The sequence below is a fragment of the Chiloscyllium plagiosum genome, unplaced genomic scaffold (genome assembly GCF_037043375.1).
Source record: "Chiloscyllium plagiosum isolate Xiang-an unplaced genomic scaffold, Cpla_swu_hap1 HiC_scaffold_3, whole genome shotgun sequence".
NCBI lineage: Eukaryota > Metazoa > Chordata > Chondrichthyes > Orectolobiformes > Hemiscylliidae > Chiloscyllium > Chiloscyllium plagiosum.
Window position 1 is genome coordinate 119,944,911 of NW_028270141.1, and position 138,071 is coordinate 120,082,981.

General features: G+C 41.5%; 1 protein-coding gene across 1 annotated transcript; it reads left to right on the plus strand.

Annotated features, from left to right (window-relative positions):
- The first annotated feature begins 54,619 nt into the window (after positions 1–54,619).
- On the plus strand, positions 54,620–112,616 carry LOC122548433 (forkhead box protein O3). Its single transcript, XM_043687089.2, has 3 exons — positions 54,620–55,547; positions 94,145–95,567; positions 110,035–112,616. Exons 1-2 carry the CDS (start codon positions 54,978–54,980, stop codon positions 95,540–95,542), a joined length of 1,968 nt encoding a protein of 655 aa, XP_043543024.1. The 5' UTR covers positions 54,620–54,977; the 3' UTR covers positions 95,543–95,567; positions 110,035–112,616.
- The last annotated feature ends 25,455 nt before the right edge of the window (positions 112,617–138,071 follow it).

Genomic DNA, 138,071 nt, shown 5'->3' on the forward strand with positions numbered 1-138,071 from the left:
CAAAACAATGAGAGGCATGGATAGGATAAAAAGACAAAGTCTTTTCCATGAGGTGAGGGAGTCCAGAACTAGAGGATATAGGTTTATGGTGAGAGGGGAAAGATATAAAAAAGACCTAAGGGGCAACTTTTTCACACAGAGGGTGGTATGTGTATGGAGTGAGCTGCCAGAAGAAGTGGTGGAGGCTGGTACAATTACAACATTTAAAAGGCATTTGGAAGGGTATATGAATAGGAAGGGTTTGGAGGGATATGGGCCGGGTGCTGGCAGGTGGGACTAGATTGGGTTGGAATATCTGATCGGCATGGACGGGTTGGACCGAAGAGTCTGTTTCCATGCTGTTTATCTCAATGTCTCTATGGCTGGGCCCTGTGTTATTCCACAATACTTGTCACACCAATCTAATCAAATTTCTTTCTGTTCACAATTTGCTTGCTTTGAATGATGCCCCAGATGTGAAGGGGCCCATAATGCTGTCCTCGACTCCCCAACATGATGTTTTTTAAATTAACGATATAAAGGTTTAATCTTTTCTTTTCATTCTGAACAACTTCATCCTTATAATTTGATCTACATGGGGAAGGTAACTTTTCTTGATTGACTGAAATATAGTTTAAATATTCTGACTTGAGCCTGCAACATTAGATTCATCATTTGTGCACATACTTCTCTTAAAAAGAGTAAATTGTCTTGACAGCTGAAGTCCCATTACAGCAGACAAGGTTGGAACACCACAGGTTTCTTTTGTTTTCATCTGTTAAAAATGTTGTGACCATATTCTGCTTTCAATGCAAATTTTTATTGAAGGGTAAAATGTCAAGTGGATAAAGTCCTTGTGCTTAGAAGAAGAAGGATTGTGTGGATTGGCTATTCTCACATGTTTAGTTCTTGGGTTTTCTCCACTGGAGCCTGCTTTCAAAGCCAAACTAGTCTAGTGGGCTCGATGTCTCCCTCTCCTGGCTGTGTGGTTGTTATTGAAATAAATTTGAATAGTCACTTTCTCACAGGAATGTACACACATTGAACATAAGAAATTGGAGCTTTTCGAGCTTGCTCTCCATTCTGATCTTTACCTCAATTCCACTTCCTTGCTTTAATAAAACAAAGAACTGTGATGCTGGAAATGTGAAACAAAAACAGAAATTGCTGGAGAAACTACGCAGGTCTGGCAACGTCTTTGGAGGGATGTTTCAAGACCAGTGACCCTCCTTCAGAACTAGGTGTACAAATCCCATTAATTATTTTTGCATGTTTGCCATTTCTCAGCTCTACCTGTATGGATTTTGCATCCGAGGTAATATTCCTCCTCACTGAGGTGTTAATTTCCTCTTCCTCTTTAACCAACAACATAACTCCATTACCTTTTCCCCATACCCCTTGCCTGTTCACCATGCAGCCATTTCTTTGTAATTCCAACTATGTTTTACCTCTCTTCATCTACGTTTGTAATTAATTCATCCAGTTTATTGTGAATGCTCTATGAATGAAGTCCCAAAGGCTGAAGGCTTTTTTTAAACATTACTTATCTCATTCCCATTATTTTTTGATGTAGCCCTGTTTGATCCTGGCCCTTGATTTCCCTGTCTTTTGTTCTTGTTCTCGATTCCCCTTCCTCTGATGCCTAGCAAAACTTCTCAATGCCCTGTGTTTGAAGCCTCCCCAACTACTCTAGTAAATACTCTCCCAAGGACATTAATCCCAGTGCCGTCCAGGTGTAACTCATCCAGTTTGTACTGAACCCATCTCCCCCAGAAACAGTCCCAGGAATCTTAAACTGTCCCCCTCAAACCATCTCATTAGCCACATGTTCATCTGATATATCCTACTGTTTCTACTGTGACTAGTATTTAGCACTGATAGTAATCCTGAGATCACTACTTTTGAGGTCCTATTTTACAGTTCACTTTCTAACTCTGTGCACTCTGCTTTTACGACTTCATTGCTTTTTATTTTACCTATGTCATTGGTATCAATGTGTACCACAACCATTGGTTGTTCACCCACCCGCTACAGGAAGGAGTCTTGTAGTTGCTGTGAGTCATCCATGACCCTAGTATGAGGAAGGCAACATACCACTGTAGAGTCTTGTGTTTATGGCGACAGAAATGCCTATATATTCCCCTTACAATTGAATCTACTAAAACAATTGCATTTCCACACATTTTGTGCTTCCCCTGTGCAGTAGAGCCAACCATGGTGCATTTAATTGGCTGTTGCAGTTTTCCCCTGAGCAGCCATTCCTCTCAACAGTAAGCAAAACAGAATATCAGTTTCACCTGAGACTAGCCACAGGAGACTCCTGCACTGCCTGCCCAATCCTCTGGTGATCACTATTTCCTACCTGCCTGTGAAGTCTTAACCCACAATGTGACCTGTTTTCTGTATGTGCTATCCATGATTTGCTCAGCTTCATGGCTGCTCCAGTGTACCCAGCTACCACACCAGTTCCAAAACCCAGGCTTCCAGGAGCTGGAGACACTTCCTGCATATGCTGATCCCAGGCACTGGAAATGTGCCTGGCTTCAGTAATCTTACTGCATTTATTTATAATTTCCTATTGGATTTATGCAACATAGCTTGTGCTGCATACATTGGAAAAAGGTCCACCATATCAAGCATCCCATAACTGTCCTTGCTTTTCCATCTCCCACTGTATCGAAGGCAATATTGAACTATCATTTGTGAATACAGGAGTTCTCAGGGTAGTGTCCTAGGCCCAACCATCTTAAGCTGCATCATCAATGACCCTCCCGCCTCCATAAGATCAGAAGTTTGGACATTCACCAATGATTGCACAATGTTCAGCACTGTTCACAACTCCTCAGATATTGAAGTAGTCCATGCTCAAATGCAACAAGATCTGGGCTGACAAGTGGCAAGTAACATTTTCTTACATTCCCCACACAGGATTCTTGCAACTATCACCAATGGCTTCAGGCCACAACAGAGGTCATCATCACTGTAAGCTTTGCCAATGTAGTATGTTCCTGCCAGGTGCAAGGCTCGATAGACTATATAAATGTTGTTTAGATCAGAATGGTGCTGGAAAAGCATAGCAGGTCAGGCAGCATCCGAGGAGATGGAAAATTGACATTCGGGCAAAAGCCCTTCATCTGGTTTCCAGCATCTGTAGTCCTCACTTTTGCCCTGTATAAACGTTGTGCTGAGAACTCTATATCCTAACGCGGCAGATATCAACAGTAGGAAATGCTCCCATTCCACCAGTGCACAGGTGCCTGTGATTATCGGCACCACATCTTAGTATTCTGTACAAGGTACACCATGATACCAATGTTCTCGAGAACACCTATGTGTTTGCTTTATTTCAAGGACCAGATGCCTTACAAGATAATGAATGGGAGATAAGAGCTATTCTCTTCAACCATGGCTGAAGACTCCTTTACACAACCCCTGACTGAAGTCAAACATAGAGAAAATGAATCTCATTCTCCCACTAGGGCCATTACACAGCAGTAAAGTGATGGAAGGTTTCATCAACAGTGCTATTAGGCAGCACTGCTTAGCAAAAACTTGCTTAGTGACATCCAGTTTCAGTTCCACCAGGACCATTCAGCTCCTGAGCTCATTACAGCCTTGGTTCAAACATGGACAAAACAGCTGAATTCCAGAGGGGAGGGTGCCAGCCCTTGACATCAAGGTTGCATTCAACCAAGTGTGGCATCAAAGAGCCCGAGCAAAACTAATGGGATCAATGGGTATTGGGGGCAAACTCCCTAGTGGTTGGAGTCATACCTGACACATAGGAAGATGGTCATGGTTGTTAAAGGTCATTCATCTCAGCTCCAGGACATCTCTGCAGGAGTTGCTGAAGGTATGTCCTCGGCCCAAACATCTTCAGCTGCATTATCAATAACCTTCCCTGTATCATAATGTCAGAAGTTGGGATGTCCACCAATGACTGCACAATGTTCAGCACTATTTGCGACTCCTCAGATACTAAAGCAGTCCATGTTCAAATGCAACAATATCTTGACAGTAGCTAGGCTTAGGCTGACAAGCAGCAAGTAATATTTGCACCAGACAATGACCATCACCAATAAGAGACAATCTAATCACTATCCCTTGACATTCAATGGTGTTACTCTCACTGAATCCTCCACTATCAACATGCTGCAATTTACCATTGACCAAAAACTCAACTGGACTAACCACATAAACACAGTGGCTGCAAGTGCAGGTCAGAAGCTAAAAATACTATGGAGAGTAATTTATCTCCTGACTCCCAAAGCCTGTCCACCATCGACAAGTCACAAATCAGGAGTGTGATGGAATACCTCCCACTTGCTTAGATGAGGGCAATGACAACAAACTCAAGAATCCAGGACAAAGCAGCCTGCTTGATTGGCACCACATTCACAAGGACCCACTCCCTCAACCACTGATGCTCAGTAGCAGCAGTGTATACTATCTACAAGGTGCATTGCAGAAATTCACCAAAGGTCCTCAGACAGCACCTTCCAAGCAAACAGCCACTTCCACCTGAAAGGACAAGGGCAGCAGATACATGGGAACACCACCACCTTCAAGATTCCTCCCAAGCCATTCAGCATCCTGATTTGGAAATATATCGCCATTCCTTCACTGTTGCTTGATTGAAATCCTGGAATTCCCTCCCTAATGGCATAGTGGGTCAACCCACAGCAGGTGGACTGCAGCAATTCAAGAAGGCAACTTACCTCCACTTTCTCAAGGACAACTTAGGGAAGGATAATAAAATGCTGGCCAGCCAGCGATGCTCAAATCCCACAAATGAAGAAAAGAAAGATAGGCCTCTTTCTGACTCTTAGTTAGGTATGAGTTCAGGTGAGGAGTCTTGCAGCACAACCTGCAAGAGCACTGGACAGGGTACAGAGGAGATTTCCCAGGATGTTACTTTGTGGAGAGTTTTCATTGTGAAGAGAGATTGGATCGACTGGTGTTGTTTTTCTTGGAGCAGAGGAGATTGAGAGGGACGTAATTGTGATGTACAAAATTGAGGGACTTAGACAAGGTACACTGGAAGAAATATTCCCCCTTGGTGGAGAGGTGAAAGGCCAGAGGGCATGCAAAGTAAGGGGCAGGTAGTTTAGAAGGGATATAGAAATTTTGTCTATCACCAAGAGGGTGGTGAGAATCTAAAACTCACTGCAAATGTGCACTTGCAATGGCAAGACCTGTAAGGCTATGGGCTGACTGCTGAGTAATAGGATTAGAATATTCAGGTGCTTGCTTTTGACTGGTGTAAACTTGGTGGACTCATGGGCCTTTTTTTGTGCTGTAAATTTGCATGACCTGATTACAGAGATTATCTCACATAATTCTGGCATGCTGTACTCTGCACAATTGAAGAAGGCAAAGAGAGGATGTGATGGATGTTGAAGAGCTGGGAGAGCAGCAGCAGTCTTCAGAAGGAAGGTGACAATGATGAGCAGGAGTAACATTGGTCATGTAGCTTGAGTCTCACAGTTGCATTATTATGACAGTCGATTAGATGGGTGATATCAAACAGCATTTACATTCACAAATGCGATCTCGTATTTTCAATAATGCATCCACCAACCCAGCTATGTGCCCTCAGAAACCTTTCTTTTTCATTCCTCTCCCACTGTGTGTGTGATGAACAACAGCTTCTAGCTGGCAGCACTTGATGTAGTGCACAGCTGAGCTTTCAGTAAGGCACCGGTGGCAGGAATGCTGGACAGTTCCCACACTGGCAAATATCTTCACCATCTTCACCAGAAGAGAAAGCACTTGGCTGCCATAGAGGGGCTTGCTGCATTCATAATGGGGAGAGCAATATTGAACTGCCTGAAATAGCATGCTTGGGCTCTTTGGAGGGAAACTCTTAATGAAACTCCCCAAAATCTATTCTTAGCTGATATATGGTAAATTTCTAAATTTATATTGATGGTCAGAATTTTTAATTTTGTTGCACTTTGACATGCAGTTGTTTTCTATTGATTCATCTTTCATTTGCTTGTGTAATCTGAACAGAAGCAATGCTGAGGGCTGTCAAGGCTCGGTCATTAAGTACATAACAAAGCTGACGTAGACAGTTTTAATCTGTAAGAGAATCATGGGGTATCAGGAAAATTAGGGAAAGTAGAATTGAGGATTATCAGGTCAGCCACGATAGAAACATAGCAACACAGAAAATAGAAGTGGGACTAGGCCATTCAGCCCTTCGAGCCAGCTGCACCATTCAATGTGATCATGGTTGATCATCCAACTCAGTCCCTGTTCCCAATTTCTCACCATACCTTTTGATTTATTTAGCCCTAAGGACAATTTCTAACTCCATCATGAAAACATTCAACGTTTTGTCTTCAACTGCTTTCTGTGGTTCCACAGACTCAACACTCTCCTCATCTGTGTCTTAAGGGCTTGCCCCATCTCTCTTTAGACTTCAGACCCTGTTTCTGGACTCCTTGGTCATTGGGAGCATCCTTCCTGCATTTACACTGCCTAGTCCAGTTACAATTTTATATATTTTTATGAGTAACCCCCCTCAAGTATCTAAACTCTCGTGAGTATAGTTCCTAACTGATCCAGTTTCTTTTTGTAAATCAGTCCCATCATTCCAGGAGTCTATCTGGTGAATCTTTGTGCATGCTCTCCATAGCCAGAATATCCTCCAACGGGTTTTGTGTTGTCTGCAAAAGTGGAGATATTACATTTAGTTCCCTCATCTAAATTATTTATACTTATTGTGGATAGTTGGGGTAAGCACTGATCCCTAAAGTACCCCACTCATCACTGCCTGCCACTTGAAAAAAGACTTGTTTATTCCCACCCTTTGTTTCTTGTCTGCCAACCAGTCCTCTATCCATGTCGGTAAACCATTTCTTCAATCCCATGCACTTTAATGATCTCATTAAATGCCAGACCAGATTTGATTGGCTGAATGGCCTACTTCTGCTCCTGCATCTTATAGTCTTACTTTACTCTCAAAATCTGAGGATAGTCTTGTCAACGGTGTTTAATAAGAATTCTACAAGTATCTTCAAAAACCAAAGTTGCATTGAACCTGTGAAGTGAGTGATGTTTATGCTGGGAATACATTTTCCATATGGGAATCTAGTTAGTAGTTTGACAGCTGGAAATGTTGCAATTGAGCAATGACAGAAGTAGACTGTTTTAAGAAAATCTAGGGCAATTCTGGAAATAGGTGCACAGCAGTTGGACTTACCCTCTCTGAATGTGAGCTTTCATGTCAGAGGGAAATTCTAAAGCTTCCCAACCACTAGAATGGCTATATACCTACCAAGTGGTGTGCTGGTCTACTCACAAGACAAACGCAGAGCCAATGGACACAGCTCCAGAATCTTTCCAGGATTCTGTGGATGATATCCATTCCCCTCCTACTGTTCGTCAATAAGTCCTCATCTTTTCCCAACCACAGCCCTCCAAAAGCAGGTAGCCCCTTCCTGCCTCCCGTCAGGATTTCCAGTTTCTCTTTAACAATCAAGATGTGTCTCTATTGAGTGCCACTAAAAGGACAATGTAACACTCAATCCCTCTGCCTAACCAATGTACCCCATCGGAATCACAGTCCAAGATTACCAGCACAATGCGAGCAGTTACACTGTTGTTGAAGGTCTGCACAATTTCATAGTTGTTGCATCTCTAACCATACCTCAGATGAGCAGCCCCTACTACTCTAGTTAAAACGTATCTTTTCTCACAGGAATCATCCTTATCTGCACAATGTTGTAACCTTGTATCAAATTCTGAGCAATTTGTGGTTTCAGGTTCCCGTACATTATAAGCTGGGTTATTAAACCTCTTAAGTTTTATCTTTACTTTGAAACTTTGCAGATGGTTTAGAAAGGAAACATTTTTTGTTGATCTTGAGATGAATCTAGAATGATAACAATGAACAGAATCATAGAATATTTACAACATAGGAAGAGACCATTTGGTCCATCATACCTATTCTGATCCTCTGAAACAGTAATTCATCCAGTACTATTCTGCCTTCACCTTGTAGCCTGGCAAACACTTTCTTTTCAAATAAATCTACTGCATTCTTCGATTCTGCAAGCTGAGTTTTCAACTTTGTACCATGATATCAAAGATATTTTTAAGTTGTAGTGAGTATATAGAAGGATTTCTTCACAGCATATTTCAGTCTAATATTTCATGCAGTAGTCAGATTGTTATATCTTTGAATTAGCACTTGAATTAATTTCTATTGTCCCAGATTCTTCCAGGAAGTGGCATTGAGTTAAAGTTGTTGAAGGAAAAGACAATGGCATCCCCTAGAGGCCATGAAACAAAAGACAGCTAAAATACCCAGTATAATGACCATACAATAGGAATTGCAATGGAAACAGTCAACAGTAAAGAGAATAATGTTAAGTTTTTCCTCATTAGTAAGTTTTAAAGCCCTCATGTTACACAATAATTATGCTCCACCTTGTGCTTAGGAGTGTCTAAATGCAGAAAGACTAATAATTCTGTCCATTTTTAAATATTTCCTGATATTTCACAATTTCTGAGGCTGTCTGGTAAAGTGGCTATGATTCCTCTAAGGCAGCCTTTATGTAAAGGCAAAATATTTCAAGAATTATTTAATTTCAAACAGTGTTAAGAATTTTCTTGGCACATTAACTGAGGCTAAAAACAAAAATACCTGTAAATACATACAAGTGAAGAGAGGATGGATAAATTCTCTGAAGTAATTTTTGAAAAGCAAAATGTCAAAAACATCTGTTTATCCTAAAACAGGAGCATAACTCACCTATCTGAAGATTAGCTTTGGAATTTTCTTTTCTTCATACAGTCATCTAACAGGATTGACCACACATGTTTAAAAGATAAGAACTGGGAAATATGTTAAGTAATGTGGATAAAACTACATTTTATTAGTCTACTTAATCTGTTAAATTAATGGATTGTTTTAAAGTTTTAAACTTCAATTATTTCCTCCACCCCATCCCAATACTTGATGATATTAAAGTAAAAATGGGCATGTCAACTACAACAAACTTGCAAAAGAAAACATACCAAGAACAAAACATAACCAGAAGTCAAAGAACAGCACAGTAGAAAGTTCTGTTAATGCTGTCTTTTGGCTTCAGTAGTGCTGTACTGAAATGGCTGTCAGCCACACTTCCACATGATGCAAATTCTACCCCCACCCCTGCCAACCTTCATCCTCCTCCTACAAAAATACATTTTCAGCCTTCATAGAGACTGCATCAGTGACATAAACTCCATTTTTCTATTTGTTAAAGCTTTTAGACCCTATTAACATGAGTTTTTAATTGCTTTCAGAATAAAATAGGCATGAGCCTAAACTGATGCACTAATGTAGTAAGTATATTTTAAATGTTGTTAAAATAGCCCTGGATATTACAACAATAAACATTGAAGTTCCAAAGTAGTCATTGGACTCAAAACATTATCTGTTTCTCTCACTACAGATGCTGCTGGGGAACTGCAGAGTTTCTCCAGCAAATCCTGTTTTTATAACAGATAAACAAAATTGTTTCTTGCCAGCATTATAAGGGCAGCACACATTGAATGAACATATTTATTCTTTGACCAATCACTTTTGCTGGAAATTTGAACCCATTTTGACTTTTTGGAAAAATAATTACCTTTAGAATTTCCCTCATTCTTATTAGTCATCCATTTATTTTTCTGATATGGACAATGATTGCAAAGTTTGAGGTTTTAATCTAAAATATAACTTATTAATGTCCCACAGATTGCTTTAGGCTGGATGGCAGTTAGTCAAGTTTACAGAATTATTCTTTGTTTCTTACTTCCAATCTTTATCCCCTAAAATATCTATCAGTTTGTACATAAAGGCCATTTGAAAATAAATTAATTCTGATGCTGAATCAAAGAATTGATAACATGTAAAAAACATTTTTGGATCTAATTCCATTTATAGTTTTCTAATTCACAAAGGATATGTACTAGTCAGATCTTGGAGTTGTTTTTATCCACACAAAATGCTTTCCTGGCTTACCTTCTGCAGTTCCCACACTAGCTGCTATGCTTCCTGGCTCAGCTTCAGACTTTCCTTGCCACCTTCATGGTCACAATAAAAGAGACCCTTGCAGACTGTGAGAAACGCACCATGAAAATAAAGCAACACAGGAATAAAAGAGTATGGAATGAGAAAAAAATGTCACTTAGCCTATTGAGCCTTATGCCTCCAAAAGACCACTTACATTTTAAATTAATTACTTTTTGTGAGTCAATTCCATGCAATTATTACTTTTCAGAGGGAAAAAGAAAATCACATCTCCAGTATTGCCATGGCTTATCAATTTGTTTTTGCCCTCTGGTTCTTTGATCACAGTTTGTTGATCACAGATCTAGGATTTATCTTGGCTCTATTCTGATGACGCTGACCCCCTCCAAGAATGGATTCATAAGAAGTTAATGGAGACAATTTCCTTTGAACTTAAGGTCATCAGTGGAGGCCAGTTGGCTCAATTGCTGGGAAGTAGAGTAGATTAATGTCAACAGCAAAGAGTTCAATCCCTGTTCGAGCCTAACTCCTCATACATCTCCTTTTCAGGTATTGAACCTTGAAATGGTGTCAGGCAATGTGGACTTCTCTGTGTTGGTGTTTGCCAATGCTGAGCAAGATAGTGCAGTATTTTGTCATTGCTTTCTACAAATGGAAGTCCCTCCTATGCTTACTGCCTACCATTGGTGTATGTTGGCAACATTTATAAGTTAGTATGCAGTGTAGGGGACCACATTCCTTGGCCACCAAATCCTGGAGTGGGACTTGAACCTAGCGCTTCTGATTCAGAGGCCAAAACGCTACCCACTGCACCATGAGAGCTCAGCCTCATCATATACCATGTAAATAAAACAGCATTCTGCCATGGCTCAGCAAATAATCGCTACGGACCTTCATTCAGGCAGCGAACTGGAACTGGTGTAGCACACTAAAAAGAACATATTATTTCAGGTATATAGACAACAAAGAGAAAGAGTCTCAGGTATCACCACCATGTAAGTTGAACAATGGACTGACACTTCTTATTCAAGAGCTCAGCAAATGTTGCTGGCAAATCAAATAGGAGAGGCACAACTCACAGATATAACTATCCAGTCAATGGGTGCGCCACAGCAGAATTTCCTAATTTGACATGGTGAAGAAGTGAATTAAGAAAAACAGATCCAAAAGGAAACCTCTGGCTGAGACATCAAAACCATGCATTCCCTTTCACATCTAAATTTAGTTCTCCCTCATTTTCCAAACCAGGGAAATTCTAACACTTAAATCACTTGTCCAATTGCAATTCTGAAAGACAAGTAACTAAATAAATTCCATCAAATCAGATGTAAGATCCCCGCACCTTAGAAATAGCCAGTTCCTTGGAGAAGGAGCATGCGGTGTGGACCAACACCCTGAAGGAGTTCAGGGAGAGGTGGGCACCGCAGGGAGTGGAGTGCATCATTTCTCCCTCCAACTCTATTTTGATTTAGTCCCTACCCTCCCCCTTCACTGTTTTGATCACACAGCACTGCCCTTTGATGTGAAGGGCAGTGTTTGTCACTGGCCACCCGGGTGTTTTCCTATCTTCCTGGTGGTGGAAATTGAATGCAAAATTTGTGCACTTTGTGTCCTTCACTGTGTTTCACACGTTTACACACACACCATGGGTGCTGGGGAAAAAAATAAGCACTACCGCACTTAGGTGGTACTGTGGGGGTTAACTTATATTAAAAAAAACCGTGTGCTTGCCCTTTAAAAAAAAGAAAGAAGATAAGAAAAAATAGAAACAGCCAGTTCCTTGGAGAAGGAGCACGCGGTGTCGACCAACACCCTGGAGGAGTTCAGGGAGAGGTGGGCGCCGCAGGGAGTGGAGTGCATCATTTCTCCCTCCAACTCTATTTTGATTTAGTCCCTACCCTCCCCTTCACTGTTTTTGATCACACAGCACTGCCCTTTGATGTGAAGGGCAGTGTTTGTCACTGGCCACCCGGGTGTTTTCCTATCTTCCCGGTAGTGGAAATTGAATAAAAAATTTGTGCACTTTGTGTCTTTCACTGTGTTTCACATGTATACACACACACCATGGGTGCTGGGGATAAAATAAGCACTTAGGCGGTAGTGTGGGGGTTAATAATAAAAAAACAAAAAAAACAGGTGTGAAAAAGGAAAAAAAAAAGAAAAAAAATAGAAACAGCCAGTTTTGATGTGAAGGGCAGTGTTTGTCACTGGCCACCCGGGTGTTTTCCTGTCTTCCTGGTGGTGGAATTTGAAAAAAAAAAAGAAACAGCCAGTAGACTGCTTGAGAGGAAGAGGTACATTGAATAAAAGCCTAAGCTGGCAACCTCTTACAAAAACACATTGCACCAGAGCAAAAGAAACAAGAGCTGAAAATGTGTTGCTGGAAAAGCGCAGCAGGTCAGGCAGCATCCAAGCAGCAGGAGAATCGACGTTTCGGGCATGAGCCCTTCTTCAGGAGTAGGTGGGAAGCAGAGGGATACAGATGCTTAGGAATTGGGCGACAGGTTTAGACCTAAGGAAGGGCTCATGCCCGAAACGTCGATTCTCCTGCTCCTTGGATGCTGCCTGACCTGCTGCGCTTTTCCAGCAACACATTTTCAGCTCTGATCTCCAGCATCTGCAGTCCTCACTTTCTCCCAAAAGAAACAAGAACCTGGAATCTCAAGTCATTTATCCCACTAAAGTCTGGAAATGTGTTAAAGGTAGTCAGTCTGCATCTACTTTATGCAAACTCTGTAATTATCTTTGTATTCATATCAGAATGGACCCCAAATAGACACAGTCAGGGAGTTGAGGAGAAAGTGAGGTCTGCAGATGCTGGAGATCAGAGATGGAAATGTGTTGCTGGAAAAGCGCAGCAGGTCAGGCAGCATCTAGGGAACAGGAGAATCGACGTTTCGGGCATTAGCCCTTCTTCAGGAAGGGAGTTAGCTATGTTGTCCATCCATTAATTGTGATTGCACACTACTGCCAGCAGGAGAGAAAAATCACCTGTCAGAGGTTAATTTTCTGAAAGCAGAATGGATGGGATTATTGGGCAGACGACTTTGCCATCAGTCTGTCAGAGCATACTCCTGCTGCTATTGACTTGGACTAGAAAATATAGATGAATGATAGAGATTATGTTATGACAAATGAAAAACTACAATGAAAAGTAAACTGTAAGAGGAACCAAAATGTTTTAAAAACATTTCTAGGTTGACTTCACATTATATTGTTTCATATTAATATACAGGAAAACCTGTTGCTCAGAGTCTCAAACAGGGTCAGTTTCACCCTTGTGTTGTCTCCAGTGGCTTTAGCACTTTGTGTGTTTTTCTGTATTTAATTCCATTTTATGGTTTTCTTAACAACTCCACATGAAAGTTTTCTTTCCACATATGAGCTAAAGTGCAATGCTGTGCTGTGTAAAATATTAAGTTATTAATATTTTGATACTTCACCTAAATTATTACTAGTAATGATTCAGTTGTGTATTAATTTACATGTTTGTGACTCCATAAGTCGATGACCCATAGGAAAAATAGTTGAACAGGAAAGGTTATCTTTGATCTGGCATTAATGTAAAGCATTAAGCTCTGTTTTCAGTTGATATGTGACATTTTAATTCCTCTGAAAAGGCAAAAACAATTTGTATTTATATAGCATTCTTAATGTAATAAGTTATCCCACCAAACTGCACAGAACATTATAAAACAAAAACTGGTACTGAGTCAATTGAGGAGAAATGAAGGCAGATGTAACGCTTGATCAGAAGTGATGAACTTTAAGGAGGAATGCGAAAGGCAGGGAGGTTTAGGAGAGAGTCCCAGAACTTTGGCAGCTAAAGGCACAGCTAGCAATTGTCCAGCAAATAAATTCAAGGATACTCAAATGGTCAAAATTTGAAGAGCACAGTTATCTTAAGTTGTACAAGTGGAACAGATTACAGAGATAGAGAGGTGACGGGGTCCCGGTACTGACAGTCACGGGAACATTCCACACACAGTCCAGAGACTTGGCCACAGTCAGTCATCTGCACGAGCCAATCATAATCGGGGGACATGTCCAACGACAGCCTGAGGACTGGGTAATACTCAATCCTGTACATCCAACAGAAGTCAGAAGAATCATGTGTCCTCAGTCAGGGATCTGCAAAGACAGTGGTGAGGGGTCTAGTCAGTCATGTCTAGCGGCTTCTTGTCAAAGTCAGTCAGAGGTCTGAGATGAACACAGTCCATTGTTGAGAGGACTGTAGTGGTAAAGGTGAGGACTCATACTTCAAAAGGGGATGGGGGAATTGCGGCTAGCGGTGGGGGGGAGGTGTGGTGTAGTGAAGCAGAGGCACGTAATGAGTGGGGACAAAAATGGTGACCTGGTGATGGATGGGAGTCTCAAGTTATAAGGGGGACAGTATTGGAAGGCATTGTACATGATTCAGTGTGGTTGGTTTTCACATGGGGGGAGACGTTTCCTGAGATATGAACACATAGTCAGCCCAGTAATCATGAAGCAGGAATTCTTTATTCCACTGGCATTGCGTCATTAAAAAAAGGAAATAAAATTAAGGATAAACAAGAAACTATTTATACTACATACATTGAAGGACTATTGGTGGGTTACGTTAGGCTGAGGAATTCTTTAGTCTGTCTCCTGTCCATTCCCATTAGTCCTCTCTCCACCAAAGTCTTTCTCTTCCAGCGAAAGATCATTCAACTACTCTGACTGCCCTTGCTCACTATTGCTACCTGCTGCTGGAGGTCTAAAGGAGAACTATTCAGTGCTCAGTGTCCTCCATCACCACTACTAACTGCTTACCATTACTGATTGCTGTTGGAGGTCCCATTACAAAAGGGGTGGCTTATCAAGGTTAAAGGGGATATGGAGGCTGTTGGTCAGGTAACTGGTGACCAGGTAGAATTCACTGTGAACTGCGTTCCCTGTCATCACGCACTGTTCACAAGATGCGGACAGCAACTGGAAAATGACTGGGACAATGAACAGGCTGAGCAGAAGAAGTGTCAGTTTAATGAGCAAAATCTCATGCTACACATTAAACACTAGGAAAATTCAGCTTTTAAGGGACTCCAGATTGGGTACTGCGTGACAAGGGCTACCCACTGTGACCATGGCTGATGGCACCATTGTGTAAACCTCTAACAGATGGTGGAGCACAGAGCACAAGAATCTCAGTGAGTCTCTCTCTCATTGCAACCCCCAGGTCATCTCCTGACAGCTCAGCACCGCCCTCATGATCTGTCCTACCTGCCTACCTTCCTTTCTACCGATCCACTCCACCCTTCTCTCTGACCTATCAACTTCATCCCCACCCCCATTCACCTATTGTACTCTTTGCTACCTTCTCCCACCCTTCTCTCTGACCTATCACCTCCATCCCCACCCCCATTCACCTATTGTACTCTACTCTACTTTCTCCCCTCCTCTCATTTATCTCTCCACTCTGCAGGCACTCTGCCTCTATTCCTGAAGAAGGACTTTTGCCCGAAACATTGATTTTCCTGCTCCTCGGATGCTGCCTGACCTGCTGTGCTTTTTCAGCACCACTCTAATCTAGACTCGGTTTCCAGCATCTGCAGTCCTTGTTTTTACCTAGATGGTGGAGCACAGACACAATGCTACACATGCTTCATGTAGAGTTGTGATGGAGCAGGTGACAGGGCTAATAGTTCCGAAGACCCAAAACATTATCTCTGTTTCCTCCCCACAGATACTGCTAGACCTGCCGAGTTTCTCCAGCAATTTCTGTTTTTGCTGCTGTAGATGAGCTTCCGCTTCAGTGTAATCTACACAGAGAATACTACATCCATTTTGCTGGCTATAAATAAAAGCTAATGTTTGGAATTGTTCAATGCTTACCTCTGTGTTACTGGACAATTACAAGATGTGGGTCTACAATGGCCATTGGGGACAGAGTAGCAATGACCTAGTGAACAATGTTTAGTCGGGATGTAGCTAAGGAAGACTACTTAATAAGATGTGATGCAATGGGAATATTAACATGGTTAGAGGATTGGCTAACTAAAAGAAGACAGAGAGTTAAGATAAAGGGGGAATTTTCAGGATGGCAAACTGTAACTAGGCCTGTGCCACAAGGATCGGTGCTGGGCCCACAATTATTTACAATATAAATAACTAAGATGACAGAAGTAAATGTACTATAGCCAAGTTTGTGAATGTCACAAACATAGATAGGAAGGCAAGTGGTGAGGATGACACCAAGAGCCTACAGAGGGATACAGATAGGTTAGGTGTGTGGGCAAAATCTTGGCAGAAGGAATATAATATGGGAAAATGTGAGGTTTTACACTTTGGCAGGAGGAATAAAAGATCTAAAAATAATTTAAACTGGGAAAGATTACAGAACACTACAGCCCAGAGGGATTTGGGAGCCCTCATGCATGAATCACAAAAAGCCAGCATCTAAGTTCGGTAGGAAAGCGAATGGACTTTTTGTTTCCAAGGGAATGGAGTATAAAAAGAGGAAGGTCTTGTTAAAGCTGAACAAGGCACTAGTTAGACCATACCTGGAATATGGTGAACTGTTTTGGAGCCCTTATCTAAGGAAAGATACACTGGTATTGGAGGCAGCCTAATCAACAATCAGAGGAGGCCTTTAGGTTTTTTTTAAAACAATTGTAACAATGGAAGGGGAGTGGCAAGATCTCACAGATCAAGCTTTTAGTCTTTTTTTAGCTATAACACTCAGAAGCTGTTTGGATCCCAGAAGAGTTGGAGATTCAATAAAAATTATTCCTAGCTGCTACATTCTCTGAAATTTCTTTTGATGTTGTTTCTAACTGGATTGGAAAATTGCCCATGAAAATCAATGTATGAATTTGCCTTTTTGCCAAGGGGTGTGTTTATGGCATGTTACAATACTGGAACAGTTAATTAGTAATAGGTATTGTATCTATTATTTGGTTAAGTTTTCCAATAGTTGTTATTTTACATTCCTCTTTCTTCTGTTTGTATTTTATAGTGTTTAAATAAATTGTGTTTGGCTTAATGTCGAGTGGTTCAACCAGTTGCATCACATTTGGAACACAGACTTCACATTTACCGTTAATAAGAAAAAGTTAGGGTCTAGGCTACCTTCTTAAAAATGTTCTGAGAGGGTCTGGTCTGGTCCATAACACTGGGGGAGGATCCAGTTGGATGCCATGACAATGTATACTCCTCTGAGGACTAAGCCATCATCTGCAGATGTGATGCTTAAGTTGGACCTGGAGGTGATGCTCAAGGTGGAGTTGGGAGTGGAGTTGGGAGTAGGCAGTCTCCATGCTTGGACTTGTGGTGGATAATAAAAAGAATTAACTATTCATAGTTGTACACAATCCCTTTTCTCAATGTTTCAGGTGTTTGTCCTGTATGCCCATTTGACAACAGCTGAGTGGAGGCATCCTCACTGGATTTCTAAGAGACTCTGGTCTCTCCATTGGTAGATGCTCTCCCCAGAGAGCTCAGCAGCCTCCTCCTCATGGGGGATGAGGACTCATATGTCATGTGGCTTTCCCTCAGTTATGTAGCACTCTCTCCAATAATGAGCCTTTTTCCTTGTAAACGACAGAAAGATTGAGTGTCATCCTGACAAATATGCAAATGCTTTATGAGTATCACACAGCTCCTGAGCCCTCCCTGGCAGATAGTTGACAACCAAATTGTGTACCAGTTTCATCTGACATCAAGGTTTGAAACCCAAACTCCTTTCTGACAATCCTCGCATTTCCACATTTGCTTAATTTATTTTTCACTCTTCAGTCACGATACACTGACACTTAACCTTTGTTGATGCTGCAGATTGTTCATGCTTTTTTGATACTGCACCCAGATCCCTCCATGGGCCCAGCTGGTTTTTGCTTTGCAGCCACCATTCAGATCACCTTGTTCAGGTGGGAGAGCTTCCTGCTGTCAACCCTGCCTTTCTCAGACATACTGGAGGAGAGACTGCAGCAAGTATCTCTGAACCATGGGGCTAGTCTGCACTCATATAGCAGGTATTCGTGATCGTGCTAGCAGTTGCAGTTTCTGAAAGCCACTCAGACAGTTCGAGTGATGATCTTGGACTGGGAATGAATGTCTGTCCGAATGCCCTCTGCCTGACGCCCCATTGTAATAACATTATGTGTGTGTTGACTTCTTGTCTGCTCCCATCACATGATTTGCCACATCCCTTACCAGTACATACCACTTTCGTATAAAACCTCAAGGTGCTGTTCCATTTCAATTTGAAAATGGAAATTGATCAAGATGTTATTTGTATAAAACAATGATCAAGATCTGAAAGACTGACAGGCTGTTCAAGACAGCAGATACTTAGTGCTCAGATGTTAAGGAGAATAAAAGCTTTCTTTCCTTTAATGCAGAAGTAGGTCCTTTCTCAATGTGTTTCATTGAGGCAGGAGTTTCCTGTTGGGCTAGAATACCCCTCACGTTAAAACTTGTGATAACTTATTTGCATCAACCAGTCATGCATTTTCAATCAAAAAACAGGCTGAGTCAAGCATGCTCAGCATAACTGGCAGCATTCCATGTTAGCATCAACTCTTTCACCAAATCAATCCTCCTGCCTTCTCCCTCCTCACAAACCTTTCCTTTTGTTCTTGTTCTCACTCTTCCCACTTTCATTGCTTAAAACCTGTCACATCTCTAATTTTTCCCAGTTCGGATGGCAGGGCATTGATTTGAAACGTTAAGCAGAATTTACTCGGTCCTTTGGAAGTGGGCTTGAAGGTGGGATCAGAGGAACATTTGAGTATAGGGGTGCTGTGTCAGCAACCTGATGCCTTCTCTATCTTGCTGGACGTGAGTCATCGAGGACAGTAACTACCCATGTGGCATCATCAAGTTACCAATCTGAAACACCCAATGATGGCAGATGAGCGTTGACTATTGAGACCATTCCAGCAGTGAATGGGCTTCCTGATCAGAAGCTGGCCAGAGCTCCCATGGGGCTACTAACAAACCCCTTTCCTCATTCCCCACCCACCTTCCTGCAGCTGCAGGGATCAATGTGTTTCCCCTCCACTGATGTCGCCTGGCAGCCATAGCCACAAATTAATTTTTAAAAAGTAAATACCTCTTCAGTCGGCATCCCAAGATGGAGGTATTTGGATAGACTGAGACCTTTTTTTCCCTGGTGCTTGGGCGCTGAGGGGTAACCTTATAAATGTTTATAAAACCATGAAGGGCATAGATAAGGTAAAGCGACAAGGTCTTTTGCCCAGGATAGGGGAGTCCAAAACTAGAGGACATTTGTTGAAGGTGAGAGGCAAAGATTTAGAGGGGACCTGGGAGGGGACAACCTTTTCATGGTGGTGCAGCGAGCTGCCAGAGGAAGTGGAAGAGGTGAGTACAATTACAATATTGAAAAGACATTTGGAGAGGTACATGGATAGGAAAGGTTTAAATTAGATTCCCTACAGTGTGGAAACAGGCCCTTCAGCCCAACAAGTCCATACCGACCCTCTGAAGAGCAACCCACCCAGACACCTTCCCCTACACTTACCCCTAACACTACAGGCAATTTAGCATGGCCAATTCACCTAACTTGCACATCTTTGGGCTATGGGAGGAAACCGGAGCAAACCCATGCAGACACGGGGAGAATGTGCAAACTCCACACAGACAGTTGCCTGAGGCAGGAATTGAACCTGGGTCCCTGGCGCTGTGAGGTAGCAGTGCTAACCACTGAGCCACTGTGCTGCCCAAACATGTTGCAATGCATGGACCAAACACAGGCAAATGTGACTAGTTTAGTTTGGGAAACCTGGTCAGCATATTCAAGTTGGGCTAAAGGGTCTGTTTCTGTGCTGTATGAGTCTATGATTCTATAACTGTACCTTCACAGTTCCCATCCTGTCGCAGCACAGCCCAATGGGACTCCTGTTCTTCCGTGGCAACCTGGCCTTGGAACAAACCTACTCTCCTTAATGAGAGGGCTCTCACCTTTGGGGGCACGTTCCTGCAAGTGAGACTATTGTTGGGACCCAACAATAGTCTCACGACATGATTATTTTTACAGGATATAAAATTGTACCCAGTTTGTCTCTTTGCAGATCTGTTGAGAATTACTAGCATTTTCTGTTTTTGTTTCTGATTTCATGCATCCATTATATATTGCTTTTAAATTAAGAATAATTTCCAGAAGGAATTTTAAAAGTGGAGAGGATTTTTCATCAATTACTTTAACTGATAGTTTTCCAATCAAAAATGTTCCTGAACAAAATACAAGTAACAAGATACAAATTAATCATGTATATATGCTAATATAGTCAAACAACAATTTTCTATATTGATGAAATTGCAATGACATAGGGATTTAAATAGTTATAAAGTACATCATCATGTATAAAAGCTAATTAGTTCATTAGGAAATTGTGCATTTAAGTGTTTGGTGCAGTTTTCTTGTATGCAATTATGAGTAGCACATGAATGTCTTTACTAAATTAATATTGCATTTATCTTTCATTTAATATACACATGCAAATGTGTGTATGTATACGAAATTGGAGATCTCTGGGATCTCAGAGAGAGGAAAACTCTCATTTCTCAGAAGGTATTTGGCAAATGGTATTATCCATACCAAGCAAACTATCTGGCAAACCTTTAACACCTTCTTATTTAGTTCATATTTCATCATCTACCATCATGGGATTCCATCCCAAGTTGCCAAAATGTGAGCCTGTTTAAGGGTTTTTTTGCCTTTATGAGTGGGAACAGCATCTACTTATCTACTCCATCCAGCCCACTCCTGATTTTGAAAACCTCTGTCAAATCTTCTCTTAGCCTTCTTCTCTCCAAGGAGAACACTCCCAACTTCTTCAATCAGAAGTTTCTCATTCCTGGAACCATTTTTGTAAATTGTTTCTGTACTAGCTCTAATGCATTCACATCTTTCTTATATGTGGCAACCACAACTCCAGTTGAGGTCTAACTAGTGTCTTGCACAAATTCAACATACCCTCCTTGCTCTTGATCTCCATGGTCCTATTAATAAAATCTTTACTATTTGCTCTCTCTATTTGTCTTGTGACCTTCAACAGTTTGTGCACATAAACAACCAGGTTCCTCTGCACTTGCAACGTCTTTAGAATAGTACCCTCTATTTTATCTTGTCTTATAATGTTCTTCTGACCAAAGTGCATCACCTCATACTTCCCTGCATTGAACATCACTTGCCACCTATCCACCCACTCCACTAACTTGTCAATGTACTTTTGTAGTTCCATAATGGACACTCAGAGTTTAAAATTCTTCCAAGTTTAGTGCCACCTTCAACTTTCAAATTGCCAACTACACACCAAGATCCAGATCATTAACATATATCAGGAAAAGCAAGGATCCCAAAACCAAGCCCTTGGGAAAGCCACTACAAGCCTTCCTTCAGCCCGAAAGATATCCAGTGACCGTTATTCTGTTTCATATCACTCAGCCAATTTTGTATCCATGTTCTTTCTATTTCTTTTGCACCATGACCCATAACGTTCTTCACACATCCGTTATGCGGCATCATATCAAACACCTTCTGCAAATCAATGTATACCACGTCAACAACATTACCTTCATTAAACTTTTCTGTTACTTCTTCAAAACCTTCAACAAGTTAGTTGAACACCATTTCTCCATCGGAAATCTGTGCTGGCTCTTCTTAATCAACTCTCCTTTTTCCCTGTAATTACGAATTCTATCCCATTTTGAGGTTTTGACAGTTAAATTATGAATGTATAGTTTTTGGTTGCTCATAAATTTATTAGATGTAAAGAGGTTAAGTTATTTTACATTTTAGGAAGGGTTTGGAAGGATATGGGCCGGGTGCTGGCAGGTGGGACTAGATTGGGTTGGGATATCTGGTCGGCATGGACAGGTTGGACCAAAGGGTCTGTTTCCATGCTGTACATCTCTATGACTCTATTTTCTCTTTGTCTTTTGGTAGGCAATCCAGTGACACACATCAAGTTGACAAGAGGATGACCAATGCCCAACATTGCCAATGGGAGTGGTCTGCAACCTATCTGTAATTTACCTTGCTTTTGTTGTAAGAAAATGTCTGAAACTCTACAAAGTGCCTCTTCCCAACACTGCAGTGTAAAATTACAACCTTACTATAACCATGTGATAAATGATGGGATTGCTACTGCCCTGTGGCATATGTAACTATAATATCTACAAAAACTGCAATCAAAGCTATTCACAAACAGACAAACCTATACTCTACCTTCCAAAATACTCCCAGATTAAAAAATTGCTCAATTTTTCACAAATCAAACCTTGGTAAGATAAATAAAAAGGAACTTGCACTGGATCTATGCTTCATGATCCAGTCACTGTTCTCATTTAATCCCATGTGAATTCCTCGATTTTTATTTCACTTTCTGTTAGAAGTGTAATGGGGACTCAGCTATCTGGATGGCTTGTTTACAATGCGGAGTGACACTAACCATGTGGGTTCAATTTCCACACCAGCTTAGGTTACTAGGAAGTATTCTCCTTCTCAACCTTTCCCCTCACCTGCTGCTTGGTGACCCTCAGGTTAAACCACCATGAGTTATCTCCCTCTCTCTCTCTATATATATAATAAGACAGCACCCCTTTGATGACTTGAGTGAAATAACACGTTATCTGCTTTGGAATCTGTTCTTCGGTGTAAAGATTCTTCAAACTGGTTGTCAAACATTAATGTTTTTTGTCCTGTTTGCAGATGTCCTTTAGAGGGCAGCATACTGAGAAAGATGCTAAATTACCGGTAAAGTCACTCTAGTCTCACTATTCCATTAGAGAGAGAGAAAACAGGCAGTAGTTTAATCTGACAGTCACCATACCTCTAGTGAAGGGCAAAGTCAAGAAGATGGGATCTTCATCATGATCTCAGTTGCTACATGAATTGAATCTACATTGTTGGTTTCACTCTGCATTAGCAAACCAGTGATCCAGTCAACAAAGCTAAATGACTAGCGTAGAGGAAATCATTTGGCAGCTGTCAGAGGAGTAAATGGCAAGTGACATTTACATGTGTACACTACTGAACTCTATGTCACCATCATCTGTTTTATTAAAATTGTTTCTGGACTGTAGGCATTTCTGGCTCGAGCAACATTTATTGCTCATCTCTAATTGTCCTGGAGAAGAGTATAATGAGCTGCTTTACTTAATTGCTGCAGTCCACAATGGTGCAAGTTCACCCATGATACTGTGAAGGAGGGAATTCTAAGATTTTGACTCAGTGACAATAAAAGAACAGTGATATATTTCCAAGTCAAGACAACGTGTGTCATCGGGGACCTTGCAAGTCATCAGGTTCTCATGTATCTGCCTTTTTTCCCTTCTGGATGGTAACGGTTGCAGGTAACGGTGTGTTTTTTTTTACTCTCTCTCCACAGAAAGAGCGGGAGCAGCAGAGGAAGTGACGGCAAGCAGAGGGGCAGCCGGGAAGGAAAAGTGAGTATAAATACTCACCCCTTGACACCAACGGTCATTTGAGTGGGAGCAGCGTCGAAGGTAAAAGCGAACCCGGGAGACTACAGCAAAGGTAAGACAGTTTGTTTTAAAATTGCTTACCTGTAGCGGGCAGCGGTGTGTTTTTTTTACTCTCTCTCCACAGAAAGAGCGGGAGCAGCAGAGGAAGTGACAGCAAGCAGAGGGGCAGCCGGGAAGGAAAAGTGAGTATATAAGTCAGGAAGTGGAGGAGCCTCAGCACTTGACCTTGTCCAACAGGTACGAGATTCTTGCTCCCTGTTCGGATGAGGAAAAGGGCTCTGGACAGGATGAGCCAACTGACCAAGGCACCATGGTCCAGAAGGCCATTCAAGAGGGGGGAGCTAATAGACAAGTAGTGGTTATAGGGGATTCTATAATTAGGGGGACAGATAGTATCCTTTGCAAGCCGGATCGGGAGTCTTGCATGGTGTGTTGCCTGCCCGGTGCCAGGGTGCGAGACATCTCCGACCGGCTTGAAAGGATATTGGAGCGGGAGGGGGAGGATCCAGTTGTTGTGGTCCACGTTGGTACCAACAACATAGGCAAGACTAGGGTGGAGGACCTGTTTGGGCATTATGAAGCACTAGGCAGGAAATTGAAGCACAGGTCCTCAAGGGTCATAATCTCCGGATTACTGCCCGAGCCACGTGCCAATTGGCATAGGGACAAGAAAATTAGGCAAGTAAACACGTGGCTAAGGGATTGGTGTGGGAAAGAGGGATTCCACTTCATGGGGCATTGGCATCAGTTTTGGAACAGGGGGGATCTGTACCGTTGGGACGGTCTCCACCTGAACCGATCAGGTACCAATGTTCTAGCGAAGAGGATAAATAGGGTGGTCAGTAGGACTTTAAACTTCTGAGTTGGGGGGAAGGGAAAGTGAAAGCGACAGGGAGTATGGAGGTAAATGGCAAGATAAGCAGCAGTATAGCATGTTTCCAGGCGGATTTAAAATTGAGGCAGACTGAGAATGCAGTAAAAAGCAAGGATAACTTAGGACATATGACTTCCAACATCTCTAATGATAAGGAAGTTAGCATTAAGGCACTTTACCTGAATGCTCATAGCATTCATAACAAAGCCGATGAACTAATGGCACAGATAATAGTGAATGATTATGATGTAGTAGGCATCACAGAGACTTGGTTACAGGGGGGTCAGGACTGGCAGTTAAACCTCCATGGTTTTTCAATTTATCGAAAAGACAGAGAGGTGGGCAGAGGGGGTGGGGTTGCCTTGTTAGTTAAGAACAAAATTAAATCTATGGTATTGAATGACATAGCGTCGGATGATGTGGAGTCTGTGTGGGTGGAATTGAGGAACCACAAAGGCAAAAAAAACATAATTGGAGTTGTGTATAGACCTCCTAACAGTGGTCAGGACCAGGGACGCAACATGTACTGGGAAATAGAGAAGGCATGTCAGAAAGGCAAGGTTACATTGATCATGGGAGACTTCAATATGCAGGTGGACTGGGTAAATAATGTTGTTAGTGGATCTAAAGAAAGGGAATTCATGGAATGCTTACAGGATGGCTTTTTGGAACAGCTTGTCATGGAGCCCACAAGAGAGCAGGCTATTCTGGACCTAGTGCTTTGCAATGAACCAGACTCTATAAAAGATCTTAAAGTAAGGGAACCCTTAGGAAGTAGCGACCATAATATGATAGAGTTCAGTCTGGAGTTTGAAAGGGAGAAGGCAAAATCGGATGTAATGGTGTTACAGTTGAATAAAGGTAATTATGAGGGCATGAGAGAGGAACTGACTAAAATAGACTGGAAGCAGAGGCTAACCGGGAAGACAGTAGAGCAAAAATGGCAGGAGTTTGTAGGTATAATTGAGGACACTGTACAGAGGTTCATTCACAAGAAAAGAAAGATTAACCGGGGAGGGATTAGACAACCTTGGCTGACAAAGGAAGTCAGGAAATGTATTAAAGAAAAAGAGAGATCCTATAAAGTGGCTAAGAACAGTGGGAAATCAGAAGATTGGGAAGGATACAAAAGCAAACAGAGGATAACAAAGAGTGTAATAAGAAAGGAGAGGATCAAATATGAAGGTAGGCTAGCCAGTAATATTAGAAATAATAGTAAAAGTTTCTTTCAGTACATAAGAAACAAACGACAGGCAAAAGTAGACATTGGGCCACTTCAAACTGATGCAGGAAGCCTAGTGATGGGAGATCAGGAAATAGCAGGAGAACTTAACAAGTACTTTGCGTCAGTCTTCACAGTGGAAGACATGAGTAATATCCCAAAAATTAAAGGGTGTCACGGGGCTGAGTTGAGTATGGTTGCCATTACGAAAGAGATAGTGCTAGAAAAGTTAAAAAGTCTTAAAATTGATAAATCTCCTGGCCCCGATGGGATACACCCTAGAGTTCTGAGAGAGTGGCTGAGGAAATAGCAGAGGCATTGGTTGAGATCTTTCAAGAGTCACGAGTCAGGAAAGGTCCCGGATGATTGGAAGATGGCTGTTGTAACCCCCTTGTTCAAGAAAGGATCAAGGCAAAAGATGGAAAATTATAGGCCAATCAGCTTAACCTCGGTTGTTGGTAAAATTCTAGAATCCATCATTAAGGATGAGGTTTCTAAATTCTTGGAAGAGCAGAGTCTGATTAGAACAAGTCAACATGGATTTAGTAAAGGGAGGTCATGCCTGACAAACCTGTTGGAATTTTTTGAAGAGGTAACAAGTAGGTTAGACCAGGGAAACCCAGTGGATGTGGTCTATCTAGACTTTCAAAAGGCCTTTGATAAGGTGCCACACGGGAGGCTGCTGAGCAAGGTGAGGGCCCATGGTGTTCGAGGTGAGCTGCTGGGATGGATTGAGGATTGGCTGTCTAACAGAAGGCAGAGAGTTGGGATAAAAGGTTCTTTTTCAGAATGGCAGCCGGTGACGAGCGGTGTCCCGCAGGGTTCGGTGCTGGGGCCACAGCTGTTCGCATTATATATTAATGATTTGGATGAGGGAACCGGGGGCATTCTAGCGAAGTTTGCCGATGATACGAAGTTAGGTGGACAGGCAGGTAGTACTGAGGAAGTGTGGAGGCTACAGAAGGATCTAGACAGGTTGGGAGAGTGGTCCAGGAAATGGCTGATGGAATTTAACGTGAGCAAGTGCGAAGTCTTGCACTTTGGCAAAAAGAATAAAAGCATAGACTACTTTCTAAATGGTGAGAAAATTAATAAAGCCAAAGCACAAAGGGATCTGGGAGTGCTAGTCGAGGATTCTCTAAAGGTAAACATGCAGGTTGAGTCCGTGATTAGAAAGCGAATGCAATGTTGTCTCTTATCTCAAGAGGGTTGGAATATAAAAGCAGAGATGTACTACTAAGACTGTATAAAGCTCTGGTTAGGCCCCATTTGGAGTACTGTGTCCAGTTTTGGTCCCCACACCTCAGGAAGGACATACTGGCACTGGAACGTGTCCAGCGGAGATTCACACGGATGATCCCTGGAATGACAGGTCTAACATATGAGGAACGGCTGAGGATACTGGGATTGTACTCGTTGGAGTTTAGAAGATTTAAGGGAGACTTAATAGAGACGTACAAAATAATACATGGCTTGGAAAAGGTGGATGCTAGGAAATTGTTTCAGTTAGACGAGGAGACTAGGACCCGTGGACACAGCCTTCGAATTAGAGGGGGTCATTTCAGAACAGAAATGCGGAGACATTTCTTCAGCCAGAGAGTGGTGGGCCTGTGGAATTCATTGCCACGGAGTGCAGTGGAAGCCGGGACGCTAAATGTCTTCAAGGCCGAGATTGATAGATTCTTGTTGTCTAGAGGAATTAAGGGCTACGGGGAGAACGCTGGTAAGTGGAGTTGAAATGCGCATCAGCCATGATTGAATGGCGGAGTGGACTCGATGGGCCGAATGGCCTTACTTCCACTCCTATGAAAAAAAAACAAATGTTTTGTTAGAGCCTCAGTAAGTTATTGCAGTATATCTTGTATATAATACAGTGTTGGCAGGGGGAGAAAATATTTAAACCAGTGAATGAGGAGCCAGTCAAGTGGGTTGTTTTGTTCTGGATGGTGGATATTTGTGTTGGACCTGTACCAATTCAGGAATGCGTACTTGACTTCTTTCGGATGATGAACAGGCTTTGGAGAGTCAGGAGATGAATTACTCACACAGATTTCACCATCTTCTGACCTGTTCTTATAGACACACTATTTATCTAGCTGGTTCAGTGCAGTTGCTTGACAATATTAACCACAGAATGCTGATAGTGGAGGATTCAATTATGGTAACATCACTGAATGTCAAGGGGAGATGATTGGATTTTTTCTTGGAGATGGTCATTGCCTTGCAGTTCAGTGGCATGAATGTTAGTTGCCATTTACAAACCTGGATGTTGTCCAGGTCTTACTGTATTTGGGCATGGGCTTTTCAGTTTCTGAGGAGTTGAATGGTGCTGTACATTGTGGAAATACCTGCAAATACCCACACATCTGACCTTATGATGGATAGATCATTGAGGAAGCAGCTGAAGATGGTTGAGCCTAGGACACTAACCTGAGGAACTCCTGCAGAGATATCCTGGAGCTGAGATGACTGAACTCCACCAGCCATACCATCTTTCTTTGTCCACGCATAACCTAACAAATGGAGAGTTTTCTCCTGATTCCTACTGACTTCAATTTTACTAGGACTTCTTGGAATACTTGGTTAAGTACAGACTTGATGTCAGGTTTAATGCTGATAAGTACATTAAACACCATTCAAGAAGTATCATATTTGACCTTGAGATGAGCTTCCAACCTAATGTCCATATCTTCATTAATACTGTCTATTTCCAACTCCCCAGTGTAGCCCAACTTCATCCCTGCCTCAACAAATCTGAAATTCAACTAAAATCTACATTCATGCTTTCTGTTTGCTCTAGACTCTATTTCAACATACTGCTAGCTGGCTTCCCACAGGCTATCCTCCCTAATCTTGAGTGCATCCAAAATTGTTACTTTTCCTCTCATTTACTCCAGTCACACAACCCTCATGATTTCCATGTAAATCTAATTGTGGCTTCTTGAGCATCCCTGACCTTAAATGTTCGTCCACTGTTAGTTAATCCTTCAGCTGTTTTGATCCTCACCTCTGGAATTCCTTCTTAAAATGTTCCAGGCTCTCCACCTTTCTTTCTTTCTTTCTTTCTTTCTTTGACTGTTGTAAAGCGATGAGTCTAAAGGTATGAAAGGGTTAATACATAGGCGTGCCTTAAGTATCACCTACTATGACAATGTCATACCAACCCGATGGGAGAACAGCTCTGGATCTACCATCCAGGTCCTTCCCATTGTCTTAGTGGCAATGTCTATCATTTCTGTGTAACTTGTACTTAGTTGGTAACATGCAATAAATTACATTTTGTTTAAGAAAAGAGCTTTCTTATCATTAGATTAGCAAATAGTTTTAATTTACCATACCAAGACAAGCAGGTAATGTAGATCTCTATCAAAAGGAGAATTACAGCAGCAAACTTAGCCATGGCAAGTCATTGGCAGACAGCGTCATACAACATGATGATTTTTAGACCATAAAATACAAGTGAAGAATTAGGCCATTCAGCCCATTGAATCTACTCTGCCGTTCAATCATGGCTGATATGTTTCTTACTGCTTTCTCTTTGTAACCCTCGACCGCCTTACTAATCAAGGTTACCCATGGCACACTGGTTAGTAAGGTTAGGTCTCATGGAATACATGCAGAACTAGACATTTGGATACAGAACTGACTCAAAGGTAGAAGACAGAGGGTGGTGGTGGAGGGTTGTTTTTCAGACTGGAGGCCTGTGACCAGTGGAGTGCCAGAAGGATCGGTGCTGGGTCCTCTACTTTTTGTCATTTACATAAATGATTTGGATGTGAGCATAAGAGGTACAGTTAGTAAGTTTGCAGATGACATCAAAATTGGAGGTGTAGTGGACACCGAAGAGGGTTACCTCACATTACTGCAGGATCTTGACCAGATGGGTCAATGGGCTGAGAAGTGGCAGATGGAGTTTAATTCAGATAAATGCAAGGTGCTGCATTTTGGAAAAGCAAATCTTAGCAAGACTTATACACTTAATGGTAAGGTCCTAGGAAGTGTTGCTGAACAAAGAGACCTTGGAGTGCAGGTTCATAGCTCCTTAAAAGTGGAGTCGCAGGTAGATAGGATGGTGAAGAAGGCACTTGATATGCTTTCTTTTATTGGTCAGAGCATTGAGTACAGGAGTTAGGTGGTCATGTTGTGGCTGTACAGGACATTGGTTAGGCCACTGTTGGAATATTGCATGCAATTCTAGTCTCCTTCCTATCGGAAAGATGTTGTGAAGATGTGGGCAGCACGGTGGCCCAGTGGTTAGCACTGCTGCCTCACAGCGCCTGTAGACCCGGGTTCAATTCCCGACTCAGGCGACTGACTGTGTGGAGTTTGCACATTCTCCCCATGTCTGCGTGGGTTTCCTCCGGGTGCTCCGGTTTCCTCCCACAGTCCAAAGATGTGCGGGTTAGGTGAATTGGCCATGCTAAATTGCCCGTAGTGTTAGGTTAAAGGGGTAAAGTAGGGGTATGGGTGGGTTGCGCTTCGGCGGGTCGGTGTGGACTTGTTGGGCCGAAGGGCCTGTTTCCACACTGTAAGTAATCTAATCTAATCTAATCTAAAAAAACTTGAAAGGGTTCAGAAAAGATTTACAAGGACGTTGCCAGGGTAGGAGGATTTGAACTATAGTGAGAGGCTGAACAGGCTGGGACTGTTTTACCTGGAGCATCGGAGGCTGAGGGGTGACCTTATAGAGGTTTACAAAATTTTGAGGGACATGGATAAGGTAAATGTGCAAAGTCTTTTCACTGGGGTCGGGGAGTCCAGAACTAGAGGGCATGGGTTTAGGGTGAGAGGGGAAAGATACAAAAGAGACCTAAGGGACAACTTTTTCACACAGAGGGTAGTACATGTATGGAATGAGCTGCCGGAGGAAGTGGTAGAGGCTGGTAAAATTGCAACATTTAAGAGGCATTGGGATGGGTATATGAATAGGAAGGGTTTGGAGTGATATGGGCCGGGTGCTGGCAGATGATACAAGATTGGGTTGGAATATCTAGTCGGCATGGACAGGTTGGACCGAAGGGTCTGTTTCCATGCTGTACATCTCAATGACTCTGACCTATCTATCACTGACTCAAATACACTTAATCATTTAGTTTTTAAAATCTAGCCCTTAGACTGAGTATTTACATATTATACTCTCTGTGATGAGTGTATCATTTTGCTTTATATTGTGATATTTTATTGTATTGTACAATACAAAGACATTGTATAAATACAATTTGTTATTGTTGCTGTCCTAGGATTCCTGAAAATTCATCATCGGTCACTGTGCATATACCTACACTGCCGAACAAGTGAAACTGCAGGAGAATTAGAAAGGCAATACTGGATTTGTGACAATTACATAGGTTGTGCCGTTGCAGCAATAGAGAGAACGCCAGAAAGTTCTTTGGCAGTACTGTCGGATCAGATACCAGAACAAAGTTCCTTTTTGTCTTAGCTCGGCCTCTGGGAAATCCATGAGTAAACAAAAATCTATTTTATATTAATTTAAAAGTTTGTAGCTTTTTGTCACAGACAATGGAGGTTGTGGTATAGTGCTAATATCACTCGACCAGAATCCAGAAGCTCCAGACTCATGTTCTGGGCTCATGGGCTTGAATTGTAATGTGGCAGATCGTGAAATCTGAATTAAATAAAAAGCTAACTGAATGGCAAACATGTAAACACCACTGGAAACAGAAACCACTGCTGGTTGTTATAAAAACCCAGCTGGTTCACTAATATCCTTTGCCACCCTTACCTGATCAGACCTGCCTTTAATTCCAGACCTACAATAATGTGGCTGACTCTTAACTGTCCTCTGGGCAATTAGGATTTGGAAATAAATACTGGTCGAGCCAACGATACCCATATCCCATGAATGTATTAAAAAGAGGTAACACAACTTTATGAACCAATATGTCTGTACCCGTCCTTTGCAAAAGCAATCTGAAATTATTTCTATTCCTTCACTTTCTCTAAATGGATACACATTTTCCTTGGCTTCAAAAGTTTTTCCAATTATCCTTTAAAATAGTAGTGGTTTCTGTCTCGAGCACTCATGATAGTTATCAGCAATAATTATAGGCACAATTATACCAGTGTCTCATTTAATTAAACCAGTATCGTGGTACTCGTAATGTGACTGAACAAAGATTACTTACTCAAAAGTCTCTCAGATGTTCTTAACCCTAGTTCCAGGTATAACAGTGTCACTATATTAGATTAGATTCTCTACAGTATGGAAACAGGCCCTTAGGCCCAACAAGTCCACACTGCCCCTCCGAAGAGAAACCCACCCAAACCCATTCCCCTACCCTATAGTTACCCCTGACTAACACACCTAACACTGTGGGCAATTTAGCATGGCCAATTCACCTGACCTGCACATCTTTGGATTATAACTAACCTTTTGTCCTCTCAAAAACTAAATTCCTTCATAATGCCTTTTGTATACAATACATTGTTTATTTATAAATATTATTAAAAACACACACAAAACACCTTCTCAAATTCCAATCTAAAGCAGGATATCTGTGTACAACAATAAAAGTGTGTTAGAGCAGATAGAAGGACTACTATCATTAAGCATGTGATCTCAATAGTCATAGTTATCTACTATATATATTTAAGTGATTTTTTAACTTTTCTGAGCATTTGTTCTTACAATTGGAAGATAATAAGCAGTCTGAGTGTTTTGATCATTGTATTTAATGTAGGTGAAGTCTTAAGAGACTCTCAATGCCTTCTTTTCAGAAGGCCATCTGCATTTCCTGAGCAGCAGCTGGTCCTCCCTAGGACCAAAGGTATTCGGAACAGAAAGCATTCTTACGGTACCCTTGACTGCCAGCCACTGGAGTGATACTGGTGTTATGTATGTAATTGGGAGTGCTGCCCCTTTAAGAGAACTTGTCAGGTGACCCAGAGGGCCCGAGTTTGGGTCCAGTTTAGAACCTGCTGTGGAGATGTGAGTGTCATCAATAAGTGTTTTTGTTAAAATTTACCATTTGTCTACTTGGTATATAGTTCCTGGTTCCAAACGAAACAACAGCATGGGAATTAATTGTCCACTTAAGGGTCACAAATAGCAGTGAGGCAGGAGGGCCATTCAGTAGCTTCTCCCCTCCAGACGTAATCAAGGTGAGGGTCTCCACCTTTTCACCTGATTAAATATTCTCTCTGATACGAAACGTGCTGTGGGGAAGGCATTAAATTCCTCTTTGCCAGTGCCTCTTCTTTTAAAAAAAACTTGATTCCTGGTGTTGAAGCGAGCATGCTAGTAAAGGATTTTGACCTGGACTGTGCATGCATGTAAGATGTTTTCTCCTAAAATTAGTGAACCTGCCTGAAACTGTGGGCTGAATCTTCCTTAAATTAGGCTAGTTGTTAACTTTAGGGAGTTCCAAATGAATCTTTCTTTCTCTGAGCATGAGTAAGTTTTCCCATGTTCCGCACATTTTGTAAGCACCACGCTCTCACGTTATCTTGTGCTCACTTGAGGTAGAAATACTTACTGTTACCAGAGCCTTCCAGGTTTCCCAGCACTGCCAACAGGAGGTCCCACCTCTTTCCTCAGGACTACCAGACACGATACCAGTCCCTGTCAGCCTAGTCTGGTTACCACCTAGCTGCCTTGGAAAGGCAGTCATCATCAAAGACTACTTCCACCCTGCTTATAATCTCTTTCGTAAGGCAGACAATACAAAAACTTAAATACACGTACCAATAGGTTCAAGGACAGCCTCTTTGAATCTGTTATTAGACTTCGAATGGACCTCTCAAACACCAAAACTCTTGTTGATCTTGCTTTTTGTGCACTTGCTTTGTAGCCATAACTTGTACTCCTCGTTCTGTTCTATCACCTGTATTCTTTGAATGGTATGATCCGCTTGTACTGCATGCAAAACAAAACTTTTCACTGTACCTAGGTTCACGTGACAATAATAAATCATATCAAATCATAAAAGGTTGCATGCAGCATCTCTCAATTGATGTCATATAGCCCACCAAACCCTCAGATTACTAACCCTTCCTGCCCTCTGCGCTTCCACCTCACTCAAATAAGATACCTCACCACCTCTCCTTCATCCACAGGTGTATTAACAGCTATGCTGGCTACTGGAAGCTCACTCATTCTCAGAGAACTCCCAAGACAAATGCTGGGGTGCCTGATATTCATGTGCTCACCCCCAACAAAGAGAAAACTTGCCCCAGCAAGGTTCACATCCAGAATCCTAAAACTGCAGATATCTTTAACTTGATATATGTAAGTACCTGATTAATTACAATTTGAGGGTCTAACTTCTACAGCCCACTCCCTCAAGAAAAAGAGGTCACTTTCTCTGCCTACGTCAGGATGGTGCCATCCATTTTTCCTTTCCGTTCTGTACTTCTGATTCAGATGAAGATGGAAGGCAACATAGGTTGCACGTCAGAGTGAGGTACAGGCTCATCCTGTCAATCTAGGTGATTACTGCACCCCCAAACTTCCATATTCTTTTCTACTTTGCACTCCCCATCAATCCTATCAGTTTGAGTCCCCACATGGTCCCAACTTTACTTAAGTACTTAAAGTACTTTATTTAAGTATTCATCTCCATCCCTGAGCCACAGGCTGACAATGTGGTTATTACAAGACATGATGATGCACTGACCCACCGGACAATGGTGACTGTTAATGACTACCCCATTCGCAATACCACATGCTCTATTGTCTCTCATACTTATATGTTGAGTTGTCTCCCTTCACAATTATTATCCATTCTGTGTCTCTGCATGCTGCCTGCAAACCTCACAATCGATTTCCTCAACTTCCTTACAATAGCAACCATCCCACTAACCCCAATTGACTTTTAGTGAACAGACCCCAAGGACTGACCATGCCACCTGGCCCAGCCACCAACCTACTTGGAGCAACCATTTTGATCAGACCACTGACTGATTTTTGTGCAGCTTCTGACTGACTGACTGCTAATCCCCAGACTGTTTGCACTGGACCTGCAGGAATGCCCAAGGTCAACTCCACAGAATGTAGTGATATGGGACCCCTGACTCTGAATACCCCAAATGGACGATTGACTATGTCCAAGTGACTTATTGCATCAGTACTCCTGATTGGCAATAGTGCCCCCGACTTAATTGAGAACTAATCCCTTTAAACTTTGAGACATGGCCATTAGTTTGATACACGTGCACTGTGTTTGCAGTGTAAGTTGCTGGCACATGCTGTAGATGTGACAATGATATAGCACAGTGTAATATATCATCATTGACTGATCATTGTTGGTAAACATGACAGGTTGCCTGGCCTTGTATCTTGACTAAAATGCAAGACAAAGCAGACTTACTGTGAGCTTTTTGGTTCTGAAAAAGGCATCAATGTGCGAAAATGCAAGGCAACCAAGGCAGTGGTGCTGGGAGAATCGAGGTAGGTGCAAGTTAAGAAAGCAAGGCCCTGAGACGGACACTGTCCTGATGCATGAGTTTGGCATCTGACCTCTCATACACTGTGGCCTGGCAGCAGCATTGCAATGAAATATGTCAGAGTTCCAAAGTGCAGTTTTCAAGTGGTGAATTGTATTATAACTGACTCAGAGATGTGCCAGAATGATATGATGAGGGTGGTACTTGGCTGATGCCAATCATTGTAGACAGAAGAGGCAGGCAGTTGCTATTTCCATGGACAGTATCCTGAGGTGAAGGGGAATTCTGGATGTCCAGAGGAGACACTTATGTGCTGCAGCCACTGACTACCAGCTCTGATTTTCATGTCTGGAATTGTCACCATTTGGCAAAACAGTGGTTTCTCTCCATTTCTGGGAAAATAGTAATTTACATTTAAATCCGGTGAGATTAGCTACTAATGAAATGTTAATACATACAAATAGACTCCATACTGCTCACTAGCAAGAATTTAACCCAGTGCTGAAATTGTAAGTGGAAAGTCAGAGTCTTTTTTCAAGACCTCAAGAATCTCATTTGTCCAATTTCACAGAATTTTCCAAACTATCTCGCTATTGCCCATGTCATTCCCATTACCTAGGAAAATTCAACCCACTGCAGCCCTCCAGTGGCTAGTTGGCAATTCAGATTGGATAATACTATAGTTAGGGAGGTGAAAATTCAGCACGGTGACAATTGTTTAGATGCTGTAATGAGGGAATGGGTTTATCTGGACGGATAGTCCGTGATGGGTCAAAAAGCATTCTCATCTCTATTTTTTGTAATTTGTTTGCTGAAGCACTGAGGACACATATTCAATTCACTCACCCTGTAGAAGCTTATGGAACTGTCAATATGATTAAATGCTCACAAGGTGGCATAAGCGAGCCATATTTGGAATACTTTTTAAGTATGTGCAACAAGAGGTGAAGGTGAAAATGTGTACGTAAGTGTTGTTTCCTATCTATATTTACTGCAACACTGTTTATCAATTGAAACTGCTGATTAACTATCATTTATTTCAACCTTAATAGCAAGATAGTTTTAGAACAATTGTTTAAAAACCAGTCTGCTATCATAGGGATTACTCCAGAAAAAGCCAAAGGAGCAGTAGATTTAGTGGGAAATGTCGAGGGGGTGGTGTGATACCTAAGCAAGACAGGTGCAGTTACTCCTCCTGGTAGGTTGTTTGAAACAGTTGAGGCGAAATGGTCGTTGATCCATGCAGTCTGATATCAGAGGAGGGGTATTGCCAAGGTCAGTGGAGGAGGGGTTGGATGGTACATTCTGATATTGGGACAGGTAAGGTCAATAATCCTTAGATTGGTGGGAGGGACAGTGGTCTGACTATGGGGTATGTAGTTTGAGGGTTTCAGGGTGATTCTAAGGGAAGACCAGTGGTTGTTGATCTAAGGAGTGAGGGTGGAGGGAGTGGGTTGTCTGAGACCAAGGAGTGGTCTCCAATCTGGAGGAAGGGGAGAGTGAGAATATCTTTTTAACCTGGAAGAAGGGTGCATGAGCCAGGTTTGGGGTTAAGTGGGCAGGTAAACAAGTCAACTTGATAGGGGATATTCAGTCTGGCTCGTCTTGGCTCTCATGCACTGAGCTCTTCCTGTAGCTGTAGGTTTCCCAAACCCAAGAACACTTGGAAGAGACCTTAAATATGAAACAAGCAGCTTCATTATAATATCCCAATTAATAAGGCACCCCTCTATCCCACATCTGTTAAAATTGCCTCAACGATACTGCCACTGGTAATTTTTAGTTTGTACAAAAAGTATTATGCCAAAAGTTTCAAAATTTCTGTTGGAAAACATTTACATGAAATAACAGCTGTTGGGGAAATTATAACGGATGACGCTGCAAACTCCTGTGTTTTTAGATCATCAGTGCAGGACCAGGACAATCAGCCCCACTACCATTCAAATTGATTATAGTTGATCAGTCTCTCAAAGGCTGAGGTAATTACACTGCTGAACCATTTAACTGCATGTTTCACATCTGACTCGTTGTGCACAAAGTTTTGATTTTAACCTAATATAACCAGCCAAGTGAGAACTTCTGACCCTGCTGAGCCCACGAAGTAAAAGTTTTGATTTATATTAGCGGGTTGCTCCCCTCCATTTTTAATTAGTGGGACACCTGTTTGGTAGCATTAGATATTATCAAGGTCCTCATACCATGGACTCTGATTTGCATTGGCTAATGAGTCTTGCCCCTAAATTGAACAAGTGCCCTGGCACGGTGGCACAGTGGTTAGCACTGCTGCCTCACAGCGCCAGGGACCTGGGTTCAATTCCGGCCTTGGGCAACTGTCTGTGTGGAGTTTGCACATTCTCCCCATGTTTCCTCTGGGTGCTCCGGTTTCCTCCCGCAGTCCAAAGATGTGCAGGTTAGGTGAATTGGCCATGCTAAATTGCCCATAATGTTAGGTGAAGGGGTAAATGTAGGGGAATGGGTCTTGGTGGGTTGCTCTTCGGTGGGTCAGTGTGGACTTGTTGGGCTAAAGGGCCTGTTTCCACACTGTAAGTAATCTAATCTAAAATATCTTACATTGGTTGAGGCAGTAACAGGATATAGCAATTTAACCAAAAAAGTTGTTATGTCTATCACACAAATAAATTATGTAGTTTATGAATTTCAGTGTCAGTGATGCGGATATGTGGGCCATATGAACCAAAGACTGACAGATTGAATCAAATAGCATATCTCCTTGGCTGTTTGCAAAATCAAAATTTTGAGTAAACGCAACCAGCCTATACTTGTAAAATCCACAAAACGGTGTCCAACATTCAATGTGGTTCCACAATTGGACAGCATTTGCTGGATAATCCTGAGCGTGCAAAGAATTATGCTGTCAATCAATTTAGCATTTTCAATCTGCTGGAAGTGTGGTAAATGTGCATGTACTGGAAACTATACACTATACATAATATTATACACAGGGCCCTATATGTCATAGACTAAAGAATGCACTTGCCCATTTCAACTGAACAGAAGAGGTGAGTGACATTCACTGGTTCATTTCTAGATCAATAAGATTCCACATATCTGATCTGGCATTTTCAAAAGACGCCTGGCAGTTAATTGTCAGTTAATATTGCTATAGTAACTCAACTACCAAACATGGTTCACTTGCCAATCAACCAGAACACTTCACTTACGCAAGATAAACCCTGGTTTTGCCTTACACTGAAGATTGTCCTCATAGAGTCATTGAGTCATATAGCACAGAAACAGATCCTTTGGTCCAACCAGTCATAACCCCAACAAATAAGTCCCACCTGCCAGCTCCTGGCCCATATCCCCCCAAACCTTTCATATTCATGTATCTATCCAAATGTCTTTAACCCGTGTTGTACCTGCATCCACCACTTGCTCAAGAAGTTCATTCCACATGCAAAATATGCCTGTAACATTTTTTTAAATTCTTTCTCATCTCACCTTAAAAATGTGCCCTCTGAGTGCAAAATGAAAAGCTGCAATAAAATGTGTCTTTTTTCAGCAATAGTCAAGTTCCATATTACCAAATGATTGTAAATAACAACAAATATAATTTAATGGGCTGGAAAATACAGGTGTATGTTTTGTTTAATGTATTTCTTCATTATGAAATAAACAAACGTATTACCATGAAAATCTTTTGTTTTTACATGGCACACATTTCTTGAGAAGCAACGAACTACATATGCACAGCTTTTTCAAATCAGACAGATATATTAGTAGAGGCATTAGTAACCATTCAGGATTAAAATACCACAGCCTACATTTTTCACTGCCTCATGCTCATTCTACTGGCATAGCTCAGACAGCTGTTTATTAGATTACTAATAATGTTGAATTACGTTGAATTTTGCTTTGCAACTTGACCTCTGAGAGCATTGCACCCAGCACTATAAGAAGCTTCTATTTCAAAATGACATGGGCTTTTTGTATCAAAATTAAATCAAAGCATTTCCTGAGGCTTGGACATGCAGGACGTTTGATCCAAATAAATCCCATTTAAGGTGGTATCCAGGGTTGCTTGGAACTGGTAAGCACTGTGTGTGGAAAGGACTCTTATTCCTATTGGTATTTAGTTTGGCAAAAATTGATTGAAATATTCTTTAACCTCCAGCATCATTATTCCCTGACCTGCACCCCATCTCCACATGCATCAAATTGGTTTAGATAAAGGAGACCTAGACTGCAATGCCAGGCAGATCAGAATACCCAACAGTTGATTTCTCCCATACTCACCAGGCAATAATCCCACCATTATAGACAGAGATACCACTTTGACTTTAAACTATTTTTGGGCTGGTTTTGAGTTGATGATGATTAGTCATACCAAAACTCAACTGCTAGAGCAAATGGAGGCTCTGGAGTACTTCAATCACCTGGGTTTTATTTAAGTGGAGTTGGGTGACTTACTAATACTTCAAACTAGCTGATTGATGCTGGCAGGCCATTCTTCAGGGGTCAGCAGATGATACCAAAGATTTTCTTGTGGGTTCCAGGAAACCACTGTCCCTCTTCAAGAAATAAAATAATTTAATTTGCAAACTTTCCTTTTTTAGGCCACTTCTGACCCCATTGCACTTCTGGGTAATTTAATCAACCTATTCAGCGATGATATTGCACACCTCTGGAGCAGATGGGACTGTGCCAGGCCTCCTGGCAGAGAAGCAAGAACACTACCACTACACTGCAACAGTCCTCCCTGTTGCACTTCTGCATTGCATTGCTCTGGTCGGGGAAACTCATTACCTCTTCCCGCACAAACCTCACATGAAATAAGTAGAAAAACGTTGTTAAATTTTAGAGGGTGCAGTAAAGGTTTATTGGAATTTGCTGGAAAGGATGTTGTTGGAATTAGAGGGTTTGAGTTCCAGGAAGAAGATGAATAGGCTGGGGTTATTTTTTCCACTGGAGTGTCAGAGGCTGAGGGGTGACTTTACAGAGGTTTATAAAATCATGAGGGGCAAGAATAGAGTGAATAGCCAAGGTCTTTTCCCCAGGGTAGGGGAGTCCAAAAACAGATCCTGTTTCACAGTCAGTATGCAGTATGCCTTTAAGAAATAAGCTCATGATATCACAACTATTATAGTATGTGACCTGAGAATATAAAGGTCTACTATTACATCTTACCCCAGATTACTTGAAATATGCTGTTGTGTTGTAACCTAATATTTTAATATCAGCCCAGAAACTTCTTTACTGAGACATGTATTGTTTTATATAATAGGTGAGAGGGGAAATATTTAAAGGGGACCTGAGGGGATGGAGAGGGATAAGTGTGCACTACAGGGCAAGAGTTATAGCTGGGGGCAGGGAAATTATGATGCGGTGAGGCATGACTTAGGATGTGTGGCTTGGAAAAGTAAGCTTCAAGGCAAGGGCATAATTGATATGTGGAGCTTGTTCAAGGAGCAACTATTGAGTGTCCTTGATAAGTATGTACCTGTCAGGCAGGGAGGAAAGGGTCGTGTGAGGGAGCCGTGGTTTAATAAGGAATTGGAATCCCTTGTTAAATGGAAGAGGGTGGCCTATGTAAAGATGAGGCGTGAAGGTTCAATTGGGGCGATTGAGAGTTATAAGGTAGCCAGGAAAGACCTGAAGAGAAAGCTAAGAGCAGCAAGGAGGGGACATGAAAGGTCCTTAGTTGTTAGGATTAGGGAAAACCCTAAGGCTTTCTATAGGTATGTCAGGAATAAAAGAATGACTAGGGTAGGAATAGGTCCAGTCAAGGATAGTAGTGGGAAGTTGCATGTGGAGGCTGAAGAGATTGGGGAGACACTGAATGAATACTTTTCGTCAGTATTCAATCAGGAACAGGACATTGTTGTCAATGTGAATATTGAGTCACAATTAATTAGAATGGATGGCTTTGAGGTATGTAGGGAAGAGGTGTTGGAAATTCTGGAAAGGGTGAAAATAGATAAGTCCCCTGGGCCTGATGGCATTTATCCTAGGATTCTCTGGGAAGCGAGGGAGATTGCAGAACCATTGGCCTTGATTTTTATGTCCTCGTTGTCTACAGGAGTAGTGCCAGAAGATTGGAGGCTAGCAAATGTGGTTCAGTTGTTCAAGAAGGGGAGTAGGGATAACCCTAGTAACTATAGGCCGGTGAGTCTCACTTCTGTTGTGGGCAAAATCTTAGAGAGAATCGTAAGGGATAGGATTTATGAATATCTGGATAGGAATAATGTGATCAAGGATAGTCAGCATGGTTTTGTGAAGGGCAGGTCGTGCCTCACAAACCTTATTGAATTCTTTGAGAAGGTGACTAAGGAGGTGGACGAGGGGAAAGCGGTAGATGTTGTGTATATGGATTTTAGTAAGGCATTTGATAAGGTTCCCCATGGTAGACTACTGCAAAAAATATGGAGATATGGCATTGAGGGTGAGTTGGAGGTTTGGATTAGGAGCTGGCTGGCTGGAAGAAGACAGAGGGTAGTAGTTGATGGCAAAGGTTCATCTTGGAGTGCCGTCACTAGCGGTGTTCCGCAAGGATCTGTTTTGGGACCATTGCTGTTTGTCATTTTTATAAATGACCTGGAGGAGGGGTTAGAAGGTTGGGTGAGCAAGTTTGCGGATGATACGAAAGTCGGAGGAGTTGTGGACAGTGAGGAAGGATGTGGCAGGTTACAGCGGGATATAGATAAGCTGCAGAGCTGGGCAGAAAGGTGGCAAATGGAGTTCAATGTAGCTAAGTGTGAGGTGATTCACTTTGGTAAGAGTAACAAAAAGATGGGGTACTGGGCTAATGGTCAGATACTTGGTACTTGGATGAGCAGAGGGATCTTGGTGTCCATGTACACAGATCTTTGAAAGTTGCCACCCAGGTAAATAGTGCGGTGAAGAAGGCATATGGCGTACTGGCTTTTATTGGTAGAGGAATTGAGTTCTGGAGTCCTGAGGTCATGTTGCAGTTGTATAAGACTCTGGTGCGGCCACATCTGGAGTATTGTGTGCAGTTTTGGTCGCCATACTATAGGAAGGATGTGGAGGCACTGGAACGGGTGCAGAGGAGGTTTACCAGGATGTTGCCTGGTATGGTAGGAAGATCGTATGAGGAAAGGCTGAGGCACTTGGGGTTGTTTTCATTGGAGAAAAGAAGGTTTAGGGGTGACTTGTTAGAGGTGTACAAGATGATTAGGGGTTTTGATAGGGTTGACAGTAAGAATCTTTTTCCACGTATGGAGTCAGCTATTACAAGGGGGCATAGCTTTAAATTAAGGGGGAGGTAGGTATAGGACAGATGTTAGGGGTAGATTCTTTACTCAACGAGTTGTGAGTTCATGGAATGCCCTGCCAGTAGCAGTGGTGGACTCTCCCTCATTATGGGCATTTAAGCGGGCATTGGATAGGCATATGGAGGATAGTGGGCTAGTGTAGGTTAGGTGGGCTTGGATCGGCGCAACATCGAGGGCTGAAGGGCCTGTACTGCGCTGTATTCTTCTATGTTCTATGTTCTATGAAACTTTTTCATGCAGAGAGTGGTGCATGTATGGAAAGAACTGCCAGAAGAAGTGTTGAAGGCAGGTATAATTATAACACGTAAAATGCATCTGGATGAGTAAATGAATAGGAAGAGTTTAGAGGAATATGGGCCAAGTTCTGGCAAATAGGACTAGGTCAGATTAGGATGTCTCATTGGAGCAGGTGAGTTGAACCGAAGGGTCTATTTCAGTACTGTATGACTCTTATGATTATATGACTCTATAAATGCAGTCACTCCTGATGGCAGCATCAAGACGCAACCTGTATAAGTTAAAAAAAACCCAACATCTTTGGGCAGCTGCTCTGACTTCTTGTTCAACATCTCAAATTAAAAAACCACAGGCCAGCCGATGATAATGCCATGCCACCTACCTAGTTGGTCTGAACAAATAGAGCATTTTTTTATTAATTCAGTGGGTGTGGGCATCATTGCTTGGGCCAACAATTATCCCATCCCGAATTGGCTTTAAGAAAGTAATGGCGAGTTCTTTTCGTAAACCACTAGCTTCTTCCTTACTGTTATTTGATTTCTGAATGGACCTCCCAAATTTTAAATTTAATGTTGATCTTGCTCTCTGTGCATCTTCTCTGCAACTGTAATATTTTTCACTGTACCTAGGTACATGTGACAATAATGAGTCAAGTCAAATCAAATCAAATACTGTAGTCCATTCATTGCTGTTAGGGAGATAGTTCCAGAATTTTCATCCACTAACAGTTGAAGAAATGGCAGGATATTTCAAGTAATGATGATCTGTGTCTTGGATGTCTGTGTAAGTCATTATGTTTTCCTTCTGGGTGGTAGAGGTTGCAGGTTTCAAAGATTCTGTTTGAGTCTGAGTAAGTTACTGCAGTGTATTTTATAGGTGGTACACACTGCTGATACCGAGCATCAGAGATGGTGAGAATGAATGTTTGTGGATGTGGTACCAATAATGCAGGCTGTATTCTGGACTCCTGACTTCTGTCTTGTGGATAGTAGATAGGTTTTGAGGAGTCTGGAGGTGAGATACATGTCACAGGATTCTTAGCCTTCTACCTGCTCTTGTAGCAACAGTATTTATATGGCTAGTCCAGTTCAGTTTCTTTCTGGTGATTGGTAACCTTCAGGATGATGGTAGTAGTGGAGAAATGAATGATGAAAATGCCATTGACTATCAAGGGCAATGGTTAGATTCTCTCTTCTTGGAGAGGGTCATAGCCTGGCATTTTTGTGGCACAAATGCTACTTACTTTGTTCAGCTACAATTCAGAGAGTGGGTAGCAGTCAATCCTGTAAGGCCATCCCAAGCATGCAGTGAAATTGCATCTTATCAGTTAGGGAGCTGCAAAGATAGTGATCAGGGTCTGGTTGGTCATATCTAGGGACAGCTCACTGAGATTGGTCAGAGGTCTTAGGTAAATACAGACCAGGGGTCTATCCATTGATGGGAGCAAGCTGCAAGTGAGTAACTGTAGAGGCAAAGGGGAGCGCATTGGCAAACATGAGTGAGGTGTCAGGCTGGGGGAGGGAAAAGCAGAGGTATATATTGAGGTGAAGGATGGGCAGTGATAGGTGGAACATCAAGGTACATGGGAGAGAGGGGGTTTGCCACAAGAGGTATACAGGATCACAGTGGGCATCAGTCATGTACTGGGGGCAAAGTTCAATGTGGTGGGTCTCCACATGGAGTTAAATGAGTGGAAATGGGCTGTAAGGCTAGTGCAAGGCAAAACAGGACATTGAGGCTTATGGTAGAGTGAGGATTGTGGTACCTGGTGACCAGGTGGAACCAGGTACTAGAGTCATAGACGTAGAGTCATAGAGTGTACAACATGGAATCAGACCCTTCAGTCCAACCTGTCCATGCCGACCAGATATTCCAACCCAATCTAGTCCCACCTGCCAGCACCCGGCCCATATCCCTCCAAACCCTTCCTATTCATATACCTACCAATTGCCTCTTAAATGTTGCAATTGTACCAGCCTCCACCACATCCTCTGGCAGCTCATTCCATATATGTACCACCCTCTGCGTGAAAACGTTGCCCTGTAGGTCTCTTTTATATCTTTCCCCTCTGACCCTAAACCTATGCCCTCTAGTTCTGGACTCCCCAACCCCAGTGAAAAGACTTTGTCTATTTACCTTATCCATGCCCCTCATAATTTTGTAAACCTCTGTAAGGTCACCCCTCAGCCTCCGATGCTCCAGGGAAAACTGCCCTAGCCTGTTCAGCCTCTCCCTATAGCTCAAATCCTCCAACCCTGGCAACATCCTTGTAAATCTTTTCTGAGTTCTTTCAGGTTTCACAACATCTTTCCATTAGAAAGGAGACCAGAATTGCATGCAATATTCCAGCAGTGGCCTAACCAATGTCCTGTACAGCCGCAACATGACCTTCCAACTCCTGTACTCAATATTCTGACCAATAAAAGCATACCAAATGCCTAATACTGTCAAAATTGGCTTTTCTCCAATTTAGAACTTCAACTTTTAGATCTGGTCTATCATTTTCCATCATTATTTAAATCTAATAGAATTATGGTCACTGGCCCCAAAGTGCTCCCACACAGTGCTCCCCCACTGACACCTCAGTCACCTGCCCTGCCTTATTTCCCAAGATTAGGTCAAGGTTTGCACTGACAGTGCAAGGTACTGACAGTGTCTATTACTTTCCCTGCTGTCTCTGTAAGATCATACTGGTTAATTTTTTTCCCCATGTGACAAAGTCAATGCTGCTGCCTTGGCAGTAAGATTCAGAAACATTGCTGCTTCCCTCAGGAGCTGCAGAATTCATCAACAGAAATGGAGTCCATTCCAGTAATGACCAGATTATCTGTTCTCACCAATACCTCATCTTGGAAGTGTTGGCCTGCTTCCCAGCAACTGCCATTACTCCTGTGTGCTGAAGCACTCTAATGAGACCAGATACGTTACAAGGCTGGTTACTGATGGACAAAGACCACCTACTACAACCATGGCTGATTACCTCATTGCACAACCCCCTGACTGATGTGTGCACTGATGTAAAATCACCTATTCTTTAACCAGGGCATGGTGGAGCAGACAATAGAGCTGTTGAAGATCGAGTTCCATTGTTTGGGCCAGTGTATTGCATCATCCTACGTGGGCTGGGCTCTGCAATGAGGCAATGTGTTAGATGCTGAGGAAAAGGGAGAATGAGAGCAGTCTTCTAAAAACGAGGACATTAAGGAGGTGGAAGCTCTCCTTGTACATGGCAAAGCTCAACAGCGCTGGGTACTACAGACAGTTCCTGTTTGATGCCAGGTTCCAGTCGATGGGAACTGGGAGAAGAAATCATGGAATGCATAATAGTCATTAGTCATCATGCCAGCCTTTGGCGTACATTGTGACTGTGAACTGTAGGATCTCTTCATTTAGTTTATGTTTGCTTTTGCTGGCTGTAAATAAAAGCTTGCTTTTGTAATTGTTCAATTGCTTGCCTCTGTGTGATGTTCCCCTATTCGACAATGACAAGTGATTTTCAAAGTGTGTTTAGAGGGGATCTAGGTAAGGACAACTAGACTGTGTGGCCTAGTGGCTAAACAGCAACTAGGGTGAGACAATAGAGGTGTCTGTGTGAGGGAGTGTCAGCCATGTAACTTATGAGCTTTAAGCAGTGTGACTTTGTGGTTTTGTGCTATCACATTGCAAGTGAAGGGCAATGCCAGATTTCACAATGCTTGTCTGATTGTAAACATGGTGCAAGCACCAGGCAAACTGGTGTTTTGGTGGCTATCTGGTAAGTCGATGAGTTTTTCCAAGAGTGGCAGTTCATAGAATGGGGTTAGACAGTCGTGTCAGGGGATTGCATTAGGTAGTCAATAATGGGTTTGGTAAGTGCACATGAGAGATCTCACTTTAACTGAGGAAGAGAAACCCTCTGGGAAAAATGATGAAACTCACACTTAGCCAAAGAACTGTAAGATTCAACCCTCTAAACTCTGATATATAATAAAATCTTGGAACTCTCTGCCTAAAGCAGTCACCACACCACATGACTGCAGCAATTTAGAGGGAAGGGCCAATATTTTTTTAAGAAAAACTAGGGTCGGACAATAAATGTTGTTCTTGCCAGTAACATCCATATCCTGAGAAACGTCTCCACAACGTAAGTGGCAAGATGAACAGCACAGCAATAAGTGTCCTGAGGCAGCATTGCATGGAAAAGACTATTGTTGAAGGTTTTGTCTGTTTATAGAATTTTCCTGGACAGTAATTCATGTCATATTGTGCTCTGGGGCTGCACTGAAACATTATTTTATTAGTTTTCTATCAGTTAAAGAGTGTGGTAGATCATTTTAAACTTTCTTGAGTGGGGAACTGGATTTTCTGTATTTCCTACAAGAAGGAGGAGTGAATAGAGCAGTCCAGTTTGAAGGGGCTTAAAGCTAGGCATCACAGAAATGCTTATTCCTAATAAGTTGATCCTACAAATGGTTTACAGAACTGAAAGATCTTATTCAGATTTCTCTGCTCATCCATGCATCAAAATGTTATGCTTCTACCCAGAGGCTACTAGGAATTTATTATCAGCTACTGACTGAAAACCTGCTGTCCACTGAAATGTGAAACTCAACAATGAAACTGACCACTCACTTAATTTTTTTTTAACCACAGAATGTCTCCAGCCTCAGGTGACATTTTTCACATTAGTCAAGCTGCAGCTCATCGTTGTATGAAGACAACTACTGATGTTCTCCTAGATTGTCTTCACAGATTATCTTGTTTTCAATGGATTCTGCAAATAAAGAATAAACAGTTTGATTCAATAGACTGCCACAGTAAAAATCTTACTGCTGTCACTCACCTACCAGTAAGAATATGTTCCACTCCTCACAATGGTAAATAACTGCATTATGTCTGACCAGGTTATCATTTGTGCTCAAAATAGAATTTGTTCCATTTCCCAGAGCTAATATCATTCACCTTGATAAGCAGAAGTGCTACAGTATTTTTTATTCTGGATCAGTGATCACTTTAGCCCTGTCCTATTTTCTGCCTTTGGTTTTTGTGACTAACAATGGCATCCTGAATCAAACTGATAGGAATGGAACTAAAATACATATTTTGAAACAAAGTATACTAGCATTACCATTTTTCAACTTTCTGGCCTGCAGGAAATTATATCTAAATCATACTCACATGAGGGTGGTAAAGGTTGTGACGGAAAGAAAGGTGAATGGGCATGAAGGAATTTGAAAACAAGAAATGAGATTTTTTAAGATTGAAGCTCAGAAGGTTGGAAGAAATAAAATAAGGACAACTTTGGAATTATTGGTAGGTCAAATTGAATTCAAACTCTTGTCACCAGCTGGTATCTACATAGCTTAATTTACCGGCATATTAAATAAATCTGGCATCCAAGCATAATATAGGCCAACTATGAAATCCAGTCTCACATTTTCCCAAAACTAGTATGAACAGACCTTTTAGAAACTGCAACCCTGAATTATTTTACTCACACATATGAGGGGGTTGATGGGAAAAAGCTGCCATCATGAAAGGCAACGTTATTATACACTCCATTTCCACCAAAATAATAGCTATGCTTCTGTGGAAAAGCAAACTTGATGACAACAATTATTGTTAATCAGACTTGTATAATGCTTTCACAAAACTCAGTCACTAACTATGGAAATCTGGATAAAATGTTCCTTTTCAATTTGGCAACCCCAGCCATAATCACAGCATTCTTGACTTCCATAAAGAATCACCGACCTTTAGATTTTGGTCATGGTGGTTTCTATTGTCAATGTTCCTGGAGCCAATCCTTTGGTAAATAGTAAAATATTCCTAGCTGCTTGTCAATCATATTTTGTTTCTTGGGTCACCAAGCTCTGCACACTAGCCAGTGTTCACTCCTCTGGCTAACTCATCCTATTAAGGCCTCAACACTGGCAATCAGAGGATGGTAGCTTCTGGCCCTAAAGTTGAAGCCTACTCATTAGAGGATCCAGTGACAAGTGGCTAAGTTTTTTTCTACTTTTATCAAAGGATGAGCATCATGTGGAGAGGTTCAGAAGCAAGAGCAGGAGGGTGGCTTTCAGAGGCCACGCACTTGGGCCCCCATCCAGGTCTCGGTCTGACCCCAGATTGGTGCATTCGGAGAATGCATTAGTATGGATTGTGGATTGGATAATATATAAAAGACAGAAATTTGGAATTTCAGGTTTTTTTCAAGTTTTTTTAATTCACTCACAAAATGTGGGCTTTGCAGCTGCGTTAGCATTTATTGCCCATCCCTACTTGCCTTTGAGGATGTGGTAAACTGCCATCTTTAACCACTGCAGTCCATTTAGCATAGGTGCATCTACAATGCCATTAGGAACGGAGTTCCAGGATTTTGATACAGTAACACTTAAATAGTTTTCAAGTCTGGATGGTGAGCAGCTTTAAATGAACTTGCAGGTGGTGATGTTCCCATGTGCTTGGTGTCCTTGTCCTTCTATATGGTACTGGTCATGGGTTTGGAAGGTGCTTGGTGAGTTTCGGCAGTGCATGTTGTAAAAGGTACACACTGCCGCTACTGAGCATTGGAGGTGGAGGTAGTGGATGCTTGTGAGTGCAGTGCCAGTCCCAGACGGCTGTTTTGTCCAAGATGGTGTCAAGCTTTTTGAGTGTTGATGGAGCTGCAGTCTTCTGGGCAAGTGGGGAATATTATATCATGTTCTTGAATTGTGCCTAATGGATGGTGGACAAGTTCTGGGCAATCTGAAGGTGAGTTACTCATTGCAAGGTTTATTGCCTTTGACCTGCTGTGTAGCCACAATACTTACATGATTAGTCCAGTTGAGTTTCTGGTCAATGGTAATCCGCAGACTATTGTTAGTGGGTGATTTAGTGATGTTAACACCATTGGAATGTTAATCGATGATGGTTAGATTTTTTTCCATTGAAGGTTATCATTGACTGACACTTGTATGGTGCAAATGTTATTTGCCACTTTCTTTTGCTTATGGCAGTCGATACTAGATCAGTTGTTAATTTTAAGTCTAAGATAATTAAATATTTGTTAAGCAAAGGTATTAACAGATATGGGCCAAAGGCAGGTATATTGAGTTAGGCCACTGATTACCCATAATCTCATTGAATGGTGAATCAGTCTTGAGGGACTGAATGGCCTACTCCTGTTCCTACTCCTTTTCCGCACAAGCCTGCATATTGTCTTGGTATTGCTGAATATGGACATGGACTGCTTCAGTATCTAGGAGTTGCGAATGATGTTGAACATTGTATAATCATCAGTGAATATCCTGACCTCTGTCCTTATGGTGGAAGGCAAGTCAGTGATGAAGGAGGTGAAGGTGATTGGGCCTTGTACATTACCCTGAGAAAACCCTACTGAGATATAGTGGCACTGAGATAACTGACCTCCAACCACCACCATCTTCCTTTGTGCCAGCTATAATTCCAAATATCAGACAGTTTTCCTGATTCTCATTGACTACAGTTTTGCTGGAACTCCTTGATGCTATACTCAGTCAAATATGGCCTTGATGTCAAGCTCACTCATCCCATCTCATCTCTAGAATTCAGCTCTTTTGTCAATGTCTGGAAAATGTTACTAACAAAGTGTCACAAGTATCAGTCTTAGGCCTTTATTTACTACTTTCATTTAACTTGGAACAGAGGGCACAGTGAGATGTGTCCAGATTTGTTCACACACAGGGTATTTTTGATGAAGACAAAAAAAAAACTGCAAGGGGATAATAGATAAGCTTAGTGAGTGAGTGGGAAAAAGCTTGGCAGATGGATTTAATAAGAAAGTGTGATTCATGCATGTCGCTAGGATGAATCAAAAGGCAAACTATAATGTAAATGGACGGAAACTCCGGAAAAGCGCTAAACATAGGGATCTGAATATTCTTGTGCATGAAACATGAAATGTTAGCATGCAAGTGGAGCAAGTAATTAAGAAGGCAAATGGAATTTTTGCTGGGATTGGAGTTTAAAATAGAGAAGACTTGTTATAACTGTACAGAGTGTTGATGAACTGTACTTGAGGTACAGTGTGATATTTTGATCTCCATATTTAAGAAATGATACCCTGGTGTTGGAGGTGGTTCAAAAGAAATTCAATCAACTTTAGAAGAATGAGGGGTGATCTTATTGAAAGATACAGGATTTTTCTAGGGCTTGACAGGCTAGATGTTATGAAATTGTTTTCACTAGTGGAGGAATTTCAGTCTAGGAATACAGTTACAGAATAAGGGTAAATTTATTTAGAACTGAGATGCAAAGGAATTTCTTCTCTCAGAGGGTAGTGAATGTCTGGAATTCTCAACCTCATAGAGCTGCAGAGACTAGATTACTAAATAAAAGAATTTAAATGGATTGTAGATAAATTTTTGAAATACTGAGAAGTTAAGGGTTGGCATAAAAGAGAAGTTGAGACCTGAGACAGAACAGGCATTATTTTATAGAATGGTAGCATAGGCTTAAGGAGATAAATGTCTTACTCTTGCTGCTATTTCTAATGTTCTCCCTTACAGAGTAAAAGGACAAAGGTTTGCACAACTAAAAACTGATTCCTTTCTCATGTGATAACCTGTCTTGCCCTCGACAAAGATCAAAAATTGTTATTTCCATTGATCTTACCAGGACTGGAAATAATAATGTTTTGGGCAAGAGATGCTGTAGGGATGTGCAGAAGAGCATTTTTTTATGCAGCAAGTGACATGGGAATGACATGGTAAACAACATGGAATTCAGTACTTATGAAGGTGGTTGAAGCAGAAAAAAGAATTTTAGAAGGAAACAGGATTGTAAACTTGCAGGATCACAGGCATAGAATTGGGGGAATGGGACTAGCTGGGAATTCCAATGTCTCAAAATCCTCAGAGAAAAAAAATTGCCTTCTCTTTCTTAATTAGGTGACCCCTTATTATTAAATGTAATCCCTAGTTTTAGATTTTCCCTCAAGAGGAAGCATCCTCGCAGCCATCCTGTAATCCCCGCCCCCGGGATCTTTTATAGTTCAATCATATTGCTCTTACTCTTCTAAATTCATACAAACCTAGCTGATACAAAGTTTACTCATCAAACAACCTGTTTATTCCAGAAGATGCCAATTTGTAAGTTCAGCCCTACAACTCTGAATGTAAATTACTTTGGGTTAACATGACATGCAATAATACTGAGGTGTCCTTACACAGTTTATATTGAATGTGACGGCAGGCACCTATTATTCAAACTAGTGCATGTAGCACTAGAAATTTGGCAAAATTTAAAGACCCTTGGTGGATTTTTGGTGCAAGAGAGCATGTGATATATAACATGCCTGGTTACAGATTTAGAAAATATTTTTTGTCAGAAATTCTGAGTGTAGTGGAATTAGCGGCATGAAGATATTATCCTCTTGATGATTCTTTAGTAAGATGCCATCTTTACATTACATTTTTTTTTGCAAAATGCTGTTTGAGAGGAATTCCCAATGGAAAATCCATGTGTCCTATTTGAAATGGGAGAGAAAATACAGTGGTCTAATGAATTAGCAAACGTAAAAGAAAACATGAAATGTATGGATAAATAAGCTTTTAACTAGGTCTGCTGGTATTGAACCTAGGTATTTCAAATTCTCTTTAATCTTGCTGCTGACAACCCTGGATGTTTAGTTTACATGAGAAGTGAATTGATTCAGAACAAATTAAATAGAAAAACATAAAATGGAATATATGACGTTATTACAGAAGAGTTTGCATGTTGACACCCCTATAACTGTTTGTTGAGCATTTGCGAATACAAGGTCGTGGCGAGGGGGGAGGTGGAGTGTGGTGAGAGGAATCCATCGCAAATGTTATTAGAAAATGTAGCGGGTACCAAAGTGGGTGGAAACCTGGGTAAAATAAACGTAACTAATTTATTGCTGGTGCACACCCAATAAGTGCCACATTATTGAAGCCGAAGATATGGCAAAGTCCTTGATAGCGTGACCTTGATTGGAAACGAACATTTGAAGTGTAAGCTCGTTATTGCATATTTGAACTCAAAACCTACTGCAATACCACAAGCAACTTTGTATTCTAGGCACCAGTTTAAAAAATATTTTTTGGTATATTGGACATTTATTAACGAGTTACTGCAAGCTCATCCACAGTGTAAAATTCAGACTATTTGTAAACCAAACGTTGCTGAGAAAGGCAAACTTTAGGATATGCATTTTATTTCTGTGCTAAATAGAATGTGCGACGACTCATTTGAAAGTACGGAGCCATTTTATCCATTTACTTCCAGGTATGATGTATCAGATTATCCTGTCTGCGTTTTATCTATTCTGGTTGTTATTATGTAAAGAACTAAGCTTTGAATTTTTTGTATATCTATTGCCGTTCGACATTAAAATCTCCTTGATTCGAATTAACTTTGTTCCTCCTTTGTTTGCATAGTCAGGCTTCTCGAGAGACATCGCAATGTAGGTCAAATTACATAGCAACGCATGTGCAGTGCACAATCCATTCAAATGTTATCATGCGTTTTACAGTCACCCTAATGGATCATAATAGATTGCAGATTTAACTGCAAACAGTCCCACACAGTGGCTCAGTTTAGATTAAACTCCTCCCCTTTAAAGTTAAGATAATTTGTTGATTAAAATGTTGAAGCGAAATACAAACGAACACATGATGTACACAATGTTCTTTGTGAAGATTAAAACAGATGGTCAGGTACGTGGGTTGTTGTACTCATTAGGGGAAATGCAGCTATGGTATTATCGTGGCGAGGGGCGGATCAGTTCTCCCCCACCCCCACATAAATCCATCAAAACACCGCCGTAAGAACGTTTAGATTAATATTGCCCTTCCTTCATATCTCCAACTCTCTCCTTCAGGTCTATTAAATGCGCTGCAAAAACAAATTCCAATCTTGCACTTTTATTGACCTCAAACTACGTTGGTTTTAAATTTCTAGAGAAGGAAAGCAAAGCTGGATTTTATGCAGGACACAACGCGGATCTTTGTTTGAGAGAGAGAGAGAGAGAAAGCTGGGTTGACAACACTGCACACGTGCTGCGATGACACGCTGAAAATAATGCAGCATGGCTGCAGCACGCCTCGAACTGACAACATTGAGGGCAGCAAGTCACCAGAAACGACAGCTCACAGCCCTGCTGCTTTCCAGATGGACGTCACCACACACATACACATGTTAACAAAAAACAGACAGAAAAGCCACAAGTAAATGAAGTAAACCGCAACCCCCCCTCCCCCGCGCTCCCCACACCGTTCCTATCCACGTGCATCGAAGATGGGATTTAATTATTAAATTCTCTAGCCACAGTTGTTGTTTTTATACCTCCCCTCCCCCAAAACACACATACAAAGCTCAGCATTGATATGACTATTCGGCTTGAGTGGCATCCACTTCGGACCAATGGAGAGCTGGCTGGGGAAGGTCCCGTTCCCTCAATCGCAGAGATGACGCAACGTATTTCACCTCGTCAACCGAACCTGGCCGGTGGGCGGGGTCTCCGTGAAGAGGATGATGGACAGTTCCCCCATTCGACCAATCGAGCGCGCGGACCCTCCTCTCTCCCTGCCTCCACAATGCTGGCTGGGTGGGAGAATACGGCGACGTAAGCATGGGTCGATCCAATGAGCAGGCGGGAGGGGAGGAATTGGGCTGGGCGAAGACGATAGTAAAGCTGGGTTACGCTCTCCTGGCGTCGCTTAACTTTTGTTTCGCTTGGCCCACCCTCTCGCCCGTTCACGGAGGGTGGAAAAAAAAGAGCGAAGGAATATGAGCGAGTGGATGTGTGAGCGCCTCTCTCCTGTCAAAAAGTGGTCGGCGAAGCAAAGCCAGGAGTGGACGTCGCCAACATCGAACGTGCACCGAGTGGGAATCCTGTTGTCGGCTGCCGATTAACCGCCGGCCGTTCTAGAGCGTCCGTTTCCCGGAGTGACGGCGCGAGGCCAACTGCTGGTGCGCGAGAGCGTGGAGGGGGAGGGAGGAGTGTGGGAGATACGAGGGAACACTTACCCTGCTCTGATTTCCCCCTCCCCCTTTCATTTGATTCCCTCCCTTCCACAACTTCATTCCCCTGCAGTAATCCTGGTTTGGGAGCGGAGAAATCTTCTGAAAGGGACTGGACAGCGTTGGGGGTGTGGGGCGGAGTGGGGTTTATTTTAAGGAAAAAAAGGGGGGGGGGGTTGACAACGGCACCTCCTTTCTCTTCACTTCCCCCCCAAGCAAATGGGTTCGAGAGGGTGAGAAGATGGCAGCGACGGACCTGTGAGAGTGCAGAGTGAAGCGGCGCACATCTCCCTTCTCAGGACCCCCTTTCAACAGCATCGACCCCGCCGCAGTCCGAGTTTGTGAAACCCCTATTTCCACATTCACCCCGCCATGGCTCCGAGTCACGGGGTACGGCTTTAATACTTTTTTTTTGTGATTACGATCCTGCAGTGAAGCGAAGCCGGGCGTCCCGGCGCCGATAGCCTCCTCCTACCCAAGCCTCCTTTCCCCCTATCTCTCCGTCCACTCGGGCAGCGTCTGAGTCTCCCCATCATGAGCGAAGGGACCGCTTCCGCCACGGCCGGCTCCCCGCTGGACATCGACATCGACCCGGACTTCGAGCCGCAGAGCCGGCCCCGCTCCTGCACCTGGCCCCTGCCCCGTCCAGACCTGCCCGCCTCCTCTTCCCCGGGCAAGAGCGAGCCCACCGACGCTGCCCAGATGATCCCCGAGGAGGAAGAAGAGGATGAAGAAGATTTGCTCGGCTCCGCTGCCGCGGGAGAGCCGGAGCCGGAGTCCGAGCCGCCTGGAGGAGACGCTTTGAAGAAGAAGCAGCAGCAACCGGCGGGGCTGAGCGGCCCCCGAGGTTCTCGCTCTCCATCCTCGGCCCATTCCCCCGGAGGCGGCGGCCTCAGTGCAGGAGGAGGCGCGGGGCCCCAACAGCGGAAAGCCTCGTCCCGCAGGAACGCCTGGGGCAACATGTCGTACGCAGATCTGATCACGAAAGCTATTGAGAGCTCCCCAGACAAGAGACTAACCCTGTCCCAGATCTACGACTGGATGGTCCGCTCCGTGCCCTACTTCAAGGATAAAGGAGACAGCAACAGTTCGGCCGGCTGGAAGGTACAGTCTTCCGTAATTACAACCCTACACTCACCCATTTGTGTTCACAGTTCAGCAATGTTCGAGCTGCATTCTTGTGTATTTCGCAACATGGTCGCTTTAGTGATTAAAAAATAACTCAAGACGGATCCAGTGTGTAAACTGTAGTCAGCGATTATTTAAGACCGGTTCTTCTTGAAATGGCTGTAAATGGGGTTTCAATCGGAGATAACTTGTTGCCACCGCACCCGCTATTTGGACGGAAGCTTTAACCAGGAGTTGAGGTGGTGTCTGTACTCCTTTAGTACATACTTGGGATTATTTTACTTTTTAAGCCAATGTGCTTAGTATTTGTATTTAGCTGGTTTGTATTGGCTGGTATGAGTACTGAGCGAAGTAGCGTGCATGTATTTACAATATGTTGCTTCAACGGCGTCAGGGCGTCTCAGTACTTGACAGTCAGCGAAGGATTTTTTGTAGCGCGTTATCAATTGTGGGGGTATATCCCACAGACTTTTGGTAATCGGGTGTTTGTACCAAATAACACTCCTGTTTTGGAAACAATGCTACGGGTTACAATATTGTCTTTGGTGAGGTTTGTCTTTTTTTTTTAAATAAAATTTTTCATCCAAAAGGTAGCACCTGATTTTGCTGCTCCTTGGATGCTGCCTGAACTGCTGTGCTCTTCCAGCACCACGAATCCAGAATCTGGTTTCCAGCATCTGCAGTCATTGTTTTTACCCCTTTTTAATGAAGTATCAATCCCTTAGCATTTGGGCTTTTGTGATGTGCTAGTATCCCTGTCTTTGAACTCAGAGGCCTGAGGTTCCGGGGGTGTGTAATATAACCTCTGAACAGCTTGAGTAGAAAATAGACGCACACATATACTAAGTGCAAAAAGACTTAAGACTTGGAGATGAAAGTTATATCACTGGATTGTCTAAGGACTGCAGTGTTGTAAGCATTTATTTGTCCATAGGATGTGGGTATTACTGGCAAAGGCAGCATTAGTTGTTAATCTCTAATTGTCTTTGGTGGTAGTGCGCCTCTATCTTGAATAAGCTGAGAGGTTTACTCATTTGGGTTGTGGTAATGTATGTACCTCTGACTCAGGAGGTCCAGGTTCAAGTTCTTCCTGCTTGAGATGCCTATCATAATGTGAACAGGTTGATTTAAAAAAAAATGGCTACTCACTTAGATTTTTCAGAGGGCAGTTAAGAGTGAACAATGTTACTATAAATTTGAAGTCAAATATAAAGATCAGCTGAAATCAGATCTCCTTCCCTAAAAAGCACATCTTTAGTAAGCAGTGTATGGAAATTTGTTACATTTTTGTTTAAGAAAAAGTTTACAATAAATTCCACATTTTGAGGTTTGAATTTGTGGTCAGTGGATCACTTTGTTCTGACCTCTGAATTACTAGTCCAGTAACATACTGAGCTATCCATTTGTTGGTTGAGACAGAGGTCTTGAAGAACCTAGCAGGATCGTTGGCTATTCTAGCATTCTGCTAACTGACTGTAACTTGCACATCACATTGGTTGGAGGTGGATAGATAGGCTGCCTTGAAAATATATACCCAGAGCTTCCTTCATATGCAACAGTAAGCAAGTTTCAATGTGTTTTACTTTCTTGTGAACTTTGTTTTACTGTGGAAACTGAGTATTTAGATTGAAGTGCTGAAGCAAACCCTGTTTAACTATGGTTTCTTGTTGATCTGATATCTGTACCTCTACGTTTGCTAACATATAACTAACCTATAATATACTACATTCACTGATGAAGTTGCAAAAAGAAACATGCTTTACAGCTGTTTTTAATGTATGAGTCCTAGGATTATATTAACAATCGATCATAGTTTGAGTCTTGTATTAATGTATGGACCAGAGAGCACCAGAGGAAATGTTAGTGGCAAGATAGGGAAAAAAAGTTGAGAAACGTTCTCCACTTAAATAACTTGAGATTGTGATGGCCAAATGTTGCTGAGTTAGCCTTATGAGAATTTCAGGACTGGGGAGGAAACAAATATTAAAAGTCAGGTAGTGGTTACATTTTATAATTTTTAAATGCAGCCATCTGCATTTGGAGCATATGCTGTTCCATGTTTCAAAGAAGATAGTAAATTTTTCCCTCAGACAATTGGGTGCAAAGGTCACATTGTATCTGTCTGGTGCAAGTACCATTCGAGTACAGCAGTTTTTAAAATACATTCTGACATTTGAATGAAACACGATTAGAATGTGATGAAGGGCTTTTGCCTGAAACGTCTTATTTATTTGTTTGTTTGTTTGTTTTTTTTCCCTGCTCCTTGGATGTTGCCTGACCTGCTGTGCTTTTCCAGCATCACTCTAATCTAGCCCATGATTAGAATGTAGTTCTGTTTAGAGGCTAGGTAGTAGGAAGTACTGCACAGTTATTTTATATTGATATCTGATGTGTGGATATGTTAACTGTTTTTTTAAATGTTTCAAGCATACATGTAGATAAGGTATCAATATTTGTTCTACTTTTGCTAGACTCATGAATTTGCTTGCTGAACTGGCACTAATTTTAATTAAGGAAAATGTAGTGACTGTTATAAATTTTACCATGTAAAATGGACAGTTTGTAATGGGACTACTTTTGATTCATTCATGATGTAGGTGTCGATGGCTAGGCCAGCATTTGTTGTCTACTCCTAGTTGTTCATGAAGGAGGTGGTGAACTCTCTCTTTGAACTGGTGCAGTTCATTTGGTGAAGGTAGACCCAAATTTTGTTGGGGAATGATTTCCATGATTTTGACCCAGTGTCACTGAAGGAATAATGATTATATTTCCAAGTCTGGATGGTGAGTGACTTGCTGCATGTTGTTCCTGTCTGCCTGTTTCCCTTTTTATTCTTCTCAATAGTTGTCCTGAATTTGGAAGGTGCTGTCACAGGTGTCTTGTTGAATTTCTGTAGTGCATCTTTGATTATACATTTGCTACAGTGGTAGAGGAAATAAAAGTTTAATGTGGCACCAGTCAAGTCTTGGTGTTGGGCTTCTTGACTTGCTGAAATTTGTACTTGTCTAAGCAAATGGCAGTATTCCATCACATTTCTGACTTGTGCTTTGGAGAGTAAGAAGGTGAATTGCATGTTGAATGATTGCTCACCTCAAGCCTGCTTTAGTAGCCACAATATTTATATTGCTGATCCAGTTCAGTTTTTATCAATAGTGACTCCAGCAGAAACAGTCCGAGCCTGGTTGTTCGAGAACTCACTGGTAATGCTATTGAATGCTTAGGAATGCTAATACTAATGTTGGAGATGGTCATTGTCTGGCATTTGTGTGCGCATGTTACTTGCCACTTGTGAGCCGAAAACTGAATATTGTCCCCCTCTTGCTGCATACAGATATACTGTTTCAAGACTTGAGGCATTGTGAATTACATTGAATGTTGTGCAATCATCAGCAAAATCCTCATTTATGATCTGATGAATGAAAAGTCAGTCAGTCATTGAAGATAGATAGTTAGGCCTAGGACACTACTTTGAGGATCCCCTATGGAGATGTCCGGAGTGGAGATGATTTGACATCTGACAACAACTACCATCTTCCTTTTTGAGTCTGATATGATTCTGGATGATCAGAGCTTCTATGATCCCTGTTGAATTTTGCTAGAGATTCTTGATTCCACGTTGTTAAATGCAGTCTTGTCTTGTTTTCAAAGGTAATCACTCTTGCCTCCCCTCTAGATTTCAGCTCCTTTTGTCAAATTTGAACCAAACTGTCATGATGTCAGTGTAAGCCCCCTGTGCATATGTAATCTATGTGCTTTTTCTCTAAATTAGCTGCTTTGGGATCTGCAGGACTTGAACATTTCTGTAGGATTCTGTAGTTAAGTATTGTAGATAACCCTGGCATCGAAGCCATTCTTTTCAAATTAAAACAAAATGAATATGATTGCCTGTCAAGATTCCTTGACCCTTGGCCGTTTTGGCACAATTGTTCTTTCAATGTCCTGATGTATGAGGAGAGTCCGGCCCGACCGACCGACCAGGCTCGGACTGTTTCTGCTGGAGTTCAGACTGAGAAGGGAATCTCAGACACTTATTAAATTCTGACAAGACCAGATGGGAACATCCTTCCTGAATGTACCTTATTGGTGGGCGTGTCCACAATCAGGATCACAGTCTGAGGATTCTGGGTAGACCATTTAGGACAGATGAGACATTTCTTCACCCAGAGTGCTGAGCCTGTGTAATTCATTATCACAGGAAGTAGTTAATACCAAAACATTGAACGTATTCAAGAGATGGTTAGATATAGCAGGGTGAATGGGATCAAAGGTTATGCAGAGAAAGCAAGATTAGGATATTGAGTTGGATATTCAGCCACAATAATGATGAATGGTGGAGCAGGCTCAAAGGAGTGGGGCGACCATTCGGCCCTATCCGCTATGTTTCTATGTCCTTTCCGTCTGTCTTCCAGCTAGGTGGAATTATTCTTGTGTGGTTCCATCCTTTATCACACTAATACCAGGGAGTAATTTACTGTGTGTTCTCTACCTGGTTTCATTGCCATTATCTTTGGTATAGCCAAGAATTAAATATTGGTCCACACCTAATTTTCATCAATGTGCATTTTGGTTACATCAGCCAAAGGCATAGCATTAATATTCACTTGTGTGCTGACAACGCCCCCTTTACCTCAGCAACATCTCTTTTAATTCCTAATGGCAAGTTAATGCACTGCTTAGCTGACCTCTAATATTGACAAGCAGAAACCTTCTTTGATAGAATACTGGGAAGACTGAAGCCATTGAATGCCGCTTATAATTTTCCAGGTGAAAATGAGGACTGCAGATTAGAGTGTAGTGCTGGAAAAGCACAGCAGGTCAGGCAGCATCCGAGGAGCAGGAGAATAAACGTTTTGGGCAAAAGCCATTCCTCAGGAATGAGGCTGTGAGCTGAGGGGGTGGTGAGATAAATGGGAAAGGGGTGGGGGAAGGTAGCTGAGTGCAATATGGAAGTGGGGTTAATGCTGATAGGGTGGAGTGAATAGATGGGAAGGAAGGTGGGCAGGTCATGAGGGCAGTGCCGAGTTTGGAGAGTTGGAACTGGAATAAGGTTGGGGGGGGGGGCGGAATTGAGGAAGCCGTTGAAATCCATATTGCATTCTGGCTGGAGTGTCCCGAGGGGGAAGGTGTGGGGGTCTTCTCCAGGCGTCGGGTGATTAAGGAGTGGCGATAGAGGAAGTCCAGGACCTGCATGTCCTCGGCGGAGTTCGAGGGGGAGTTGAAGTGTTCGACCACTGGGTGGTGGGGTTAGTTGTTGCGGAGATAATGTTTGAAGCGCTCTGCAAGTAGGAATCCTGTCTCCCCAATGTAGAGAAGTGGGCGGCACAGCGGTTCAGTGGTTAACACTGTTGCCTCACAACATCAGGGTCCCAGGTTCAATTCTAGCCTCGGGCAACTATCTGTCTGTGTGGAGTTTGCACATTATCCCCGTGTCTGCGTGGGTTTCCTCTGGGTGCTCCGGTTTCCTCCCACAGTCCAAAGATGTGCATGTCAGGTGAATTGGCCATGCTAAATTGCCCATAGTGATAGGTGCATTAGTCACGGGGAAATGGGTCTGGGTGGGTTACTCTTCAGAGGGTCAGTGTGGACTGGTTGGGTCGAAGGGCCAGTTTCCACACTGTAGGGAGTCTAATCTAAGACTGCATCGGGAGCAACGGATAGAGAAAATGATGTGTGTAAGTGCAGGTAAAACTCTGATGTGGAAGGCTAAAGGGGAGGTGTGGGCACAGGTTTTGCAATTCCTGCGATGGCATGGGAAAGTGCTGGGAGAGGAGGATGGGTTGGTTGCGGGGGAGGGGATCTGATAAGGGAGTTGCAGAGGGAATGGTCTTTATGGAAAGCAGATAGGGGTGGGGATGGAAATATGTCTCTAGGGTCTGTTTTGTACGTGATAGCAATGGCATCCTCTGCCATTTCTGCCACCTACAAACGGACCTTTGCAGAATACTTCAGAGAACGTTTCTAGGACACCCGCACCAACCAACCTCATAGCCTCGTGACCGGACACTTCAACTCCCCCTCCCACTCCACCAAGGACATGCGGGTCCTGGGCCGCCTCCTTTGCCATGCCCTGAACACCAGATGCCTGGAGGAAGAGCGCCTCATCTTCCACCTTTGGGGCCCTGGAACCACCCAGCATCAATGTGGATTTCACCGGTTTCCTCTTTTTTTCCTACCCCGACCTTATCCCAGTTCCAGCCTTCCAACGTGGGACTGCCCTCGTGACCTGTCCTAACTGTCCATCTTCCTTCCCACCTATCCACTCCATCCTCCTCTCTGACCTATCACCATTACCCCCACCTGCTCTACCTATCGCACTCTCAGCTACCTCCCATTTATCTCACCATCCCCTTGACGCTCAGCCTCATTCCTGATGAAGGGCTTTTGCCTGAAATGTCCATCCTCCTGCTCTTTGGATGCTGCTTGATCTGCTGTACTTTTCCAGCACCTCCCTCTCACTCCTAATTTTCCTATTGACTGCATTCGTCTTCCTGCCAACACCGATTAAATCAGCCTATTTGGAACCTGCTGTAACACACAACACTAAGCTTGTGACTTGTTTTGCATGATCACCTTTTTTACAGTGCCTAATTCCACATCTAACATTTCCTGACTGCATCTCTGCTTCTTTGAGGACCCTATGTCTTGACTGTGTTCCAATACACTGCTGTCTAGTCTATACCCTCTAAATTTGAAGTAATCTAAAATTCTGCCCACATCTTAACACACTCCTGTAACTTCATATGTTTACTGACAGATGGTGCCTCTTAAGCAGAATAGTTGCTTGGAAGTTCCCTCCATGCCAATTGGCATGTCAACGCATTTGACCTCTAATGTAGTTGTGACCTACTTTGCCTTCCAATCATGAAAATGTCATCTTTAAAATACTCATTCTTGTTTGCCAAATACTTCATGACTGTGCCAATACCAGCCTCCATATTATCCTCCATCTCCAAAATTCTGAAGGCTATTGAGATCAGTTTGCTGGTTGTATCTTCTGTTCCTCACTCTACCCCGCCACACCATTACTTCACTTCTTTTTGACCATGGATTAGTCAGCTCACCTCCTGTCTCATGACACTTGATTTTACAGCTATTGCTTTGTGATTTTTTTTTTGTAGTACTCCTGTAGGCGAGTTCAACATTTTAGTGTTCATTCCAAGCATTTTGTCAACTGCCTTAATATATAGATTGCATAATAGGCTTGCTGCTTTGAGAGTCTGATGTTGAGGATGGTTTAGATTTTTTTTCAACTGAGTAAGCAGACTAAATTTTGTTTTAGTAACAAGCAGAGATTTTACTAAATGCCTAGGAAGATTGTATGTAAAATTTTAACCACTTGTATGGCAATAGAAAAAATATCAGAACACATTTCAGAAACAAGGAATTTAATATCATGACCAGTTAGTTATAATTGGGAAGGGTAATTTTAAAAGCTTAGTCAGAAGTAATTTCTGAAGAGGACATGGAAAGAAAATGGTTTCGTTTGGCCTTTTTTCTATTTTAAATTTCACTAGAGATTGTGGAAGTAGGCGAATCAATTGATACTGCAGAGTGTTAAGGCTTTTGAGATGAACTCCTTTTAAAATGCTTGTGTGAATTGAAATTAGTCTGGGTTTGTAAGGACAGTAATGGTTAAAAGCAAGTCTTGATGCTTATCAGATCTAAACAAAAAATATGCGCAAAATCTCTAAGCGGTCTCAAGTCTGATCATAGATGAAGTGACCTGTGGGATCAGATAGGGTGAGGAAAAATTTGGGAGCTTGAGAAGACAATGGTAGAGATGCACTAGAATATGAAATTTGTGCAAAGTATGGGAAGTGGCAGTGGTTTTGAAGGGTAAGAGGGGCTGTGTGAAAGCGATTTGAGTAAAGTGGATAGTAGATGAGCTACTGTATATTGAAAATAGGATTAAATGAGCAGTGATAATCCACTTGAGAGGAAAGAAAGCAAGATGAGGATTAGTTGAGCTGGGGCTAGGATGTGAATGGCCTTCAATTTAGTTTAGTGATTGGGTGCAGAAAGAACTGTCATGAATAAATACATGCAATGGTCAAACCCTTCCTCTCTCTCAATAGAGGGATGGGCAATAAATGCTGGCCAGCAAGTGACACCCATTTTCCACAAATTAACGTTTTAAAAAAAAAATGGACAAGGTATTCGGCTAATCCTTATCTTTTGTTCTTGAGAATAATATTAAAACAGTGGGCTGCTATAATAAGAAGGCAGCTGAGTCTAAAATAGTTGTTGAAAAATGTTTTGAGTTTATATCCATTGGACTTTGGAGATCAAAGATGGAAACTGTACCTGAAGTACTACTGAGATGGGCATAGATTTACTTGAGAACAAGGATCTTACAGGCAGTTATGGGAGTGTTTGAATAAATTATTGGTGTGGAAGGGGAACATTTGAGTACTGAAAAACACTCCAATTTAGTTGAGACCTGTTAAATCTCTTTCACATCCTGCAAATAAACTCTATGTCCCCCTCAAATTATTTAACTAGTGTGGTGAGGAAGGCAGCCAGAGAATTTGTCTTACTCATGTTCAAGTCCCAGTAAATTATAAAGTTGAGGGAATAGCAGTGAATATGGGGAATAGAGGTCCAGTCAGTTCATGAAGCAAGTTATGAATTTGAGAGGAGTTATAAAACCAAAAGTCAACAAAAAAGCAATTAAGAATATGTGAGTAAACATTTGAGGGTAAATATGCAAGTAATATTAATGGATAACAAGAGTTTAAAGAAAGAGAGATGCCAAAGTGAACATGGACGTCTCTTAAGAATAACATTGGGGAAATAAGGGAAACCAGGAAATGACAGAAGTAAGTTGAATAAACAGTTTGCATCACAGTCGATGATACATGTAGGGTTTGAAAAATGCTAAATAATCAAAAGGAACAGGAGAGGAAATAACTGTTGTGAGAGGAAAATGTGTTGGGGAGCTGAAGGGCTAAAGACCGATAAGCACTCTGGATCTGATGGGATGCATCCTAGGATATTAAAAGACGTAGCTACAGAGGTAATCAACATACTGATAGTAATCTTGCAAGATTACTTGGATTCTGGACCTGGCCTAGATATTTGGAAAATTGCCAATGCAGTACCTTTTTTATTTAGAAAGGGAAGAGACAGAAACAGCTAACCTGTGGGGCAGTTAGCTTAACATCTGTAAATGGGAAAATACTGTTAATATATCCTAAAGGATGTAATAGAGTAATTAGAAATTCAAAGTTTGAGAAGATTTGTAGCTCGGGTGCTCGTTGTTGTGGTCCTGTTCGCCGAGCTAGGAATTTGTGTTGCAGACGTTTCGTCCCCTGTCTAGGTGACATCCTCATTGCTTGGGAGCCTCCTGTGAAGCGCTTCTGTGATGTTTCCTCCGGCATTTATAGTGGTTTGAATCTGCTGCTTCTGGTTCAGTTCCAGCTGTCCGTTGCAGTGGTTGGTATATTGGGTCTAGGTCGATGTGCGTATTGATTTGAATCTGTGGATGAATGCCATGCATCTAGGCATTCCCTGGCTGTTTGCTGTTTTCTGTTTGGCTTGTCCTATAATAGTAGTGTTGTCCCAGTTGAATTCATGTTGCTTGTCATCTGCATGTGTGGCTACTAAGGATAGCTGGTTGTGTCATTTCGTGGCTAGTTGGTGTTCATAGCTGGGGATCATTAGCTGTCTTCCTGTTTGTCCTATGTAGTGTTTTGTGCAGTCCTTGCATGGGATTTTGTACACTACATTGGTTTTGCTCATGCTGGGTAATGTAGTGTACAAATTTCCATGCAAGGACTGCACAAAACACTACATAGGATAAACAGGAAGACAGCTAACGATCGGCATCCATGAACACCAACTAGCCACGAAACGACACAACCAGCTATCCTTAGTAGCCACACATGCAGATGACAAGCAACACGAATTCGACTGGGACAACACTACTATTATAGGACAAGCCTAACAGAACAGCCAGGGAATTCCTAGAGGCATGGCACTCATCCACAGATTCAATCAAGAAGCACATCGACCTGGACCCAATATACTGACCACCAGAAGCGGCAGAATCAAACCACTACAAATGCCGGAGGAAAATCACAGAAGCGCTTCACAGGAGGCTCCCGAGCACTGAGGATGTCACCTAGAAAGGGGACGAAACGTCTGCAACACAAATTCCTAGCTCGGCGAACAGCACCACAACAGTAATTAGAAATGTATAAAGTGAAGAAGCAGAGTTAGCATGGCATCATGAAGGGGGAATAATGCATAACCAATTTATTAGAAATCCTTGATAACAAATAGGTTAGCTAAAGTGGAAGCAGTGGATGTGAATTTTCAGAAGGTGCTTGATAAGGTGCTGTGCATTAGGCTCCTGAAGATAAGAGCCCATGGTGTTGGAGGTAGTATATTAGTGTGCCCAGGCAATTGGCTGATAAGGAGGGGCATTTTCAGGATAGCAATGTCAAAGTTGTGTATTACTGCAGGGATCGGTGCTGAGGCCACAATTATGTCTAATAAATTTAGAGCAAAATAAGGGAAAGTGAATGTATTATAGCCAAATTTTGTGGATGACACCAAAATAGGTGGAAAGCAAGGGTCGAAGATGAAAAAGCCTGCAGGGGAATGTAAACAGGTAAAGTAAGTGGGCAATAATGTGGCAGGTGCAATGTAATGTGGGAAAATGAGGTTGTGCGCTTTACAAGAAGAATAGAGGAGACTGCAGAAAGCTACAGAACAAGAGGGTTTAGGAGTCTCCATCCATGATTCACCAAAAAGGTTTGGCTGGTAAGTGGAATGTTACATCAAATGTTGACCTATATACTCTAGATGATTGGAGTATAAAACTATGGAGGCTTGGGGTCCTCCTGCATAAATCACAAAAAACTAGCCTCCAGTTCAGAAAGTAATAGGTAAGGCCAGTGGAATGTTGGATATTATTTTGGGGGAAATGGATTTTGAAAATAGGGAGGTCTTGCTAAAATTGGGCGCTGTCTAGAGACGGTTCACTAAGTTAAATGCCAGATATGGAGGGGCTATCTTAAGAGGAGTGCTTTAGGTTCGTACCCACTCGCGTATACAAGGATGAGAGGTGACCATATTGAAATGTACAAGATTCTTTGTGGACTTAAGGGAAAGCACCTGCATCTATCTTTTATGGGAGAGTCAAGAACCAGGGGTCATGATTTCAGAATAAGGTGTCATTCCTTTAAGGCAGATGAGGTGGAATATTGATGGAAGTGAATTTCTGGAATTCTTTACCACAGGTTTTGAGTCTGCGTTAAGTATATTCAAGGCTTAGTTAGACTGATTTAGAATCAGTAAGGGAACCAAGTGTTATGAGGAAAAGGCAGAAAAGTGTCATTTAGGATTATTAGATGAACCATGAATGGATTGAAGGGGAGCAGACTTGATGGGCCGAATTAAAATTTTGCATTTTAATTGAGTTTAATTTTGTCTGACCTTTAAAAGGAGATAACTTTGTTCAAAATGTTATCATATATTGCCCTCAACTATCTAGATTGTGTTGTGGACTTCTCTCCATCGTGTTATGAGAGTGCAATCAATCTGGCACAATATTTGCAGAAGAACAGAGAGGATCTCTTGCCCTGGCAACCCAATCATTAATCTGTGGCCGATTTAATGAATCGCACTGAAAATATAATTGGATAATCTCTCACTTCATGGCCTCTGCCTTGTGCTAACTGGTTTGCTGTATTTCCTTCTATTGTAACAGTGGATTATACTTGCGGGTGAAAGCAGGTTATATTTACAGGATGTCTTAAAACATTTTTTACAGCCAGAGGTTATGAAAACAATTGTAAAAATGCAAGCTTTTTCTTTTAGATTCTCTATCTTCCCCTGTATCATGTGGGGCTCTCCTTTTCAAACTTTTATTCACCCCTCCCTAAAGATATAATTGGATAATCAATATGCATTCCCAAGAGTGATGTATGCATTTGCATAAATTATTTGAAATAGTACACTGCTTTGGGTTAATTCTTTCTTTTTCGACATCATTCTTGATGTGGCAGAACTGTACATGCTTAATGAAACGGCATTTCAACATGTGGTATACTTGCAATGTAAAGTTTGATTGTGGGTCACAACTGTGTAGTTGTGGCCTACCCCAGGGCTTATGAGCATTGTTAACTTCAGTGTTGGTTAGATAAGGGATTGTGATAAATCTAATATTTTACACACATAATTGTGTGTTCAGTTAGAGTAGGTTATGTAATCTATGTTTTTATAACGTTGAGTATTTGAAATGCACTTGGCAAACTGCGTGTAATTGGAATTTTGCAAACTTTTGGATATGTTGGTCTTGGTTGATGCAATGAACTACTGGGTGATTCAACTTGGAAATATCACCTGTTGAAATCCCAGCTCAACCTTTTAAACATGTGCTGTGAACTTTGTTTTAATAGAGGAAACATTTTATTACAGTATTAAAAACTGAAATAACAGTGCCATGGAAAAGTTTGATGTTTCGTCAGCAGGTTTTATTCACCCAAATAAAATATGGAATGTTGGAAGTACTATATATGTGTGGAGACGTTTTCTATTGTCAAACAACAATTAGAATTTTAGAAGCGCTTCACAACCAGTTATAATACAGCTTCATGCTTTTGGCTCAGCCTGCTGACTTATTGGTCGAGTAAAGCTGAAGGACCACAGAATGTTGTATTTCAAAGTTTAACCATTTTGGGGAAATGAAGTACACTCTCCCCAGGCTAGTGCATCAATAATGAAGATAAACCGTATATCCAGAGAACCAAGTCTGAGTCTGGAGGGCAGCAGCAAGACTTTGTCCCACCCACCCATCACTCTACTGTACTTGTCCACCATTTGTGATGCAAATCAGCAATGTGATGGAATATTTCTTGCTCAGAATGCAGCTTCAACAACGCTCAGGAAGCTCAATACTATCCAGAACAAGAGAGTCTGCTTGATTGGCATTCCATCAATTGGCTTTAATAGTCATAGTCTCCACATAGTGATGGCATTGTGTTACACTGACCAGATATCCTGCAAAAACTCACCAAATTACCTTTTGATAGTGACCTCCAACACCTAGAAGGACAAGGACACATTGGAACATCACAAATGTTACAAGTTCCATTAAGCTCAAAACCAGCCTGACTGTAAACTAATTGTTTGTTTTCTGGTACTTTGGGTCATTATTCTGGAACTCCATCCCTAAATTCTGTTGAGGAGGATCTGCACCACATAAACATGCAGCAGTTCAAGATGCTCACCAGCACTTTCTGGATGGTTGTTTAAAAATGGACAATAAGCGCATGCCTTGATAGTGAACGTCATATCTGATGAACAAATTTTAATAGAAAATTCTAAGTTTTTAATCTTGTTTTTGGTTAGTGGTATGACATTCATAATCCTCCAGTCTTCAGATGTTACTCGCATGTTTGAGGGGCTTTGGAAGATTGTTACCAGTATCTCTCCACCTTCACCCTTTTTAACAGCAACCTAGGATGTATCCCATCTGGCAGGGAGATTTCCTGTAGCCACTCGGGATTTAAACTGGGGTGGTTTGTATGACATCCAGAATATAGATGGTATAGGAAGGATCAAAAGGGGGCAAGAGAATAGGGGGAATGGCATTTTTTTGATTAGGGACAACAGTATCTTCCTCGGGTACAGCCATAATCTGGGGATTGCGTCCAGTGAAATTATTTGGGTCAAAATGAGAAAAAGCAAAGGGATGATCACCTTTATTGAGACTGTAATCTAGACACCCCTCCTGCAGTCAGCAGGAAATTGAGAAGCAAATTTTGTAAGTACTGTTATCTGTAAGAATAATATGGTGATAATGGTAGGGGATTACCTGCAAATATTGGTCCCCAATCAACTTTTGACAGTTCTCACCTAATAATAGTGTCAGAATTAGCCTTCCTCCAAAATTAGAACTTCAATTTTTATATCCAGTATATCCTTTCCCATCACTACTTTGAAACTAATAGAATTATGATCATTGGCTTCAAAGTGCACCCCCACTGACACCTCAGTCACCTACCCTGTCTTATTTCCCAAGAGTTGGTCAAGTTTTGCTCCTTCTCTAGTAGGTACATCCACATGCAGAAGAAAGTTTTCTTGCACACACTCAAATTCCTCTCCATCCAAGCCCTTAACATTATGGCAGTCATATTCCATGTTTGAGAGGGAAATCAGGAGGGTGAAAAGGGGGCATGCAATAGCTTTGGGAAATAGGGTAAGGAAAATCCAACGGGATCTAACATAGATTTAAAGGATAAAAGAGTAACTAGGGATAGAAAAGGACCACTTATGTTGGAACTGCAGGAGATGGGTGTGATACCAAATGAGTATTTTTGCATCCATGTTTCTGTGGAGAAGGAAATGGAAGCTAGAGAATTTGGGGAAATAAATAGCAATATCCTAAAGTGTCCATATTCCAGAGGAGGTGGGTGCTGGATGTCTTAAAACACAAAGGTGATTAAATCCGCAGGACCAGTTCGGGTGTACCCTTGAACTTTGTAGGAAATGAAGGAAGTGATTGCTGGGCTGATTGCTGAGATATTTGTATTGTTGCTAGCCACCGCTGAGGTGCCGGAAGACTGGAGGTCAACTGACGTGGTGCCATTGTTTAAGAAAGGTGGTAAGGAAAAGCCAGGGAGCTATACACTGGTGAGTCTGACTTCCAGTGGTGGCCAAGTTGTTAGAGGGACAGGATTTACATGTAGTTGGAAAGACCAGGATTAATTAAGGATAGTTGACATGGCTCTGTGCACGGAAAATGATGTCTCACAAACTTGATTGAGTTTTCTTTTGAGGATGAAGAGGATTTATGAAGGCAGAGTGGTGGGAGAAAATCATTACTACTTCCTGCTTAAATCTCTCAAAATAAATAAATCAAAAGATTTTTGAGGAAGTGACAGAGAATTGATAAAGGCAGGGTGATGGACATTCCTTACATGGAACTCAGGTGTTTGACACTGTTCTGCACAGAAGACTGGTTAATAAAGTTGATCACGTGGAATGAAGGGAGAACCAGCCACTTGGATGTATAACTGGCTGAAAGGAGACAGGGAGGTGGTGGTGGAGGGTATTGTTTTTCAGACCGGAGGCCTGTGACCAGCAGTGTGTGGCATGGATCAATACTGGGTTCACTGCTTTTTGTCATTACAGAAATTATTTGTATGTAAATATAGGAGGCATGCGTAGTAAGTTTGCAGATGACAACCAACTGGTGATGTAGTGGACAGTCAAGAAGGTAATCTCGGAACAAGGGGACCTTGATCAGTTGGCCAATGGTCCAAGGAGTGGCAGATGGAGTTTAATCTAGGTAAGTGTGAAGTGCTATGTTTTGGTAGGGTAAATCAGGGTAGAACTTATACACTCAAAGACAGGGTCCTGGGGAGTGCTGCCGAACAAAGAGACCTTTGGAGTGCAAGTCCATCGTTGCTTTAAAGTGGAATTGCAAGTAGATAAGATGTGAAGGGGTTTGGTATGCTTTCCTTTATTGGTGAGTGCATTGAGTTTAGGAGTTGGAGGTTACGTTGCAGCTTTACAGTACGTTGGTTAGGCCACTTTTGGAATGCTGCATTCAATTCTGGTTTCTCTACTACATTAAATATGTTGTTAAACTTGAAAATCTTCAGAAAAGACTGATAAGGGTGTTGCAAGGGTTTGACTTGCAGGAAGAGGCTGAATAGGCTGGGGCTGTGTTCCCTGCAGTGTTGAAGATTGAGAGGTGGCCTTAAAAGGTTTATAAAATCATATGGGGCATGATAGGGTGAATAACCAAGGTCTTTTCCCTCTGGTAGGGGAGTTCAAAATTAGAGGGCATAGGTTTAAGGTGAGAGGGGAAAGATATTAAAAAGGAGCTAAGGGACAACTTTATCGCACCAAGGGTGATGTGTATATGGAATAAGCTGCCAGAGGAAGTGGTGGACACTGATACATCTACAGCATTTAAAAGGCATCTGGATGGGTATATGAATAGAAAGGGTTTAGAATAATATGGGCCAAATGCTGGCAAAGAAGACTAGATTAATTTGGGATACCTGGTCAGCATGGATGAGTTGGACCGAAGTTGTTTCCAGGAGGAATCAAAGTGTGCTGCTAGAAAAGCACAGCTGGTCAGGCAGCATCTGAGGAACAGGTGAGTTGACTTTTTGGGCATAAGCCCTTCATCAGGAATGAAGCTTGTTGGCTAAGGGGGCTGAGAGATAAATGGGGGAAAGGTAGCTGGGAATGCGATAGGTAGATGACGGTGGGGGGGGGGGGGGGGGGGGGATGATATGTCAGAGAGGAGGGTGGAGCAGATAGGTGGGAAAGAAGATGGACAGGTAGGATTCAAGAGGGTGGTGCAGAGTTGGGAGGTTGGGTCTGGGATAAGGTGGGGGGTGATGTGGGAAATGAGGAAACTGGTTAAATCCACATTGATCCCATGTGGTTAGAGTGTCCCAAGACGGAAAATGAGACATTCTTTGCCCTGGCATCGGGTGGTTAGGTTTTGGTGATCGAGGCAGCCCAGGAATTGCATGTCCTTGGGGAAGTTAGTGTTCAGCTACAGGGTGGTGGATTTGTTTGGTGTAGGTGTACCAGAGATGTCATCTGAAATGATCCACAAGTTGGCATCCTGTCTCCCCAGTGTAGAGGAGACCACATCAGGTACAATGATTCCGGTAGAAAGTACAGGTTAATTTCTGTTGGATGTGGAAGGATCGTTTGGGACCATGGGCTGAGGTGAGGGGGAGGTGTGGGTGCAGGTTTTGCAGTTCCCATGATGGCAGGGGGAGGGTGGGTTGAAGGGGGGGGCCAACAGAATGTGGTTTCTGTGCTGTGTGTCTATGACTCTATAACTGGTATTTTTCTTTCCAGCTCAATCACTAGATTTTTAAATACCTTTTGATTTAAAAAAAAATCCAATTTCTCAGCCATTTTTGACTCTGGCTGCAATGTTTTGCTCCTGCCAATCAATCCCATAGAGCAGAATATAATTCTGCTGGTAAGCTGTCACTTCTGGGAGTTTTGTTCTTTTCAAAGGACTTGAGGGCCTTTGTCACCTTGTCTAGAGGTAATGACTGTTTCAGCTTCCTGTGTGTTGTCATCTAAGACCCCCCTGATAGGGGACAGGAACATTTGGGAAGCCATTCTTGTCAATGGGCTTCATGTCATACAATCTGGCATAAAAGGATTTACTGATCCTTGGGATATTAGACTGTGATGATGTTACCAAACCACCACCTTCCTTCGGGCTGCTTAACACAGCTATCTCTGTACACTTTCTGGTAAATGAAATGTGAGCATGTCTCATCCTGCTCCATGCGACGGACCTTGGGCGAAAGGATTTCCTTGGATGCCACCAAGGCAAAGAGATAAGTTTGCTGACTCTTCACCACCTGGAGATCCTCCATGCCATTTTACCCCATTATCTGCAGCAGGAGTAGGTTCTGCATGCTTTTCTGGAGTTTTGACCTTTTTTTTTCCCCTCATTTCTTCCTCGCTCTCCTTCCTGTCTGCTGAACACCTTCTTGTGAATAAAGAGTCTCTTGATGTTCCCCTTGACTGAATTTCCCACCCGGCTGCTGGACACTGAGGGGTTTCATGGTTCTCCAACCTGTGTAATCATTTTCTTGCGTTCTGGGTACAACAGTTTCACATTCCCACTTCCACATTTTATTCCCAACCTGCTGGTCATTCTGTAGATCTTAGTCAGCAGGACCCAATGATCAGACGAACACCAGCTTGATGTTGGTGAATCTGACCAAGAATGTTTAGGACTCCAGCAGGAAATTGATCCTTGAGCGGATAGATTTGTTTGGCCATGACCAGGTGTATCTACACTGCAGTCTATCTGCAGGGGTGCTAAAGACCTTGTGCACTTGGCTCACTGACAGAAATAATTTCCTGTCTTCTGCCTCTTTTCCTCTTCCTCTAACAAGTTATATATCAGCCATTTTACAGTCCTCAGGGATCCTCCCTGACTTCAGTGATTCTTGAAAGATCACCATCAATTTGTCTGCACAGTCTCCTTAGCTATCTCCTTCAGAGCTCTGGGGTGTACTTAACCTTCATACCTTTTTTTTAGCTTCCTCAATATCTTGTCCTTATTGATGGCCACTTCACTTACCTCTGCCCCTGACTGTCTTCCATCATTTCCCAGACCATACAGAACCTCATCACCTCAGGAGATCTCCCACCCACAGCTTCCAACCTCATAGTCCGGGAACCCCGCACTGCCCGGTTCTACCTCCTTCCCAAGATCCACAAGCCTGACCACCCTGGCCGATCCATTGTCTCAGCATGCTCCTACCCCACTGAACTCATCTCTACCTACCTTGACACTGTCCTATCCGCCCTAGTCCAGGAACTCCCCACATATGTTCGAGACACCACCCACGCCCTCCACCTCCTCCAAGACTTCGGTTTCCCCGGCCCCCAATGCCTCCTCTTCACCATGGATATCCAATCCCTCTACACCTCCATCCGCCATGACCAGGGCCTCCAAGCCCTCCGTTTTCTTTCTTCTCCAGACGTCCCCAACAGTACCCTTCCACCGACACTCTCATTCGTTTGGCCGAACTGGTCCTCACCCTTAACAATTTCTCCTTTGAATCCTCCCACTTCCTCCAGACCAAAGGGGTAGCCGTGGGCACACGTATGGGCCCAATTTATGCCTGTCTCTTTGTTGGCTACGTAGAGCAGTTGATCTTCCGTAATTACACCGACACCACTCGCCACCTCTTCCTCCGCTACATTGATGACTGCATTGACGCCACCTCCTGCGAGGAGGTTGAGCAATTCATCAACTTCACCAACACATTCCACCATGATCCACCATGACCTTAAATTTACCTGGACTATCTCTGACACCTCCCTCCCCTTCCTGGACCTCTCCATATCCATTAATGATGACCGACTTGACACTGACATTTTTTTTACAAACCCACCGACTCCCACAGCTACGTGGATTACACCTCTTCCCACCCTACCTCTTGCAAAAATGCCATCCCGTATTCCCAATTCCTCCGCCTCCACCGTATCTGCTCCCAGGAGGACCAGTTCCACCACAGAACACACCAGATGACCTCCTTCTTTGGAGACCGCAATTTCCCTTCCCACGTGGTTAAAGATGCCCTCCAACACGTCTCGTCCACATCCCGCACCTCCGCCCTCAGACCCCACTCCTCCAACCGTAACAAGGACAGAACGCCCCTGGTGCTCACCTTCCACCCTACCAACCTTTGCATAAATCATCCGCCGACATTTCTGCCCCCTCCAAAAAGACCCCACCACCAGGGATATATTTCCCTCCCCACCCCTTTCCGCCTTCCGCAAAGACCGTTCCCTCCGTGACTACCTGGTCAGGTCCACGCCCCCCTACAACCTACCCTCCCATCCTGGCATCTTCCCCTGCCACCGCAGGAACTGTAAAACCTGCGCCCACACCTCATCCCTCACCTCTACCCTAGGCCCTAAAGGAGCCTTCCACATCCATCAAAGTTTTACTTGCATATCCACTAATATCATTTATTGTATCCGTTGCTCTTGATGCGGTCTCCTCTACATTGGGGAGACTGGGTGCCTCCTAGCAGAGCGCTTTAGGGAACATCTCCGGGACACCCACACCAATCAACCACACCGCCCCGTGGCCCAACGTCTCAACTCCCCCTCCCACTCTGCTGAGGACATGGAGGTCCTGGGCCTCCTTCACCGCCGCTCCCTCACCTCCAGGCGCCTGGAGGAAGAACGCGTCATCTTCCGCCTCAGAACACTTCAACCCCAGGGCATCAATGTGGACTTCAACAGTTTCCTCATTTCCCCTTCCCCCACCTCACCCTAGTTCCAAACTTCCAGCTCAGCACTGTCCCCATGACTTGTCCGGACTTGTCCTACCTGCCTATCTCCTTTTCCACCTATCCACTCCACCCTCTCCTCCCTGACCTATCACCTTCATCCCCTCCCCCACTCACCTATTGTACTCTATACTACTTTCTCCCCACCCCCACCCTCCCCTAGCTTATCTCTCCACGCTTCAGGCTCATTGCTTTTATTCCTGATGAAGGGCTTTTTCCCGAAACGTCGATTTCGCTGCTCCTTAGATGCTGCCTGAACTGCTGTGCTCTTCCAGCACCACTATCCAGAATCTGGTTTTCAGCATCTGCAGTCATTGTTTTTACCTCTGTCTTAAAGTTCTGATATGCTAATCGTATCTTCCACCATGAACATTAATGCAAAGTACCAGTTCAGTTCCTCTACTAATTTATTTTTTTATTATTACTACTACTATTACTATTACAATGACGACGTTCTCCAGCAGGCTCAGTGGGCTGAATTGCCTACTCCCGTTCCTAGTTCTTATGTTCTTGGAGTTGGTGACATGCTTGCAACATGGAGCCTGTGTTCATATATCACCCTACTGTAAATGCTATGTAACATACATTCTGGAAATTTGAAATGCCTTGTAGAGTCAATCCCCCAGCATAGAAATGGGCCTTGGGTTTATTTTTCTTCATTCCTTTTATGGCCTTGCATTTGATTAAATTATATTTTGATACTAGTTCATTGTGTTTTACAATAAGCTCCAGAAGTGTTCAAGAAATGGTCTTATGTCCAAATAAGAGATGGTTTGGTTTGGTTTTTTCATTTGCAGAAAGCTAAGTCATAGTTGATTGATGGAAAATTTGTACAAATACTTTGGAGTTTAAAATTGTTAATGCACCCAAGGAGCAGCCACATGGAGGGCAATGACAGCTTTTATTGGAAGTTGCTTTGGCTGAGGTGGCATTTTGATATGACTTAAACAGTTTTTGAATAGATTGGAGATGTAATAGATAAAACTCATTTTAAGCATTTGTTCAAATTTTAGATACTTCAGTGTCCTGAGTAATATTTAAATGTTTTAATAATGACTAATTGTCTTGCTAAGATACAAGATTTGCTTTTCCCAACTGTACCTCAGCTGTACCCTTTTTCTACATGGTTAACCAACTGGTTCAGATTAATAGAAAAAAGTGAGAACTGCAGATGACTGAGATCAGAGTCCAAAAACACCAGAAAAGCAAAGCAAGTCAGGCAGCACCTGAGGAGCAGGAGAATTGTTTCTGGCATAAGCTCTTCATCAGGAATGTGGAAGAGGTGGGGGAAAGGGCCTAAGTGATAAGTAGGGGGAGGTTGGGGCTGGAGGTAGGGAGCTAGGAAGGTGATAGGTAGATGTGGGTGGGGACTGATGGTGATAGGGTGTAGTGGATAGGTGGGAAGGAAGATGGACAGTTAGGACAATTCAAGAGGGTTGGATCTGGGATGAGGTGGTTGGGGGGGGGGTGGGGGCTGGCGGCAGAGTGGTGGTAGGGTAGATGAAGAAACTGGTGAAGTCGACATTGCAGTGTGGTTGGAGGGTCCCAAGGTGGAAGATGAGGCATTCTTCCTCCAGGCCTCAGGTGGCTTAGATTTAGTGGTGGAGGCGACCCAGGGCTTGCACATCCTTGGCAGAGTGGGAGGGAGATTTGAAGTGGTCGGACACAGGGCAATGGGGTTGTTTGGTGCATGTGTCCCAGTGATGTTCTCTGAAGTTTTCTGCAAGTTGGCATCCTGTCTTCCCTAACGTAGAGGAGACCACATTGAGAGCAACGGACACAGTAATGAGGCATTTGGATGTGCGGGAAAATATCTGCCAGATGTGGAAGGATCCTTTTGGGGTCTTGGATGGAGATGAGGGGGGAGGTGAGGGTGTCTGTTTTACACCTCTTGTGGTGGCAAGGGAAGGTGCTGGGAGTGGTGGGTTTGTGAGTGGTGTGGACCTAAGAAGGGAGTCGTGGAGGGAATGGTCTGTGTGGAATGCTGATAGTGGTGGGGAGGGAAATATACCTCTTGTGGTGGGGTCTGACTGTAAGTGGCAGAAATGGCAGAGGATGATGAGCTGTATCCTGAAACTTGTGGGGTGGCAGGTAGTCCAGACTAATTTAAGATGTGAACATAGGAGGTGTAGTTAGTAAGTTTGCAGATGACACCAAAATTGGAGATGTAGTGAACAGCGAAGGTTACCTCAGATTACAATGGAATCTTAATCAGCTCACTGGCCCATCTGAGGAGTGGCAGATGGAGCTAAGATAAATGTGAATTGTTGCATTTTGCGAAAGAAAATCTTAAGCAGGATTCATATGCCTAATGGTAAAGTCCAAGGGAGTGTTGCTGAACAAAGATTTTGGAATGCAGGTTCATAGCTCCTTGAAAGTGGAGTTGCAGGTTGATAGGATGGTGAAGAAGGCTTTGGTATGCTTTCCTTTTATTGGTCACAGCATTGAGTGTAGGAGTTGGGAGGTCATGTTGCTGCTGTACAGGATGTTGGTTGGTCACTTTTGGAATATTGCATGCAATTCTGATCTTCCTATTGGAAGGATGTTGTGAAATCTGAAAGGGTTCAGAAAAGATTTACAAGGATGTTGCCAGGGTTGGAGGGTTTGAGCTAAAGGGAGAAGCTGAATAGGCTGGGGAGGTTTTCCCTGGAGTGTCAGAGGCTGAGGGGTGACCTTTTATCGAGGGCTATAAAATCATGAAGGGCATGAAAGCATAAATAGTCAAAGGCTTTTTCCCTGGGGTAGGGGAGTCCAGAACAAGAGGTTATAGGTTTAGGATGAGAGGGGAAAGATATAAAAGAGACCTGAGGGGCATCTTTTTCGCACAGAGGGTGGTAAATGTATAAATGAGCTGCCAGAGGAAGTCTTGAAGGCTGATACAATTATAACATTTTAAAAGGCATCTGGATGAGTCTATGAATAGGAAGGGTTTAGAGGGATATGGGCCAAGTGCTGGCAAATGGGTCTAGATTAGGTTAGGATATCTGGTCGGCATGGACAAGTTGGACCGAAGGGTCTGTTTCTGTGCTGTACATCTCTGACTCTATGGTGTTGACTGTACGTTGATGTGCAGATGCCATTATTCGACTGGGATGACAAAATCTCAAGTCTCAACACCAGTATATCGCCCAACAGATTTACTTAAAATCACTTCACCTGACAAAGGGGCAGCACTGTAAAAGCCTGACTTTATGGGTGTACATTTTGTGATGGTGCATCCTTAGAATCAGTGTTCTCCTGGGGATTAGTCCTTGCACAGATCCTCTTCTAAATGCTGTAATTGTATCAGACTTCACAACTTCCTCTGGCAGCTCATTCCATACACTCACCACCCTCTGTGTGAAAAATTTGCCCCTTAGCTTTCACTCTAAATTTTTCCCCTCTCACCCTATATCTATGCCCTCTAGTTCTGGGCTTCCCCCACCCCAGGGAAAATACTTTGTCTATTTGTGCTATCCATGCCCCTCATGATTTTATAAACCTCTGAGGTCACCCCTCAGCCTTTGACGCTCCAGGGAAAACCTCTCCAGCCTATTCAGCCTCTCCCTTTAGCTCATCCTCCAACTGTGGAAACATCCTTGCAAATCTTTTCTGAACCCTTTCAAGTTTCACTATATCCTTCCAATAGGGAGGAGACCACAATTGCGCACAATATTCCAAAAGTGGCCTGACCAACGTCCTGTACTTGACTTTCTGCATCTTACCTGAGCAATTTATGGCAGTCAAGTTTAGGCTGGTTCCATTTTTGTCTTGAATTTTTTTTGTGCAGTGGGTGAGAAAACAGACATTGATTAGATTGTTCAGATATTGACATGCTGGCTACATTGCATCTGTTGGTGATGTCTTAATCATGTATTGCATGCCCCCCCTTCCCCATCTATGCTTATGCAAGTGGTAATGGGTAAAGGAAGAAGCGCATAAGGCACGGTGGCTCAGTGGATAGCACTGCTGCCTCACAGAACCAGGGTCCCAGATTAGATTCTCAGCCTTGGGTGTCTGTCTGTCTGTCTATCTGTCTGTCGTTTGCACATTCTCCCAGTGTCTGCGTGGCGTTTCCTCCCACCGTGCAGGTCAGGTGAGTTGGCCATGGTAAATTGCCCATAGTGCTAGGTGCATTAGTCAGAAGGAAATGGGTCTGGGTGGGTTACTCTTCGGAGGGTCGGTGTGGACCTGTTGGGCTGAAGGGCCTGTTTCCGCACTTAGGCCTGCCTTTACTTATTAGATTTGATTCCCTATGCTGAAAGTTGTATGGTAGGAAATGAGTGCTGGCATATTGAAAATATAGAGACTGAGATGTGAGCCATAGGAGATGTGTAAGACAGCAGACACACTAATTTCCAAGCCACTCTATCCAAGACCAGGCACAATGCTTTTGATGCTCCCTTCCTGAGCTGCCTTCAACTCTGCATTCTTAGTGAGAGCAGCAGTTTCCATCCTCTCGATGAAAGGGAAAAGAACACTGATTTTCCTAACAGAAAGTGAGATTTTACAGATTACAGATTTACAGATTACATTACAGTGTGGAAACAGGCCCTTCAGCCCAACAAGTCCACACCGACCTACCGAAGCGCAACCCACCCATACCCCTACATTTACCCCTTACCTAACACTACGGGCAATTTAGCATGGCCAATTCACCTAACCTGTACATCTTTGGATTATGGGAGGAAACCGGAGCACCCGGAGGAAACCCACGCAGACACTGGGAGAATGTGCAAACTCCACACAGACAGTCGCCTGAGGCGGGAATTGAACCCGGGTCTCTGGTGCTGTGAGGCAGCGGTGCTAACCACTGTGCCACCGTATCTGGGGAAAACGTGGTGTCGTGGTAATGTTGCTGGATGGATTAATACTGGTGAAATTTAAACTATCATCAGAATCATCATGGAATCCTTAAAGTGCAGAAAGAGGACATTTGACCTATTGAGTTTGCAACGACGTTCCAAAGAATATCCCACTCAGGCACAGCCCTGCTCCGATTCATAACCCTCAATTCATGTGGAAACCCCTGGTTCACAATTGTATTTCAGGAAGGAAATTTGCTATCCTTGCCTGAGAGTCACACCAACCAGGTAAAATTGCACTAGCAAGCCACTCCGCTCGAGTACAGTTAAGATGGCTAGCGCAAGTTCATATGATAAATGTTTTGCCTGCTCATTTAACTTAGTAGTATCCTTCTCCCCATTTACTTTCCTATATTTGGACTGCACTTTGGGGTGTTTTGCTGTAAATGCTGTTCCATTGTTTAGTCAAACATAATTAGTTCATACATGTCATGGAAAAGTTAATCATGTGTATCTCTTTTTAACATACCAAGCATTTCTTTACTTACACCAAAATCTGAAGATAAGTAAAAATAAGTAAAAATTCTGCAAACTAAATTAATATATAAAACATATAACATGCTGAGTTCTGATTTCTATACAGGGTTGGGGTGGTACGGTATCTCAGTGGTTAACAATGCAGCCTCACAGTGCCAGGGATCAGTGTTCGATTCCTGCCTCGGGCAATTGTCTGTGTGGAGTTTGCACATTCTCCCTGTGTCTGCGTGGGTTTCCTCCGGGTGCTCCGGTTTCCTCCCACAATCCAAAAGATGTGCAGGTCAGGTGGATTGGACATGCTAAATTGCCAAGTCTGGTAAATATAGGGTAGGGGAATGGGTCTGGGTAGGTTCCTCTTTGGAGGGTCGGTGTGGACTTGTTGGGTCGAAGGGCCTGTTTCCAAACTGTAGAAAATCTAATCTAATCTTTACATGCAGTTTACACGTTACTTTCTTTTTCATTACATTCATAACTTAAAATTCTCGTATCTCCTCTCCATTTACTTTTTATTCAAGTTTGATCAGAGACATTGAGAGTACTGTTGGGTTCAGACAAGTTTGAAGATGACCAAATGGAATCAAAATATTATCTGCTGATTTGATCATTCTTCAATTATATGCAGCAGTTTCTAAAAGGTAGAGTTGTTAAACTGGAATAAATACAACATCAAATTTGGAGTATATGATTGCTTTGGTTCTTGTTTAAAAATTGAACAGTTCTTCCGTGAAAGAATTACTTTAAACATGCATACAACTCAATTTTTCATTCAAGTTTTTTCAAAAAAAGTATATTTTTCAAGGACATGAAACAGTCATGTTTGGAAGTTGCAGTTAATTAGAAGGTGTAGTCAGAAGGGTAACCCAGATTTGTTCTGAAAAAGGGGTCACAGGACCTGAAATGTTAACTCTGCTTTCTCTCCACAGATGAAGCCAAACATGCTGAGTTTTCCTATGAACTTCTATTTTTGTTTGATTTCTAACGTCCACAGTTTTTGCTTTTTATTTTCTTTTGATATATTTTTACAAAATCACATTAAGGTATTTGGTTGTCTCTTAATGAATGCTCCACTTATTCTGAGACTAGAATAAAGGAAAATTGCCACAAAAACATGCCTTGCTTATTGATGTTTCTTGGAGGCAAACTTCATTGGTTTCAGTTAGATAATCAGTGCTATTTAGCAAATAAGCACAAGTTGTTAAACTGAGGCAATAGAACATTTTGGATTTCAGAAATAGAGCCTGGCATATGAAAGTATTAGTGATGAAACATTGGCTCGTCTACATTTTAGAATGTTATTGGCTTTGACTCGCCCAAGTAACATGAAATTCACAGAATGCATATGGCAAGTAAATGAAATATCTGTATTAAGGCAGCTGCCCTAAAAGGAAAAAAATTAAGTTTAGTCCTTTTTGGTGACTAAACCCCTTTGCCCCAAAAGCTGAGCGGCCCTTGATTTGAATCTGCAACAAAGTGTCCCTTTATTACTTTCTGCCGCTGTGATTACTTTGTGATTTTTTTCATGTATCTACTATCTGTAAGGCACAACTCAGGAGTGTGATGAATGCAGTGCCAATGACACTTCAAGCTCTATACCATTCAGGATATTGCAACTCTTGGCAAACCATTCATTACTTCCAAAGTTCACTCCCTCCACCTGAGGCTGTAACATGTGCCTATCCATTAAAATGTACTCACAGTAAGTCACCAATATTTTTTCATATCCCCTTTCAAATCCATAGCCACCTCCAACACAAATTACAAACACCTATGACCACCACAATCTGCAAAGACCCTTCCAAGCCAAACACCATTCTGATTTGAAACTCATTACTCCTTCACTGTCACTGTCCAAATCCTGGAACTGCTTTTCCATCCCTATCCTATACCATGTCTATTTACTCTACCCATGCCCCTTAAAATTTTATAAATCTCTGTAAAGTCACCCCTTAGCCTCTGGGAAAATAGCCCCAGCCTATTCAGCGCCTCCCCTTAGCTCAAACTCTCCAACCCTGGTAACATTCTTAAACTTGAAAGGATTCACAAAAGATTTAACAGCATCCTTCCTATGGCGGAGACTGGAATCAAACTCGGTATTCCAATAGTGGCCTAACCAATGTCCTGTACAGCAGCACCATGACCTTCCGACTCCTCTACTCAGTGCACTGACCAATAAAAGCAAGCATGCCAAACGCCACCTTCACTATCATATCTACCTGAAGCACCTCTTTCGAGGAAATATGAACCTACAGTCCAAGGTCTTTCTGTTCAGCAACACTCCCCAGGGCCTTCCCATTAAGTGTATAAGTCCTGCTAAGACTTGCTTTCCAGAATGCAGCAGCTCACATGTATGACTCCAACTGGTTGAGGTTTTCCCCATTATTTCCATTGATCTCAGTCACCTGCTGCTTTGATGTCGAGGGCAGTTACCTCTCCACTGAAGCTTAGTTTTTTTTGTCCATGTTTGGACTAAAGCTATAATGATGTCAGGAGCTGTGGGGCCCTGGTGGAACCCAGATTGAGCATTAACAAGCAGATTGTTATTGAGTAAGTGTTATTTAATAGTATTATTAGCACCCTTTCCATTATTTTGATTGAAATCATACTAATGAAATGAGGTTGGATTAATCCTGTTTTTGGGCAGCATATAGCTGGGTAATTCCCCACATTGTGACTAATTCTGGAGCGCGGGTTTTCGATATTAATGCCAGACTGTTGTCAGGGCTTGTGTCTTTGCAGTATCCAGTGCCTTCATCTTTTTTCTTGTAAGTACCATGGAGTGATATTAGCTTTATCAAGGACACTCTCCTTCGATGAATCATGATTTAAGATTAAATCTGCTCAATAATTATGTGAATTATACTCCTGCTACTATGTGACTGACTAGCTTGCAGTACTCTTGCAGTGCTGCATATGATCTATTCTCAGTGGGTATTGTAAGACCATTCATATTACCATCAGAAATCCTTCATTGCACAGAACAGTTGAAATATTCTCAAGGTCCACACACATCCCCTTTGCATCCCTTCCAGTGCAATCACATCTTGCTGTAGAACTACACACAGTACGCAAGCTATGTTCACCTTACCAAAGTTCTAGACAATTCCAACATGATTCTGGATTAGTGGTGCTGGAAGAGCTCTTCCAGCACCATTAATCCAGAATCTGGTTTCCAGCATCTGCAGTCATTGTTTATACCTAATTCCAACATGACCTCCCTGCTCCTGTAATCTCTTGCCATGACTGATCAAGGCAAGCATCCCAGTGCCTTCTAACTATCCTATTAATTTGTTCTGCAATCTTCATTGAATTGTGGACAAGCACCCAATATTCCTCTGTTCCTCTCATCATCCTTTTACCTTGCTATTTAATCTTTTAACTTGTTACTTCTTCCAAAGTGCATCACCTAACACTTATCAAGGTTAAATTACAGCTGGCAGTAATCTGCCCATCTGACCAATCCATTTATATCCTCCTCCTCCAACCCAAGACACCTTCCTCATTGTAAATCACCTAACCAATCTTTGTCATCTGTAAGCTTACTGCACATGTGCATTTGCACATCATTTATGAATATTATCAATGACAAGGGACCCAGCACTAATCCCTGTGCGACACCTGTGCACGAGCACCAGTCATACAAAAACGCCTTTTACCAGCATTCACATCTTGTCTCCTACCACAAAGGCAATTTTGGATTCATCTTGTCAAGTTACCCTCCTTTATCAGTTTCACATGTGACCTTGTCAAAGGCTTTGCTAAAATAAATATAAACTACATTAACTACCCTACTGTTATCCAAACATTGGTTGCACCTCAAAATTCCACTAGCTTTGTTCGGTATGACCTCCCTCTGACAAAGTTATGCCAACTATGCCTGCTCAAACCTTTGTGGTGATGCTGTCACTTTAACAAGGTTATTTTGTCCTTGGGCTTATTTTAAGAGAGGTCGTAAAGGCAGAGGTACTGAGGGGCCTGGAAAGAGCCCAGTTTAACAATGGCACGGGAGTGCCAAGTTCTCCCAGTTCAGGTTTTTTTTTTGCTGGTTTGGTTTTTAGATGTAGCAGTGAGAAGCTGCTGTAGTACAGATTGGTCCCAAACTTCAGATGATTCCTGATTGACATTTCTCTCTGAAATCTCTTTGGAAGTTGTTCCATCCTGCCTGTAAGAACCAGTGTTTGAATTTACCTTTTGCTAAGAGGTGTGTTTGTGGGATGCTGTGGGATTGGAGCAGCTCCTTAGTTAGGTTGCTATATCCAAGTTGGTTAAGTTTTCCAATGGTTATTCTAAATTTTGTTTTCTTTTGATCATGTTTCAGTAATGTTTAAATAAACTCTGCTTTGCTTAAAGCCGAGTAGTTTGACCAGTTGTATCACACCTGGAATATTCACTTCACATTTGCTTTTAAAATAAGAAAAAGTAAGAGTCGAGGCTACCTTAAATATTTTGAAGGGGTCTGGCCTGGTCCATAACACTTTATCTATTTAAATGGAGATGACTTTTCACCTTCACTCTTTTCTCCAATAATTTCCCTACCACTGATGTTAGATTCAGTGACCTGTATCCAGTGTTTATCTTGATTTGCCCTTCTTGTAAAATGGAACCACATTAGCTATCCTCCAGTCGTACTAGAGTCGTGGCCAGAGACAATTGGAAAGAATTAGGTCTGGGCTGGTGTAATTTCCTCCCTGTTTCCCAGTCCTTCCAATCCATCCAATCCATGTTGCACCACTAGCAGGTGAGAGACCGCCATACTGGGCCAGGGGACTGCCTCACTGGGTCTGTACCAAAGCCAGGAGTTCAGGATATTGCCGAGAAGAGAGGGGAAAAGAATAGAAAGGGACAAGCTCTGACTGAAGTATCCTACTCTGCTGCCATTTTGGATGGATCTGTCTCTTGTATGTCTCATCTTTTGGGGCGGCGCAGTGGCTCAATGGTTAGTACTGCTGCCTCACAGCACCAGGGTCCCAGGTTCAATTGCAGCCTCTGGTGACTGCCTGTGTGGAGTTTGCACATTCTCCCTGTGAATGCGTGGGTTTCCTCCAGGTGCCCTGGTTTCGTCCCACAGTCCAAAGATGTGCGGGTCAGGTGAATTGGCCATGCTAAATTGCCCATACTGTTAGGTGCATTGTTCAGAGGGAAATGGGTTTGGATAGGTTACTCTTCGGAGGGTCGGTGTGGACTGGTTGGGCCGAAGGGCCTGTTTCCATGCTGTAGGGAATCTAATCTAAAAACTCTAATCTTTTCTCTTTTTTTGTCCAATGCCGAATGTTCCTCAGTAGTCATAGTTCTCTGAACTTGTTCCCCTTATGATGAAATCTAGGAGCAACACGTTGAGTCTGTCCCACTCAGTAGCTTTTCAAGTGTCTCCCACTATGTCCAATAGTCCTACCCAGATCCTGCCTTATTTTAATGAAATCTTCCTCATCCCAATCCAAAACTTTTTTTTTTTTGCAGACTGTCTTCTTTCCGATAACTACCTCCATCTTTATAACAACACATTTGAAGTTAATGGTTTTCGGAAAAAGTGAATGATCAGTAGCCCATCCTGGGGTCAAATCTGACATTTGCATCGCAAAGAAATTGGTAACAGGCTAAGTCTGAACCAATTGCTATGGAGAAAGATGAAGTCGACCATGAATGAAATTTGGTGTGAGGACCAAAAAACATTTGTTTCAGTCTTTCTTATATTTAACTGGGGAAATTCCTTTTCTTTCAGTAATGGATGTCTGTCTGATTAAGCTTAGTAAAAGTGGGTGAATCTAATCATTGGTGAAGTAGAGCTTAGTGATAAAGGGCTTTTGCCCGAAATGTCAATTTTCCTGCTCTTCGGATGCTGCCTGACCTGTTGTGCTTTTCTAGCACCACTCTAAATCTTAACACTCATCTCCAGTACTCACTTTCGCCCTTATGTTAAAAACACTAAGTTAAAATGAAACGCTGCTTTGGGATAACGTGAACTGGCAGAATGTCGATGAGAAATAGGAAGAGCCAAAGAAACATCCTTAGGGGATGTGATGTAATGGTGTGGGAGGTGTGCATCATCCCCACATTCCTCTGTTCCTCCACACTGCCAAGAATCCTGCCTTTAACCCTGTATTCTGCATTCAAATTTGACCTTCCAAAATGAATCACTTCACATTTTTCCAAGTTGAATTCCATCTGCCATTTATCAGCCCAGTTCTGCATCCTGTCAATGTCCCATTGCAACCTACAACATTCCATACTATCCACCACTCCACAACCTTCGGTTCATCAGCAATCTTACTAACTTACTCTTCCACCTCCTCATCCAAGTCATTTATAAAACTCTCAAAGAGGTCCCAGAACAGATGCCTGCGGAACACCACTGGTCACTGAGCTCCAGGATGAATACTTTCCACCTACTACCACCCTCTGTCTTCTATGGGCCAGCCAATTCTGTGTCCAGACAGCTAAATTTCCCTGTACCCCATGCCTCCTTACGCCACAAATTCACCTTCACCTCCACACACATCATTTACTGCATCCGCTGCACCTGATGTGGCCTCCTCTATATTGGGGAGACAGGCCACCTACTTGCGGAACGTTTCAGAGAACACCTCTGGGACACCCGGACCAACCAAACCAGCCACCCCGTGGCTCAACACTTCAATTCCCCCTCCCACTCCACCAAGGACCTGCAGGTCCTTGAACTCCTCTATTGCCAGACCATAGCAACATTACGGCTGGAGGAAGAGCGCCTCATCTTCCACCTAGGAACCCTCCAACCACAAGGGATGAACTCGGATTTCTCCAGTTTCTTCATTTCCCCTCCCCCTACCTTGTCTCAGTCCCAACCCTCTAACTCAGCACCACCTTCCTAACCTGCAATCTTCTTCCTGACCTCTCCGCCCCCAACCCCACTCCAGCCTATCACCCTCACCTTATCACCCTCACCTTAACCTCCTTTCACCTATCGCATTTCCAACACCCCTCCCCCAAGTCCCTCCTCCCTACCTTTTATCTTAGCCTGCTTGGCACACTTTCCTCATTCCTGAAGAAGGGCTCATGCCTGAAACGTCGATTCTCCTGCTCCTTGGATGCTGCCTGACCTGCGCTTTTCCAGCAACACGTTTTCAGCTCTGATCTACAGCATCTGCAGTCCTCACTTTCTCCTAAATGCAAACAGGGTTGATTTTCAGGTTTACCATCTTCAAAGTGATTAAATCAGATTCTGACTGAGATACCGTATTGTGAAAACTTGTTTGGATTGTAATACAAAATGACTGATAAATGCTGATGTAAGACAGATTTAATTACATATTGCAAGTAACCAATCACATGTTCTTTTTCAAACATTTAATGCTATTCTTCAGTGAGAGGATGAGGCAAATCTTTGAGAAGAGGAGGGCAGGAATAGAGGTCATGAGTAGTGGTAGAAAGAGATATGCTGGCAAACCTTTTGACTTGCGCTCAGAGTGCAAACAAAAGATGAAATTTCAAAGGTGATAATTATACTGAATTGCATCTTTTGATAGTTTATGGTATTGTGATATTATTACTTGGAATTTATTCACTCGCTCACTGGCTGGGCCTGTCTCTAGTTGCCCTTGAGAAGGCAGTTGTGAACTGTTGTCTTGAGCTACTGCAATCCATTTTATCTAGGTATACCCACAATGCCATTTGGGAGGGCTTTCAAGGTTTTGACCTAAAGACATTGAAGGAAATTTGATGTATTTCCAACTCTGGATAGTTTGGAGAGGAACTTGCAGGAGGTGGTGTTCCCATGTTGCTGCTGCTCTTGTCCTTTGAGATGGAAGTATTGTGGGTTTGGAACTTCCTGTCTAAGGATCTTATGGTGAATCTTTGTCAAGTATGTTGTGTATGGTGCAGACTGCTACAGTGTCAATGGCAGTGGGAGTGAATGGCACCATATCTGCAAACAGTCAAGTGGGCTACTTTTTCTTGGATGGTATCAAGCTTCACAAGCTGCACTGATGCAGGGAAGTGGGGAATATTGCATCACACTCCTGACTTGTGCCATATAGATGGTCGATAGGCTTGGGGAGTCAGAAGATGAATTACTTGCAGCAAGATTCTTAGCCGCTGACCAGCTGTTCGAGCAACAGATTTTATATGGCTAGTCCCTTTCAGGTTTCTGATCAATGGTAAACCCAAGGATGTTGATAAGAGGGATTCTGTGACGGCAATATAATTGAATCTCAGGGAGCAATGGTTAGTTTCTATCTTGATTGGAAGTGTCGCAAATGTCACTTGCCACTTTTCAGCCCAAACCTGGATATTGTCTAGGAGTTGCATTTGGAAATGCACAGCTGCAGTTTTAAGTCTCAATCCAGTCCACTTAAAATTAATGAGCAGTACACTTTTAATTAAATTTTAAAATTAGTAAGAAATCTAATTTTTTTTCTCTTTCAACAAATGAACTCTATTATTTTACTGTTCTCCACATAAGGACACGCATGTTCTGAATAGAACTCCTGGACCCTTAAAATAACTGGCATGTTTTTAGAATAACTGACACTTACTAAAATTAAGAGGGCTATCCAAAAGAAGACAACATTCTCGAGCAGCTGCTTCTCCTTTGGGATAGTTATTAAGTTGTGCAAACACAGAACTGAGAGTGTGTGGGATTAGCTAACTTTATCTCAGAAGACAAGTTATCAGGAAAATACTCATCTTAGTTTGCATTAAGTGTTAAAAGTTCTGAATCATTTTAGGATGAACAGGTAGATTTTTACTGCAATTGATAGTTTCATGGTCACCATTGCTAGACTGGCTTTCTATTCCAGATTTATTAATTGAATTTAAATTCTACTGGTTCCCATGCTGTGATTTGAACACTGTGACCCCCAGAGTATTGGCCTTGGCCCTAGCCCTTGTATTAATGGTTCAGTGATATTTGCATTAGGTCACCATCACCCTGGAGACAGATAAATTGGAGGTATGAAGAGAAGTGAAAGCAGTCCAGGAACGTTGATCATTCTGATCTCTCAACATTTGATGACAATACATTATGTAAGCCTTGGATATGTACTAGCTAACATTTTACAAATTCAATATGCAGATCTGATTTGTAATAGTGTACACTGAACTCACTGGATTTCATTTGAATGTGATAGTGGGTATGAGGTTTTTAAATTCTGCTTCAATTGTGAAAAACATTGTTTCAAACTTTGAAGACATCATAATGTACTGGTGTAATTTAATTTGTTTGGAGAAATTGGAAGGGATGAAACTTAAATATATTGCACTCATTTTATTTTCTCTTTTTTTTTGCAGTTACAAAGTAATATACACCGTACTAATCATTACCATGTCAGTGAAATGTATTGATAGGTTTTCACATAAGTAAAGTCAATTGGAAAATTTGCTATGTTGGCCATGAAGTTAAGTATTCATAGACTTCTGAAAAAAAAAGTCTTGGATTTATAATATGTCTTTTGTGACCTTACTTTGCCTCAAAGCACTGTACAGCCAATGAATTAGTTTTGAAATCTATTTCACTTGTCATTTGTATTGTGTGAAAACCCAAGATTTGATTCCAGTCAAGTGAACAAAATCAAATTTCGAGAGGGAATTTTAAAAGTTTTCATTTCGCCAAATTATTTTGAAGCACAAAGCCAGCATAACTGTTGGTGTAAATACTTCTCTTGTGAAATTACTCGAATAGCATGTAACTGTTACGACAACTACTTCAAGCATCACTTTGTTTTGGAAAAGTTTGTCCCTTCCAGAAATTTTTGAGTTTGGTTTTGCAGAGCTTGCATTTTTATTTTCAAAGTGAGTAGTTTCCTTGTTACATTACAGAATGATAAATTAATACCATATGTTGGTCTAGAACAAAAAAGCTACTGTTTCTGGTTGAATGAGTTGCAGCTGGTGCCTATATTATGGGGAAAAAACTCAAGCATTAAGGACAATTTTGACAAATTTTGGAGATGAAATTTCAAAAATCACACTATCCAATACATATCCATTGTACCAAAAAGCAAATTTGGCACTCTCTCTTTAACTTGGCAAATCGTGTGCCATTCTCAAGTTTATATTTTTATATTGGTGTGCATGATTTTGATTAAACATGGTTCTTGGGGAATGCTTGAGGTTTAAGCAGTGAATAAAATATGCATCACAGCTCACTTTCCATGTCCCAAGTATTATAACCCTTGTTTATTCTGTCTATGTGAAGCTTCTGGTAATGGTTTTGCTATCAGAATTTTTGTTACCTTCACTGACTCCAGTTTAAGACTTAATTTGTTCCAAAGAATTTTGCTCACTAAAATAAGGATTATTTGCTGAGGCAGTTTTGATTATCTTTGGGCATGCTTCCATTGTAATTTCTACATAGCAAATCTTGCAGAAAACAAGTATATTCTAGGCATTTCAAATCTAAGAGCGAGAAAAAAGCTGACTGGAGCAGAAAACTTTCACTGGATTGATAACCTATAATCTGATGTATTGTGTTAATTTAGTTGTCAGAACATGGCAGCATAGTACGAGTCAACATTATTCCCCATTCTCAGAATAAAGCTGCAGTAATTAGATGATAATGAACACAGGTGCCAAAACCAATCACTAAGGTCAAACTTTGTGGTCTCCCAATGAAAAGGGCATTAACATGCTCAAAACATCTGTAGTATTGTTGATTTGTCACAAACATCTGGCTTATGGTTAAGACTAGTCTTATGTTAATTCAGTAGGCAGAAGTGAGGACTGCAGATGCTGGAAACCAGATTTTAGATTAGAGTGGTGCTGGAAAAGCACAGCAGGTCAGGCAGCATCCGAGGAGCAGGAGAATCAATGTTTTGGGCAAAAGCCCTTCATCAGGAAAATTATGTTAATTCAGTGGCATTTTATACAGAATAAAGATTACTGTCTCAAGCAGTATGCAATATATGAAATATAGCCCTCATTCACCTGCTAGGCTCAACTCTTGACTGCTCTAAGCAATATGATGGGTTCCAAACCTTATTCCTGCATATTTATTGGAAACTGTAATATCAGTTGCTTTTTACAGACTGCTTCCAGCTGCAAACCTCAGGCTGCAATATTATTCAAGAATAGTCACAATAATTTGCATGTGGATTTTGTTTGACAGTAGGGGAAATAGAGCAAAGTTAAAATACACTGCTCATTTTGCAGAGACTGAGATTAATGCTGCACATGCTTTAACTCCCAAATTCTTGGTGTACCACAAGCTGCTTTCTTTTATTCACTTAGTGTGATCAGTCAAGTGGCAAACAAATCAATGTGGAGATCTTAACTATTTAGGGTGGGAAAGTTCAAAACTAGGGGGCATATTTTTAAGGCGTGAGGAGATAGTTTTACAAAGGATATGAAGGCAGCCTTTTTTACACAGTGGTACATATGTGGACTGAACAGCCAAGGGAAAGGGTGGATACAGGTATAGTTACAAAAGATATTTGGAAAGATGCATGAATAGGAAATGTTTGAAGGGATTTGGGCCAAATGGAGACAAGTGGGACTGGTTCAGTTTGGTGACATGGTTGGCATCGACCGAAAGGTCTGTTTCCATGCTGATTGACTATCTAACTCTACTATGACTTGGACGAGGGAATTGAATGTCTGGTTGCTAAATTTGCTGATTTCTCAAACAGGGTAGGAAAATATGTTATGAAGAGGCTCTAAGGAAGCTGCAAAAGGATATGGATAGCTTAAATGGATGGGCAAAAGTTTGGCCGATGAAGTAATTGTGAACTTGTCAACTTCGGCAGAATAGAAAAGCAGTACACTATTTCAACAGAACGAGATTGCTGTAATCAAAGGCATAGAGTTTCTTTCAGCGAGTTGGTGATCTTCCAGGCATAGTTGATGTTTGTCTCAGTGTGTGTCCAGCCCATACAGCACAGAGCTCTAAACTACGTAGCTGCTCAGGGGATGTTGTACCTGCTTTCTCTTCTCTCATAGGGCAAAAAGTAAAATTGCCATAGTCCTTCTGGACCATATAGCTGCTCTCCCATTAGAAACACAACTGGTAGTAGGTAATGAGATCTTGAACAAGGGGGGAGGTTGAGGAGAGTCCTTCATGATGATCTCAACCAGTGTGGAATTTGAACTCAATCTGTCGGTATTACTCTGTATTGCAGACCAGCCATCCTGCTAACTTGAATATAGGAGGTATAGTTAATAAGTTTGCAGGTGACACCAAACTTGGAGGTGCAGTGGACCATGAAGAAGGTTACCTCAGATTACAACAGGATCTTGATCAGATGGGCCAATGGGCTGAGGAGTGGCAAATGGAGTTTAATTTAGATAAATGTGAGGTGTTGCATTTTGGAAAAGCAAATCTTAGCAGGACTTATACACTTAATGGTACGGTCCTAGGGAGTGTTGCTGAACAAAGAGACCTTGCAGTGTAGGTTCATAGTTTCTTGAAAGTAGAGTTACCGGTAGATAGGATGATGAAAAGGCGTTTGATATACTTTCCTTTATCAGTCAGAGTATTGAGTACAGGAATTGGGAGGTCATGCTATAGCTGTACAGGACATTGGTTAGGCCATTTTTTTGGAATATTGCCAGCAATTCTGGTCTCCTTCCTAGTGGAAGGATGTTCTGAAACTTGAAAGGGTTCAGAAAGGATTAACAAGGATGTTGCCAGGTTTGGAGGATTTGAGCTATAGGGTGAGGTTGAATAAGCTGGGGCTCTCTTCCGTGGAGCGTCAGAGGCTGAAAGATGACCTTATAGGGCTTTATAAAATCTTGAAATGCATGGATAGGATGAATAGACAAAGTCTTTTCCCTGGGATGGGGGAGTCCAGAACTAGAGGGCATAGGTTTCCGGTGAGAGGGGAAAGATATAAAAGAGACCTAAGGGGCAATTTTTCACGCAGAGGGTGATGCGTGTATGGAATGAGTTGCCAAAGGAAGTGGTGGAAGCTGGTACAATTGCAACATTTAAAAGGTATCTGGATAGGTGTATGCATATGAAGGATTTATAGGGTCATGGGCCAGGTGCTGGCAAGTGGGACTAGATTAGGCTGGGATATCTGGTCAGCATGGATGAGTTGGACCGAGGGATCTGTTTCCGTGCTGTACATCTCTATGACTCTGACTGACTTAGTCCTTCCCTGGAACTCCAATTCTCAACTGTGCAGCCTCTGACTTTTTAAAAGCTTACCAAATTTTTGTTCATTTGTAACTTGTGGGATCATGCTTCAGCAATCACTCCTTTTTAATCTGTCACTTCCTTCCCACCTCGACTTTTATTGACTTTGGATATTTTCTACATCGTGTGATTATTTTACAATATGTCACTGCATCTGGACATATGAAACCAAAACATTTATCATTTGTCTGAAAGGGAGTTTTTATTTAAAATTTTATTAATTTTATTTCATGATATTTCTCTGTTTTCGTCAACAGTTTTTTTTAAAAGAAGTTCATCATGCTGCCTTTGTGCTGTGCAAGTAATTTTTTTTTTATTTTCCCTTTTCAGAATTCAATCCGCCACAACCTTTCATTGCATAGCAGATTTATCAGGGTGCAGAATGAAGGTACAGGCAAAAGTTCTTGGTGGATGATCAATCCAGACGGTGGAAAAGGTGGAAAGTCTCCACGAAGACGTGCTGTTTCTATGGACAATAGCAACAAATACGTAAAAAGCAGGGGAAGAGCAGCAAAGAAAAAGGCAGCTCTGCAAGCTGCACAAGAGGCTAATGCTGAAAGTCCATCGCAACACACAAAATGGCCTGGTAGCCCAACATCCCGAAGTAGCGATGAATTTGATGCATGGACAGACTTTCGTTCTCGTACAAACTCAAATGCTAGTACTTTGAGTGGGCGGCTTTCTCCTATAATAGCCAATCCTGAACTAGACCATGTGCAAGATGATGATGCTGCTCCATTGTCTCCCATGCTGTACTCCAGTCCATCCAGTGTTTCCCCCACTGCAAGTAAACCATGTTCTGTTGAGCTGCCTAGGTTGACTGACATGGCTGGAACCATGAACTTGAATGATGGATTGGCAGAACACCTGATGGATGATTTACTGGATAACATTAGCTTGACTCCTACTCAGCAATCATCACCAGGAGGTCTTGTGCAAAGGAGCTCAAGTTTTACTTACGGCTCAAAGAGTTCTGCTTTGGGCTCTTCAAACGGTTTCAGTAATTCAATATTTGGGCCACCTGCTTTGAATGCTTTACGTCAGACTCCCATGCAAACCATTCAGGAAAATAAGCAAGCTACTTTTTCTTCCATTTCTCGTTTTGGCAGCCAAACTTTGCAAGATCTTCTTGCATCTGATTCTTTAAGTCACAGTGATGTTATGATGACTCAGACCGATCCTCTGATGTCACAAGCGAGTTCGGCAGTGTCTTTACAAAATTCACATAGAAATCTGCTTCACAATGATCCAATGATGTCATCGTTCCCCACCCAATCTAATGCAGCAAATCATAATCCACTGCATCGCCAGTCTCCACCTCAGAGTTCTGCACTTAGTGGCAATAGTGCCTTGTCAAACTCCATGAGTCATGTAGCTTTACCAACAGACTCTAACACAAACTCTAGTAAGCATCAGCTGCAGTCATCTGCCAATCAGTCTATGCAAATAGGATTGTCAGACACATTATCTGGCCCTCTGTCATATCCTGGTAGCATGATTCTTCCTGCTGTGGGTCAAGATAGGTTCCCTAGTGATCTGGACTTGGATATGTTTAATGGAAGTTTAGACTGTGATGTGGAATCCATCATTCGCAATGAACTCATGGATGCAGATGGGTTAGACTTTAACTTTGATTCACTTATATCTGCTCAGAATGTTGTGAATCTGAATGTGGGAACCTTCACTGGTGCTAAACAAACATCAACACAGAGTTGGGTTCCAGGTTGAAATCGCCTAATAATGGCGGAAGCAGGTCAGTAAGAGCATTGTTTCAGTATTGGGAAATCTACATTGTGTACATAATAACCTTGACCAGTTTAAAAGTAACAAATTTGTAAGAATGCTGCCTGTTCTCGTGATCTTTAGTGTTGTGGATGCAGTTAATTCTGGCGCAAGTCAAGGGAAATGTAATATGTGCAAGTAGTAGTGATGTCAGTAAATAGTGTAAGCAGTCAATTAAATTTAATGACTCTCTCCAAAATGCATTGAATCCCTTTAGTTTTACCTTAAGTGAGTGAAATGAATGCATGATTATATTCAGGTAAAAGCTAAAATAAAGATAACTTGATTTGTTTGAGAACAGTGGTGTATTCACCTTGGGAAAATTTGACATTCTGTGAATGAGAACTTTTTGATGCCACTTTAGATCTTTTTTCAATCTTATAAAATTTATATGACAATTTTAAAACCCAAACATATCTCATTCAATAAGATTTGTATTATTTCAAGGAGTTTGCAGTGGAAATAACATTGACTCGACTTTCCATTCTTAGAATGTGTGGATTGTCTATTGATTTGACTGGTTGGGGTGTGGTGGAGAGAGAGATCGTGATCGAGATCGAGATCCTAAGCATTGCACCATTAAGAGGCTCATACAATCACTGATGACAGCTTCTGAATTTATAGGCTATTCTGTGCATGTGTGTGAACCCCAAAAATTGTTTAGTTTGTGGAGTTATGACAATTGCCAACAATTTTGCCACCATTTTTATTATAAAGTCTAAACCAACATTTTGAGAATCAATTCCAGATTTGGATCTCTATCTGGTTTCACCTCCCTCTCCCACTTAATTGTTAGCCATTGCAAACCATTTTGCTACGACTGTGTGCATATGCTATTAAGTTGTAGGGTTTGCAGCATTGTTTCTGTGGTCTAGGAGCTACTTCTGGCTCAAAGATTATTGAATTACAGGACTGTGAGGAATTTGATTTGTTCTGTTAGTTGCATCAATAAATTGAATATTTTATGGAAGATGTGGCCTTTTGCAAATCTAGATGCATCACATTTTTTATGATTTTCTTGATAATTCCTTAAAAGTTTGAAATTGAGCAATTTTTTCCTTGCTGAATTTATGTTGGCTGCTATTTATTTTTCCATGTCATGTAAGATAATCCTTGTTTGGCCTTCGTATTTTACATAAAATTGTATTTAAATTAAAGGATCTGTAATTACTTGTCTGTTCTGTCATCTTTTGTTTTGAATGCAAAATGAAATGCTATCATGTTAGATTTGTTAAGCTTTAAAATTTTGATCAGTCCCAGTGATATTCTCGGGTGATATTGAATAAAAGCCTGATATGTTCATTTAAGTAGCAAAACAAAATTGATACATTTGTAGATCTTTTTGATTTGCTTATGTGCTCTAGGATGTAGTGGCACAGCTGATCTTAATGGGAAAAATGCCTTTTGGCAGAATAGACCAATTTTCACGTGGTAAATGGTGTCCAGTATTCAAGCTATTCAATTTGCAAGTTACGAATTAAATTTCATTTATGTAACAGTTTAAGTTTCTGTATTCTAAATAATTATGTAGTGTCTTAACTTGCAAAATTAACCTATCATCAAAATTAGACACAGAAGAGCAAGGCATGTTTTCAAATGTCAAACTTGGCATCCTCTTTCAAATCATAGGAAGATGAATTGCTGTTTTTAATCTCTGGGGAACTCAAAAGGCCCCACAGAAATGTAGAGAACTATTTCTTCCTATAAATGGCTCATGACATCTTTTATTTTGCATTGTGTGTGTCATTGGAGACTCCACTCACTATCCATGTTTCAGCATCAGTGTAAACAATACCATTTTAAACCGTGTGTATTTAATTTTTGGTGGAGCAGGAAATGTATTTATTTGCAGCCAAATGTTTATAACCATTTATACATGTTAATAATAAAATAGCAATATTTCAGTTTGTGTTGAAGCTGTGAAAAGTAATATGCAATGAATAGTTCAGTGTCTGCTTTTCCAATTTACATTTTTGTTTTATAATTAATTCATAATTTTTACCTGCTTATTGCCCTCATAAATCCCAACAGCATCTCTACTTCAGGTTTTATCAATAGTCCATATTCTATAGTCATCTCCTAAATTACATTGCAATGTGCCTGTTGCCAACCCTAATCACTGAAAACAAGTTGTTGAACAGCTGTTATTTTCAAGCTGACCTTCCTAATTGTGATCCTTGTGTGCTTTCTCACACGTTTACATTTTTTATTTAAAAAAGAGATTTTAGAACTGGACCTCTGACCTGCTCCAGTAGCCACAGTATTCATAAAGTTTGTCCAATTCTGTTTCTGGTCAGTGGTTGCACCCAGGATGTTGGTAGTGATGTTGTCCAGTGTTGCTCTGCAATCATATGCAAATCTCCCACTTCTAACTGTTGATGAACTGTTGAGGACAAGCTGTTGATGAAGCAGCTGAAGATGGTTGGGCCAAGGATACTGCCTTGAGGAACTCCTGCAGTGATTGGGGAGGTAGTGGCATATTGATAATGCTACTTGACTAGCAATCCTGAGACTAATGTCCTTTGACACAGATTCAAATCTCAACATGAAATATGGTGAAATTTGAATTCAATTTTTAAAAAAAGTCTAATATTTAAAATAAAAAGCTTGCCTAATGTCAACCATATAGCCATTGTCAATTGTTACACAAATCTATCTGGTTCACTAATATTCTCTTTAAAATCTGTCATCCTTATGTGATCTGTCCTACATGTAATTGCAGGCCCACAGTGACTTGAGTCTGAGGGTTTAGTGATGGGCAATAAGTGCTAGCTTAGCCGGCAGTACCCACATGCCATCAATAACAAGAAATGTAAAAAGAATTATTGGCCTCCAACAGCCAGAACCATCTTTCTTTTCCTATGCAAAACTTCAACCAATTTGAACTATTTCACCCTGACTCCTAGATGTCACTCTTACCTGACTAGAATTAATGCCTTTTTGCCCATATTGGCACAATGTTTAATGATGCCTGGAGCTGAGTTGCCTTGGTACCTAAATTGAACATTAGAAAGCACATTATTGACAAGCATACACTGATTGATACTACTGTTGACAACTCTTTCCATCACTTAGTTTAGACTGAAGGTGCAATAAACGTCCAAATTGAATTTGTTTGTCTTTTTGTGTACAAGATGAATTTGTGAAGTTTTCCATATTGAAAGGTGCCAGTGTTTGTTAAAGAAGCTTGACTAAGGGTGCAGTTAGTTCTAGAGCACAAGTCTCTTGAGTAGGGTTCAGATTTTAAAGACAGCCTTTAGCTTTGCAGGAAAGGTGTCTTCACCTGTTTTTTTTTCACCTTGTGGAGTAAATCCAGTTGACTGAACACTGTCATTTGTGAATCTGAGGACCTTAAAGGCTTTTTGCTTTTTCAAATATCTCGATACTGTTAGCTTCTAATTGTCTTCTAATTAGCTTCTAATTTAAAATTGTCACCATATGTTTTCATTCTAGGATAGGAAAGCCAGTCCAGGAATTAAAAAGACATTTTTCTTTGTCTGCCAGTGATTCTGAATATTTACAAATCCTCTTTTTGGAAGTTCTTGAGTCCCAGTTGGGAGGCATCAAGACTAGCATGCTTTAAATGCATAATAGCCCATTGCATTTCATCTGTAACTTGTCACTTCGGGGCAATTTAGTTCAGATTATCTGTGAGACTCACCAACTGGGAGATCTTCTAACCTATTAATTAGGTGCTGTTCTGCACAGTGTGTTTTGCTGCACTTCAGACAATAAAAATTGTAGCAATTCCTAGTGAAGCAGGGCTTTACCTGTACTTGATTCAATCTAGTCTACATATTCACTGTTCCAGTGTAGTCTTCTCAACATTAGGGAGACGAAATGTGGATTAGGTGACAGAATGTAGGTGTTCTGCAAAGCAGTCTGCTACAAATGACTTCAGACTTCCAATTGCCTGCCACTTCAACACACCATGTTCCTATACCAGCTTTTCTGTCACAGGCATGCTATAGTCTTTCAGTAAGTCTCAGCGCAAGTTTGAAGAACAGCATCTCATTTTCTGCTTAGGGACCCTGGAGCCTCTCAGACTCAACATTGAATTTCAATAACTTTAGAGCCTTTTTGCATCCTTCCCTGCTTTTGACCCAACCCCTACACCCTTGTTCTGTCATGGTTGCTTTCAGCACGGTCTACCCACTCTCTCCTAATCTCCACTTCCATTACTATTTGTTCAGTTTCTTGTCTGTCCTAGCCTACGAGCTATAATCCCCATATCTGCCGACCATATTAATATTGCTCTCTTGCTCTCAATTCCATCCCTACCTATCCATTCCACCCCAAAAACCTCATCTTCGACATAAAGACCACTTCTGACTAATCAGCTCTGATGAAGAGTCAACTGACTTAACATTACCTTTGCTTTCTGCCCACAGATACTACCAGACATGCTGAGTTTTGCCAGCAATTTCTGCTTTTATTTCCGATCTCTATCTGCACTTCTTTGTTTTATTACAATTCCTGGTGGTGCTTAAACTGCCCAGTGCTAACACTCTTGATTTTGAAGCTGTTTACTATTTTTGTGATTTTTAGTTCTGAATAAAATGGATCCTTGATTTCACAAATAATACAACTGTTAATCGTGACCCATTCCTTTCTTTATTTTGAATAAACTTCTTACGCTGTGACTCCATTAAGTCTTTACTCTGGCCTAGGAATAATAGTCTGTAGATATATTTCAAAGGAAATGCCAACAATGACAGCATTTAGGTGTATTAGGCTCTGAGCCTCATCTCATCAACTACATGACACAGTACAATTAGCATTCCTAACCATTGTTGTGCGTTCAAGATCATATGGTGTATCAATTATCCGGTGAATCAAATCCCCTCTCTTTCAGTTCATATTTGTCAAAAGAACTGCCAGAACTCTTGCCATGCTCAACCTACATTAAGCACTGGTCAATTTATGAAAGATTGTAAACTAGTTAATTGTTTCGCTCATGTAAAGTAAACCACCAAATCTTTCCTGTATTCAATAAGTCCTCGGTAAATCAGAATGTGAACCTAAATCTGTTGTTACTTGGCCTTTCTTTAATAGGGATTGCAGCATTTGAGCTCAAGACATTTTAAATATGTTAGAAGGATACTCATTTTCTATTCATGTTTTCATTTCTCCCACTTTGGTGAAGATGCCAAAATGGCACCATAATACCAGATGTGGTATTTATCCTTGTCCTATCCCCAAAATTTAATTTGGCTTAACAGTGTGGTTTCTGCTATTTTTAAGTCTCTGCATTGTCATTTATTAAGCAAATAATGGCAGATTACCTTCATTACCATACTGGAGTTAAGCTTATAAGATTTGATTGGTAGCTTGTTTGCTCCTTCAGCTCTTCTAAGAGTGCAACTGCTTATCTGAAAAATGTTTTGGCTGCAGATACATGCATTTACTGTAAACCTGGTGGGTTTTTTTATTTTGCTGTAAATGTTCAACTTCAAACTAGTTTAATTTGTAAATGTTGTGATAGAAATATAAGATTTGCATTGAGTGCACAGGCATCTTTTTTTCTCTCTAGTTAATACATTTCATTAGAAGTGGTAAGCCTTGGTTAGCTTTGGTTGAGGGGCTCCTAGATAGTAGCTATTGTAGACCATAAGACATAGCAGCAGAAATTAGGCCAGTCAGCCCATCAGGTCTGCTCCGTCATTCAATCGTGGCTGATAAGTTTGAGTTGAAAAGTGTGGTGCTGGTAAAGCACAACAGTTAGGCAACATCCAAGGAGCAGGAGCGTTGATGTTTCAAGCATGAGCTCTTCGAGCTTGAAGAGCTCATGTTTGAAATGTCGACTCTCCTACACCTCGGATGCTGCCTGACGGCTGTGCTTTTCTAGCACCACACTTTTCAACTTTGACCTCCAGCATTTGTAGTCCTCACTTTCTCTTCCCTAATAAGTTTCTCAACCCATTCTCCAACTTTCTTCCCATAACACTTGATCCTCTTTACAACCAAGAACTTATCTATCTCTGTCTTAAATATACTGAAGGGCCTGGCCTCCACAGCCTGCCTTGAATTCCATAGATGCACCATTCTCTGGCTGAAGAAATTTCTTCTTATCTCCATTCTAAAAATCCTTCCCTTTACTCTAAGGCTGTGCTCTCTGGTCCTAGTCTCTCCTACCAGTGGAAATATCTTCCCAACATCCACTCTGTCCAGGCCTTTCAGTATTCTATAAGTTTCAATTAGATTCTCCCTTCATCTCTCTAAACTCCATTGAGTATAAACCCAGAGCCCTTAAACGTTCCTCATATGTTAAGCTCTTCATTCCTGGGACCATTCTCGTGAACCTCCTCTGAACCTGGTCCAGGGCCAGTACATGCTTCCTGAAATATGGGGCCCAGAACTGTGCGCAATACTTCAAATGTGGCCTGACCAGAGCCTTGTAGAACCTCAGATGTACATCCCTGCTTTTCAATTCAAGTACTCTCCAAATAAACGTCTCAAAACAAATTGCATTTGCCTTCCTATCTACTGACTCAACCTGCAAGTTTCCCTTGAGAGAATTCTGGACAAGAACTCCCAAGTCTCTCTGCACTTCAGACTTATGAATTTTCTACCCATTTAGAAAATAGTTCATGTTTCTATTCTTACCTAAGTCCATGACCTCACACTTTTCCATGTTGTATTCCATCTGCCACTTATATTCCCACTCTCCTAACCTGTCCAAATCCTTCTACAACCTCCCTGCATCCTCAATACTACCTGTCCCTCTACATATTTTTATATTGTGTGCAAGCTTAGAGTACCCTCCATTCCTTCATCTAGATCATTAATATATAAAATGAAAAGTTATGGTCCCAACACTGAGCCTTGCGGAACACCACTAGTCACTGGCTGCCATCCTGAGAAGGACTCTTTTAACCCAGCTTTCTGCCAGACAACCAATATTCTATCCATGCTTGTACCTGACCTCTAACACCATGGGCCTTTATCTTTCTTAGCCGCCTCCTATGCAGCACCTTATAGAAAGCCTTCTGGAAGTTCAGATAGTTAACATCCATTGGCTCTCCTTGGTCTAACCTGCTTGTTACTTCCTCCAAGAATTCTAGTGGATTTGTCAGGCATGACCTCCCCTTGATGAAACCATGCTTACTTGCCCTAATTTACCATATCCTTCCAAGTATTTGGAAATCTCATCCTTCACAATGGATTCCAAAATCTTACCCATGATCAAGGTTAGTTTAATCGGTCTGTAACCTTCTGTCTTTTGCCTTGCTCCCTTTTTAAACAGGGGTGTCACGTTAACAATTTTCCAGTCCTCTGGGACCCTCCCTGACTCTAGTGATTCCTGAAAGATCACCACTAACATCTCCACATCTCTTCAGCTATCTTCTTTAGAACTTTGGGGTATAGTCCATCTGGTCCAGATGATTTATCCACCTTCAGGCCATTCAGTTTTTCTCGCACCTTCTTGGTGATGGCCACCATACTCAGCTCTGCCCCCTGACTCTCGCGAATGTTTAGGATATTACCTGTGTGTTCCACTGTGAAGACTGATGCTAAATAATTACTCAGCTCTTCAGTGATTTCCTGGTTCCCCAATACTGTCTGTCCAGCATCATTTTCCAGCAGTCCAGTGTCCACTTTTGTCTCTCTTTTGCCTTTTATATATCTGAAGAAACTCTTACAGTCTTCCTTTAGTTTTACTGGCTAGCTTGCTGTCATATTTAATCTTCTCCCTCCTAATTTTTTTTTTATTGCCTTCTGTTGGTGTTCAAGCTTCCCAATTCTCTGGTTTCCCACTACCCTTGCTTTCTCTTTTGCTTTTATGCTATCCCTGACTTTTCTAGTCAGCCATGGTTGCACCATCTTCACTGTACCATGCTTTTTTTTCCCCTCGGGATGAATATTTACTGTGCCTCCTGAATTGCTCCCAGAAACTCCTGTCATTGCTGTTCTACTGTCTTTCCTGCTAGGCTCCTCTCCCAGTCAATCTGCCCAGCTCCTCTAGTTGCCTGTATTAAGCTGTAACACTGCTACCGCTGATTCTATCTTCTCCCTCTCAAATTGCAGAGTAAATTCAAACATATGATCACTGCCTTCTCAGGGTTCCTTCACCTTAAGGTTTTATGGTTATCAAAATGATGTTGAACAAGGTATATTGAAACATAGAAAACAGCATCAGGAGAAGGTCATTTGGCCATTTGTTATGACCTGACTGATTAACCAATTCCCATATGAAATCTTACACTGTTTTGGCATTGACTATCTTCTGTGGTAAGGAATTCGACAGGCTCCTCAGCCTCTGGGTGAAGAAACTTATCCTCATGCTTAGATTGCGGGGCCTGGTTTATACTTGCCCATCATTGGGGACATCCATTTTGCAGTTACACTGTCTCATCCTGTTAGAATTTTGTAGATTGAGATGCTCCCACCACCTACATTATTCTGAACACCAGTGAATATAATTCTTAGCGATTCAACCTGTCCTCCTACATCAGTCCTGTCATTCCAGGAATCAGGCTCATATACCTTTGCTGTATGCCATTTATAGCAAGAATATCCTTCCTGTGATAAGAAGACAAAAAACTGCATGTAAGGTTGCAGGTGTGGTCTCACCAAGGTCCCAAATAATTGCAGCAAGCAGTCCTGCTCATACCAGAATCCTTTTGCTATGAAGACCAATGTGTAATTTGCCACTTTGACCACCAGCTGCACCCTCATGCTTACCTTTAGTGACTGGTGTGAGAGGAAATTAGGTCTTGTGCAAATTCCTATCTTTCCATGTATAGCCATTCAGATAATATCTGCCTTCTGGTTTGTAACCAAAGTGAATAACTTCACCTTTATCATACTACATCCACAATGCATTTTGCCCTCTCGACTTGTTAATTTGCAGTGAAGCATATCTGTTGAATCCTCCGAATTCACTCTCCAACCCAGTTATGTTAGCTGCAAATTTGGAGATATTACATCTAGTTCCTTCATCCAAATCATTAATAAATGTTGAGTAGCTCAGGTCCTAGCACTGATCCCTCGGTACCCCATTAGTCATAGAATGGTAGAGATCTACTATTCAGAAAAAAATTCCTTTGGCCCTTGTCCACACCAGTCAAAAACAACAACAAAACTATTCCAATCCCAATTTGAGTCACTGCCTGTCACTGGTGGAAGAAAAGACTTGTTTAGATTAGATTAGATTACAGTGTGGAAACAGGCCCTTTGGCCCAACAAGTCCACACCGACCCGCTGAAGCGCAATCCACCCATACCCCTACATTTACCCCTATACCTAACACTACGGGCAATTTAGCATGGCCAATTCACCTGACCTGCACATCAGGTGAATTGGCCATGCTAATTATTCCTACACTTTTTGTCTCCTGTTTGCCATTAAATTTCCTGTCCATTTCAATATACTATCCCAATCTAGTATGTTTTAATTTTACATGCTAGTCTTTCATGTGGGAACTTATTATAGAATCCTCATGGTGTTGAAATGGGCCATTTGGCCCAACAAGTCCATTCCAACCCTCTGAAGAGCAACCCACCCAGACCCATTCCCCTATGCTATTACTCTACATTTACCCTGACCAGTGCACTTAACCCACACATCCCTGAACACTATGGACAATTTAGCATGTTCAATTCACCTAACCTGCACATTTGTTGTATTGTGGGAGGAAACCCATGTAGTCATGAGGAGAATGTACAAACTCCACGCAGACAGTTGCCCAAGGCTGGAATCGAACCCGGCTCCCTGGCACTGAGGCAGTAGTGCTAACCACTGAGCCACTGTGCAGCCCTATTTGTTGAAAGCCTTTTGAAATTCCCAAATAAACTTTTTCAACTGGGTCCCTCTCATCAACTCCACATGTCACATTTTCAAAATTCCAGTAGATTTTCATAAATCTATGCTGGCTCTGTCCCGTATGCCGCTGGTTTCCAAGTGCTCTGAATTAAATGTTTCATAATGGATTCTAGGGGTTTCCCTACTACTGATTTCCAGCTGGTCCATAATTCCCAGTTTTCTTTCTGCCTTGTTTTTTAAATAGAGCGATTACATTGGAGAATAGCTGATCTGTTGAAACTGTGATAGTTTATTGAATCTTGGAAGATGCCCACTAATCCATCCACTATTTCCAGGCCACTTCCTTAAGTACTTTGGGATGTAGATCATCAGGCCCTCAGGATGTATCTGCCTTCAATTCCATCATTTCCCCAACACCATTTTCTTACTAATAGGGACATTAAAGCCCTGGAGGTAGTGCAAAGGAGATTTACTAGAATGATACAAGGAATGAGAAATTTTAGAACAAAGGAAAGGTTAGAGAAATTAGGATTATTCTCCTTGGAGCAGAGAAGATTGAGATGTTTAAAATTATGACCTATTTTGACAGAGTAAGAAGGATATTCTGTTTCCACTAATTGGTATGTCAGTAACTAGGTGTCAGTTTCGTATTTGACGGTAAGAGAGCTAGGAACGAGATGAGAAATTTCTTCATTTGGTTGTTAGGATTTGGAATGTGCTGCCTGGAAGAGTGGCAGAGATGGATTCCAAAGGAGCTTTCAAAAGAGCTGGATAAATATTTGAAAGTAATTGCTTTAGAGGGCTGGAGAAAGGGACTAGCTGGATAGCTCTTTCAGAAGTTGGTATAGACATGGTGTGCTGTATGGCCTCCTGTACTGTAAAATTTTATGATTCTAATAGTGATTCCCTTCAGTTCCTCCGTTTCACTAAAACCCTGTGTTTCCAAATATTTTTGGTATGTTACTTATGTACATCTTGTGAACGAAGAACCAAAGTATGTTTTTAGTTGGTTAGCCATTTATTTTTCTCCCCCCATTATAAATTCCCAACTTCTGGATGTAAGGGACCTACATTTGTCTTCATATAACTATAGAAACTTTTACAGCCAGTCTTAATGCTCCCTGCAATCTTACTCTCCTACTCTTTTCCTTTGTTCTCCTTTGCTGAATTCTAAACTGCTCCCACTCCTCAGGTCTTTTTTAAATGCCTCTTAATTGGATCTAATACTATCTCTAATTTCTCTTGTAAGTCATGGTTTGGCCACCTTTCCTGTTCAACGTTTGCACCAGAGAAGAATGAATCATTGTTGCAGTTCACCCATGCAGTCTTTGAATGCTTGCCATTGTCTTTTCACAGTCATTTCTTTAAGTAACATTCCCCAATCTATCATTGCCGACTTGTACCTCCATAGCATCCTAATTTTCTCTCTTCCAATTCAGGCTCAGAATCAACTACTTCACTTTCCATCTTGACAAGGAACTTTTTTATGCTTGCTCATCCCCAATTGACTTTGCACAACTACATTGCCAATTCTTCCTTTCCCATTACATAATACTCAGAATAGGATGATGTATTCTCTAGTTCGTTTCTCAATGTATTTGTCGAGAAAACCATCCCGTGTTCACTCCAGGAATACCTCCTTCACAGTATCCTTACGAATTTGATTTGTCTAATTAGGCAAATCTTAAAATACCCCATTATTACACATGTTCCTTTATTGCATACCTGACTAATTTCCTAATTTGGAGGTATTGGTGTTGGACTGGATTGTACAAAGTTAAAAATCATAACCTGGTGTTGTATCATCCAACAGGTTTATTTGGAAGCACTAACTTTTAGAGCGTTGTTCCTTTATCAGATGATTGTCACAACCACCTGATGAAGGAGCAGCGCTCCGAAAGCTAGTGCTTCCAAATAAACCTGTTGGACGATAACCTGGTGTTGGGTGATTTTTAACTTTGACTAATTTCCTGCTTAATTCCATTCCTAAATCATTCCTACAATTTGGGGATCTAAGTACCACACTAGCTAATGTTTTTTTGCCCCTTGTGGTTAATCAGCTCTACCCATACAATTTTGCATCTGAGTTAATATCCTTCCTCAATATTGTGTTAATTTCCTCTTTTAAACAGCAGTACAACTCCTCCACCTTTTTCCTTTTTTGTCTGTCCATCATAAATACTGAATAATCCTAGATATTATGTTTACCATCCCTGGTCACCCTGCAACTATGTCTCCGTAATCCTAACTATATCAAACCTGTTTTCATCTATGTGTGTGCTTAATTCATCCACCTTATTGCAAATGCTCTGTGTAGTAAAGTACAAAGCCTTAAGATTTAACTTTTTAACATTTATTGAGTCATAGAGATGTATAGCACGGAAACAGGCCCTTCGGTCTGACTCGTCCATGCCAACCAGATATCCCAACCCAATCTAGTCCCACCTGCCAGCACCCGGCCTATATCCCTCCAAACCTTTCCTATTCATATACCCATCCAGATGCATTTTAAATGTTGCAATTGTATTAGCCTACACCACTTCCTCTGGCATACTTGTCCCATTTTGATCATTTTCTTTTACTGCATCCCTATTTGATCCTCATTCTTGATTTATTTGTCAATAACATTTCTTATTCCTTTTACTGTCTTCTGTTCTCATCTTTGATTTCCCTTCCCTCTTACTCATCTCATGGGTTCCCACCCTCCTCCTATTTTTGTTTGAAGCCTCCCCAACCACTTATTCTCCCAAGGACACCAATCCCAGTCTCACCTCCCTGAGAAACAGTCCCAATGTCCCTGGAATCTGAAACCGCCTCCCTCATACCATCTCATCAGCCACCATCTGACATATGCTGCAATTTTTACTTCTGAGTAGCATTTGACACTGGTATTAATTCTGTGATCACTTCACTACCTTTTGAGACTACTTTTCAACTTGTATATTCTGCTTTTGGACCTTATCCCTTTCTTTTATCTATGTTGGTTGTACCATTGTGCCCCTGACCCCCACCCCCCCCTAACATTTGTGTAGCCCCTTGAAACATTGTTGACCCTAGCACCAGGGAGGTAACATGCCACCTGGAGTCTTGTTTGTGGCCACAGAGAAACCTTTCTATTCACTTCACAATTGAATCCTCTCTCTCAATGTTTCATTCCAACAATTTTTATCTCTGCCCTGGGCAATGGCTGATGCTGTTTCACCTGATAGATCATTCCCCTCACAGACCTAATGGTCATTTGGGGGTCAATCATCAAATAGTTAAATAGGGATTAGATATTGTAATCCATGTAATAGTACTGTACAGATTTTTTAAAATAATGGTGTGGTTAGCACTTTGCCAAATTTTCCCAAATATATTCACTGGCACATGTTTGTGCATTCAATCAATTATTAAGCATATTTCCTTTTGTATGCCACCTTATTTATCTGACTAAGAATACTCATACAGAACTAACCTGAAATAATTGTTTTAAAATAGTGGTTATTTAAAGATTGTTTTCTAAAGTCCGTATATTATTGTGATATTGAAGATCTCATTCACCCCAGTAAAGCAGCATCTGTGTCTCAAAAGTACCTTATTATCTAATGGATGTTCAGTGCCTATGAAAGGTGCTGTATAAATGCAAAATTTTTAAATGTTTTTTTGAAATTCTTTTATATAAGAGTCTGTACTATTGGAATGTATCTCATTTTTATGACATCTGACACTTTTACTTGCATATTTGTAAAGTAGTCAAGGTGGGTGGTGAGCTCCCTGACTAACCTTCATAGGACAGCCAAAATCCTAAGACTTGTGCTTCTTTCAGACTTCAGTTTTGACCGTCTTCAAATTCAATTTCTCAAACCAAGCGTTGTATAAATATGTAAATGCATTTCAACATATATTTCATTGTATTTTGTCTTTGAACACTGGGTAAGAAAGATCTTGTGTTATAGTCCTTTCGCCTCAGAATGTCAAAACCACTCTACTTCAGTAGTAAAACATTGTCTATTCGTTGTTGTCATCTAGAAAATACGGCAGCCAGTTAACAGTAAGGTACCATAAGCAGTAATGAGATGATGACTGTGTCTATTTGTATGTTTAGTGAGCGATATATATAAAGTAGAAGGCCAGAGAGAACTCCCGCACACTTCTAATAGTACTATGAGATTTTTAGAATTCCCAAAGTACTGTACTGAACTGTCAGCCTATATTTGGATCCTCAAGTCTCTGGATTAATGGAAGAAATTTACTAAAGCTAAATGTCTCCACACAGGCTAAGCACAGCTTGGCGATTTTTAAGTTACTAGGCAGAAAATTAAAGGGGTTATATGTTTAAATCACCTGTACATTGCAAACAAAGGTTACATTACTTACAGCTAAAGTATTGTGAAAATTAAACCATGAATTTGTTTTTATAGTTGAGTTTCTGTATATTTTGTTTTGACAGCACAATCTAAATTAGCTGTCTTCAAAACGAATAACACCAGTTTCCTCATTCAAAAGAGTTTTGGATGTTTGTAGTGACTTGTCTGAAATATTCTAGTCATTCCAACATTAAATTGCATATTGTCTTAAGGGAATTCCTGCTGAATTATCTAAAGGTGCATATGATCTTTTTTGGAGAAGTTGGAGAGTAAGAAATATGTTTTTGAGCTTTTATTGTCTGTCTTTTTCTCCCTTTTCTCTAGGTTAGTGAACTGAAGACTTTTGCCAAATCTGCTGTCAAGATAGTATGAATTTGATTATAGTAAATTTATTCGACAGCTGTAAATCTGACATTTCATCTGCAAAGGGGATAGTTCTTGGAACTGCATATCAATACAAAAGTTGTAAACCAGAAGAATGCGAACTCAAGTTAAAATGAATCCTGAACTGTCTGAAAATGAAATTGTTGTAAAGTTTCCCTGGTGTCCCATGATCTTTAACCCTGTAAAAATTGTTGATTGATACGGGTAGGTGCATATTTTAAGTTTTAGTATTCCTGTCTGAGATCAGCATCTGCCCACAGCCTCCATTGTATAGCTATCATTGAAGTATTGGTGGAATGGGACTGATGAACAGTGTCATCAAAGGTATGAATATTGATGAAGAAATGAACACATACTTACTGAATAAAACAAGACAAATTGGCATCATCAGAATGCCAGAAGATTTATTATACAGATGAAGGTTTCCATCCTTGTTAATCTGCTAATCTGCAGTTGATTAACAGGTATTTTTAAGTAATTTGAAACTGCATGACCTTAATAATAGAAGTTGAAGTGTGACTTTGAACTTTACAATTTATGACCCTACATTGTTTGGTCTTTTATAATAGTGTCAAGGAGCCCAGTTTAGTGGTAGTGGGTAGGGAAGGGATGATTTAAAAAAAAGCATTAATATTTCAACATGGCATCTAATTGAGAATAATACTGCTTGTAAATCTTTTGCTTAATTTTACAAAGCAATCTTTTGAACAAATCTTTATCTTGAGAGAGTTAAGTAGTTGGAAGAGGAGCGACTTTCATATGTTTACAAATTATCTTATTTTAGAGAGAACAGCCAAAATTTTCTCTCTGAAGTAATCTTTGCATGAATTGAAATCTAAAGTGTATTCGCAAGATTGGAAAATTTGACCTATATACACATCCATCATTGTAGAGAACTTTCTAAGAAGTGCATCTTTTTAATGCAATTTTAAAAATTTTCTTTCTTACCCATTGAGTACAGATTTATCTGTTCTAAGGACAAATCATATCAGCAGATAACAAACTGCCTCCCTTCTGAACAGAGCCCACCTTGGTCAACTGTAATGTATTTTTTTCTGTAGATACACTTACATTTCAGTTGATTTGCATACTGCATTTCTGTATGGCATTTGTACATTTATTGGAAGTTTTGTGTAATCTTTATCATGTTTTTGAAGAGTTTCTATATAAATACAGACCAGCTCAGATTACATCAATTTATGCATATTTCTTCAAACTTGTGTAAGATTTTCTGTATACAAAAGGGTGATGCACATTTATATTTTATGGGCAGAGACAAATCATTATTATGCATGACTATTCAGTAGGTAAATTAGTTTGTCTCAGTTCATTGCATGAAATTCCAGGTTGTCACGCTCATTGATGTTAGTGCCCCTGGAGAGCTAGCAGTGAAACAAAATGTGATTGAATATTGTTGTATAACTTGGCCGTCTCGTATAAATGGATACTAGTCCTTTCATCATGCAATTTACTATTCTATTTGTAGAATGATAGCATATCAATTATGATCACTGAATTATTTTTGTCAAATGTAAATGAGTTTAAGATGGTATATTCATTCTAGCTGTTTCTGTTCAGCATTTTCACTAAATTTGTAATATTTAAGTAACTTCTAAATCAGTATTTGGAGAGTTCTGCACAAGTCAGTTTTCTTGAATTTGCATGGTAGAATAGCAATTAAACTGCTTATGTTCCTGATATGCTATGTTTGGGTCTTACTAAAATTGAATCAGCCACTTAGTTCTCATCCAGGCTGTAAAGGTTTGGCAAATCTCAGGCTGGCATCTCAGGATGTGGAGAGAAGATTCTGCAGGGATCTACAGCAAATGCACATTCTCACAGCTTCTTCATGATGCAAGTATATTCGTGGAAGTGACAGACCAGTTGACAGGTGTAAAATAAAAATACTTCCACTGCAAACACTTACAAAACCAAACTAATTTTAAACTTACTTCATATTAATCTGACCTTTTAAAACTCATGTATCCTGTGCAAGATTTAAATTTTGTAGCCAAATTACTGCCTTAGCTCACTCTAACATGGTTCACATCACCAATCACTTGCCTCTTGGTTAAATATATTTGGTTTGATGAAGCTGCCATAGTTCTAGATTCTGAAACAGGCCATGCAATATTTTATTTTTATGTCCACCCTTCGGTTAATTCAGCCTATATATGTTATTCAGATTTTGCGGTGTTTAGCATTGGTTAAAATTGAGTTGTAAATGCCCTACAACTTGTTTTTACAATGCATACTTTGAGTTGCAAGAAGTCTGTAAAACCACTATATTGAGAAAAGGTATACTGTGTAATGGTACAGATGAATATACTATCTTCTCTTATTTCTTCACACCCCCAACTCACACTCAAATGTTAGTTTTAACAGGAAAAGGATGGTTCTTTTGAATTGTGGGTTTTTAATTGCATAAATTATTGGTATGTATTGCCCTGTGTATTTCATTAATCTGTGCTCTTAAAAGAGTACGCATGTAAAATAAAGCTTGATAACACTATTGAATTGAATTTGGTCCCTAATAGCATTCATTTTCATATTCAAATTTAGTTCATAGATTATTCTAAATGGTCGACCGTAAGAATTATTGCACAACGCATTATCATTTTACCTTGCCACCTGTTCAACTGGAGCTATTGATTGATGTTTCATTTCCCTACCAGTCACTACCTCAATGTTCACTGTGCTAAAGCTGACCCTACTCGAATAACGTGAAAGTTGTTTTTGATTTTTGTCATCTTTCCTGAGTCTTTGCCACAGTGTTACCTAATCTGTGTGCTAATGAAAGTGCAACTTATATTTTATCTGCATTATTCAAAACACAACTTCTTTTTGTTTGGAGTGAAATTCCAGTTTTTTTCCCAAGCATTTTCTTGGTAACTTCAACTTCATCCGGGAAGTCTGGTGAATTTGTTCCTGCACCCTTTCAAATGTTTCAAATGACTTCCTGTAAGGGAAGAATTCCCACAAATTGTTCCTGTATAAATTCATCATAATATAAATGTGTAAATATGATGGATTAGAGAGGAAGGACAGAAATGCCTCAAATGTTCTTGGTCCCTAGGCTCCGAGAATTCTTAATCTGGTCTATAAAATATATTCTCGATTGATAGAGGATCTGGTTTTGCAAAACATTTTTGTAATTTAAAAGATCGATATGGAAAGCCTTAATGCAAATGAAATTGCAAAACATTCCATGGGTTTAGGATATCATGGATCATGTTTATGTGTAGAAATTGTTCCAAACATGGTAACTTGATTTTCATACTTGAGTTTCATTGATTCCAAGAAGGAGTTTAGTGTTGGGTTGTGAAACTGTGTAATTTTATTTTTTTTTAAATATGAAGGATTCCTGCATCAAGAACACACAACATAAGATTATGCGGTACCATTATCCCTGTAGCACTATTTGCCAAGAAAATCTTCATTAGTCAGAAGCTGCTGTTTTGTTAAGACCTGAGGTTTGTGTTTAGAAAGTAAGAATTATCCATTGTTTCAGAACTTTAATAAGATTCAAATGTCAGCAGCCTTTATGAAGGCAAGAATTAAAAAGGGTGCTAACAAGGCTGCTTTAAATTCTACTGTCTTAACAGAAGGATAGTGTCCACAGGAGAATGAACAACATTCCAGTTATTTGCTAGTACCCAGCCAAAGTAAGGCAACCCTAAGACAATTTAGGAAGGCATATGTAATTTTGATGGGTAATGCCTGAAAATTTATAATTTAGTTATTTGGATTCATGGCATGATTCATGACATTGCCAACAATGAAACGATTGCCTGAACATTTTACTGCTAAAAGTTAATAACTCAGCATCAGAACTTTTAAGTCTGACAAAGCAAAAAAAAAAGACCTATTGTGTTTATTAAGGGCTAATGCTGCTCTTCCCATCAGGTTGCTGGGCATGAAATTAGATTTTTTTTTTAAGAATCTCTACAGTGTGGAATACAGGCCCTTTGGCCCATCAAGTCCACACCAACCCTCGGAGCATCCCACCCAGACCCTACTCTCTCCCTGTAATTTTACATTTCCCATGGCCAATCCATCTAACCTGTACATCTTTGGACTAACAGGAAACTGAAGTAGCCGAAGGAATCCCACACAGACACTGGGAGAATGTGCAAACTCTACACAGATAGTCGCCCAAGGATGGAATCAAACCTGGGTCCCTGGCGCTGTTAGGCAGCAATGCTCACCACTGAGTGACTATGTTGTCTGTGCATAGTTGTTAAAGTGACTCTTGGTTATTCTAATTTTTAAAAATCAAATCTGGCATGGCTGGGAAAGTCTATTTATTAGCCATGCATAAACTGCCTTGAAAAGTTGATCAGCATTATCCAAGAGCTACTGTTGTTATTTTAGTGCCCTTAAATGGTATTATGAATTTCAGGATATTGACCCAGCAATCACAAACAAATCAGAGTGCTGGAGAGACGATGCTTTGGCAGAATCTGTAAAGAGAAAAACATAGTAAATGTTTCAAGTCCAATGACCCTTCATCAGAAACATGATAAAACTGTGTTCTAGTTCCGTGTAAGATTGTTGTCTGGCTTGAAGGTGTTGGTATTCTTATGGCTTTGCTGCTGTTCTATTAATATAGATCACTGGAGAGAGTGGTGAAATCAAATTAGCCTTGAATACCTGCATGCTAATCTTTAGATTTTGTGTGCTCTCGACACCAAGTCCAGCATAGGGGCATCTGTAATACAAACCTTGTAATGTATCACCCTTCCATTTGCAAACTCATGCCATGACTCATGTAAATGGTAGAGATGGTGGAAAATCTTTATCCTAATTTTGTAGTTTCTGTTGATGAAGCTAATCTGATCGATGGTATTTCTCAAAAGTAAATATGAGGAAGCTTGCCAATGGTATGTTGAAGGTTGCAGAGATAATAGAACTTTCTCATGATCAGCAACTGGAAGACACAAATGGGGTCTTTTCAGCCAAAACTTACATGTTGTTAGAGTTTAGTTTAGCTGACTGCTAAACATGGGATCCTTCATTTTCAAAAGGAATTGTTTTAAAGCTGAACACTGGAAATGTCATCAATATTCTGCACTTGGAAGATAATTGAAGCATGAGAAAGGGATAAGTAATTAAACCCCTTGAAACTGTTGAAATGCTCCTGCATTTAATTAAAACTCAGTTTATCGCAATCTAACTCTATTTAACTGTCTACCCTGAAAGCTTCAATTGTTCCAGCAACCATGCATTTTGAGAGTATTTGTCTACCTTTGTGTGAAAATTGCTTTCCCATTACATCCCAAAGGTTACATCCCCTTATTCAAAAGATAATATTTTAATACCTCATTGAGATTATCTCTCAGCATTTCAGCAAGTTGGAGGGAATGCACTGTATTGAAGTATAGGATGGTTTCTCGAATCACAGCTGTGATGTCTTGCATCTGTGACAATGGGACTTTAACTTCAGCTGTATCGTATTTTTAATTATTTTCAGCCTGTTCTTCCTTAACCTTTCAGTACAGCCTAAGTGGATAAGACTGAGATGATTATCCATTTGGCACTTCTGCTTTCTTTTTTCCTTGTAGAAGGACAATGATCCTGGATTTCAAAAGTGCTATCTAGAGACCCTTAGTAAATTTCTGCAGCGCATCTTGTCGGTAGCAGCAGTGTGCACTACTGATGTTGGCGGGGGAAAAGGAGTGAGTGATTGTCAATGTGCCAATCAAGATGGCAGTTTTGTTCCGGATAGTGTCAAGCTTTTCAAGTGATATTAGAGGTGCACTCATCAGACAAATAGAGAATATGCTATCACGTTCCTGACTTGTGTCCATTAGGTTGTGGACAAGTTTTGAGGAGATAGGAGGTGAGTTACTTGCTGCAGTATTCATAGGCTTTGACCTGCTGTTGAAGTTACTGTATTGAACTTTTGGTGAATGGTAAACTGTCAAGAGGGCTGGTTAGTATCTCTTATTGGATATGGTAATTGATCCAAATTTTACTTACCACTTTTCAGCTCAAGCCTGGATATTGTCCAGATCTTGCTGCATTTGATCATGGACTGTTTCAGTATGTGAGAAGTCATGAATTGTGCACTTGTTGACAAACATCCCCACTTCATCCTTGTGATGGAGGGAAGATCATTTAAGCAGTTGAAGGTGGTTGAGCCTAGGACCTACTTTGAACTCCTGCAGAGATGTCCTGAAGCTGCAGTGACTTGACCTCTAACAATCATGACCATCTTCCTTTTGTGTTAGGTATGACTCCAACCAGTGGAGAATTTTCTCCTTGATTTTTGTTGATTCCAGTTTTGCCGGAGCTTTTTAATGCCATAGTCTGTCAAATGCAGCTTTCATGTCAAGGGCTATTGCTCAGTCTTCCCCTTTTGACTTTCTTTCCTAATGTAACCTGTGTGCTTAGCAATAAGTGCTTTTGCAAATGCTGAGCTAAGTGTTAGATTTTTTAGTTCAGACTGAGCCCTGTAGCTTTCTGTTAAGAATTCTAACCTCTCGTATACAGCACTAACCCATTGTGCAAAATTTATCATAGAATAGAAAGAAAATTGAGTACATTGTGCATGGACTCTTGTAAATTAGAGTATGTAAATGCATTGACATTAAATTGTTTTCTAACAAGATTTTAATATTAAATGATTTTGGCTAATAGCCTCTCTGAGCACTGAACAAGTACAATCTCAAGTTTGTTAGACTGGTACTCCTACGACTAACAGATATTACTTCCTTCCCACAAAGCAGAGTTTACCCATTTGGGAAAGTGATCACACTATCTGGTTAGGATGTTCAGAGCCAAAGGCAAGTTGTATAAGATTTGCAGCAGAGGTCACTTTAATTTTGGCATGGGAAAATGAAAAGTAGCCAAGACAGTGGGCCACTTATCCCTCATGTTTGTTCTATTATTCAACAATATTATGATCGAATGAACAGTGGCAACAAAACATGAACAAGTGTAGGCCATGAAGCTCTCTAGCCTGTTCTGCCTCATGCCTCTTGAGAGGGCACTTGTGCTGCAGTGGTAATAATCCTACCTCTGAACCTGGAGACCCAGGTTCAAGTCCCACCTGTTCCTGAGGTGTATGATTCCTCTGAATTGGAAACTGGAAACTCTGTTCTGCCCTTCAGTGATATAATTGTCCTGTGACTGACACACTTCCACATCTCAATTCCTTGAAACAAAATCTATCATTCAGGTCAATTGTTAATCATAAATCCATCAATTATGTCAAAGATTTAATTATTACCATTTGCATGTTGAAGTGGTTTGTGACTTCACACTAGCAAGTCTGGCTCTGATTTGTTTTACTATGTCTGATCCTAGAATCAGTAACCAACAGAATTTTTTTTCCCCCTTCGCATACCTTGACCCCTCACCACCATCACTGTCCTACACATCCAATCTGTTCCCATTGATATCTTGACCTCCTTTCTACATAGTTTAAGTGAATGGGCAAAGGTCTGGCAGATGGAGTGCAATGTCAATAAATATGAAGTCATCCACTTTGTTAGGAATAGCAGTAAAAATGACTAGTACTTGAATGGTAAAAAAATTGCAGCATGCTGCTGTGCAGAAGGACGTGGGTGTCCTTATGCATGAATCATAGAAAGTTGGTCTGCTGGTGCAATGGGTACTTAAGAAGGCAAATGGAATTTGTCCTCCATTGCTATATGGATTAAGTTTAAAAGCAGGGAGGTTATGTTGCAGCTATATGGAATGCTGGTGAGGCCACACCTGGAGTATTGCATGCAGTTTTGTTCTCCTTACTTGAGAAAGGATGTGCTGGCACTCCGAGGGGGTGCAAAGGAGGTTTACTAGGTTGATTCTGGAGTTGAAGGTGTTGGGTAATGAGCAGAGACTGAATAGACTGATGATATTCATTGGAAATTAGAAGGAAGGCATAACCTCAAAATTAGGGGAAGCAGATTTAGGACTGAATTGAGGAGGAGCTTCTTCACCCAGAGAGTTGTGAATCTATGGAATTCCATGCCCAGTGAAGTAGTTGAGGCTTCCTCAGTAAATGTTTTCAAAGTTGAGATCAATACAGGTATCCCCCATTTTTCGAACGTTCACTTTACCCAATTTTACTTCTACGAAAGACCTATATTGGTACCTGTTTTCACGAATCTGAAGAGGATTTTCGCTTTTATGAAAAATGACAATACTTTTTCCCATATAAATCATGTACCTTCACTTTAAACCATTTTTGGCTTACGAAAGGTTTCCGGGGAGCACTTTACTGCTCAAAAAGATATAGGTAGCCCCCACTATCCGAAAGTAAAGAAATTAAGGGTTATAGTGAGAGCGCAGGTAAGTGAAGCCGAGGCCATGAAAAGATCAGCTATGATCTTATTGAATGGTGGAGCAGGTCGAAGGGCCAGACGGCTTACTCCTGCTCCAAGTTCTTACCTTATGTTCTTGTGAATGATTTAGCACCAGGTTCCCATGAACATGTAGTGCGTTTATGGCAGAGAGACGGTGCCCATATATCCAAGCTCCTTTAATACATTTGTGGGATGTGGGTGTCGCTAGCTGGCCAACATGTATTACTTGTTCCTAGTTGTTTTTGAGAATGTGGTGATGAGCTGCCTTCTTGAACCGGGCAGTCCAGCTGTTGTGTGTTGACCTACAATGCCATTAGGGAGGGCATTCCAGGATTCTGACCCAGCAACCGTGAAGGAATGATGATATATTTCCAAGTCAGGTGGAGAGTTGCTTGGAGGGGAACTTGAATTTGGTGGTGTTCCCATATATCTCCTGCACTGAATTGAATGGCAGTGACCAGAGTCAGTTATCCCAGGCCAACCAGTGATCTGCTATGCAAAGATATAATTGTTTTGGTGCGATTCTGATTTAGAGGCATTCATCATAATCCCACAAAATGGGAGCTTCACACCATTGGCTTGTCAGCAAAGCACATACACCAAATGTCTCAACCTGCAGTTTGTCTTGGACTGAGCAGGATAACTATTGCAACAATGCATCAGTAGGGTAAAACTAACCTGTCTCTCAAAGGTCAGTCTTCTTGGGCTATTGTAGTTTAATCAGTAGAGATACGCTCACAATGCTGTTACAAACCAAGTTTGAGGATTTTTATCCTGTCACAGCTAACTACTGAGCCACTGTGCTGCCCATTAAAAAAGTTTTACTTTTAAAGTAGTGGTTACACTTGGATTTTATTGAGGAAAAACCTGGAATAAGTGAAAGGATCAGTATAATTAATACTCATATTTCAAAATGGAGTAAAGTTAATGTAAGGAAATAATTTTAAGCCCTGTTAGCACCGCTCACGAGTGGAATTTGTAGTTTGTAATATGAGTCATGGACCCTACCAGTGTCCTAAAAATCACATGCAGGAATTGCTGGCAGTTGCTGCAACTTGAACTTTTGGTTTCTGAAATTAGGCAGTGGTTGGAGTCAGTGCGGCATATCGGTGAGGCTCAGAGCTATGGATGGGATGTTCAGCTTCAGGGCCTGGAACCAGAAAAGGAATGGGTGACTTTCCAGGCAGACCCAAAAAAAAAGTCGTGCATGAGTCATCTATTTTGGAAACAGGCGAGTGTATTGATCCTCAAGACTGTGCTGTCGCAGCCAAGTTTGACACAGCAAATAGTTTGGTTGTACAATATGGGAGAAAGAAGAAAGGAGTAATAGAAATGGGGGATTTATTAGTTACTTGAACAGACAGGCTCTGGACGTTAGAATGGTATGTGAACTCTCTGGTACTAGCATCAAGAATATCACAGAGCAGCTGTTGGATATACTTCTGGGGAAGGATGAACAGCCAGAATTCATTATCCAAATGGGTACAAATGACTTGGATAGGATGGGAAAATGTGGTCCTGCAATCCGAATTTGAGGGAAGGTGGAAAATTAGCAAGTGAAACCTCAAAAAATCATAATCTCCAGATTTCTCCCAGAGCCATGTGCAAGCGAGAATGAAAATAGAAGGATAAAGCAGAGATAAGAGAGCTTTTGATTCCTGGGACACTTGGAAAGATAGCACTTGTACAAGCCAGATGACTTGCACGTGAACAGAGTTGGGCTGAATTCCATGTGGGGCATTTTGCTGGTGGTGTAAGGGAAAGAGCAGGGATGTGGGAATGAAGATTATATTGGAGGAATATCCAGATGCACAAAATACTGAAAGATATATAGCACTAATCTTTAAGAATATAAATTCAATGTGAATTTACAATATGGGAGAAAGTAATGATGTGTAAATCAGGTGTAGTGTACATGAGTGAACACATGGAGTATAATGAGTAAGATTGGGGAGTTAAAGGAGTAATTTTGACATGGTGACAAGACCTAGTTTAAGGATCAGCAAGACTGTCAAATATTCCTACAAGGTGTTCAGAAACATAGGAAAGGTTGGGGTGGGGGTTAGTGGGGAGGGTGGGGGGTGCGAGGAAGATGGCAGTAATAGTTAGGGACAGCATCCCAATGCAAAAGACAGAATCAAACTTGATAAAGTGAAGGCACAAAGAGGATGCAGTTATATTGCTCAGTGAAGTTTGCAGACTAACTACTGGGAAGAACATAAAAGATCAAGGGTCTGCAGAGAAATGACAAAGGTGTCAATATTATCAAGTGATGATAGCAAAGGACTTTAGCTACCTGAATATAGACTCGAACAGTAGTAGTATTAAGGATGGAGAGGGGCAAACATTCTTAGAACCTTTCCTGAACATACTCTAACAACAATGTGCCCAATCAAATTAGAAGAGACTCACTGTTGGATCTGGATTTTGGAAATTGGGCTAAATAGATCATTTCAGTGGTGGAACATTTAGGAGATAGTGATCCTTATAGCATAAGGTTTAGGATGCTGTTAGGCAATCCTGAGTATGAATAATTTACCGGGGAGGGGGAGCCAACTTCAGTGGGGGCAAGAATAGAGCTGGGCTAGATAGACTAGATTGGAAAAATAATTGTAGCTGATCAATGGTTTATCTTGAAAGAGATGATTCAGCTACAGTCCAGGTATCTTCCATTGAAAGAGAAGGCAAACAATTCCAGAGTTCTCTGGATGAAAAAGTTGTTAGAAATTCAAAGAAAAGTAGGAATGCTTATGACAAGTGTCAGATAGAAAATACAATTGAGAACCAAGTGGAATACAGAATGTTCAGACCAGAGTCAAAAAAAGCACATGTGAGAAGCAAAGAGGAATTATGAGAAAACACGAGCAGCCACCCTCGAGAGTCTTCTATCAAATATCAACAGTAAAAGTCTGGGTGTGAGGAACCTAAATGAAGGATTTTCATATGAAGGGAAGAGCCAGGTCTGGGGTACAAAATTAGTATTTTGCATTTTCTTCACCGTGGAGGTAGATCCTATGCGTGTATGAAATAAGCTACCAGGGGAAGTGGTGGAGGCTGGTACAATTACAACATTTAAAAGACATCTGAATGGGTATATGAATAGGATGGGTTTAGAGGTATATGGGCCAAGTGCTAGTACATGGGACTAGATTAGTTTCAGATATCAGGTCAGCATGGACAAATTTGACCAAAAGGTCTGTTTCCATGCTGTGTATCTCTGATTGTATGACGCTATATAAAACCTGGAAGCATTGGGAACTGAGGGACAGTTTGGAACTCCAAAAGGACATATACAAGTTGCCGGAGAGGGCAGATAAGTGGCAAGTATCAAAAGCTGAGAAGCTTGAGGTGATGCATTTTGGCAGAATGGACATGAGCACACAAGAAAATTGTGGTTCAGTACTTAGGGGCTGCGGGAGCAGAGACAATCTTGAGTTTATATGCACATAAATCATAGAGTCATAGAGATGTATAGCATGGAAACAGACCCTTCGATCCAACCCGTCCATGCCGACCAGATATCCCAACCCAATCTAGTCCCACCTGCCAGCACCTGGCCCATGTCCCTCTAAACCCTTCCTATTCATATACCTATCCAAATGCCTCTTAAATGTCACCTAAAGATTTCAGGCCAGATGGTAAGAGCAGTTAATAAAGCGTACAAGTATCCTGGACTTCATTGAGAGTAGCATGGAGTACAACAGCCAGAACGTCTGTGCTGATCTTATACAAGGCACTTGTTAGACATTAACTAGAGTATTGTGTTCAGTTCTGGACACCATGCATAGGAATTATGTCGATGTGTTGGAAAGAGTGCAGAGAAGAAATTTACAAAACTGGTTCCAGGGACATAAGATTTCAGTTTGGAGGAGAGGGGATTTTTTTTTTTTTTTTTTTTTTGAAGAGACGTTGGATAAGAAGAGATCTCAGAAGAAGTTTTCAAAATTGAGAGAATAGATAGAGAGAAACCAATCCTTCTTGTAAAAGGATAGAGAAGAAGACAGATTTAAAGTGACTTACAAACTGAGCAAATGTGCTGAGAGAAAAACATATGAAAAGTGGGCTAGGTTTAAAATGCAATACCTAAAATAGTTAGCTCATTTTCAGAAGATTGAGGTTCTGGATGCAAGTTTGCTCGCTGAGCTGGAAGGTTCATGGTTAGATGTTTCGTCACCATTCTTGGTGACATCTTCAGTGAGCTTCCAGATGAAGCATTGCTGATGAATCCTGCTTTCAATTTATATGTTTGGGTTTCTTTGGTTGGTGATGTCATTTCCTGTTCTTTCCGTGTTTCTGTGCCCAAGAAACCCAAACTGAAACGTCTGACCATGAACCTTCCAGCTCAGCGAGCAAACTTGCATCCAGAACCTCAATCTTCTGAAAACGAGCTAACTATTTTAGGTATTGCATTTTAAACCTAGCCCACTTTTCATACGTTTTCTATATATATGTTTGTGTTTCTTTGGTTGGTGATGTCATGTCCTGTGGTGATGTCATTTCCTGTTCTTTTTCTCAGAGTGGTAAATTGGGTAAAAAGCAATGTGCCCAAGAAACCCAAACATATATATATATATATAGAAAGCAGGAATCATCAACAATGCTTCATCTGGAGGCTCATTGAAGCTGTTAACTAGTATGTTGTTGAAACATCTGAACATGAACCTTTCAGCTCAGTGAGCAAACATACATCCAGAGCCTAAAATTATGTTGAAGGGCAGAGTCACTTGTGGAGGGGATTAGAAACTGGTACCAAGCGATTGATTATGTTAGGGGACTCCCTAGTCAGGAATATAGACAGACGTTTCTGTGGCTAGCAGTGAAAAATCAGAATGGTGTGTTGCTTCCCTGGTGTCAGGATCAAGGATGTCTCAGAGAGGGTGCAGAATGTTCTCAAAGGGGTGAGGGACCAGAGGAGGTCATTGTACACATTGGAACCAACGACATAGGAAGGGAAAAGGATGAGATTTTGAAGGGAGAATATAGAAAGTTAGACAGGAATTTAAAAAGGATGTCCTTGAGGGTATCTGTGATATCTGAATTAATCCCAGTGCTACAAACTCATGAGGGTAGGAATAGGAGGATAGCGCTGATGAATATATGGCTGAGGAGCTAGTGTATGGGAGAAGGATTCATATTTTTGGATCATTTTGAATATCTTCTTGGGTAGAAATGACCTGTACAAGAAGGATGGATTGTACCCGAATTGGAAGGGGACTAATATACTGGCAGAGAGATTTGCTAGAGCTGCTCAGGAGGGGGGAGACCCATGGAGATACTGAGGAAAGAGATCAATCTGAGACTGGTACAGTTGAGAAAAGAAGCAAGTCAAACAGTCAGGGCAGGCAGGAACAAAGCAGAGAACAATGTAGGACTGATTAATTAAACTGCATTTATTTCAACACAAGAGGCCTAACAGGGAAGGCAGATGAACTCAGGGCATGGTTAGGAACACGGGACTGAAATATCATAGCAATTACAAAAACATGGCTCAGGGATGGACAGGACTGGCAGCTTAATGTTCCAGGATACAAATGCGATAGGAAGGATAGAAAGGGAGGCAAGAGAGGAGGGGGAGGCAAGATAAGGGGTAGCCTAACAGCTGTGCTTAGGATGAATATTCCTGGAAATACATCCAGGGACGTTATTTAGGTGGAACTGAGAAATAAGAAAGGGATGATCACCTTATTGGGATTGTATTATAGACCCCCTAATAGCCAGCGGGAAATTGAGAAACAAATTTGTAAGGAGAATTTCAGTTTTCAGTAAGAATAATAGGGTGGTTATGGTAGGGAATTTTAACTCTCTAAACGTAGACCGGGATTGCCATAGTATTAAAGGTTTAGATGGAGTTTAATTTAGATAAATGCAAAACTTGACCTAATCTTGGAGGATTTGAGCTATAGGGAGAGGTTGAATAGACTAGGGCTGTTATCCCTGGAGTGTTGAATGCTGAATTAAACTCCATCTGTCTCTTCTCAGGCCATTGGCCCATCTGATCAGGATCCCTTGTAATCTGAGGTAACCTTCTTCACTGTTCATCACACCTCCAATTTTGGTGTCATTTGCAAACTTACTAACTATACCTCCTATGTTCATATCCAAATCACTTATATATATGACGAGAAGTAGTGGATCCAACACCGATCCTTGTGGTACTCCATTGCTCACAGGCCTTCAATCTGGAAAAAGAGCTCTCCACCACCACCCTCTGACTTCTACCTTCGAGCCAGTTCTGTATCTAAATGGCTAGTTCTTCCTGTATTCCATGAGATCTAACCTGCTAACTAGTCTTCCACAAGGAACCTTGTCAAACGCCTTACTGAAGTCCATATAGATCACGTCAACCACTCTGCCCTAATCAATCCTCTTTGTTACTTTTTCAGAAATCTCAATCAAGTTTGTGAGATATGATTTCCCACGCACAAAGCCATGTTGACTACCCCTAATCAGTCCTTGCCTTTCCAAACATGTGTTATTCCTGTCCCTCAGGATTCCCTCCGGCAATTTGCCCTTCACTGGCATCAGGCTCACCGGTCTATAGTTCCCGGCTTGTACTTAATCACCTTTCTTAAATAATGGTATCACATTAGCCAACCTCCATTCTTCTGATACCTCACCTGTGAGTATGGATGATGCGAATATCTCAGCAAGGGACCCAGCAATCACTTCTCTAGCTTCCCTGATCAGGTCCTGGAGATTTATCCACCTTTGTGTTTCAAGACATCCAGCACTTCCTCCTCTGTAATATGGATATTTTTCAAGATGTCACCATCTATTTCCCTACATTCTATATTTTCCATGTCCTTTTCCACAGTAACCACGGTTGCAAAATACTCGTTTAGTATCTCCCCCATCTCCTGTGGCTCCACACAAAGGCCACGTTGGTGATCTTTGAGGGGCCCTATTCTCTCCCTAGTTACCTTTTGTCCTTAATCTATTTGTAAAAACACTTTGGATTCTCTTTAATCCTATTTGCCAAAGCTATCTCCTGTCCCCTTTTTGCCCTCCTGATTTCCCTCTTAAGTATACTCCTACTGCCTTTATAATCTTCTAAAGATTCACTCGATTTTTCCTGTCTATTCCTGACATATGCTTCCTTCTTTTTCTTAGCCAAACCCTCAATTCCTCTAATCATCCAGCATTCCCTACACCTACCAGGCTTTCCTTTCGCCCTAACAGGAACATACTGTCTCTGGACTCTCATGATCTCATTTCTGAAGGTTCGCATTTTCCAGTCGTCCCTTTACCTACGAACATCTGCACCCAATCAGCTTTTGAAAGTTCTTGCCTAATACCGTCAAAATTAGCCTTCCTCCAATTTAGAAGTTCAACTGTTAGATCTGGTCTATCCTTTTCCATCACTATTTTGAAACTAATATAGCTGGCCCCAAAGTGCTCCCCCACTGACACCTAAGTCACCTGAGTCTAGATTAGAGTGGTGCTGGAAAAGCACATCAGGTCAGGCAGCATCCGAGGAGCAGGAAAAATCACCTAAGTCACCCGTCCTGCCTTATTTAGATTTAGATTTAGATTTACTACAGTATGGAAACAGGCCCTTCGGCCCAACTAGTCGACACCAACCCTGCAAAGAGTCACCCACTCAGACCCATTCCCCCTAACTAATGCACCTAACTCTATGGGCAATTTAGCATGACTAATTGACCTAACTTGTACATCTTTGGACTGTGGGAGGAAACTGGAGCACCCAGAGGAAACCCTCGCAGACACGGGGAGAATGTACAAATACCACACAGACAGTCGCCCAAGTCTTTTTACGCAGAGGTTGGTGTGTGTATAGAATGAATTGTCAGAGGAAGTGGTGGAGGCTGGTACAGTTGCATTATTTAAAAGGCATCTGGATGTGTATATGAATAGGAAGGGTTTAGAGGGATATGGGCCAAGTCCTGGCAAATGGGATTAGATTAGGTTGAGCTATCTAGTCGGCATAGATGAGTTAGACCGAAGGATTTGTTTCCATGTTGTACATCTCTATGACTCTATGAATAGTAACAATGTACAAAGGTCAGGGGAAGAAAACAGAAGAATTGCTTTATGTCAATATTCATTGAATAGCTGGTGCAGATGCGTTGGGCAAAAAGGCCTCCTGTCCTATCACCCCTCTGATTTGTGAAGTTGGTGGATAGAGTGCTAATAAACTGGGCTACTTTGTTCTGATATCAAGTGTGTTGTGTTGATGGAGTCACACTTGCCCCATAAGTGGGGAGTATTCCTTCACACACATTATCCTGCATGTGTGGTTCAACCCTCCAGCCCCTTCCCCTTATGTCCTACCCAGCTCTTACTGATAATCTGTCAATAATATGAAATCACAGCCGCCTAGCCATTTGGCTTCATTGTTCAACAGGGTACAAGTTCCTATGAGCAGTGAGACAGGCTCCCTGCCTTGAGGCACCTCAAAATGAGGTGTAGTGCCTTCAGTTTCAGATTCACAAAATTGCTAATAATCCTCTTAAGGATAAGAAGAGAGTGAGTTGAAAAATAAATCCTAAGGAACGCTTGGGAACTTGGTTGCTTTTGAAGATGAGCATATGTCTAATTTTTAATGCTGTTTAATGCCCATTATCCATGTAACAGTCTTTACAGTAAATAAAATCAAAGTTCTTTTTAAAGGGTCGCTTTAACTGCTTTTCTCAGTTTTTACAGTATATAATAGCTGTAAGATGGGTTTATTGTATACAAAATGTAGTGGGCTATCTGAGAATTTTTAGCCAAATATAGGAAATGTCCTTTTTTTTAAAAAATGCAACTCATAAATCAGTGTTGCGATGATCAGATTTGCAGTAAATTTTGTCATGAATTACAGGCTAATTTCCTCGCAATTCCAATGGATTCCAACCCTAAAAGCTCTGTCGTTAGTCTATTTCAGTCACATTTTCATCAAATGTTCTTGCAAAAGAAATTTATTGGTATTTTGATTCAATGAGACAATCGTTGCAATTTCTGTGGAACAATAGAATGCAAAATCTGAACTTAATGCAATCATTTAATGTTGTATGAAGGAGTGATACAAAGCTTTTCCCTCTACCTTGACTGCATATTTTAATTTCTCACTATCAGATTAATTATGTTAGAACTTAATTGCTGGTTAGTTGATTCTTCATTATAACCCAATCATTACCACACTGGAAACTCCCATCAGGATCTTTGGTTGGGGATTTAGGAGGTGCTGACTAATGATTCACCAGCTGTACAAACTGAAACCCTTCCAAATAAAACAGTTGGTACAGATCCATACGAATTGATTTGATGCATCATATGCTAGAATATGTTGCTTGGCATTGCTGTGGAATATACATAGATGGTCAGTTGGAGCATTCACCAACTGGTAGTGAAAACCCGCGGAATAGAATCTTAGAGTTGTCAACTATATTTTTATAAAATAATTCTTGTGTGAAGCAAGAAAACCTTTAAATAAGTTGGGTTATGTTGTCAAGATGGTCAACTACGAAATATCAAAATGAGATCTCCCTTTGCACTGTAAACAGATGTCTTCTTTCATATCAAAATGTCCTGGCTACTCATGCTGTAGGTGGGAAGAGGTAAGTTTTCACATGCCTGTCTTGGATAGGATATTGTCAAAATCTTAAGTGAGCCCTTTAAGAATTAAGCTCCAAAAAAGAAGTAAAAGCATTGAGGCAAAACCAGAAACAACTACTAAAAATGGCAACCTTGCCAAGCTTTTGAGACATTAGTAGACCCCACCAGAATAGTCTGATTTTTAACAGCCTGCGGCAAGAAGTTTCTAATTATCTTGTGTCTTGATCCCAGCTAATGTTGTTACTGGACAAGCCAGATGTTAGAACAAAGGAATAGGAATATTCAAGCATGTTCCACCACTCAAATAGATCATGAATGATGTGTGGCCTAACTCCATACTCCTAATTTTGACCCATATCCATTGATACCTTTTGCATAACAAAAATTTACCTATCTCAGATTTAAAATTAACAACTGATCCAGCATCCATTGTCATTTGTAGAAGAGAGTTCCAAACATCTAAGACCCTTTGCACGTAGAAGTGCTCCTTTGTATCCGTCCTGAATGGTCTGGTCCTAATTCTCAGACTATGCCCTGAATTCCGGAGTGATAACTTTAGACTAAAATCTGATTTGATCTTTTGATTTGTTTTGGCCTTAACAAAGGGATCTTTTGTTAAAATGTAATCATGCAATATTGCAGATTTTGCTTTAAAAATAATTAAATCTCTTAATAAAAGAAATGAAGATAAAATGGAATAAATAAGCCATTTACCTTCGATACAAATTCAAAGACTGTTAAAAAATATCTCTTCAAATCTCAAAACATCTCCTTTATAAATCAGTAGAAAAACCTCCTTTTACAAAGTACCAAAAATACTCCTGTCTCTGTATCTAACACTTGGTAGGTTTAAGTTACTTGTGACTTTAACATATGGACTGAAACTACAGAATACAATACACCTGAACTTGAATGTACCCAGCTTGAAGTAACCTCATCATGGTTTTATCCCAAAATTTCTGGTCTGGGAGTAACATTAACACATTACTCAAAAGTGACCTAGTGCACCATACCTTTCCATTCTCAAGAATAGTGGTCAATGTAGCTATCCTTATCCAAGGACTTCACTGGCCTCCCCACTCAAAACTGAAACCAGAAATCTCCCTCCATCCAACTCTGCCCTCATTCCACTGAGCCTTATTTATATTTCACACTAGTTCTTTCTGACCTAAGTTCCTCTGAAACTGAATGTTAAATTCTATCCAGTCGTGACCATTGTTCTGTTCGGGATCTTTTACTCTGACATAATTTATTAAAACTACCTCATTAAACATTAGCAGATACAAAACAGCTTGATCCCTGCTTAGATCCACAACATATTGTTCTAGAGAACTGTCCCAAATGGACTCTACAAGTTTTCCTTGTCTCTCTTTGCCAATATGATTTTCACAGTCTATGTGAAAATTAAAGTCACTCTTCATTAATATATTGCCTTTTTTAACCACGTCCTCAATATCTCCTGATTTATTCTCTGTTGTACAGAACAACTACTATCAGGGGCCTGCAGACTGCTCCTGCAGTGACTACTTCCCCTTTTTATTTCTTACCTCCACCCATATACATTCTATGCCATTTGTTCCGAGACTGCTTGTTTCTTGCTAATGTATTTATTCCATCTCCTAACAAAGCTACCTGCCACCCTTTCCTTCCTGTTGTCCTTTTCAAAGGTCACATATTTAGTTCCTAGCTTTGATACCTTTGTAACCATGTCTCCGTAATGGCTACAAGATCATGCTTACTAACTTCCATTTGTGCCATTAATTCATTTAATTTGTTCCAAATAATATGCATAATTAGGTAAAGAGCCCCTTCACTTTTTTTTCTGCTCTTTTCATACCCTCTGACCCTTCCTGTCCCATTCCAAAATATCTATTTTGATAATCATATCCAATGCTGCCACATCTATTTGCATTGTAAGCCTCCTTCCTCCAAAACTCTTCTCCTTCTAATGAGTTTAAAACCCTCTATAGATCTAGTTATTCAATTTGCTAGGACATTGGTGCTAATATGGTTCAAATGAAACCCGTGACCAGAACAGATCCCTTCTACATTCGTATAGTACTAATGTCCCACGAATGAAACCCATTCCTCACACGTCAAATTTTAAGTTATGAACTTAACTCCTTGACTTCTTTTACACTCTGGCAGTTTGCCCCTGGCTTGGGTAGTAATTCTGAGCTTATTGGTTTAGTTCCTAACTGTACAAAACCTTTCAGCAGAAACTCTTTTTCAGACCTATTAATGTCAGAATACCAAAGTGGATAATGAGAACTGGTTCCTCCCCTCCTATGGTGAGTTCCTCTGCAGACCCAGGACAATGTCCTTTTAATTTGACACCATTCAGGCAACATAGCCTTTAGGACTTTCACTTGCACCTACGGAGAATAGTTTCTATCTTCCACCCTACCACCATTATGTTACTGTTTCTCCACTCCCCGCCACCCTCTCTGCCCCCACCCACCCACAAACACACCTCACTGCTGAACCTATCTATCCAGGAAAAGACTTGGTGTTATCCCTTTATGATCCCACCTCAATGAATTTTGGGCAGACGTGACACTGAAGTCTTCTTCTGTCGTCTTCACTTCCAGACCTACTTTGGACAGGGATTCCCCTCCCTGCCACACAGACCCTTTTAGCTATCCCCAATACTTTCCATCTAGACCGCTCCCTCTGGCCCTTTACCTATACTCAATTTCTTTGTTGAGGACTGCCAATGTGACCTTAATTTCTCTGCTTCCCTCACCTATTCCAATGTATCTCTCTCTCCGAACTTGCTGCACTCTGTTCTTTTGGGTTCAGCCCAACCTTGTTATCGAAGCTGCCAACACTGTGAGGTGGTTGTCATCTGGCATACAGATATCTAGCTGCATTCTCCTGTCTTCTCCCTAGATAGTGATCCACAATTAGGGCGGCACGGTGGCACAGTGGTTAGCACTGGTGTCTTACAGTGCCAGAGACCTGAGTTCAATTCCTGCCTCAGGCGACTGACTGTGTGGAGTTTGCACATTCTCCCCGTGTCTGCGTGGGTTTCCTCCGGGTGCTCCGGTTTCCTCCCACAGTCCAAAGATGTGCAGGTCAGGTGAATTGGCCATGCTAAATTGCCCGTAGTCATAGGTAAGGGGTAAATGTAGGGGTATGCGTGGGTTGCGCTTCGGCGGGGCGGTGTGGACTTGTTGGCCTGTTTCCACACTAAGTAATCTAAGTAATCTAATCTAATTGAATATCAGGCTGGAATTTCCAGACCTGTCACTGACCTCATCACCTCTGGAAATCTCCCTTTTGCAGTTTCCCATCTCACAGTCCCCTGACTCTGTACAGACTGCTTCTACTTTCTTTCAAGCATCCACAGACAGGACTGCCCTGGCAGGCCCATCAAGCTGAACTTGTCTTGACTCTACTCTTCTGCCCCAACCCCCAGCTTAGTTCAATGTCTTCTGCTTACATTCATGATTGTCTACTTCATGTTAGTTCCAGAATTTCCAATTTTCTGGTCATAGCCTCCTCATCTTTCACCAATACCTGTCTCTGTGGGATCTGTGGAACTCCTACTCAGAGGACGCTACCTACAACTCTCTTCCTGATATATCAATATCTTTGGTGATGCTTTCTGTTCTTGCCCAGAATTGGAAAAATTTCATCAATTTTGCTTCCAAATTCCATCTTATGCTTACTTGAGCTCTTTCTCTTGAGCATCTTCTTGCCTGCGTGTGCTCTCTCAACTTCATCTAGTCAATCTCTGACTTTTTTTTTCCTTTTCCCTTCTCCTTGACATCAACATTTCCATGCCTGAGAATCGGCTGTTCAAATGTAAGACTCAAGCATTTGTGCTACTGAGCCCAAGGCTCTTCCACTTCTGTTTTCTTTTACCTTTTTTCTTCCTTTTTACTTTTGCTTTTTAAAAAAAATTTAAAGTCTTTTCTCTTACCTTTTCACCTCGGTTGCAGTGCCATTGCTGGCAGCTTTGGGAAGAGTGGGCCCTTGGCAGAATGGTGGATGAAGATGGCTGCGCAGGCCCAGGAAACAGCGATGCCTAATAAATATTGAAGGAGGAGGTGTCTGTGGACACAGCTCTACCAAATTAAAGGTCTCCCAGCTTAATCCCCAGTCTGGACTCCAATGCTGAGCCAAGGCTCTAGGTCCATGACTCGGCTCGGGCGCTTGATGGCAAAGATGGCGAGTTTGGTCACAGCACAGAACCCTATGGCATTGGTGGCAGCTGCATCAACAAGGTCAGCCCAGCATGAACTCATGGCAGTGATAGCATTGGGTGGAGACAACTCTTTGTTCCAGCAGCGATGGCGTGGTAAAGCATTGTTTCAGAAGTGTCAACAGTTCAGCAACAGGAACTTGAGGCACTGGGGAGGAGGAGCCCAGATTCAGACCCACAGCTAAGCTAGAGTTGTGAGCTGTTTCAAAGACCAGCAAACTTTATTGAGATAAGATTATAAGATGAACTTTATTGTTTTATTTTTCTTCACATTCTGTGTTTTGGTATATTTTATGTGTTTTGGTATATTTTCTGAGTTTTAAGATGGAGCTGGAGAATGGCTACACTTTTGACTGTATTTGTAATAAATACACATGACAATAAATAAATCAAGTCAAATCACCAATATCCATTCCAATCCCAATGAGTCCCAAAGTTACCTCCACTATACCACCTCATACCCTGCTTCCTGCAAGGATTCCATTCCATTCTCCCAGTTTCTCTGTCTCTGCCACATCTGTTCCGATGATGCCACCTTCCATCAGGCTTTGTCCTACATGACCTTTACCCTCAACTGAGGATTCCCCTCCATTGTGATTGACAGGTTCTTCAACTATGTCTGACCCATCTTCCACATTTCTGCCCTTACCCCTTCCCCTCTCCCTCAGAACAATGATAGTGTCTCCATTGTCCTCACTTTCCATTCCTCTAGTCTCTGCAGTTTGAGGATCATCTTCTCTACTTCTATCTCCAACAGAATGCAAAAGCATCTTCCTCTCCTCTCCACTGACAGCATTCCACAGGGACTGTTCCCTTTCTAACACCTGGGTCCTCCATCCCTCCTAATACTTATTCACTCCCCCTTGGCACCTTTTAATATTTGCCTGTTCACCATCTCCCTCCTCATTGTCCAAAGCTTCCAGGGGCAGCAGCATTTCACTTATACTTCTTTCAATCTAGTCTACTGTATGCACTACTCTTAATGTGGTCACATTTACATTAGCAAAACCAAATATAGAGTAGATGACACCTTTACATTAACCGTCTGCCAGGACAGTAAGAATGATCCTGATCTCCCAGTTGCCTGCCATTTCCTTAAACCATGAATGCTAACATTTTTGTTCTGCATCTGCTATAATGTTCCAATGAAACACAACACAAGCTCTAGGAACAACAGCGTATTTTCTGCTGGGAGACAAAAAAAAACTGCAGATACTGGAATCCAAGGTAGACAAGCAGGAGGCTGGAAGAACACAGCAAGCCAGGCAGCATCAGGAGGTGGGTGTATGAGGAGCTGTAAATAAAGGGGGGAGGGGGCGGGTGGAGAGGGGTGGTGAGGCAGGGATAGGCAAACGCGAGTAGAGGGTACGACCTAGTTAGTTGATGGGAGGAATAAATCCGGTTGGTAGCTGGAAGGAAGAGTTGATCAGAGAAATAGAAGGGAGAGGGAGGGGCTGGGAAGGGAATTGGTGGAAGAGAAGCGAGGTTATTTGAAATTGGAGAACTCAATGTTGAGTCCTCCGGCTGTAGGCTGCCCAGGCAGAAGATTAGGTGGTGTTCCTCGAATATTCGGTCTGATTCGCTGTGGCAATGGAGGAGGCCAAGGGCGGTCATATCAGACAGGGAGTGGGAAGGGGGAATTGAAAATGGACTGTGACTGGGAAGTCAGGTTGGTCCCTGTGTGCCCGGCTAAGGTACGCAGTGAAATATGCCCTGAGTTTACATTTGGCCTCCCTGATGTAGAGAAGACTATATCGGGAGCACCAGATACGGTAAACCAGGTTGGCGGAGAGGCAGGTGAACATCTGTCTCACCTGGAAGGATTGTTTGGGGCCTTGGATGGAGGTGAGGGGGAATGGACTGCTGGCAGGTTTTGCGTCTTTTAAAGTTGCAGGGGAAGGTACCTGGGCGTTCGGGAGTGTTGGTGGGGAGACTGGCGTGAACCAAGGATTAGCAAAGGGAATGGTCCCTTGCAGTCTCAATTTTGAATTCCATAACTTCAGAAACTGACTGCATTACAATTGTTCCCATTTTCCTTGCACACTATTCTCGCTATCCCTCACCCTAACCCCACAGCTTTGTTTGTGCTTTGCTAACTTTGTTCTTGGTAGAGAGGTCCCATTCTCTTCCTCTCACACCTTCATTTGCATCTTTTCTTTTTCACTATTATTAACCCCTTTGTACTAGCCTCTATGCCACCTGCCCTATTGCTCCTCCTCCACCTTTGTCGAAAGCTTTTTAAAAATAATTCTGACACCTTTCTCTTTCCACAGATGTTACTAGATCTGCTGAATTTCTCCAGCATTCTCTTACAATCATACACTCCTATTCTTAATCACAGACCAAGTTTGCAATTCCTAGTCTAAGGGGCATGACTACCCCCTGGAACAAAGCGTACAGATATATTTTTCCCTCCCTGATATGGTCTAATATCTATACCTCAGACTCAGCTCGTCTAGCACTGTGCCACCAAACCCTTAGCTGAAGTCATATGCTCCCTTTTATTCAACTGAGTCAGGTGAGCCCTTTTCTTAATGAAGATCCAGTTTCAGTCCTTTCTTAATTAGGCTGGTCTTTCGATGCATGCTCTGAAAATATATTCAAAGCTTGCAACTACAGAATTTTAAAGTGCAGGTTTCATTTTAATGCCAACCTCAAATGATAGTTTAAATTAAGCCAAATTAGGTTTGTACAAATGTAAGGTTTAGACACTTTTCTTTCCCCCAACAAATGCAAGCATTCAATCTTTACTTTAAGTTAGGAGAGCAGAAGCATACAAAATGGTTTTGCCAAATCCCTGTACCACTGTAGCAAAAATTCAACTTTTGAATTCCATTCCCCTTGCATAAACAAAGACATTCTTCCTCATTACTTGTCAAACCTGCATATTAGCCTTTTCTGGTTCATGTACCAGGATTTGTAGAAGTCTATGATCTGTCTCCATTTAAGTATATATTTTTCTATATTTCCTTCCAAAGTGGACAAGTTCACATTTGCCCATAATATACTTCATCTGCCATCTTTACTTATTTTTCTCTCCTACCAAAATGTCAAGAGTCAGTTTTTAAGCCCTAGTCTTGGTCCACCTGTAGTCACATTCCTCTAATGGTTATTTATGCATATTATATCTATTTGTGCTGTCAATTAATTGTTATGAATGCTATGCACATTGAAATATAGAATCTTTAGTTCTGTTTTTACTGTGTTTACAAAGTCTGGACTTGCCAAAAGTCGCCATAGTTCCATAATCTCTTATTAGAGTCAGAGATGACATGGTAAATTTAACTTCAGGCAAGAGGTGAGGATGAGATGATGGGCCTTTTTGGTGGCCTTGGCCAGTTGGGAATGGAATCTGCCCTGTTGTTGTCACTCTGCATTGCAATGACCATCCATTAAACTGAGCTAACCAACCCCTGTACTCTAGCCTTCCTGCACATTCTTGAGTTTGTATGTTTTGCCCTTTTCTGCTTTGTTTTCATTTTCATTATCCTTATTTGTATCCTGCAATATGGTCTTGTCCATTCCCTCTAATTTACAATATCTTTTGTCTCCACAAACTGTTTAATATAAATCTCTCTCTATGACTTATTGGACTTGCCAGAACGAAGGGGTTAGCACAGTTCAGATGACGGCCTTCCCAAAGTACAGCTTTAATTTTCTCACGTGTTCCAGTGCCCTTTGAGTCAAACCCTATTTTGCCTGAATAGACATTTGAGTTATGCATACAACTCCCTGATTTTTAATTTGCTTGTGACTAAGGTAATCCAGAAATAATAATTTTTGCTTTTTTAAAAAATTTTCTCCTTAACTGCTCATTCCTATTCTTGCCAATGTCATTGGTACCTACATGGATCATGGCAACTGGATCTCTCCACTCCCACTGCATGTTAATCCCCAGTCATAGAGATGTACAGCACGGAAACAGACCCTTCAGTCCAACCCGGCCATGCTGACCAGATATCCCAACCTAATCTAGCCCCACTTGCCAGCACCTGGCCCATATCCCTCCAAACCTTTCCTATTCATATACCCATCCAGATGCCTTTTAAATGTTGCAATTGTACCAGCCTCCACCACTTCCTCTGGCAGCTCATTTCATACATGTACCACCCTCTGCGTGAAAAAGTTGCCCGTTATGTCTCTTTTATATCTTTCCCCTCTCACCCTAAACCTATCCAGAACAGATATATCAAACTTTGGTACTGCACAGCTAACAGCATTCTGGATTCTCACTCTTGGTGACGGAGAGTTGTTGTCCTGTTTATGACAATATGATCGATGCATGGTAACTTATAATATCTTTTTAAAGAATTTTCAAAAACTATATTCAAATTCTTTCCTCCGTTATGATAATTGAACTTGTATCTCTCGTGTTTTTAAGTCTAGATATTTGTATTACTAGTCCTCTGACATAGCGACCTTGAGCTAAGTACAATCTCATCCAACTGTTCAACCCAGAATTGAACTTCAAAACCATATCTATTAATTATTGAGAACATTTCCTCCATCTTTTCCACATTGTTTACCTCACTTCATCTGTCAAAACATTTATCCATGCTTTTTATACCTCTTGATTCAATGCCCAGAATGCTGTCCTTGCCACCTTTCCAACCCCAACCCTCTGAACTGTGCGTTGCCCGCATTATATTTTGCACTAAGGCCTCTGTCACCATTTATATGCTATTTGGCAGAAACTGGCTTGATAATGCCAACAAGTTTAAAGTTTCATCCTTATATACAGATCCCTCCTCAACCTCATGCCAACCTGTTTCTGCAATCTTTTATGTCTTGCACTGTTTCCTGCTCCAATAATCTGAGTGGCTCCCTATGCAGCTTCCTCTGCAATCTCAAAGATGACACTTTCACTCTCTTTCACTTTGCTCTTTGGAATTCTGTTGAAACACCTTTCCCTCCCCATTTGTGTAATCTTTCTAAAAATAATGTCTTTTGCCATCTCTCCCAATCTTTCTACAGCACTTGGCACTTAGCTGTAAAGCTACAGGGGATGGTTTTTGCATTAACAGTCTAATTATAAGCAAATTATTGAACATTGCAGTGTCCACTTTACTGTTGAGCTGAGACGTACCCACCCTTGGTTATTTCAACATACAATATGCCAACAGTTGCAGTGTTGGATTTTGGTTATAATTGTATAAAATAAGTGCTAAGCTTGAGCTGCACATGCAACTTGAAACATGCCATCGAATAGTTACAGAATAAGGAGGCCATTTGACATGTCATGCGTGCCAACCCGCTGCAAGAGTACCATTCCCTTTTCTCTCTGTAACCCTGCGAGCATATTCTTTATTCTTTATTTGATTTCCATTTGATAGTTGTGAATCTGTCTCTGTCTCACTGAAGCAATGCAGTCATTGAAAGAAAATGCTTCTATTGACTGTTTCACCATGCACCTCATTATTTGTGCTTACTGGTTTGTGACCTTTATGGGAAATTGTTACTCTTTATTTATTCTGGCTCTCCACCTCATGATTTTGAGCACCTCTATTAAATCTCCTCACAACTTTCTCAATGGAGTACAACCTCAGCTTCTCCAATCGATCCACATAACGGAAGTCCCTCATCCCTGGAAAAGGTACTCATTAATCTTATCAACAGCCTCTTTAAAGCTTTCACTTCCTTCCGAGAATAATTGTTGCACATGCTGCAATTTCTAAACTCCAAGTTTATACATGTTAACTGATGATTAAATGCCACCAGCATCTGTTACAAAAAGTTTATAACATCAGGCAAATTCTATATTTTAACTTTTCTTTTCAATGTTGGTGACAGCTTGAGTAATGGAAAGAGTCTAACAACTTCACTTTACTTAGGCCTCAGAACCAAACAACAGGATGTTGATAGGAAACTCGAGGCTCCAGACAGCTTCTATTTAAATT

Excerpts from the sequence above, each read along its gene's own strand:
- LOC122548433 (XM_043687089.2), top strand. The coding sequence starts at position 54,978 with ATGAGCGAAGGGACCGCTTCCGCCACGGCCGGCTCCCCGCTGGACATC. Across the intron at positions 55,548-94,144 it reads ACAGTTCGGCCGGCTGGAAG|AATTCAATCCGCCACAACCT; the intron begins GTACAGTCTTCC and ends TTCCCTTTTCAG.